General features: G+C 38.5%; 1 protein-coding gene and 2 pseudogenes across 1 annotated transcript; 2 read left to right on the top strand and 1 right to left on the bottom strand.

Moving 5' to 3' along the window:
- Positions 1 to 18,401: 18,401 nt before the first annotated feature.
- On the bottom strand, positions 18,402 to 19,138 carry LOC126946284 (14-3-3 protein zeta/delta-like; annotated as a pseudogene).
- Positions 19,139 to 41,440: 22,302 nt separating this feature from the next.
- LOC126945815 (leucine-rich repeat flightless-interacting protein 2-like) lies at positions 41,441 to 90,773 on the top strand (annotated as a pseudogene).
- Positions 90,507 to 93,079, top strand: NAP1L2 (nucleosome assembly protein 1 like 2). The gene has a single exon (XM_050776372.1). The coding sequence runs from the start codon at positions 90,913 to 90,915 to the stop codon at positions 92,296 to 92,298; it is 1,386 nt and encodes a 461-aa protein (XP_050632329.1). The 5' UTR covers positions 90,507 to 90,912; the 3' UTR covers positions 92,299 to 93,079.
- The last annotated feature ends 51,100 nt before the right edge of the window (positions 93,080 to 144,179 follow it).

The following is a 144,179-nucleotide window of genomic DNA, read 5'->3' as shown; positions in this document are numbered from 1 at the left end:
CATCAATACCATGTTTTGATTACTGTAGCCATATCATATGATTTCTTTTCTTTCTTTCTTTTTTTTTTTGTTTTTTGTTTGTTTGTTTGTTTTAGACAGAGTCTCATTCTGTCGCCCAGGCTAGAGTGCAGTCATGTCATATAGTTTTAAATTGGGAAGCATGATGCTTTCAGCTTTTTTTCCTTTTGCTTAGGATTCCTTGGCTATTTAGGCTCTTTTTCAGTTCCATATGAATTTTAAAATAGTTTTTTCTAGTTCTGTGAAGAATGTGAATGTTAGTTTAATAGGAATAGCATTGAATCTGTAAATTGCTTTGGGCAGTATGGCCATTTTAACAATATTGATTCTTCCTCTCCATGAGCATGGATTTTTTTTCATTTATTTGTGTTATCTCTGATTTCTTTGAGCAGTGGTTTGTAGTTCTCCTTGTAGAGATCTTTAAGCTCCCTGGATAGCTGTATTTCTAGGTATTTTATTTTTTGTGGCAATTGTGAATCGAATTGCCTTTCTGATTTGACTCTCAAATGAACTGTTGTTGGTGTATAAAAATATAAGTGATTTTGCACATTGATTTTATATTCTGAGCCTTTGCTTAAGTTGTTTATCAGCTTAAGAAGTGTTTGGGCTGAGACTATGGGGGTTTTCTGAATACAGGATCATGTTGTCTGTACACAGGGATTGTTTGACTTCTTCTCTTCTTATTTGAATATGTTTATTTTTTTCTCTTGCTTCAGTGCCCTGGTCAGGACTTCCAATACTATGGTGAATAGGAGTGGTGAGAGAGGGCATCTTTGTCTTGTGATGATGTTGAAGGGGAGTGTTTTCAGCTTTTGCCCATTCAGTATGACGCTGGCTGTGAGTTTGTCATAGGTAGATGGCTCTTATTATTTTGAAGTATGTTCCTTCAAAACCTACTACATTGAGAGATTTTAACATGCAGTAGTGTTGCTTTTTATTGAAAGTCTTTTCTGCATCTATTGACATGATCTTTTGTCTTTAGTTCTGTTTATGTAATAAATTACATTTATTGATTTGTGTATGTTGAACAACCTTGCATCCCAGGGATAAAGCCTACTTGATCATGGTGGGTCAGGTTTTTTATGTGCTGCTGAATTCTGTTTGCAAGTATGTTGTTGAGAATTTTTGCTTCGATGTTCATGAAGGATATTTGCATGAAGTTTTTTATTTTTATTGTGTTTCTGACAGGTTTTGGTATCAGGGTGATGCTGATAGAAAGAGTTACTGAGGAGACTCTCTTCCTCAATTTTTTGGTATAGTTTCAACAGGAATGGTACCAGCTCTTCTTTGTACATCTAGTAGAATTCAGCTGTGAATCCAACTGGTTCTGGGGTTTATTTTGTTGGTAGGCTATTTATTACTGACCCAATGTCAGAGTTTGTTATTGGTCTGTTCAGGGATTCAAATTCTTTCTAGTTCATTCTTTGGAGGGTGTATGTGTCCAGGAATTTATCTGTTTTGTTTGTTTGTTTGTTTTTATTTTTTTATTTTATTTTATTTTTTAGATTTTCCAGTCTATGTGCACAGAGGTGTTCATAATGTTTGTAATGTTCTCTGATGTTTATTTGTATTTCTGTTGGGTCAATGGTAATATACCCCTTGTTTTTTCTGATTGTGCTTATTTTAATATTCTCTCATTTCTTCTTTATTCTTCTAGCTAGTGTTCTACCTATTTTATAAGTTTTTTCAAAAAAAAAAAAAACAGCTCCTGGATTCATTGATGTTTTGAAAGGTTTTTATGTGTCTCTCTCTCCTTTAGTTCAGCTCTGATTTTGGTTATTTCTTGTCTTTTGCTAGCTTTGGGGTTGTTTTTCTTTTTGTTTTCTAGTTTTTTGGTTGTGGATGTTAGGTTGGTAACTTGAGATTTTTCTAACTTTTTGCTGTGTGCATGTAGTGCTATAAATTTCCCTTTTACCACTGCCATTGCTGTGTCCCAGAAATTCTGGTATGTTATATATTTGTTCTCTTTATTTTCTTTATTAGTCTCTTCTCATGCTGCTAATAAAGACATACCTGAGACTAGGTAATTTATAAAGAAAAGAGGTTTAATTGACTCACAGTTTCACATGGCTGGGAATGCTTCACAATCATGACAGAAGGCAAATGAGAATCAAAGTTACATCTTACATGGCATCAGGCAAGAGGGAACATGTGTAGGGGAACTTCCCTTTATAAAACCATCAGATCTCATAAGACTTATTCACTATCATGAGAACATCATGGGAGAGACCCACCCTCATGATTCAATTACCTCCCACCAGTACCTCCCACAACATGGGGGAATTATGAGAACTACAATTTGAGATTTGGGTGGGGACATGGCCAAACCAGTCTCAAAGAACTTCTTAATTTTTGTCTTCATTTCTTTATTTACCCCAAAATCATTCAGGAACAGGTTATTTAATTTCCATGTAATTGTATGGTTTTGAGTGAATTTCTTAGTCTTGATTTTGTGGTCTGAGAGACTGTTATCATTTCAGCTCTTTTGCATTTGCTGATGAGTGTTTTACTTCCAATTCTGTGGTCACTTTTAAAGTATGTTCCATATGACCATGAGAAAAAAATGTATATTTTGTCATTTTGCAGTGGAGAGTTCTGTAGATGTCTATCACGTCCATTTGATCCAGTGCAGAGTTCAGCTCCTGAATAGCTTTGTTAATTTTCTGTCTTGGTGATATGTTTAATATTGTCAGAGAGGTATTAAAATTTCCCACTTTTATTGCATGGGAGTCCAAGTCTCTTTGAAGGTCCTAAGAACTTGCTTCATGAATTTGGGTGCTCCTGTGTTGGGTGCATATATATTTATGATAGTTAGCTCTTCTTGTTAAATTGAACTCTTTACCATTATGAAATGCCCTTGTTTGTCTTTTCTGATCTTTTTTGATTTAAAATCTGTTTTGTCAGAATTTAGGATCACAACCTCTGCTTTTTTCTGTTTTCCATTTGCTTGATATATTTTTCTCCATTCCTTTATTTTGAGCATATGTGCATCATTGCATGTGAGATGAGTCTCTTGAAGACAGCATACCAATGGATCTTGGTTCTTTATTCAGCTTTCCAGTCTGTGTCTTTTAATTGGGGCATTTAGCCCACTTACATTCAAGGTTAGTATTGATATTTGTGATGATGTTTGCACATCACATTCTTTTTTTTTTTTTTTTTTTGAGACAGGGTATTGCTCTATCACCCTATTTGGAGTGCAGTAGTATGAGCTGAGTTCACTGCTGTCTCTGTCTCCCAGCTTCAAGTGATTCTCGTGCCTCAGCCTCCTGAGTAGCTGGGACCACAGGCATGTGCCAACACACCCAGCTAAGTTTTGTATTTTTAGTAGAATGGGGTTTCACCATGTTGCCCATGCCCTAGTATTGATATTTGTAAATTTGATCCTGTCATTATGTTAGCTGGTTATTTTGCAGACTTGTTGATGTGGTTGCTTTATAGTGTCTCTGGTCTCTGTGCTTCACTGTGTTTTTGTAGTAGCTGATAATGGACTTTCCTTGCTATATTTAGGGCTTTATAAGGCAGGTCTAATGGTGATGAATTCTCTCAGCATTTGCTCATCTGAAAAGGATTTAATTCTCCTTTGTTTGTGAAGCTTCTTTGGACTGAATAGGAAATTTTGGGTCGGAATTTCTTTTTCTTTAAGAATGTTGAATATTGGCCCTCAATCTGTTCTGGCTTTTAGAGTTTCTGCTTAGACGTCTGCTATTAGTCTGATGAGTTTCCCTTTGTAGGTGACCTTGGTTTTGTCTGTAGCTGCCTTTAATATTTTTTTCTTTAATTTCAACCGTGGAGAATCTGATAACTGTGCCTCATGGGTAATCTTGTGAAGTATCTTCCTGGGGTTCTCCACATTTCCTGAATTGGAATGTTGGTCTTTCTAGCTAGGCTGGGAAAGTTCTCATGCATGATGTCCTGAAATGGATTTTCCAAGTTGGTTCCATTTTCCCTATGTCTTTTAGGGACACCACTGAGTCATAGATTCAGTCTTATTACAAAAATCCTATATTTCTCAGAGGTTTTGTTTGTTCCTTTTTATTCTTTTCTTCTCTATTCTTGGCTGTCTTGTTTCAGAAAGCAAGTCTTCAAGCTCTGTGATTCTTTTCTCTGCTTGGTGTATTCTGCTATTAATACTTGTGGTTGCATTATGCAAATTTTGTAGGGTGTTCTTCAACCCTATCAGGTTGGTTACATTCTTTTCTATACTGGCTATTTTGTCTGTTATTTTCTGCATTGTTTCATCATGATTTTTAGCTTCCTTGGATTGAGTTTTAATGTACCTCTGTAACTCAATGATCTTAACACCTATCTGCATTCTAAATTATATTTCTGTCATTTTAGCTTTCTCAGCCAGTTCAGAACCCTTGCTGGATAGGTGATGCGGTTGTTTGAAAAAAATAAGGCATTCTGGATTTTTTAGTTGTCTGGGTCCTTACACTTATTCTTTCTCTTCTTTGTGGGTTTATTTTTCTTTAACCTTCGAAATTGCTTACCTTTGAATGGAATTTTTTTCCTTTTTAAAAATTGTTATTATATTTTATTTCCATAGGTTTTGGGAGAACAGGTGATATTTGATTACATGAATAAGTTTTTTAGTGGTGATTTCTGAGATTTTTGTGCACCCATCACCCAAGCATATACACTATGCCCAATGAGTAATCTTTTTATCTTTCACTCTCATCCCATTCTCCTCTCTGGGTCCCCAAAGTCTATTGTACTATTCTTATGCCTTTGTATCCTCATAACTTAGCTCCTACTTTTAAGTGAAAGCATACCATGTTTGGTTTTCCATTCCTGAGTTACTTCCCTTAGAGTAGTGGTCTCCAATTCCATCCAGGTTGCTGCAAATGCCATTATTTAGTGCGTTTTAATGGCTGAGTAGCATTCCATAGTATATATATGTTGAAATTTCTTTATCCACTAGTTGATAGATGGGCATTTGGGTTGCAGTGCCACATTGGCAAATGTCAACAATTTTGCAATTTTGAATTGTGCCACTATAAACATATGTGTGCAAGTATCTTTTTCATATAATGACTTCTTTTCCTCTGAGTAGATACATGGTAGTAGGATTACTGGGTCAAGTGGTAGATAGAAATCTTTCATACACTGTTTTCCATAGTGGTTGTACTAGCTTACGTTCCCACCAGCAGTGTAAAAGTGTTCCTTTTTTTCTTTTCTTTTTCTTTTCTTTTCTTTTCTTTTTTTTTTTTTTTTTTTTTTTTTTTTTTTTTTGAGATGGCGTCTCACTCTGTCGCCCAGGTTGGAATGCAGTGGCATGATCTTGGCTCACTGCAAACTCCACCTCCTGGGATCAAGCAATTATCTGCCTCATCTTCCCAAGTAGCTGAGATTATAGGTGCCCACCACCACACCCAGCTAATTTTTGTATTTTTAGTAGAGAGGGGGTTTCATCATCTTGGCCAGGCTGGTCTTGAACTCCTGACCTCGTGATCCACCCACCTCAGCCTTCCAAAGTGCTGGGATTGCAGGCATGAGCCACCAGGCCTGGCCAAAGTGTTCCCTTTAAACAACAACCAGCCAACATCTATTATTTTACAATTTTTTGATTGTGGCCATTTTTGCAGGAGTAAGGTGGTGTTGCATTGTGGTTTTGGTTTGGATTTTCCTGATAATTAGTGATGTTGATCATTTTTTCATATGTTTGTTGGTCATTTGTGTGTGTGTATATATATATATATATATATATATATATATATAGAGAGAGAGAGAGAGAGAGAGAGAGAGAGTGAGAGCGAGAATTATCTATCCATGTCCTTAGCCCATTTTTTGATGGAATTGTTTGTTTTTTTCTTGCTGATATGTTTGAGCTTTTGTACATTCTGGATATTAGTTTTTTGCTGACTGTGAACATGATGAAGATTTTCTCTCTGGGTTGTGTTTACTCTGCTGATTATTTCTTTCACTGTGCAGTAACTTTTTAGCTTAATTAAGTCTCATCTATTTATATTTGTTTTTATAGCAGTTGCTTTTGCATCCTTGGTCATGAAGTCTTTGCCTAAGCCAATGTCTGGAAGGGTTTTTGTGATGTTATATTCCAGAATTTTTATGGTTTCAGGCCTTACATTTAAGTGTTTGATCAATTTTGAGTTGATTTTTGTATAAGGTGAGAAATGAGGATCCAGCTTTATTCTTCTACTTGTGGCTTGCCAATTATACCTAAACAAGGAGGTGAGAAACCTCTAAAAGGAAAACTACAAAACACTGATGAAAGAAATCATGGACGACACCAACAAATGGAAACACATCTCATACTCATGGAATGGTAGAATTAATATTGTGAAAATGGCCATACTGGCAAAAGCAATCTACAAATTCAATGCAATTCCCATCAAAATACCATCATCATTCTTCACAAAGCTAGAGAAAATAATTCTAAAACTCATATGGAACCAAACAAGAGCCTGCATAGCCAAAGCAAGACCAATCAAAAAGAACAAATCTGGAGGCATCACATTACCTGACTTCGAACTATGCTATAAGGCCCTAGTCACCCAAACAGCATGGTACTGGTTTGAAAATAGGCACATAGACCAATGGAACAGAATAGAGAACTCAGAAATAAAGCCAAATACTCACAGCTAACTGATTTTCAACAAAGTCAAGAAAAACATAAAGTGAGTAAAGAACACCCTATTCAACAAATGGTGCTGGGATAATCGAATGGGTTTCTTTCCTTTATCTTATTTGGTGATTTTGAGAGTTTGATTGTGGTATAAGGTGGATTCAGCTGACTCACTTCATTTCTGCAAGATTTTAGGGTGCCAACACTCAGCTCCCAACTCCTGGACTGCACGTGCTAACTTTGAGGGACTTGTATGAGGCCCTAACTTTGTTATCTGGCTTACTGTGGTTAGGAATCTACTGAAATGGAAGGCCAAGGTATTCTCGAACTACTGGTCACTACCTTCTGATGGGTGGTGTCAGACAGAACATTTCATAGTGCAGTGACAGTGTGATCCATTCTCATGTACACATGCGAGCAACAGCAGTAGTGGCAGCTATGGCAGAGTTCTAGCAGGTCCTGGGGTGCCTGCCTCCCTGTTCACCACAGTGGAAGATGAGGGTCCCTTGCTGGTGATTGTGTGTGTGATCACGCTGGAGGTGGTGTTGGTTCAGGATTGAGGCACTGGCGGGTGCTGGTCTGGATTCCTTCTCTGTGCCCCAGAAGCAGGAATGGTAACTCAAGGTGGGGTAAGATCCGCGGTTCTCTACACAGTGTTAATGCAAGGGTGAGGTGCTGGCAAGGGTGGGGCTAGCTTTCTTTGTGCCTACCAAGTCTCCATCTGCAATGGCGGTTGACATGGGGCTGGGAGGTGGACTGTACTTCCACCTGCTGGCAGGACAAGGAAAGCAAAATTGCCCACACAGACATGCACGAGTAAAGTGATGTGAAGAGTTGTTGTGGTCCCAAGGGGAAGCTGCAGTATGTGGAGGGAGTGTGTGGCCATAGAGTTTGCCATGCTGGGACTTTCTGCCAGTCAGTCATGGTCTGACAGTGCAGATCCTGTGGTGTGTCTGTCCCCAGGGCACCTGAGGCTGTCCTGCAAAAAGGTGTGGCCATGCTACAATCCCGAGAGAGGCCAGCCACCCAACCAACGGGTGCTCTGGTTGGATCAGCCCTGTCTGTTGTGGAGGACTGCCCTGCAGAGCTCATGACCAACAGTACCCTTAGGGCTAAAGTCTTCTAGGGGAGCAAGTCAAGCCTAGGAGGATAGTCATCTCTGGCTGTGCTTTGCTACAGATGTTCCTGCAACAAACCTGAGCTCCACATCTGCTGACTTGCTGCCTCTACCATTTTTCTAAGCAGCTTTCCTTGCCAACTCAATTGTCCATGATGTTTGAGGGGTCTCCTTCTTTTGGGGTTCCAGAGGCCTGTGGTGAGAATGGGTTGTTCCTTGTCAGTTCAACCCACCCATTTCCCCAAAGCTGTCGGGGGCCAGGAACAAGTCCAGGTGCATTGTTGCCCCTTGTAAAGTTCACAGATTTCTCCCCCTTCAGTCCAGCTTCCTTCTTCACTCTGTCCACAGTTGGTGCTTTTCCTCTGAAGATCTGTTAGGAGCATGGCAGTCATCTTGGTCTCTTGGTGGAAGCTGTTCCACCTGGCTTTCTAGTTAGTCATCTTGCCCTCCTTCCCTGCATTAATTCTTTAAATGCTTTTCAATCAAGACCTAGTGATTTTTAAAGTTATCGCTTATAGATAAAATTATTTGTAATTTATTTCAATAGTTTTGGGGGTACATGTGGTTTTTGGTTACATGGATGAGTTATTTAGTGGTGAATTCTGCGATTTTAGTGCACCTGTAACCCAAGCAATATACACTGTACCCAATATGTCATCTTTTATCTATCATCCCTTTCCCAATCTCCCCCCATGAGTCCCCAAAGTCCATTATATCACTCTATATATTTTCGTGTCCTCATAGCTAAGCTCCCACTTCAAGTGAGAACATCCAGTATGTATATTCCTGAGATGCTTTTCTTAGAATAACGGCCTCCAGCCCCTTCCAAGTTTATGGCAAAAAGCATCATTTTGTTTCTTTTTTATGACTGAGCAGTATTCCATGGTGTATATATAGCATATTTATTTTTATCCACTTGTTGGTTAATGGGCACTTAGGTTGGTTCTCTATCCTCACAACTGTGATTTTTGCTGCTATAAACACACATATACATGTGTATTTTTCATATAATGACTTCTTTTCATTGGATTAAAGACCCACTTGGATTGCTGGATCAAATGATAGATCTACTTTTAGTTCTTAAAGGAATATCCATACAGTTTTCCAGAGTGGTTGTACTAACTTGCATTCCTGCCAGGAGTGTTCCCTTTTTACCAGATCAACATCTATTGTCTTGAATTTTTAGTTATGGCTATTCTTGCAGGAGTGTCTCATTGTGGTTTTAATTTGCATTTCCCTGATGATTAGTGATGTTGAACATTTTTTCATATGTCTTGTGGTTGTTTGCGTATCTTCTATTGAGAAACACTTATTTATGGTTTTTTTACCACTTTTTGTTGGGAATTTTTTTCTTGATAATTTGCTTGAGTTCCTTGTAGATTCTATATACTAGCCCTTTGTTGGATGCATAGTTTACAAATATTTTCTCCCACTCTGTGGGTTGTCTGCTTACTCTGCAAATTATTTCTTTTGCTGTGCAGAAGGTTTTTAGTTTAATTAGGTTTCATTTACTTACTTCTTTCTATTGAAATTACTGCTGTGTCTTAGCTATGAATTCTTTGCCGAAGCCATATCTCCAGAAAAGTATTTCTAGTGTTATCTTCTAGAATTTCTACAGTTTCAGATCTTTCTTAGATTTAAGTCTTTGATCCATCACGAGTTGATTTTTGCATAAGATGAGGGATGGGGATGCAGTTTCATTCTTCTACATGTGGCTTGTCAGTTTTCCCAACACCATTTATTGAATAGGGTGTCCTTTCCCGAAGTTACAGTTTTGAATGCTTTGTCAATGATCAGTTGGCTGTAAGTATTCAGCTTTATTTTTGGGTTCTCTATTCTGTTCCATTGCTCTAAGTGACTGAAAATTGTATGATTTTCTATTTTGGGTGAGATTGGGTAGTTTGAGCTTTTGGAAAATTGGCACATTTCTTCTGTGTTGCCTAATTTATGTGTGTAAAATTGTTCATGGTACTCTGTATTTATCATTTAAAGCAGGAGTTCCCAAACCCTGGGCTGCAGACCAGTACCAACCCATGGCCTGTTAGGAACCGGGCCACATAGCTGGAGGTGAGCGGCGATCGGGTGAGAATTACCACCTGCCTCCTGTCAGATCAGTGGCAGCTTTAGAGTCCCATAGGAGAGCAAACCCTATTGTGAACTGTGCATGCAAAGGCTCTAGGTTGTGCACTCCTTATGAGAATCTAACTAATGCCTGGTGATCTGAGGTGGAACAGTTTCTGCCTGAAACCACCCCCTCTCCAACTTTCCCCCAGTCCATGGAAAAATTGTCTTCCACAAAACTCGTCTCTGGTGCCAAAAATGTTTTGGACCACTGATGTAAAATGCTTTAGGATCTTTAGTTATATGATCTGTTCCATTTATGATATTGCTATATTTTATCTTTTCTCTTTATATCTTTGTCAGTCTCATGAGAAGTTTATTAATTTGTCAATCTTTACAAAAGCCATCATTCTGTTACTTTGATTTTCTTTATTGTTTTTGGTTTTAGATGCATTAAGATATTTTTCTTATTCTTATTTGCTTTCTTCTGCTTGCATCAAATTTATTTTTTCTTCTTTTTGTAGTGTCTTGATATGAGAGCTTAAATTTTTAATTTGAGATCATTCCTATTTTCTAATGCAAGAAGACTGGACCTTTGAAAAAGACACAGTATATTCTTGCTACTAGAAAAAATTACTTATAATACAATTATGTAGATAGGCTGAAAGCAAAAGGAAAAAAACATGTATCACATGCAAACCCTAATTTGAAATAGAACAGGAGTGGCTATATTAATATCAGGTAAACTAGCATAAATTTACCTTCAATATTGCTTTAGCTTTATTGCATACAATTTGATGTGTTGTATTTTCTCTTTCGTTCAATTCTACATAATTTTTTGAGAATTCTTTTTTACCCATTAATTATTTAGAAGTGTGGTGTTTAATTTCAAAACCTTTGGAGATTATTCTTCTTTGTTTATGTTATTTATTTATAGATTGATTCTATTATAATCTGAGAACAGAATATGTATACATTCAATTCTTTTACATTTGTTTGTTTTTGTGGCCCAGAGTGTAGTCTATATAAGTGATTACTTCATGGAAGTTTGAATAGAATGTGATGTATATTCTGTTGTTGTTACATAGTGTTCTATTAATGTACACTTAGATTCTATTGGTTGATGATGATGGTAAGTTTTCTATATCATTGCATAATTTTCTTATTTCTGTCAATTGCTGAGAAATATTTCTCAATGTCTCCAATTATAAATATAATTTTTTCCCTATAGTGCTCTTAGTATTTGCATCATGTAATTTGAAGCTTTCTTGTTTTGTACAGAGACAGTTAAATAGCTACATTTTCTTCCTGAATTTATATTATAATGTAATGATGTTATTTGTTTCTAGTAATTTTCTTTGCTTTAAATTTTGCTTTACCTGATATTAATATAGTCATTCCTGTTCTCTTTTAAAATTAGTGTTTATATGTTACATATATTTTTTCTTTTTGCTTTCAGCCTGTCTAAATAATTACATTTGAAGTGATTTTCTTGTAGTAATCATATACTTGGTCCTTTTAAAAAAAGAACAACCCTATCTGACAATACCCAATTGGTAAATTAGGTATAATACAGTTTCATTAATTATTGTTATGCTAGAGCTAAAATTTGATGTTGAATCTCATTGTTGATTCATGGGCATGAACATTTGGCTCTTTGTTAGGCAACACTGACATCAGAGGGGAAAACACGGGATTGATTAGCAGTGCATTTCACCAACTTGTTTCTTTCGTTGCTGCTTACTGGGGTTTATATCCTCACTTGTCCTTGTTGACCTTAGTGGAATCAAAGACTTAGTCCCTACTAGAACCACCTAATACCGCCTCCTTCTGCCTTGATGCTGCTATTTGAAAGTATAAGATCAGCTTCTTCCTGGCTCCACTAATATCAATGGAGGGGAAAGCAGAGTGCTGAACTGCATCATTTTGCAGGCCTCACACCACGACCTTGTGGGATGATGATTTTGAATTGTATCTGGTCCCTATCAACACGAGGCTTGTGAAAAGGAAAGTGCTAAGTAGCACCAAATAACATCCCCTCATTTGTGCTAGATGAGAGTGGAAGTGGAGCTTCCTACTAGGCCCTGTTGACACCACCCTTGCAAAACAGAGCTCCAACTAAACTGTTTGACTCTGCCCCATTGTTGCCTCTTTGACACCTCATTACATTAGGTCAGGATGAAAGATCTGCTCCACCTTGGGCTGTGCTGATATTTATGGGGAAAGTGGAGTGCCCAGTAATACCAGCTCACACCACCTATTGCTTCAGAATAGGAAGAAGTGCCTTCCACTATGCCATTGCTGAAAACAGTGTGCCCCTGTTGCTTTTGGAGAGGGTGTAAGTTCAGCTCCTTGCTGGGATCCACTGAAACCATCTTTCATAATAGAAAGGTTCTAACTCACACCACCTGTTGTTTTTGGGTGGAGGTGGCAGTTTAGCTCCTTAACGGTTCCTACTGACACCAGGGGTCGGAAGAGATGTGTTCTTCCTAGTAGTACCCCATTGCTGTCTCATGGCAGTGGAATCTCAACTTTCTGCTGGGACCTGCAGCACAACAGTGGGGAAAGCAAAGTGCTGACTAGCTTTGCCATTTACTGCTCATTCTGCTTTATTTTGCTGCTAGGTAGAAATGGAAGCCCAACTTCCTGCTTGGTTCCACTAACACCACACAAGTGAGGGAATTAAAATACCCTCTCCCAGGACCAAGCAGGGAGTGGAAGTTCAATTTCTTCATTGCGACCCCTTAACACAACTTTTTTTTTTTCCTATGCCTGTTAGTAATTCTGAGTTGATTTCTCCAGTGCCCTGTCCAACATATGGAAGGCAGAAAGAAAACACACGGAACACATGAAGTTTCTAATATTTCAAGATCCCTAAGCAGACCACCCTCTTCTTTACATCCTTCTCATCCTTCAGAGTTGTTTTATGTTTTGTTATATCCATATTTTTTATTTGGGAGGAGAAGCCTAGAGAAGATAGAAACTATTCTATCCTGAAAGGAATCCAGCAGTATATTTTTAAATTTAGTTTTCTTCTTACTATTAGAATATGAAGACACAATTGGTTTTCTTTTAGGGGGAGATTTTAGTTTTTCATCCTTGTCATTAAGATGCATTGCCTCTCATCATCAACATTGAGCACTTACAATATACTAGACATTATAGAGCATATAGAAAATGTCCCTGCTCTTAAGAAGCTTGCATTCTAAAAAAAAAAAATAAAACTTCAAAATAACATTGTTTTGTTTGCTGTTTTTTGAAAAGTGTTAAAGGGCTATCCCATAGCGTGAGCTTTGAGTATAACATAGCCGCAACGTTATTTTAAAAACAGAGGAAGAAAAAGAATAATAGACTTTTTAAAATTATTATTATACTTTAAGTTCTAGGGTACATGTGCATAACATGCAGGTTTGTTACATATGCATACTTGTGCCATGTTGGTGTGCTGCACCCATCAAGTCGTCAGCACCCATCAACTCGTCATTTACATCAGGTATAACTCCCAATGCAATCCCTCCCCCCTCCTACATCCCCCCTCCCCATGATAGGCCCTGGTGTGTGATGTTCCCCTTCCCGAGTCCAAGTGATCTCATTGTTCAGTTTCCACCTATGAGTGAGAACATGCGGTGTTTGGTTTTCTGTTCTTGTGATAGTTTGCTGAGAATGATGGTTTCCAGCTGCATCCATGTCCCTACAAAGGACACAAACTCATCCTTTTTTATGGCTGCATAGTATTCTATGGTGTATATGTGCCACATTTTCTTAATTTAATCTGTCACTGATGGACATTTGGGTGGATTCCAAGTCTTTGCTATTGTGAATAGTGCCGCAATAAACATACATGTGCATGTGTCTTTATAGTAGCATGATTTATAATCCTTTGGGTATATACCCAGTAATGGGACAGCTGGGTCATATGGTATTTCTAGTTCTAGATCCTTGAAGAATCGCCATACTGTTTTCCATAATGGTTGAACTAGTTTACAATCCCACCAACAGTATAAAAGTGTTCCTATTTCTCCACATCCTCTCCAGCACCTATTGTTTCCTGACTTTTTAATGATTGCCATTCTAACTGGTGTGAGATGGTATCTCATTGTGGTTTTGATTTGCATTTCTCTGATGGCCAGTGATGATGAGCATTTTTTTCATGTGTCTGTTGGCTGTATGAATGTCTTCTTTTGAGAAATGTCTGTTCATATCCTTTGCCCACTTTTTGATGGGGTTGTTTGTTTTTTTCTTGTAAATTTGTTTGAGTTCTTTGTAGGTTCTGGATATTAGCCCTTTGTCAGATGAATAGATTGCAAAAATTTTCTCCCATTCTGTAGGTTGCCTGTTGACTCTGATGGTAGTTTCTTTTGCTGTGCAGCTCTTTAGTTTAATGAGATCCCATTTGTCAATTTTGGCTTTTTCTGCCATTGCTTTTGGTGTTTTAGACATGAAGTCCTTGCCCATGCCTATGTCCTGAATGGTATTACCTAGATTTTCTTCTAGGGTTTTTATGGTATTAGGTCTAACATTTAAGTCTCTAATCCATCTTGAATTAATTTTTGTATAAGGAGTAAGGAAAGGATCCAGTTTCAGCTTTCTACTTCTGGTGAGCCAATCTTCCCAGCACCATTTATTAAATAGGGAATGCTTTCCCCATTTCTTGTTTTTGTCAGGTTTGTCAAAGATCAGATGGCTGTAGATGTGTGGTATTATTTCTGAGGACTCTGTTCTGTTCCATTGGTCTATATCTCTGTTTTGGTACCAGTACCATGCTGTTTTGGTTACTGTAGCCTTGTAGTATAGTTTGAAGTCAGGTAGCGTGATGCCTCCAGCTTTGTTCTTTTGACTTAGGATTGTCTTGGAGATGCGGGCTCTTTTTTGGTTCCATATGAACTTTAAAGCAGTTTTTTCCAATTCTGTGAAGAAACTCATTGGTAGCTTGATGGGGATGGCATTGAATCTATAAATTACCTTGGGCAGTATGGCCATTTTCACGATATTGATTCTTCCTATCCATGAGCATGGTATGTTCTTCCATTTGTTTGTGTCCTCTTTTATTTCACTGAGCAGTGGTTTGTAGTTCTCCTTGAAGAGGTCCTTTACATCCCTTGTAAGTTGGATTCCTAGGTATTTTATTCTCTTTGAAGCAATTGTGAATGGAAGTTCATTTATGATTTGGATCTCTGTTTGTCAGTTACTGGTGTATAAGAATGCTTGTGATTTTTGCACATTAATTTTGTATCCTGAGACTTTGCTGAAGTTGCTTATCAGCTTAAGGAGATTTTGGGCTGAGACAATGGGGTTTTCTAAATATATAATCATGTCATCTGCAAACAGGGACAATTCGACTTCATCTTTTCCTAACTGAATAGCCTTGATTTCTTTCTCTTGCCTGATTGCCCTAGCCAGAACTTCCAACACTATGTTGAATAGGAGTGGTAAGAGATGGCATCCCTGTCTTGTGCCAGTTTTCAAAGGGAATTTTTCCAGTTTTTGCCCATTCACTATGATATTGGCTGTGAGTTTTTCATTAATAGTTCTTATTATTTTGAGATACGTTCCATCAATACCGAATTTATTGAGCATTTTTAGCATGAAGGGCTGTTGAATTTTGTCAAAGGCCTTTTCTGCATCTATTGAGATAATCATGTGGTTTTTGTCTTTAGTTCTGTTTATATGCTGAATTACGTTTATTGATTTGCATATGTTGAACCAGCCTTGCATCCCAGGGATGAAGCCCACTTGATCATGGTGGATAAGCTTTTTGATGTGCTCCTGGATCCGGTTTGCCAGTATTTTATTGAGGATTTTTGCATCGATATTCATCAGGGATATTGGTCTAAAATTCTCTTTTTTTGTTGTGTCTCTGCCAGGCTTTAGTATCAGGATGATGTTGGCCTCATCAAATGAGTTAAGGGGGATTCCCTCTTTTTCCATTAATTGCAATACTTTCAGAAGGAATAGTACCAGCTCCTCCTTGTACCTCTGGTAGAATTCAGCTGTGAATCCATCTGGTCCTGGACTTTTTTTGGTTGATAGGCTATTAATTATTGCCTCAATTTCAGAGCCTGCTATTGGTCTATTCAGGGATTCAACTTCTTCCTGGTTTAGTCTTGGAAGAGTGTAAGTGTCCAGGAAATTATCCATTTCTTCTAGATTTTCTAGTTTATTTACATAGAGGTGTTTATAGTATTCTCTGATGGTAGTTTGTATTTCTGTGGGGATGGTGGTGATATCCCCTTTATCATTTTTAATTGCGTCTATTTGATTCTTCTCTCTTTTCTTCTTTATTAGTCTTGCTAGTGGTCTGTCAATTTTGTTGATCTTTTCAAAAAACCAACTCCTGGATTCATTGATTTTTTGGAGAGTTTTTTGTGTGTCTATCTCCTTCAGTTCTGCTCTGATCTTAGTTATTTCTTGCCTTCTGCTAGCTTTTGAATGTGTTTGCTCTTGCTTCTCTAGTTCTTTTAATTGTGATGTTAGAGTGTCAATTTTAGATCTTTCCTGCTTTCTCTTGTGGGCATTTAGTGCTATAAATTTCCCTCTACACACTGCTTTAAATGTGTCCCAGAGATTCTGGTATGTTGTATCTTTGTTCTCATTGGTTTCAAAGAACATCTTTATTTCTGCCTTCATTTCGTTATGTACCCAGTAGTCATTCAGGAGCAGGTTGTTCAGTTTCCATGTAGTTGAGCGGTTTTGATTGAGTTTCTTAGTCCTGAGTTCTAGTTTGATTGCACTGTGGTCCTTGAGACAGTTTGTTATAATTTCTGTTCTTGCACATTTGCTGAGGAGTGCTTTACTTCCAATTATGTGGTCAATTTTGGAATAAGTGTGATGTGGTCCTGAGAAGAATGTATTCTGTTGAAAGAATAATAGATTTTAAAGGTAGACAATGACAGACCATTCAGGATTGGTAGAACTTAAACACAATCTCATTAACTAAAGAGAGATTTGCTGCAATAAATAGGATGAGGAAAATAGTTTGTGGAATGAAAGCAAGAGAAGCAGGGTATTTTAGACATTGACTGGAGCCAGAAACATTATGTGGTCTTTTTCCAAGTACATGGCCACCAAGTAGGAATGGTTAGTGATAAGACAGAGGACTAAAAAAGGCAGGTAATCTTGTGCACCTGATACATAGAAAGAATAAAGGATCAAAATTGAAGGCAGACTGTAACAGGTATGAAGAAATTCTTAAAAAATAAATGTGATTCAGAAGCACAAAACTTACAGTTAGTGCTACCCAGTGTCATGATGAGCCAAAAACATTGTGGCTTCCTAAGTTAAAAAATGCTACATACCAACATTTTAAATGGAACATATTACCCTTTTGAAAATCAATGTCTCCCTCCCTCCCAAAAAATAACTCATTTTTTCATAGTGGGAGGAGGAGAAAAGAACATGGGAAATTATTGAAAACAGTATTTGTATTGATAATATTTTCCTTATGACAATCTTTGTGTTTAAACTTGGTAAAAGCCCATTAGCTGCCAAGAGAAAATAAGAAATAAATTTCTGAAAATATACAATTTCTTTTAGAGAAGTTTCAGAACCAAAAGACTAATTTACATGAAAAACTATAGAAACCATACTTGAAATGCCTACTCATAAAACTTTTATTCTACTTACACAAACAGTATATATGTTCTTAACAATTAAACTTGAATTGTTCATGAAAATTTTATAAGACACTAAACAGAGCTAGCTATCATCTCAAATACAAGATTTTTTTTTGTTTTACTGCTGTGCTATCTATCTATAAAGTATATATAGTATATATATAGTAATGTGTATATATATACACATTGAAGTGTGTATGTGTGTGTGTGTGCGTGTGTGTGTATATATATATATATATATAGTAATGGATATAAAACAATTTGCTTTTACTGCATCTTTAATTTTTCATTTGTTCTTAGGTTGCCTAAATCATTTAAATACAAATAAAATGAGTGTAACAAAAAATAACAAGCACAAGCAGGAGATAACTTTACAAATAATAGAATGTAAAACATTTCTGTCCTTATCCAGAGTAAATTGAGTCACAGCTTTGTTGAAAGGAACACTTCTGCAGCTGTAGTCAAAGGTATGCACATTGAGGTTGAGCATTCCACAGATATACATGGTTCAACATGTGGTATCCATAGTATACCTGTTTCTATTAGAGCCTTGTAAGTGATTCAAACCTTAAAGTATTCACAATTGCTACTCCTGTGACTGGAACCAATTATCCCTTTGATTTCCCACCAGGACAAATCAATATGTAGGCAGTTTTCTTTGCTTAGACATGGAAACAGTTTTACACTGGCCCTTGTGAAGCCACAATGTACAAAAAGTACCATTCTAAACATACATAACTTGTGTAAAAATTTTACATCTGCATATTGTCTACCTCAAGATGAAAACAGATAACTCCCTAAAAATATTAACTGGCTCTAATCCCCTAACATTAAACATAAAAAACCACATGAGAAATATAGGAATTCAAATAAAAGTAACAGATTTTTATCAAATTAAAAACCTGTCATAAATGATAAAGAAGAAAACTACTTGTGGGGCAGCATGGAGAAAAAATGATCTACTGTGTAAATTTTAGAATGAGACTGATGAAAGTTGAAAGACTGGTTAATTTTCTCCTCCTTCTCTTACTTCAGTTTCATCTCCTTGGGTATCTGATGTCCACAATGTCAAGCCATTTCTCAGTAGTTACAAAACTAGTGTGCTGTCTTCGTATGGCTCTGCACTAAATGTGTCAAATTCAGCAATGGCTTTATCAAAAGCTGTCTTTGTAAGAGAGCAGGCTTTATCTGGGGAGTTCAGAATCTCATAATGGAATACAGAAAAATTAAGGGCCAGACCCAATCTGGTAGGATATGTTGGTTGCATTTCCTTTTTGCTGATTTCAAAAGCTTCTCTGTATGCTTACTGTGACTGATCCACAATCTATTTCTTCTCATCACCAGCAGAAACTTCAGCTACATAACAATAGTAGTATCCTTTTATTTTCAAATAGAAGACTTTGCTCTCTGTGAAGCATTGGGGATCAAGTACATTTGAAAAAAGAGATAGTACTTTATTGCAGATATGTCTTAGCTCAGTCTCAATTTTATCTCTGTACTCTTGAGCTAAATACTTTTTTTTTTTTTTAGCACCTTCCCTCATTTGTTTAATACTTAAAAGACCCTCCAAGATGACCTATGGGCTCCTTCAACAATTTTATAAGTAATTGAATGAAGATTCCTCTCCTCATTGGATAATCCAGCTCCTTGCTCAGTGATAGACTTCATGCAGGCTGCCATGTCATCATATTGCTCAGCTTGCTCCACTAGTTTGGCCTTCTGAACAAACTCATATTTATCCATGACCCAAGAATATTTGAATATTTATTCATGACTGGATGTTCTGTGTCTGGAGTGGGTGGTGGCAGATGAACTGGGGCTTAGCAGTCTCTGGGTAGCACTGGTGGCAGGAGCGAGGCTGAGATTCTACAATTAATTGTCATTTTTTTTTATGCATGTACATATTTATTTTTAAATATTTAAAAAATTTCCATAGCTTTTGAGGTACAAGTGGTTTTTGGTTACACATATGAATTGTATAGTGGTGAAGTCTAATATTTAAGTGCACCGTCAACAGAGCAGTGTACATTGTACTCAATATGTAGTTTATTCCTCACCCGCCTCTGAACCTCTGCCTTCTGAGTCTTCAAAGTACATTATACCACTCTTTATGTGTATACATACACATGGCTTAGCTCCCACTTATAAGTGAGAATATACAGTATTTTTTATCCATTCTTGAGTTACCTAACTTAAAATAATGGCCTCCACCTCCATCCAAGTTCCTGAAAAATACATATTTTATTATTTTTTATGGTTGGGTAGTATTCCATATTGTACATATACCACATTTTCTTTATACACTCATTGGTCAATGGGCACTTAAGTTGGTTCCATATCTCTGTGATTGTGAATTATGCTACAATAAACATGAAGGCAGTTGTCTTTTTGGTTATAATGGCGTGGTGTTTTTTCCTTTGAGTAGATACCCAGTAGCGGGATTCCTGGATTGAACAGTAGATCTACTTTTAGTTCTTTGAGGAATCTCCACTGTCTTTCATAGAGGTTGTACTAGTTTACATTCCCACCAACAGTGTATAAGTGTTCCCTTTCCACCACATTCACACCAACATCTATTGTTTTTAAACTTTTTAATAATAGTCATTCTTGCAGGGGTAAGGTGGTATCTCACTGTGGTTTTAATTTGCATTTCCCTGATGATTAGTGATGTTGAGCATTCTTTCATATGTTCATTGGCCATTTGTATATCTTATTTTGAGAAATGTCTATTCATGTCATTTGCCTACTTTTTAATGGGATTCTTTATTGTTGATTTGTTTATGTTCCTTGTAGATTTTGAATATTAATCCTTTTTCAGATGTATACTTTGCAAATATTTTCTCCCACTCTGTGGATTGTCTGTCTACTCTGCTGATTATTTCTTTTTCTGTGTAGAGGATTTTTAGTTTAATTAGGTCCTATTTATTTATTTATTTATTTATTTATTTATTTATTATTTTGCACTTACTTTTGGGGTCTTAGTCATAAATTCCTTGCCTAGGCCAATGTCCAGAAGATTTTTTCCTAGATTTTCTTCTAGAAATTTTATTGTTTCATGTCTTAGATTTTAATCTTTGCTCCACCTTGAGTTGACTTTTTTTGTAAGATGAGAGATAGGGATCTGGATTCATTCTTCTCTATGTGAAAATCCAGTTTTCTCAGCACCATTTATTAAGTAAAGTGTCCTTTCCCCAATTTATGCTTTTGCATGCTTTGTCAAAGATCATGCTTGTAACTATTTGGTTTTATTTCTGGGTTACATATTCTGTTCCATTAGTCTATGTATTGACTTTTATACCAGTAACATGCTGTTTTCTTTTCTTTTCTTTTCTTTTCTTTTCTTTTCTTTCTTGGTTTCTCTTGCCTGATTGCTCTGGACAGGACTTCCAGTCCCATGTTGAATAGAAGAGCTGAGTATGGGCATCCTTGTCTTGTTCCAGTTCTCAGGGAGAACACTTTCAACTTTTTCCCATATGATGTTGACTGTGGGTTTTTCATATATGCCTTTATTATTTTGAGTTACGTCCCTTCTATGCCTAGTTGGTTGAATTTGTTTTTCTTAAAAGAATGCTGGCTATTAAATGCTTTTTCTGCATCCATTGTGATAATCATATGATTTTTGTTTATAATTCCATTTATGTAATTTATCATATTTATTGACTTGCATATGTTAAACCATCCCTGCATGCCTGGGATGAAATCCACTTGATTGTGGTATATTGTGTATTAACTTTTTGATGTGCTGCTGCATTCAGTTTGTTAGTGCTTTGTTGAGGATTTTTGCATCTATGGTCATCAAGGTCATCAGGGATATTGAGCTGTAGTTTCCTTTTTTGTTATGTTTTTTTCCGAGTTTTGGTATCAGAGTGATATTGCTTTATAGACTGAATTATGAATTATTTCCTCTTTCTCAATCTTTTGGAATAGTTTTAGAAGAATTGGTACCAATTCTTCTTTGAACGTCTGGTGGAATTCAGCTGTGGATCTATCTGGCCCTGGAACTTTTTTGTTGACAATCTTTTTATTACTAATTTAATTGCACTGATTGTTATTGGTATATTCATGGTTTCTTTTTCTTCCAGATTTAATCTGAGAGGGTTGTATATTCCCAGGAATTTATTCATTTCCTCTACATTTTCTACTTTGTGTGCATAGAGTGTTCATAGAAGTCTTGAAAGATCTTTCATATTCTGTGGTATTGATTTTAATATCTTCATTTTCATTTGTAATTGAGTTTATTTGAATCTTTTCTCTTCTTGGTTAATCTAACTAATTGGCTATCAATTTTGTTTATCTTTTCAAAGAGGTAATTTTTTGTTTCAGAGATGTTTTATATTTTTTGTTTCTGTTTCATTTAGTTGTACTCTGATCTTTGTTATTTCATTTGTTCTGCCACTTTTGTGTTTGATTTCTTTTTGTTTTTCTAGTTCCTTGAGGTGTGACATTAGGCTGTCAATTTGTGGTCTTTGAGACTTTTTGATGTAGCCATTTAGTGCTATACACTTTCCTCTTAACACTGCTTTTGCTGTATCTCAGAAGTTTTGATAACTTGCATCACTATTATCACTCATTTTAAAGAATTTTCAAATTTTCATCTTGATTTTATTGTTAACCCCAAAACCGTTCAGGAGTAGATTGTTTAATTTCCATATATTTGTATAATTTTGAGAGTTCCTTTTAGAGTTTATTTTTAGTTTTATTCCACTGTGGTCTGAGAAGACACTTTACATAATTTTGATTTTGAAAATTTGTGGAGGCTGTTTTGTAGCCTATCACATGGTCTATCTTGAAGACTGTTCCATGTTCTGATGAGAATGTATATTCTGCAACTTGTGGGTTGAATGTTCTGTAAATGTCTGTGAGGACTATTTGTTCTACAGTGCAACTTAAATTCACTGTTTCCTTGTTGACACTCTTCCTTGATGAGTCTAGTGTTGTCAGTGATGTGTTAAAGTCCCCCACTATTATTGTGTTGCTGCTTATCTCATTTCTTAGGCCTAATAGTAACTGTTTTATGAATCTGGGAGTCACAAAATTAGATGTTTACATATTTAGATTGTAATATCTTCTTGTTGGATTGATCCTTTTATCCTTATGAAATGACCTTATTTGTCTTGTTTCATTGTTGTTGCTTTAAAGTCTACTTTATCTGATACAAGAAAAACTACTGCTGCTTGCTTTCTGTTTCCATTTATGTGGAATATCCTTTTCCATCCCTTTATCTAACACTAACTTTTAACCTTGATTTTATATGAATCTCTAGATGTTAAGTGAGTCTTTTGAAGACAGCAGCTATTTGGTTTGTGATTTTTTAATCCATTCTGTCAATCGGCATCTTTTAAGTGAAACATTTAGGCCATTTACATTCAACATTAATATTGAGATATGAGGTATTGTTCCAGTTGTTATGTCGATTTTTATCTTCACATGTTGCTTTTTTCATTGTGTTATAGTTTTTTAGAACTTAAGAGTTTTATGCTTTCAAGAGGTTGTATTCTGGTGCATATTAATCTTTTGTTTCAAGATTTAGCACTCCTTTTATCATTTCTTATAGGGCTGGTCTGGTAGTGACAAGTTGTCTCAGCATTTGTTTGTCTGAAAAATGCTTTATTTCTTCTTCATTTATAAAACTTAGTTTACTGGATACAAAAATCTTGACTGACAATTGTTGTGTTTAAAGAGGTTAAATACAGTACCCAAATATCTTCTGACTTGTAGCATTTCTGCTGAGAAGCCTACTGTTAGTCTGATAGGATTTCTTTTATAGGTTTCCTGATGCTTTTGTCTCACTGCTCTTAGAATTCCTTTCTACACTTTGATTTTAGATAGCCTGATGACTACATGACTTGGTGATGTTCTTTTTGTAAGGAATCTCTGAGATGTTCTTTAAATTTCTTATATTTGGATAGCTAAGCCTCTAGAAAGGCTAGGAAAGTTTTCCTCGATTATTCCATCGAATGAATTTTCCAAATGTTTTGCTTTCTCTTCTCCCTCAGTAACACCAATTATTCTTAGGTTTGAACATTTTACATAATCCTATATTTCTAGGATACTTTGTTCATTTCTTTTGATTCTTTTTTCTTTATTTTTATCTGATTAAGTCAATTCAAAAGTCTTGTCTTTGAGCTCTGAAATTCTTTCTCTTACTATATCTAGTCTAATGTTGAAACATTCCACTTCATTTTCTAATTTCCTAAATGCATTTTTCATTTCCAAAAGTTCTGATTGGTTTTTCTTTAAAATATCTATCCTTTTAGATTGTATTTACTCATATCCTGAATTCCTAAAAAGTATCTTTATGTTAGTTTTCACCTTTCTCGTGTATATTTTTGAATAACTTAATAATCAACATTTGGAATTGCTTATCTTGTATTTAAAGGATTTTATTTTGGTTTGAATCCACTGATGGTGAGATAGTGTGATCTTTTGCAAGTATTCTAGAACACTGTTTTGTAATATGACCAGAATTATTTTTCTGCTTCTCATTTGGGTAGAATATTTCTTCTAATTATTCTTGAATTTATTTTTGATTTGACCATGTGACTTTTTAAAATTTATTTTTCCCCCTTAATGATGTGACTTTAATGTTTATAGTTTATTGCAGCCTTGTTTGGCTCTTTTTGCTTTCAGGGGTGAAGGCTCTGCATGAGTTCCTTGGTTATAGAGAGTCCATGTATCATGGCTTTCTTAAATCCTGGTTGTAGTAGCAATTTGCTCAGTGTGCAAGAAAATTTACTGTCTCCTATGAAGTTGAAATGAAAGAGGTCTTTTGAAGTTTATCTTGTTCCCTCAGAGTGTGCATTTTTTAAAAAAATTATTTTTTCCCCAGTAGTTTGTTTCCAGGTTGAATAGTTCAGGCTTCAGAGGAGTGAGAGTGGTATCCCTGGTTAGAAACCAGTGGCGGTTAAAGCAGGTGGGTAAATGCAATACCCAATGGTGAGCAGAGGACCCAACCTGACAGAGGTGGCTGGGGGAGCTCTCAGTTAATCACACTGAGGTCCTTCCATAGGGAAGGGAGGGAACCACCTCAGCTCTCCTGACAGGCCAGTAGGAAAACAATCTGCCTCCCAGTTACACTCCTGACACAGTATTCCAGCTATTCAGATCAGACAGGCACCTCTTTTCATGTGCAAGAATGCTGTTGTTCAATGTAAAGAGGGATTGTGGCTGTACTCCTGGTGCATGTCTGAACATAGAGGGACATTCCTCCTTTGGGGATTTCATCACCCTGAAGTGTTCCAGAAAGGTTGTCTACAGGTTCACCCATGCCAAGCTCCCAAGGGAGAATCCCCAGCTATGTCCGCAGTGGTGGGCAAGTGGGAGAGAAAGTCCTCTCCTCCAACACCCTTCGCAAGCACCAGTGCTGTCAGACTGTTGAGGTAGAGCCACAAACTTTTCAGACTGAGCCCAGCACTGCATCTGCACCTCTGCTGAAAGAACCTTCCCACACGCAGAAAGTTCCAACTTTGACAGAGGTGGCTGGGGGAGTTCTCAGTGAAACACACTGAGGTCTTATCAGGATGAAAGGAGGGAGCCACCTCAATGCCTCTGCCAAGTCAGCAGGAAAGTGGTCCACCTTCTAGTCACACTCTTGACCCAGTGTCCAGGCTATTCAAATCAGACAGGCACATCTTTTCATCTGCAATGAGGTTGGTGTTTCAAATAGATAGGTACTGTGACTCTACTTTTTATGCAAGCTTGAACCTGAAAGGCACTCCTCTTGTGGAAATGCAGTCACTCTGAAGTGCTCCAGAAAGGCTGTCTATAGGTGTACGCCTGCTGAGCTTGCATGGGAGAAGCCCCAGCTCTGTCTGAAGTAGTGGACAAGGGGAACAAATATTCCCTTCTCCAAAAATCTTCATGAGCACCAGGGCTGCCTGAATGTTGGGGTAGAGCTACAGATTTTCCCTACTGAGCCCAGCACTGCACCTGTAATTCTGCTGAAAGAAACTTCCCACAAGCAGAAAGTTATGGGACTCAAGCCCTGTCATCTAAATTCTTTTGTCTCACAGGTATGTGGTGCACTCTCCCTTCCGCTAGGAGTAGGATTCCCTGAGAGCCAGCCTCCTGTAAATGTTGCTGTTCCCCTGGTTCTAGCTGCCCAGTGGAGCTGCCATACTCCAGGCTGGTGTTGGAGAATGTTGGCAAGGGATTCAGTGAAGTGACTTTTCCTCAAGTCTCTCAGCAGCAGGTACCAGCACCAGCTCCGATGGGTGTAATGGGAGACTGATGTGAAATTATTTGGTTATAAATAGCCTTAGTGTATTGGCTTTATCAAATGCTGGTTGTAGTAGTAGTAGACTCGTCATGTAGATACACTCCTGATTAACCATGATGCTGCAGGCAATGGTGATAGCTGAGGCTATGCTATCAGGTTTTCTCCTTCCTGGGTGCTGTAGTATTCTACCTGGAGATTCTGTAATGGACTGTGTCAGTTGGCCTCCAGCCAGGAGGTGGCACCTGCAAAAGAGTGCCAGCCACAGTGGTAGCAGTGAGACTTGTGCCTGCCTTGTGTAACTATGGGGAGGTACTCTGGTGTCTCAGGCAATGGGTGGGGCCATGGAACTCCGAAAAGTTTCTGTCCTTTGTGTCAAACTACCAGGTCAGATAAAGACAGTTTTCTGGAAATTTGGGTAACGTTCCAGGGAGAAGCAAAATGCTCTTTGCTGCACAGAAGAGTTCATACATGGGGTGGTGAGTAGCAAGTGGCAGTAAGCCCCACTCAGCTCCCAGACACTTGGCAAGTCAGGTCTCACACCTACAGTATTCCACTAGCAGCAGCTAGCTAATTTCCAGGTAGTCTGCACTCAGAATCCAAAACTGCCCCAGGCCATAAGCCTTTCCACAGAGCAACCACAGCTTTCAGGCCACACTCCTCCTGGTCTGCCCATCTAGCCAGTGCATCCAGCTCCTGCACTTGCAGCTGCAACCCACTTCCCATTTGTCTCCCACTTCTGGCCAAAGGAGTTCATCCTCACTCAAAATTATATCATGAAACTCAGTTGAGGGCTTCCCTTAACCTGTGACCACCACTTGAGTTAGCTGGCAGAATTCTGCAGCGTCCCCTTTGAGGTAGAATCAGAAATGGCTCCTTTCATCTACACTAGAGACAGGGAATGGAAGCAAGTCTCTTCTCACTGCTCCTACTTCTATTTTCCCCACTGTTCCCTAAATCAATTCCAGTGCTGGGCAGGGTTCAAATCTTCCCCCATGGCCTGGATTGGCAGGATTTCTGGTGGGAATGTGTAGTATACAGGCAGTTTATCCCTCTCTCACACTCTGGGGACTTAAAGTTTTCTGCCTGGCTCACAGTGTAAGCTGCAGCCTGTTGCTTCTTTCAAAAGGTTTGTAGCTTCTTTCAGCTTTCCTGTAGAGTTCCTGCAATGCTTCTTGGAAAAAAATTCACAGTGTGAATCTCTATATACTGTTTTGCCTTTCCAAGTGGGGGAGGCATGCTAATAATGCCTCCAATCTGCTGTCTTGAAAAAAAAAATAAAACTTCTACACTAATTTTTGTATACTAATTGTGGTTCAAGAATCGTACTAATTTGACATTAATTTGCATAATCTGTTCAGAGATTATTTTGGACTTTACATGTACACTATTTTGTCACTTGAATAATGTTTTCTTTTACAATCATTATACCTTTTATGACTTTTTATTTCTTATTGCACTGCTTAAGACCTTCATTGCACTAATGAATTAATGTGGTGAGAGTGGACAACCTTTTTGTGTTTTGAAACTGTGTATCAATTCATTTAATATTTTCACATGGAGTTTCTGTTATCTACAAAGGTTTCAAATATATTCTGCTCTTAATGGAGTTCCCTTTTGCCCCAAAGTTTTCAAAATTTTTAAAATACTATGCATATGATTGAGTTATATCAAATGCATTTTCTCTGTATTTCCTTATTATGTGAATTATGTTGATTATTGATTTTTTAAAGCAAGCTTACATTTCTGGACTAAATTTCACAGGGATATGAAATACAGTAATTTTTGTATATCTCTGTATACTACCAGCTTTTGTTTTGTTTAGAATTTTCTATCTATATTCATGATCTACATTGGTTTTAAATTATCTTCTCACATTGTAACAGTCCTATTTTCAGATCAAAGTTATGCTGGTTTTATAAAACAGTTTGAGAACTATATGATGTATATTCTCTGGAAAATTTTGTATAACATTGGTAATATTTATTATTTAAGTATTTGAAAAAATTTGCCAGCTAAGCCATCTTGATTTGAAATTATCTTTATAGGATAATGTATAACAAGGAATTCAATTTATTCAAAGACTATTCAGATTAGTATGTTTTCTTTTGTTATTTCTTTCAGCAAATTTACCAACTTAATCTTAGATATTGGATTTGTTTACATACAGCTATTTATAGTATTCTATTATATTTTTAAATGTAGAAACACTACGGGTGATCACTTTTTTATTCACAGTTTTGATAATTTGCATTTTATTTAAATTTTACTTTATCAATTCTTTTAAATAAAATATTTGCTTATTTCCTGTATTATATGTTTGTTTCTATTTTATTTATTTTTATCTTTTTTAACTTTTATGTTCAGGGATACAAGTGCAGGTTTGTTACATAGGTAAGCTTGTGTCATGGGAGTTTGTTATACAGATTATTTCATCACCCAGGTATTAAACCTAGTATACATTGGTTGTTTTTCCTGATCTTCTTCCTCCTCCCACCCTCCACCCTCTAAAAGGCTCCAGTGTGTGTTGTTCTTCTGTATGTGTCCATATGTTCTCATCATTTAGCTCCCACTTATAAGTGAGAACATGCGATATTTGGTTTTCTATTCCTGCATTAATTTGCTAAGGATAATGGCCTCAAGCACTATCCATGTTGCTGCAATGGACATTAAATTGTTTTTTATGGCTGCATAGTATTCCATGGTGTATATGAACCACATTTTCTTTATCCAGTCTATCACTGATGGGCATTTAGGTTGATTCCATCTCTTTGCTATTGAGAATAGTGCTACAAACCATATGTGTGTGTCTTTATAATGGAATAATTTACATTTCTTTGGGTATATACCCACTAATGGAATTGCTGTGTCAAATTGTATTTCTGATTATGTCTTTGAGAGATTGCACACTCTTCCACAATAGCTGAACTAATTTACGTTCCCACCAACAGTCTCCGAATGTTCTTTTTTTCTCCACAACTTAGCCAGCATCTGTTATTTTTTGACTTTTTTTTTAATTTATTTATTATTATTATACTTTAAGTTGTAGGGTACATGTGCATAACGTGCAGGTTTGTTACATATGTATACTTGTGCCATGTTGGTGTGCTGCACCCATCAACTCGTCATTTACATCAGGTATAACACCCAATGCAATCCCTCCCCCCTCCCCCCTCCCCATGATAGGCCCCGGTGTGTGATGTTCCCCTTCCCGAGTCCAAGTGATCTCATTGTTCAGTTCCCACCTATGAGTGAGAACATGCGGTGTTTGGTTTTCTGTTCTTGTGATAGTTTGCTAAGAATGATGGTTTCCAGCTGCATCCATGTCCCTACAAAGGACACAAACTCATCCTTTTTGATGGCTGCATAGTATTCCATAGTGTATATGTGCCACATTTTCTTAATCCAATCTGTCACTGATGGACATTTGGGTTGATTCCAAGTCTTTGCTATTGTGAATAGTGCTGCAATAAACATACGTGTGCATGTGTCTTTATAGCAGCATAATTTATAATCCTTTGGGTATATACCCAGTAATGGGATGGCTGGGTCATATGGTACATCTAGTTCTAGAACTTTGAGGAATCACCATACTGTTTTCCATAATGGTTGAACTAGTTTACAATCCCACCAACAGTGTAAAAGTGTTCCTATTTCTCCACATCCTCTCCAGCACCTGTTGTTTCCTGACTTTTTAATGATCGCCATTCTAACTGGTGTGAGATGGTATCTCATTGTGGTTTTGATTTGCATTTCTCTGATGGCCAGTGATGATGAGCATTTTTTCATGTCTCTGTTGGCTGTATGAATGTCTTCTTTTGAAAAATGTCTGTTCATATCCTTTGCCCACTTTTTGATGGGGTTGTTTGTTTTTTTCTTGTAAATTTATTTGAGTTCTTTGTAGGTTCTGGATATTAGCCCTTTGTCAGATGAGTAGATTGCAAAAATTTTCTCCCATTCTGTAGGTTGCCTGTTCACTCTGATGGTAGTTTCTTTTGCTGTGCAGAAGCTCTTTAGTTTAATTACATCCCATTTGTCAATTTTGGCTTTTGCTGCCGTTGCTTTTGCTGTTTTAGACATGAAGTCTTTGCCCATGCCTATGTCCTGAATGGTACTACCTAGGTTTTCCTCTAGGATTTTTATGGTATTAGGTCTAACATTTAAGTCTCTAATCCATCTTGAATTAATTTTCGTCTAAGGAGTAAGGAAAGGATCCAGTTTCAGCTTTCTACTTATGGCTAGCCAATTTTCCCAGCACCATTTATTAAATAGGGAATCCTTTCCCCATTTCTTGTTTTTGTCAGATTTGTCAAAGATCAGATGGCTGTAGATGTGTGGTATTATTTCTGAGGATTCTGTTCTGTTCCATTGGTCTATATCTCTGTTTTGGTACCAGTACCATGCTGTTTTGGTTACTGTAGCCTTGTAGTATAGTTTGAAGTCAGGTAGCGTGATGCCTCCAGCTTTGTTCTTTTGACTTAGGATTGTCTTGGAGATGCGGGCTCTTTTTTGGTTCCATATGAACTTTAAAGCAGTTTTTTCCAATTCTGTGAAGAAACTCATTGGTAGCTTGATGGGGATGGCATTGAATCTATAAATTACCTTGGGCAGTATGGCCATTTTCACGATATTGATTCTTCCTATCCATGAGCATGGTATGTTCTTCCATTTGTTTGTGTCTTCTTTTATTTCACTGAGCAGTGGTTTGTAGTTCTCCTTGAAGAGGTCCTTTACATCCCTTGTAAGTTGGATTCCTAGGTATTTTATTCTCTTTGAGGCAATTGTGAATGGAAGTTCATTCATGATTTGGCTCTCTGTTTGTCTGTTACTGGTGTATAAGAATGCTTGTGATTTTTGCACATTAATTTTGTATCCTGAGACTTTGCTGAAGTTGCTTATCAGCTTAAGGAGATTTTGGGCTGAGACAATGGGGTTTTCTAAATATACAATCATGTCATCTGCAAACAGGGACAATTTGACTTCTTCTTTTCCTAACTGAATACCCTTGATTTCTTTCTCTTGCCTAATTGCCCTAGCCAGAACTTCCAACACTATGTTGAATAGGAGTGGTGAGAGAGGGCATCCCTGTCTTGTGCCAGTTTTCAAAGGGAATTTTTCCAGTTTTTGCCCATTCACTATGATATTGGCTGTGGGTTTGTCATAAATAGCTCTTATTATTTTGAGGTACTTTCCATCAATACCGAATTTATTGAGCATTTTTAGCATGAAGGGCTGTTGAATTTTGTCAAAAGCCTTTTCTGCATCTATTGAGATAATCATGTGGTTCTTGTCTTTGGTTCTGTTTATATGCTGGATTATGTTTATTGATTTGTGAATGTTGAACTAGCCTTGCATCCCAGGGATGAAGCCCACTTGATCATGGTGGATCAGCTTTTTGATGTGCTGCTGAATCCGGTTTGCCAGTATTTTATTGAGGATTTTTGCATCAATGTTCATCAGGGATATTGGTCTAAAATTCTCTTTTTTTGTTGTGTCTCTGCCAGGCTTTGGTATCAGGATGATGGTGGCCTCATAAAATGAGTTAGGGAGGATTCCCTCTTTTTCTATTGATTGGAATAGTTTCAGAAGGAATGGTACCAACTCCTCCTTGTACCTCTGGTAGAATTCAGCTGTGAATCCATCTGGTCCTGGACTTTTTTTGGTTGGTAGGCTATTAATTATTGCCTCAATTTCAGAGCCTGCTATTGGTCTATTCAGGGATTCAACTTCTTCCTGGTTTAGTCTTGGAAGAGTGTAAGTGTCCAGGAAATTATCCATTTCTTCTAGATTTTCCAGTTTATTTGCGTAGAGGTGTTTATAGTATTCTCTGATGGTAGTTTGTATTTCTGTGGGGTCGGTGGTGATATCCCCTTTTTCATTTTTAATTGTGTCGATTTGATTCTTCTCTCTTCTTTATTAGTCTTGCTAGTGGTCTGTCAATTTTGTTGATCTTTTCAAAAAACCAACTCCTGGATTCGTTGATTTTTTGGAGGGTTTTTTGTGTCTCTATCTCCTTCAGTTGTGCAGAGAAACATTTAGGCTAAACTTGAAATATGTAAGGAATCAGCTTTAGGCTAAACTTGATAAGCAATTCTCCCCTTTCGGTCATCTTCTCAATTTTGAGAGATTGACGAAAACTTTAGTCATTGATGACTGTTGTAAATATACTTATTTGTTCTTGAAATCCACTGGAAAATGACAGAAGAGTGGATGTTGCAAGGTGGAAACAAGAACTTTGAGCTATTTAATTTTTTAGTAAGGGTTGGAGTAGTGGGTACCTCCCAATGCTGGAATGTCCTTTTTACAGGAGGCAAAAACAAAACTTCGCCTGTTCTAGGCTTTATGTGTTTCCTTAAAGTCTTAGTTTCATTATGTCACATTTAGCATGAGTGACACCATTTTGGTTTGGTCTCATCTTTTGGGGCCTAGTGCGTGAGCTCAGTCTAAAGCAATGGCTTTCCCTAATTTTGTTTAATAATTTTCCCCTTTAGGTCAGGTTCTCGCCTAGGTGAGAGAGTGACAAAAACTTATGACCTTAGTGCCACTCTCAATTATCATCATTCTGGGTTTCTGGTCTCAGCATGTCATTCATAGGTTTTGTTGTCCTCATGGTCACACATTTCTTTTAGCTCTTCTCATTCCAGTTGAAGAGAGATCAGTTGACATTCTAGTAAATGGCTGCATGCAAACATTTAAAATTTTTGAGAGAATACAGCACAACAAGGAGACTACTATTATGACTATTAGGAGGATAATACCAAGAGTTTGGAGTATGCTCCTTACCCAGGGCTCTCATAAACCAAATCACCTAAAATAGAACAGAACAACAAATGGAATAAAGAGTCTACTCATTTTAACTAAGCAGTCTTTTCATTAATCCCCTCCAACTGAATCTCAATAACACCCAATGTGATGTATTTCTCCATAGGCCACAAGTGTCAGCAGCTGCACAAATACTTCTCTGTTTAGCCAGTAAGCAATCTAAAGCTACTCTATTATTTAACATAAAGTTCACAAGAGAATTTACAGTCTGTTTTGTAACCATAGCCTTTATAGTAGAATCTACTATAGAGCCTATCATGAGTGATACATTTCTAATCGTTGTCTCTTTTACTTCAAACCATGAAAAAAAGGACCTAGTAAGTGATGCCCTTCTAGGAGAGTGAAGATTTCCTGACAGTGTTCCCTTTAATCCATGATGTAGGTTAAAAGGTGTGAACCGGCCAGGCGCGGTGGCTCAAGCCTGTAATCCCAGCACTTTGGGAGGCCGAGACGGGCGGATCACGAGGTCAGGAGATCGAGACCATCCTGGCTAACACCGTGAAACCCCGTCTCTACTAAAAATACAAAAAACTAGCCGGGCGAGGTGGCGGGCGCCTGTAGTCCCAGCTACTCCGGAGGCTGAGGCAGGAGAATGGCCTAAACCCGGGAGGCGGAGCTTGCAGTGAGCTGAGATCCGGCCACTGCACTCCAGCCCGGGCTACAGAGCAAGACTCCATCTCAAAAAAAAAAAAAAAAAAAAAAAAAAAAAAAAAGGTGTGAACGAATGTCCGTTTCTGATTATGAGGTAATGTATATACACCATTAAAATTTATCACTTACATTGAACCTTTATCTTTCATCTGTCAAGGTATAAGGTTAGCCATGTATAAGGCTGGCTGCAAAATCCTTTACTAATAAAAGTATACCCCACGAGTACACAAAACAAACCCGTCTTTTCACTTCTACTGTGCATAGAGGCATAAACGGAAAAAATTCAAAGATAAGAGTCTCATGATAGTAGAGAACTCTTGAACTGTGATCTAGAAGAAAAAGCTGTTCACATCAAGGATACCATCTTCTTCTGAGAAGAAGCTTCCTTGTTTAGCTTGACTTTAAGGGTTCCAATGGGTGTACAGTTCCAAGAGTTTGGAGGGACTCTTCTCAGTTCTGAGATTATGAACCCAAGGTTCAAGTTTCTGAAGTTTTGCTACAGTGTGGATGGCAAGGGCTGTCTTTCTCTAATGTTCTCAGAAGATCCAATGTTTGGGTTCTAGATTATGAAAAGGTTAATTGTTCTTGGTCAGAAAGCTTTGCTACAACAAGAAAACATGCATTGAAAAGACAATTGAATAAAATTCCTCTGTAAATGTTTAAGTAGCCCATTGGGTAGTGGAATGTACCAGAAGCTTTGATTTTCTTCCCAAGAATATGGATTTGACAAACTAAACATTGGTCATCAACTATTTTATCAATTTAAAAGTCACCACACCAATATATATTTAATTTGAATAATTTTATCTTTTCCATGGTGAGTCACAGAGTGCAGAGCTTTTAATAACAAAAGCTTTAAGGACTCAGGAAAGACAAGGCAGTCATGCTGGTTCTTCATGAGTCCATGCTTAACATTGGACGTATGTCCTCTTGAACACCAGTTGTTTCTCCAACTTAGGTGCATAGCACTAATAACTGATGGGTTATTATAGGTAATTTGACTTACAGTTGTTCTACTTGGGTTAGCAGTTTCATAAACCAGTCTTTTTATTAGAATTCCAGGAATTCTTGCCAAGTCTAAATGATATGATTCTAAAGTTATAAGAAACCTGTATTTGAAAGTGCTTTTCAGGATTCTTCTTATCTTTTCATGAACTTCCTAAAAGATACCATATTCTAGATTTTTCTTAATTGAGAAGTTTTCTGAAAGTGCATCAGAATGAAGCAGTTAACTGTGGAAAGGACTTTAAATAGTCATAGTTTAAAACACAATTGAAAAGAAAATTTGGTTATTTCTGTTGTCTAAAATAACATACTAAGCATAATTATGATTGATAGCATATACTCAACATATTGGAATTTTTTAAATTCCATACAATTTCTGAATATATATTTATAACATTCACTAAAATATAACCTGAAGAAGGTTAAACATCATTTCTTACTTTGACAATGCTTTCCATATAACTTAACATGTCAAATAATCCTGTTTAGCTCTGTAAAAGATAAAATAATTAATCAGAGCTTTTTCATTTATAAAAGAGCTTATAAACATGACACACAACACACATATAAATACACAGACAGAAAGAAATAAATCCAATAGTTGTGAGATTTTTCATCTGCCAGTTTTTAATTTATTAATTGGATTACTGGCTTCAAGATGGAGTCCTTCAAGGAAGAAGGCCCAGAAAACTTGCAGTTTCTGGAGCCTAATAAGTAGGCACAACTGGAAGGCAAAACAGATTCCCAAACAGTGTCCCATTTTCATACTGGATCCTGTATTCCCAAAAGAGAAACTCTATGGAACATGACAGTGCAATAATTTTACTGTGTATTTTATTGCAAAGTAACCCAAAGCCAATTAGCCCACTTTGTGATCAGCCCATCCTCCCATGGAAGCCCTCTCTCAACAGACAGTGGGGACATTTCCATATTTTCTAGGTGGCAAAGTGCATGCTTCTCTAATCCAAATGTGCAAAGAGTTGAGTATTCCCCCATAATTGCCATTTGCTATCCCTAAAAGTATATTTAGCCCTAGAATTTGAGAGAAATGTATCTGCTTTTAATTCCTGGAGTTTCATGAGGAAAACAGTTTTTCCTAAAATGGGATCTGTGACACCTCTTTTATTTTTCCCAATGAGTCTCAGGCTGTTAGAAGTTATCTTAGGTCCTCTCATGTATGCATCAAGAGTGACAAGAATACAAAATGGAGAAAAACAATTCAGTTGACTGAAAAGAAAAAAAAAAACAAAACTGTTTTTGTCCCAGAAAAACAAGACCCAAGAAGAGAAAAAAGAACATAGAATGTCTTTTAAATATACCTATAGCTTGAATATCTACTTTTAATTAAGTTGAGTTTTAACCAGTGCTCTTAAAAATCATTTTAAATGTCTTATTACCTTACTTTAGCCAGGCCAAATAGCCAATATTTCTGGCTTTTGAACTTTATCAAAAGCAATCTTCCAGGTGAAACCAATAAGTCTAAACTAAGATTACAACTTAACCACGAGTGTATGATGTATTTTCAAACAGGTAGTCAGCAGTTTTTACAAAATCTAGAATCTCTAAAGGTGGCTCAGAGAAAGGAAAATTCAAGATGAGAAGTCAGAAGTTGTTTATGGAAGGAAAGAGAATCAACTAATGGCAAAAGTCATACAGATATTAAACCAGAAAGGACTCATTACCTGAGCCAGGAATTGAACCCAAGACACAATTGTAAAATGGCAAAGCCTTAGCCTTTAAGCTACAGCATTGGGCAGTTGCCATTGCTCTTCCCAAAAGAAGCCTACAGCAGCCAATTTTGAGCTTGCAAAGGCTTTTAACTGCTCAAGATAACTTTTAGAGCTATGAAATGAACTCTAAAATTCCTGTGGAGACCAAGAGAATTTATCACCATGTGTTACAAGGTCAAACTTCCAAGGACATAAAACAAGACAATAGGGAAACCTCCTCTAGTTTTCTGTTTGTTTCAGGGAACTGCAGCAAAGATTGTAACTGACCAGTTTGCTGAACTGGCTTGAACAGTAAGTTTATTGGGGTCCTAGGCCTGCATTCTATCCTATGGTACCACTTTTTATGACAGATCCATGCAGAAAAACCAATTCATAGCACAAAGTACACCAGATTTGCTACAGTTTAAGACTAGCCTCACAAATACTTGTTCTCATTAATTAAAACTTGGCAGAGGAGACAGTGATTTTTACCATTCCTACAACCAGTTTGCACAGAGAGAGAGAGAGGCCAGAAATCTGAAAGGGAACCCAGCAGCCTGGCACACTGACAAAAAGATGCATGAAATAACCAAATTAACATTTTCCCATTCTGGCCAGAGAAAAATATGTGTGATAAAACATAGACATTAGTCATTCCACTTAGCACCCAATATCAAACTGGCAAGGCTCAAACTTGCCCCAAGTTGGGTCCTGTCATCTTTGATCCATTCAAAGTGGGGTGGAATGATCTTCCCACCAGGAGTTTCAACATGGGGTCTTTGATGGGGGCAAGATGTGAGAGTGGACAGTTGCCCTGAGTAAAAGAAAAGATAGAAATAGGAAAGGAGAGAAAGAGAGAAAGAAAAGCATTGCCTGTGGCATGGTAGGGGAGGCAAAGCACTCAGGGAGGCCAGAGGAAGACCCACCCATTGCAGCGACACTGCACTAAAAGTTCAGGTGACTGTGGGCCATAAAGAGATATTTTCCAGCAGTCCCATCAACTGGCAAGTATCCTTATTTCAGGAGAAAAAAGTTTCCCATGTCTTATGATCCAGTACATGCCTAATCCTGTCACGCACAGCCATCAGCCAAGAATTTTGAAATCTTTTTCAAAGCTTCTGCATATCAACAGGCATCCCTAGATGAAACTAATTTTGGAGCTCTCATTTTCAAATGCACTTCAGTGCAGTGCTGTTCATTTAGAATGTTTCACTGTAAGTTATCTTTAGTAAGATTTTGCCATTTTTGTAAGACTTTGTTGCTTCCTGGACCTAATATTTATGCATGTATAAGCCAGAAGCAACTCATTTCTTCAGAAATTGGGATCACATTTTTACCTCAAATATTGGCTTTGCTTTCAGTTTTCCTTGATCAACTTAGCCCATGATTTTTTCCCTACCTAGGTGCACAAGAAAAATGAAACAAGGGGGTAGAACATACAAATCCCTGCAAACTTCCAAAAGCCAAATTTTACCCCACTCTGCAATATTGCCATTTACTACTGGTTTCTTTTTGACCCAGTCAGATGTAAGATGCCTCTTACTGGATCCAAGCCAGTTAATTACTGGATCCAATTTGATCCTGGACTCAGTTCAGTTTGTCATGACTTCCAAACCCAGTTTGGATCAGAAATTTGCTCAGAGAAATTCAGAGTGCTCAAAATACAAATCCGTGGAGCTTCGAAACCCAAAAGAGAACTTACCACCATCTCCAGTTGCTTTGAGAGGGCAATGGGCAGGGTGGATCTCTAGCATTTACCTCGCTTGATCACTCAGTGCTCCTGGAAGTCATTAGGTCTACTTCAAATCCCATTTCTGATGCCATCTGTTAAAAGAAAAACTTCAGCTGAATTACATTTAAAAGAGTTTAATTGAGAAATGAGCAACTCATGAATTGGGCAGCCTCCTGAGCAAAAATAGACTCAGAGACTTCAGTTCAGCCACCTGGTGGAAGAAGATTTATGGACAGAAAAAGGAAAGTGACATATGGAAGAAAAGGAGTGAGGTACAGAAACAGCTGGATTGGTTGTGAGACAGCCAGGTGGGAGAGGGTCCCTGGAAAGACTCCAACCAGTGTGTGCAGTTGGGTGAAGCAGGAAGTTTGCACCATTTGCAGTGGGGAGGAGCCTGGTCCCTCTTCTTCCTGTGTGATTCAAACAGCTGGGATTCAAACAGCTGAGCGGGAAACTGTGGGCAGGATTCTGGCCTAGGGAGAGTCCCTGTTTCCCCCTTTTCTTCCTTTTCACCAAATAAAACCCTGCTTTAGTCAACCTTCAAACCATCTGCGAGATGAAATTTTTGTGGCTGTGGGACAGAAAAGGACCCTAACTTTAGCTGAACTACAGAAAAGTCTGGCAACATTTTTGCCACCCAACTCAGGGCTCGAGAAGTGGTGAGTGAAATGGGGTCTCAAAACCTCTCACTGTTGCTCTTAAGTTTTTTATGCCCTCAGACTTCTGAGGGTGGTGGAAAGCATGTCATAACCTCCTGTCACTCCTGGGCCCTTTCATGGCCTTTTCCTTTCTTTTTCAGGATGGACCAGCATGAGCAGCAGCTCCCTGCTGCTCCCTCCTCCCTGCCAGAGCTGGGACACATGGCCCAAGGCACTGAGGGTGGCTGGCTGGCCTTTTCTGCCACCAGCCCATAGAGTCTTCGCCTCTCATGCCAGGGAGGCCAGCTCTGACCCACAGCAATTAAACTTGTCTCCCTGGTGGAGGAACAACTTGCATGACAATAAGAGGTTCTTCTGCAGGCATTTTTAAACCTTTATTCCTTCCCCTTCTGTACCCCATCAACCAGTTAAACTTTAAAGGTTTTTTTTCTTTCTAGAAAATGTTATACTAGGCCAGACCCCCAAACTATCACTGTGTGTATTCTCTGTAAAAGTTTAATTGTGAAAAAGGATTTGTGGGGCTAGTCTTGGGCTATGGTCAATCTGGTGTGCTTCCCATGTCTGTATGGTTCTTGCTGCAAGTCTCCATCTTCTTTTACATCCTGGAGGCATGGCCAGTAATTACTTGGCAAGGCTTTGTTTAGCAATCATGCCTTAGTGGATGAGTCCTCTCTGGTTCAATATCTGCATGTTTTCCTAGCCCTGTCTCTTAAAGGGCCCCAATCAACCGCTGGGTTTTATTCTACCTGTCAGTGTGTTACCGTGTGTAATGTCTGTAAAAAGAGCTCTAATTAATTTGACCTAACTAAAGACAAGCACTTGGGGCTAATATTTTTTAAAGAGAAGATAAAATTTGAGGTACCTTTCAGTTCATATGACTTTAATCTTTAAAATATAAACAGCCCTAAACACTATTGGTCAAATGCTGGTGTCTTTGAAATGCAAACAGGTGAACTAAACTATGTAGGTCAGATGCAAGACTTGCTAAGTGTTTTGAGGTTACAAACTGCTTTTTGGATTTTGAGAACTATTTGACTTGCTGGCTTCACAACTGGTAAGGCCTGGGGACATATGGAACTAACCAAACCCTTAATTAAGAAGGCAAACCTTGACTGCACTTAGCACACAATTAAAACTACTTACCAGGTTTTACCTTAATGGGGAACATTTCTGGGAGTTACCGTTATAAATTGTAATTGAGACTACTGAAAAGAGATTTACATGCAAGATGTGTAAAAGCAGTAAAATGTGATTTTATAGTAAAAGGTTGTAAGAAGGTATGGAAATGTAAACTTTGACCTAGGGTTAAAGGACTGTTTTAAATTAGATAGGAAAAAACTGAGGATTCAAAGAAGCAGTGGAAGAATTGTGGAAATTAATCTTGCAGGAAAAGTTCTCTGTGTGAACATATTAACTAAATTCAAAAAGATATTATATGTTTTCTTCTGTAAATTGAGCATTTAAATGAAAACACAACGTGTTCTTAAAATACTAATATACTCTTTGGCAAAATTTGTAAAAGGTTATAAAAGGTTTTTGCTTCTTTAAAATTTCTGAGTCATCATTTTGGCAAAATAAATAACTTATGGTGATATGAAATTCTATTTCATAATATCAACTGTTTTAAACATAACATATTTAACAACTTTCCCAAAATCAAACTTAAGTTTCAAAATTGTCTTTGCTGACACCTGGCTCTTCCAATACTTCAGAGAACCCAGGAAGTGTCCAGAAAAGAGAGGTAAACAGGATTATTTGACATGTTTAGGTACAGGGGACTGCCAAAATAATATTCAATTTTCTTTAGCTTATATTTTGGTAAATAATGCTAATGTATGTTCCCAAATTGTATGGGATTTCTAAAAGTCTAATGTCTAATGTTGGATATGATGAGGTTTCTCTTCAAATAATCTGATTGATCTTTTATTCTTTAATTCATAGTAACCCCCATCCCTTTTCTTCCTTCTTCTCCTTTTTCCTTTTTGCCTTTGTTAGATGCCCAGGCACACCTCAGGACCAAGCTTGTCAGTACCAGCTCACATTCCTCTCCTTATTTGGAAAGAGGACTAACTTTCCAGCTCATTACAGACACCCCTTCCCCTTCCTCACCACTTTCTTTTATGTGCCCACCCTATCTAAAAAAAAAAAAAATCAAATGTTTAGTCAACTGGGATTAGTTTAGATTGTACAGCCAGACCCTGGCCAAGGGGGAAAGGGTACAGGGGCAGGACTTGCATCAGGAATAAAGGCTCTTGTGCCCCTTTGTTCAGGTGCGCTCTCAAGCAACTGGCCAAGGAGGCACCCCTCTGCCCAGAAGTAAAATTGCTTTGCTAAGAATCCTTTGTTCCAGTGTTCAATTTCCTTAGGATTTTGAGCCTTATTCCTAACAATTCTGATGCCCAACGTGGGGCTCGAATATTCTCCTTCGGGAAGGGTCCTTGGATCACCCCACCCAGGGGGGACATGTCCTGCTGTCTAGTTACGGTGGTCCTAGGGTGAGGGAGATCCGGGCCCACCCATTGTGACGAATAAATCTGGATTCTCAGCAAAACGGGCAGGAGAGGCTTGCAAGACCGCAGCAATAAGAGGACTAGGTAATTCTTGTGCATGGAATAAGGTAGGAGGCTTTGTGAAGGCAACAAAGTATTTCCTGGGTGGTCAGAATAAGTTGGAGGCTGAGAGTGTGTGAATGGGACTCAGTATTGTGGTTGTGGAATGAGTGTCTTCTCTGCAGTCTCATGCTGCCATTCATTGACTAGAGGCAGGAGCAAACAGAGTAGACAAAGAGGAAGGAGGAGGGTAGAAATCCCAGAAAAGGTGGGGTTAGGGCCCTTTTCCAAAGCCTCAGTAAGCCTCCAGGAAGAGGGAGGGTAGAAATCCCAGAAAAGGTAGGATTGGGGCCCTTTTCCCCAAAGCCTCAGTAAGCCTCAGGAAGGGGTAGGGTAGAAATCTCTAAAAGGAGAGGTTGCCCGCCCCGCTCCCCCCCCCCCGGCTTAATGATCCCTAAGATGGGGAACGTTTCAAGTAAGATAGGAAAATTAAAGAGTCTAGAGAGTGATGAAATTCTTTCTGATAGCCCCTTGGGGCTTATGCTAACGTATTGAAAAGATGAGAGAACCAAGTGTAAACAAAAACAGCAGATGATAAAATATTGTTGTTTTACATGGGTTTGAGAACCCATCCTTAAACCCTCACTTTTCTGGCCAAAATTTGGATCTACTGAGGAGCGGATTTGTCAGCTCTTAATCGAACATGTTAACGGTAAGAGCCCTGTCTCCCAGGAAGAGATCGATTATGCCCTCTGCTGGTGTGAGAAACCAGTTCTCCTTTACCCTTTAGACTCCGGAGGGAGAAACTCAGAAGCCAACCCTTCTAAGAGGGAAGAAGTTCCCATTCCTAAACAGCCCACACTGCTAACACATGGGATCCTCTAAATCATCTTCCTTCGTTCAGCGCCCGGATTCCCGCCCCTCCGGCTCCCGTCTCAGGTCCCTCCCCTGTTTGCATCACTCTTGGACTGCCCCTAATCCCGCCCCTCCATCCCCGTCTCATGTCACGCCCCAGCCTGTGCTGTCCCTCTGGCTGCCGTTTCAGGTTACTCCCCAGCTGCTTCAGGTCAGGCACCAGCCTGTCTCATCCCCCTGGCTCCCGTTGCGGGTAACTTCCCAGCTGTTTCAAGCAGCGCTTCAGCCTGTTCTATTCTCCCAGCTGCTGCTGTGGATCCCTCTTTTGCTTGTGATACTTCTGCTCATATTTCACCCGCTCCCCTTATAATCCTGACTCTGCAGAATTACCGTCTTGTAAGCCTGCCTCATTCCAATCTATTAAATATCCCTCTTTAAAGAGGCTTCAATGTGAAATAGAGCAATGTAAAAAAGATATTCAAAACTTTACATTTCCCTCTACACCCAAAGAGCCAGATCCAACTTTCTTTTCTGTAAGAGAGGTACCACACGGCGGAGGGGCTATTGGCTTTTTAAACGCTCCCTTGACTAGTTCAGAGGTTCGGAATTTAAAAAAGGAACTTAAGCCATTACTGGATGACCCCTATGGAGTAGCAGATCCAATTGATCAATTTTTAGGGCCTCAAATATGCACTTGGGCCGAGTTGATGTCCATCATGGGCATCCTCTTTTCAAGGGAAGAAGGAAGTATGATTCGGAGGGCTGCTGTGGCGGTTTGGGAACGTGAGCACCCTCCAGGTCAAAATGTTCCTCCTGTGGACCATAAATTTCCCGCCCACTACCCTCAGTGGGACAATAACAATGTAAATCACCGGTAAAACATGCAGGATCTGAGGGAGATAATAACAAAAGGAATTCGAGTATCAGTACTCTGAACTCAAAATCTTTCTAAAACATTTGATATTCAACAGGAAAAAGATAAGGGACACGCTAGATTCTTAGATAGATTGAGGGAGCAAATGAGACAATATGCAGGCCTTGATCTGGAAAATCCCCTTGGACAGGGAATGTTAAAACTTCACTTTGTTACTAAAAGTTGGCCAGACATTTCGAGAAAATTTTAAAAATAGAAAATTGGGAGGACCGTCCCCTGAATGAACTGCTTAGGGAGGCTCTACCAGTATATGTCAGAAGAGATGAGGAAAAACAATATATATATTCATCCTGATGTCTGGTCAAAGGAAGGAAATAGAGGGAAGCTCCAAATCCCTCCAATACATATCAAACTAAAAATCCCTGGGGAAACAGTAAGGAGAAAGCAATACCCCATTCTTTTAGCTGGTAGAGTAGGGCTAAAGCCTGTAATTGAGGGTCTCATTAAAGATGAGCTTCTTGAACACTGTATGTCTCCTTACAATACCCCAATCATGCCTGTCAAAAAATCAGATGAGTCATATCAATTGGTGCAAGACCTTAGAGCTATTAATCAAATAGTCCAGACCACTCACCCCATTGTTCCTAACTCTTACACCATTCTTAGCAAAGTTCCATACGATCATCAATAGTTTACAGTGATAGATTTGAAGGATACCTTCTAGTCATGCCCCTTGGCTGAGGATAGCCGAGATATCTTTGCTTTTGAGTGAGAAGACTTATATTCGGGGCGGAGACAACAATATCGATGGACAGTCTTGCCCCAGGGGTTCGCAGACTCCCCCAACCTCTTTGGTCAGATCCTAGAACAAGTACTAGAGAAAATTACAGTCCCTAAATATGTCTGCTTCAGTGCGTGGATGATCTTCTTATATCTGGTAAAGACATAAAAGAAGTAGGTGACTTCTCTACACACATTCTCAGTCACTTGCAATGTGAGGGTTTGCGGGTCTCAAAGGGAAACTTCAGCATGTAGAACCTGAAGTTAAATACTTAGGTCACCTAATCAGTGCAGGTAAATGAAAATTAAAACCTGAAAGAGTGGAGGGAATTGTTTCCCTACCCTTGCCCCAAACTAAACAAGAACTCGGGAAATTTTTAGGACTAATTGGATATTGTTGTTTATGGATTGACTCATATGCATTAAAAAGTAAACTTCTATATGAGAAAACTTGCCCAGTAGAAGTCTGATAATCTCTTGTGGACTTCCCAGGAAATCCAGCAGATTGAGGAATCAAAAGAGATGCTCATAACCACTCCTGTTCTAGCTCTACCTTCCCTAGAAAAGCCATTTCACCTTTTCATTAATGTAAATAACAGGGTAGCCCTAGGAGTGCTCACCCAAGAACATGGAGGCCAGCAACAGCCCATGGCCTTCTTGTCAAAGGTCTTAGACCCAGTCACTTGTGGGTGGCCCCAGTGTATCCAATCCATCGCAACTACAGCACTATTAGTTGAAGAAAATAGAAAGTTTACCTTGGAGGAAAGTTAACAGTAAGCACGCCCCACCAAGTTAGAACTATATTAAATCAGAAAGCAGCGAGGTGGATCGCTGACTCAAGAATTTTAAAATATGAGGCCATCTTACTGGAAAAAGGTGATTTAATATTAACTACTGATAATCCACTTAATCCAGCAGGCTTTTTAACAGGGGATCCAAACCTAAAACGGGAGCATGTATGTTTAGAATTGATTCACTACCATACAAAAGTTGGACCAGACTTAGGAGAAACTCCCTTCGAGACAGGGTGGCACTTGCTCATAGATGGGTCCTCTCGGGTGATTGAAAGAAAAAGACATAATGGATATTCAGTGATTGATGGAGAGATGCTTGAAGAAGTAGAATCAGGAAGGCTGCCTAGTGATTGGTCTGCCCAAACGTGTGAACTGTTTACACTCAGCCAAGCTGCCAAGCTTTAAGACATTTACAAAACCAAAAAAGAACTATATATACTGACTCTAAGTATGCTTTTGGGGTGGCACACGTATTTAGGAGAATTTGTATGGAGAGGGGTCTTATCAAAAGTAGAGGCCAAGATTTAGTTAATAGAGAGCTAATTGCTAGTGTTCTCAACAATTTCCAATTGCCAGAAGAGATAGCTATTGTGCATGTCCCAGTACACCAAAGGGACTTGTGTTTCACAAGTCAGGGAAATAATCTTGCAGATCAGACAGCAAAACAAGTTGCCATTTCTTCCAAAATGCCTGCTTTTCATTTAACTTCATGCCTTCCTTCTCCTACTGCATCCCTCATTTTCTCTTCCATTGAAAAAGAGAGGTTAATAAAAATAGGAGCTAAAGAAAATATGGAATGGAAATGAATATTGTCGGATTAAGGGGAAATGTTGTCCAAACCTCTCACAAGGGAGATCTTGTCTCAACTACATCAGGGAACCCACTGGGGACCCCAAGCAATGTGCAATGCAATTCTCCAGGTTTATGGTTGTATAGGAATTTGCACCCTGGCCAAACAAGTTATAGATAGTTGCTTAACATGTTAAAAAAAAAAAAAAAAAAAAAAAAACCTATACTACATGGCTACAGTAACCAAAACAGCATGGTACTGGTACCAAAACAGAGATATAGACCAATGGAACAGAACAGAGTCCTCAGAAATAATACCACACATCTACAGCCATCTGATCTTTGACAAACCTCAGAAAAACAAGAAATGGGGAAAGGATTCCCTATTTAATAAATGGTGCTGGGAAAATTGGCTAGCCATAAGTAGAAAGCTGAAACTGGATCCTTTCCTTACTCCTTATACGAAAATTAATTCAAGATGGATTAGAGACTTAAATGTTAGACCTAACACCATAAAAACCCTAGAAGAAAACCTAGGTAATACCATTCAGGACATGGGCATGGGCAAGGACTTCATGTCTAACACTCCAAAAGCAACGACAACAACAGCCAAAATTGACAAATGGGATTTAATTAAACTAAAGAGCTTCTGCACAGCAAAAGAAACTACCATCAGAGTGAACAGGCAACCTACAGAATGGGAGAAATTTTTTTGCAATCTACTCATCTGACAAAGGGCTAATATCCAGAACCTACAAAGAACTCAAACAAATTTACAAGATAAAAACAAACAACCCCATCGAAAAGTGGGCAAAGGATATGAACAGACATTTCTCAAAAGAAGACATTCATACAGCCAACAGACACATGAAAAAATGCTCATCATCACTGGCCATCAGAGAAATGCAAATCAAAACCACAATGAGATACCATCTCACACCAGTTAGAATGGCGATCATTAAAAAGTCAGGAAACAACAGGTGCTGGAGAGGATGTGGAGAAATAGGAACACTTTTACACTGTTGGTGGGATTGTAAACTAGTTCAACCATTATGGAAAACAGTATGGCGATTCCTCAAGGATCTAGAACTAGAAGTATCATATGACCCAGCCATCCTATTACTGGGTATATACCCAAAGGATTATAAATCATGCTGCTATAAAGACACATGCACACTTATGTTTATTGTGGCACTATTCACAATAGCAAAGACTTGGAATCAACCCAAATGTCCATCAGTGACAGACTGGATTAAGAAAATGTGGCACATATACACCATGAAATACTATGCAGCCATAAAAAAAGGATGAGTTTGTGTCCTTTGTAGGGACATGGAGGCAGCTGGAAACTATCATTCTCAGCAAACTATCGCAAGAACAGAAAACCAAACACCATATGTTCTCACTCATAGGTGGGAACTGAACAATGAGATCACTTGGACTCGGGAAGGGGAACATCACACACTGGGGCCTATCACGGGGAGGGGGGAAGGGGGGAGGGATTGCATTGGGAGTTATGCCTGATGTAAATGACGAGTTGATGGGTGCTGACGAGTTGATGGGTGCAGCACGCCAACATGGCACAAGTATACATATGTAACAGACCTGCACGTTATCCACATGTACCCTAGAACTAAAGTATAATAATAATAAAAAAAAGAATCTGGACTGCTCCTCAGAGATATATTTGTCCCTCCCCTTACGAAATGCTCTATGGATTGCCCTACTTATACTCCACTGCTGACATCCCTTCGTTTGAAACAAAAGATCAGTTCCTCAAAAATTATATACTTTGTCTATCCCCCACCTTCTCTTCCCTTAAGACTAAAGGCCTCCTAGCACAGGCACCACCCCTGGAATTTCCAGCACATCAGCATCAGCCCAGAAACCACGTTCTCATCAAAGGGTGGAAGGAAGGGAAGCTCAAACCAGCCTGGGAAGGACCCTACCTAGTGCTCCTAACTGCTGAGACTGCAGTCCAGACAGCAGAAAGAGGATGGACTCATCACACTCAAGTCAAGAAGGCGCCGCCACCTCCAGAATCATGGACTGTCACTCTAGGGCCCACTCCCACCAAAGTAACACTAAAAGGAGACTATAGTCACTTGTTTGTTATCTTTTTTCTTTTCAACAGAAGGTCATCTTGCCATCAATGTAACTCAGGCTAGTCATCCTTTAACCCTTCAGTTTGATGCCTGTTCAGCCATCCTGTGTGGAGATGAGCAAGCTTAAAGGAAGCTATCCCATGTTGATAAGTATCTATGTCCATACGGCAAAGAATCAAGCAAGTATAAGTATGGAGCCTTAAAAAGTCCCTGTGGTGACTGGGCAGATGTTTGGTAGACTACTAAGTACAAAGGGTGGACAGCCAATTCCTCAGCTTCAAATAGGTTATAGGGACTAAAACAAAAACTCCTATTAGTCCATGGTCCCACCCCACCAAATTGTAAGCCATTACACTGTAACCCCTTGTTGCTGATTATAAATAATCCCCAGACAATGGCCCAAGAGCCCTTTGTATTCGAACGGTATGGGTTAGGACCAGATGTTGAAGGACAGGACCCTATAGGAATCTTCTCCCTGAGGTTAGTTAAAACACTCGTTAACAATAATAAATGAGTTCAGACCCAAAGTCTGCAAGACACGTGGAACCCAACGCTCTCCCCAAGTATAGCAAGTCCAATATCCTCCTCCCATCTCCAAAATGACCCAATCAAGGTAACAGTTATGGAGGTAGAAAACTTAAGGCAAACTACAGCTCTAACAGGATATCAAGATGAAAATACCTTGTTGGAATGGATTAAATATTCCATCTGCACTTTAAACAAAAGTAATGTTATGCTTGTGTGCACAGTAGACCAGAGGCCCAGATTGTTCCCTTTCCACTTGGATGGTCTTCCAGCCAACCAGGCATGAGCTGCACGGTCTCTCTCTTCCAGACTGGGGTAACAAATAATGCCAAGATCTTTTTCTGCTGTTTCCTGAAGTTAAACACCCTGTGGGTCAGCCCCCGAGGGCCCTTCAGTGTCCATCTCCCAATGCCAATTTTACTTCGTGTCTCTCATGACAGGGAGAGAACTTGGCATTCCTGGGAGCCTTAAAGGGATGCAGTGAGCTTAAGCCCTTCCAAGAGCTTACCCTTCAGTGTGCCCTTAGCCATCCTTGAGCAGATGTGTGGTGGTGTTGTAGTGGACCGATACTGGACACTCTGCCAAGTAACTGGAGTGGAATTTGTGCTCTAATTCAATTGGCCATCCCTTTCACCCTGGCATTTCATCAACCAGAAAGGGTAGGAACCAAACATCATCAAACAAGAGAGGTTCCCCATGGGTCCTTCAATTCTCGTGTTTATATAGATGCCATTGGGGTCCCAAGAGGAGTGCCAAATGAATTTAAGGCCCGAAACCAAGTAGTTGCCAGATTTGAATCTATGTTCTTCTGTTGGTTAACTGTAAATGAAAATGTGGATTGGATAAATTACATTTATTACAATCAGCAACAATTTATTAATTATACTAGAGATGCTATTAAAGGAATAGCTGAACAATTAGGACCCGCCAGTCAAATGGCCTGGGAAAATAGGACAGCATTAGACATGATACTAGCAAAAGAAGGTGGAGTTTGTGTCATCAGCACCCAATGCTGTACTTATATCTCTAATAACACTGCTCCCGGGCGGACCATAACTAAAACATTACAAGTTCTTACTGTTTTATCAAATGAACTAGCCAAAAATTCTGGACTAAAAGATCCCTTCACAAATTTAATGGGAAATTGGTTTGGTAGATGGAAGGGACTTATGTCCTCAATCCTCATCTCTCTAGCCATTGGATTAGGGTTGCTTATTCTCATAGGATGCTGCGTCATACCCTGTGCCCAAGGATTAATACAAAGACTTATTGAAACAGCTCTCACTAAAACCTCTTACGATCCTCCTCCCTCTAATTCAAATAGGCTTTTCCTTCTAGAAGACCACGTAGAACAACGGAGCCAAATTATGCTGGAAAGATTTGAAAAGAAAGAGTTATAACAAAAGGGAAAGTGGAAAGTTGTGGGTTATGATGAGGTTTCTCTTCAAATAATCTGACCGATCTTTTATTCTTTAATTCATAGTAACCTCCACCCCTTTTTCTCTATTTTCCTGTTTGCCTTTGTTAGATGCCCAGGCATGCATGCCTCAGGGCCAAGCGTTATCAGTACCAGCTCACATTCCTTTCCTTATTTGGAAAGAGGACTAACTCTCTAGCTCATTACAGGCATCCCTTCCCCTTCCTCATCACTTTCTTTTACGTGCCCACCCTATCTAAAAAAAATAAAATAAAATAAAATAAATCAAATGTTTAGCCAACCGGGATTAGTTTAGATTGTACGACCCGACTCCGGCCAAGGGGGAAAGGGTACACAGGCAGGACTTGCGTCAGGATTAAAGGCTCTTGTGCCCCTTTGTTCAGGTGTGCTCTCATGGTAACTGGCCAAGGAGGCACCCTCTGCACAGAAGTAAAATTGCTTTGCTAAGAATCCTTTGTTTGAGTGTTCAATTTCCTTAGAATTTTGAGTCTTATTCCTAACATCTAAGTATATGCTACCAATCATAATTAAGGTTGTTATGTTAAGTTATTTGAAACCACGGAGATAACCAAACTTCTTTGTCAATTGTGTTTCTAACGGGACAGTTTACTATTAACAGACAATGGTTGCCTGGTTTTAATCCTTTTCAAAAGATGGTTTATAAGAAGCTATGAGACTCTGACAGGCGCTCTCAAATACAATTTCTGATTGTATTTGAGACAATAAGTCTTCTGATAATTTTGGAGATTGTGATTTTGGAATAAAAGAAAATGTACAGGACTCATGAAGAGCTGAAATGCTCACAAATATCAAGCAAAACAAGAGTTAACTGAAAGGAGTAAACTCAAGAAACTGAAACAAATCTTTTTGACTTTTCCTTGGAATATTGCTAATCTTTGTTTTGTTTTCCAGAGTCAAGGAAACTTATTTTGAAGTATTTATGGCCATAAGGTATACTCCTATGAAGAAAATTTGGAACTTTTTTTTCTCTACCTGTTTTCTGTAAAATTTGGAAACTATTTGTGAGTATTCTTATGGCAATATAATTGTTTGCATCAATGCAATAAGAATTTAACTTTTTATTTTTATTTTTTGCAACATGACACAATGGGAAAAGGTCATTGTTTTACCAAGGCTTTGACTGGAAGGATGTGCTTCCCTTTAAGGAGTCAATCTCAACTTGCAGCCAATAAAAGCCCAATGGGAGACTGGCCTCATACCCTCATCTACACAGTTCCTGTACAGGGTTTCTAACCTGTGGTCAGTAAATAATTCCACCTTATAGCAGGCTTAGGAGCTCCAAGTTTATCTTGGGACCTTAAGAGGAGAGAATCACCCAACTCACAGGTGTTTGAGGATACAATCCCATGGTTGGGCTCAGATTTAAAAGTTCTTTTCTGAGATTCCTTGTAGAACAGAATTCCATCAAAGCCAATCCAAAAGGCCTATGTAGAAATAATTATTCTTGCTGCACTTTATGCAAATAATCAGGCCTAGTATAAAACTAAAGTCTATTTCATAAACCACTCAGTCCTATGATGATTTGTTTTTTTAACAAAAACGAGGACTGGAGAGAGACAGAAATTGTGTTCCAAAACTTATACATTCATCATTAAATTCTAAACTCACTAGTTGTATTTAAGTTTTCACGTACATTTTAGTCTAACCCTGCTTGCTCCTGTGAACCAACCAGCAATCCCTGGCTGCATCTCAGAAAGAACAAGAGGGATAAGTAATGTAGAAATCTGGATCAATATTCTAGTTCTGAGCAATTATCCTGCAAATCCTGCCAGGTGATGGAATAATTGGGGAATAAATAGGTTGCTGATCACCTGGAGATTCCCTTTTGGGGAAGCCAGACCAAGGGAGCTAACCAAAGCCAAGCACCATGCACACAAATTCTAGCATGCATAACTATAACCACCAGTTAGCTGGGTGTGTCATAAGACCTCCTTTGCTCTCCCTTTTTGGAGGAGGATGCAGTTCCACAGTTGCACCTTAGCATTTGGCTTATAATAAGGAGCTCATTCAACACCTCCCCAACAAAAGATACATTTTTGTCCTAGACTCAATTCCAAGCTTCAGGTCAAAGCTTAGGGAAAGAAAACTGGATCTAAGGGATGCAGAAGCAAATGATAACAGAAGTTAAAAGGCACAGCACAGGTGAGCGTGGCTGATTCCTGCCAATTAAGCCAAGCCCAAGCTTCCTGTTTCATGGATAAAGGCCACATTGATATCTATGGAATAAATGAGGTATAGGGAACTCCAAGGCTACTGACAGCAGGGGAGATCAGGTGTATGTGAGTAAGAGTAGATGATTCCATCCCCCTAGGCCCCCCTGCTTCATGGGTGCAAGCCACTTTGGTACCCATGGCAGCACTTGCCAAGGTCACTTGGGACTCGGGGATGCAAGGATGTAAGAGTAAAAGAGGATGCTCCTCCGTCTCTCCCTCACATACCCTGGGTATCTGATAGGAAGATAAGGAAACCAGGGATGCCTTCTCCCCTCTTTCTAGATGGGTAGTCATTCATTTTTAGTCTGTACTCATTTTGAATGCATCCTGAACCCTTGGGACTACTTTTTAAAAAGCTCTTTTTCCTTTTTCCTCCTTGGTCCTCTCTTCACTGATAGGTAATTTTGTCTCTGTACTATGGGACATTCCCCTCAGATGCAGCCTCCAAAGTGGAAAGAGTTAATTTCCCTAACCTTCAACTAGTTGGCCTAGGATTGAGCTTAGGGGAAGGAAGCTCAGAAGCCCAACATACCCACAAAAGGGTAAAGTATTTTTTTTTTTTTTTGCTGTTTTTTTGGTTTTTTGTTTTTGTTTTTTTAAAACCAGCCGGGCTTTTGGCCTCCTTCCCCCTGTGTAAACTGGTAAAAGGTCTTAGAATTTTTTAGCTATCCTTACCCATCCCCTTGTTTCATTTTGATACATGTTTTCTAATAACCCAGTTTCTCTGTTCTTGCCTTCAGGCCATCAGACTCCAAACGGTTATGCATCCAAAACCTCTGACTATTGCCCCTTCTGCTGGAAACCCTTAAATAGGCCTCTGAGGAAGCTCTGACTGTCATTTCCTGGAAACAGTTCCTCCTGACAGCAGGAAGCAGTTTAGATGGGTCTTCATCCCTATCCTTAATCTAAGGACAGTTAGATGTACTTTTTTAGAGGGAGGAATAAGACAGCCAGGTGGGAGAGGGATCCCTGGAAAGACTCCAACCTGCCTGAACGCTGAGATGGAGCCTCAGGTAGTTTGCACCCTTTGCAGCAAAGAAGAGCCTGGCCCCTCCTCTTCCTGTGTGAAAACTAGGATTCAAAAGGCCGAGTAGGAAGCTGTGTGCGGGACTCTGACCTAGCAAGTGTCTCTGTTTCTCCCTTTTCTTCCTTTTCACCCAATAATACCCTGCTTTACTCCCCTTCAAACTGTCTGCAAGCCTAAATTTTCATGGCCGGAGATGCACAAGGACTCCATCTTTAGCTGAACTAAGGAAAAGTCCGGCAACAGTTGCAGCTCGGCATTTGCCTTATTTGAACATGGTTCAAACAGTTGGCTATGTATGATTGGCTAAAACTCAATGATTGGCACAAGTGTAGGCTACAGTCAGTTTACACCTCTACTTTTTACAGTTCATTATGTACAGAGAAACGTTTAAGCCAAACTTAAAATAAGTAAGGGGTCAGCTTTAGACTAAACTTGATTTTCCAATTTGTAGCACTTTTATTTAGAACTATACTCATCCCACCTCCCTGCCCCCACCCCATCTCTGTGGCATGGTAGAATGAAAAGTAGAAAGCCTTCTGGCCAACAGAGAAGACTGCTGTCCTTTGGGACTCTATTAAAAACTCATACTCAAAGCATAGTCAATATTATATCTGAATAGGAGCTCTTTGGAAAATATCTTTTCCCAGGGCATTGTCACTATTTGGTCTGACTCACACATACTCTCACCAGAAAAGATGTTTTATATACAAGGTACTATCAAAAACAATAGCAATCAGCTGGCAACATCACTGATCCATAGAGCTGTCATTTCAGTTGAGGCTGTAAACCAAAAGTAAAATTCTAAGCCCCCTAACTGACTGAGTGGACCCTCTTCTTGGCCAAGGGGACACAAAGAAACCTGAAAATATAGTTCAGACCGTAAAAGGAAGGAGGGTGTTGAACATGCATCATTATACTTTCCTCTCTTTGGAGTTCAAGCACAACTCATCAGCATTAACATCAAAATAGAGATAGAGCAGACTCTTTGTAACAGTAAGATGACAAATTTAAAACTGACTCTAGCATAGCATCACATGATGATAGCAAGCCCTAAAGGAAATCAAAGTAGTTTACCCCAAAATATATTACTTTGACATATTTTAAATGGCTCTGCAAAACTATCTCTTATGCAGGAAATTTTGCATTCTGTACAGAATCTCCTTCCCTTACTAGGTCTTTCCAGATAATCTGGCACCTTTTAAGCTCTATGAAATACAACTGTTCTTTCTGAAGGTGGCTACCTGGAGGCTTCATCTATATGACAAGAACTTCAGCTTCCACAACTCCCTCTTACCTTAATTCAACCTGATTTCAACTCTTCAGGCAGGGATTCGCCCTTTCAACCAATTGTCAAATAGGAAACCTTTAAATCCACCTACAGTCTGGAAGTTCTCCCTTGGACATGTCTTACCTTCCAGGCCAAACCAATGTAAACCTTACATGAATTAGTTTGTGCTTTTGCCTGTAACTTCTGTCTTCCTAAAATGTATAAAATGAAGCTACGATTCAACTACCTTGGGCATGTGTTCTAAGGATCTCCTGAGGATGTGTCACAGGTTATGATGCTTAACCTTGGCAAAATAGACCTCTAAATTAATTGAGACCTGTCTCAGATACGTTTTTATTTACAAGGCAAAGAATAGTTTGGAGGAAAGTTTTCACGAAAGACCTAAAGAGTTAAACTACCATAGAGAACTTCAAAAAGCTCCGACATAATCTTGAAGATTTGAAAACCTGCACGCATGCACAGAGATGAGTGTATGCCTACAAAAAAACCTGTAAAAGGAGAGGGCTCAAGTAATTTATCTTGATTGACCTTGAAGCCCTGCATAAATAGGAAGTGAAAGCTCAGAATAACATGTAAACTGCCTGAAATTTGAAGACATCCCTTCAAATAAAGATAACTTTGGTAAAGAGTGGGAAATATATCATCCCAAGGAAATTCTTATTGACTAATTATTAGTCAATAACTAATATTAGACTAATTGACCACTAAATTACACTAAAATAGGGATGACACCTATAAATCCATTGTTTAAACTAGTTATTTAAAAATAGCTAACAGGGAACTCAGTGGCTATGCTCTGCAGAAATACAGGATCCACAGAATTAGTTCAGGAAAATCACTAAACAAATAAGTAGCATCAAGAAAACAACAAGAATAAAAATAAAACAACAACAATAAATCCTCTGGTAGAATGGATCCAATACCAAAGTTGTTAAAATATATGATCTCAATGTCCAGTTTTCAACAAAATTTAAGAGACATGCATATAAAAGAAAAGTATGTCACATATACAGTAAAATATTCAGTCAACAGCAAACATTCCTAATGGAATCCAGATATTGAACATAGTCAAATATTTAAAATCAGCCATATAAATATGTTCAAAAAACTGAAGAAAATTATGTTTAAATAATTAAAAGAAAATAAGATGAATATGTCTTACAAAATATAAAATATTAAAATAAATATATAGATACTACTTTAAATTAATCGAAAATATTCTAGAATTAGAAATTTTTGCAACTGAAATTTAAAATTCCATTTTTTCTTCCAATATTACTGACTGGAAACATTTCCAGCATATCTCATCCACTTATAAGAACCAAAAGAATGTGTAGACAATTGCACTTTGAATATATTATCCAAAAGGGAACGTGGGAGTTCAACATATAAGTAAAAGGAAAGCCCAAATTTTGGATGAAGAAGGAAAATGGGCAGCACCTGTGGCTAGGACTGGCTGAAAACTATGAGTAAATTTAAGATATGGAGAAGGTAACTGAGTTATTTTCTGTAGTTCACTTTCCCACTTGGGAATTGTACAATTCAGGCCACAGGAGAGTACACTGACCCTTATAATTTCTAAACCAGCTTAGAGAGTGGCCAGGAGATTGTGAGAATAAACTGCTCCATGTAGTGTTCCACACACTTCTTCAGACCAAGGCCAACTACTGAAAGATGTCATTCTTGACCCCAGCTCGTAACAAGCTGTTCATGGTCCAGGAATCTAGTGATGGCACTAGTCTTTGGCATTTGAGACTTGGGCTTGGGATTAGAGAATTAGGGCTTGAGTAGTGAAGGGGATAGATTCCACAATCAGAACTGAGAAATAAATATAGTGTGAACTCCAGACACTGGCAAAGGAACTGGGTTTCCCCCCTTGGGACCTGAGCAGGAAGACAGTTGCCAGAGAGGCTTGGTATTAAGCCGGGCAGTGTCTCTGTTGGCCTGGGTCTGTGTTACAGACTAAATGCAGTTGGCCATGAGTATCCCAATTGGCTGTCACAGTTGAGTTGGGTAAGAGAACCCTGTGAGGATTAGAGCATGAGAGAGAAGCAAATACCACTCTCATCAGCCAAAGCTGTGGTTGATGTGTATATTTATGAGGTACATGAGATATTTTGGTACAGGAATACAATGTGTAATAATCACATCATGTAAAGTTGAGCATCTAAAACCTCAAATATTTATCCTGTGTTACAAACAAACCAATTATACTATTTTAGTTATTTTAAAAAGGACAATTAAATTATTGCTGACTAAAATCATCCTGTTGTGCTATAAAATACTATGTCTTATTTATTCTTTCTTACTATTTTATTTTGTGGCCATTAACTATTACCACCTATCCCTGCCCTCCCACCACCCTTCCCAGCCTCTGGTAACCATACCTTTATTTTCTATCTCCATGAGTTAAATTTATTTGATTATTAGCTCCTACAGATAGGTGAAAACATGTATTTGTCTTTCTGTTCCTGGTTAATTTTACTTAGCATAATGCATCCCAGTACTGTCCATGTTGTTGCAAATGATGGGACATCATTCTTTTTTTTTTTTTCTCACAACAGCTCTGGATCACATTTATTTTAGGCACATTTTAAAGATGAGGAGATTGACATGTGAGAGGTTGCATAATTCACACAGTAAGTTACACTGCCGAATTCACACAGTAAGTTGCACTGCCGGTAGTTGGACACAGGTATCATTTCTCCACCAAGCAAGTTCAGTTCATGCTCTGCCTACTGAGCCTCTCATTGTTCCATCCCATGGGAAAGAGTAACAATGGCCACCGCTCCTGACATCATGAGGATTTATCCAGGCTACTCTGCAGGAAGACAGCCAGTCTCTTAAATGGCTATTGGTTCTGGGCACTCATCCAGAGTGCCACAGATACCTCTTTATGCATGAAGGAAGTACACGGTAAGCCTCTTTATTACTAGAGGAGAGTGGATGCAGACGTTGCCAGTTTTCCATTCACCCATTTGTTCTGCTCCTTATTTCTTCTGTTTACTTTTAACCATTTTCCTACTTACATTAGCATCTTGTATGTTGCTGTAACTCTTCCAGCAACATACACCTTAAGGCTAAAGAGAAAATTGAAATCATGTACTTCCGTAACAATGTCTGATAGGACTTGGCCAGTAAGAAATGACAATAAAGAAAACACCACTACTCTCACCAGGAAGGAAATTGTATCTATTAAAAAAAACTCAGTTTTAAAGTTAACTGAATTTTATCAATCCCTGATCTTGCTTCTCTCATCAGCTCAATTTGGAGCCTTTTGATAAGTACATAGGCAGTTGATAAGGTCAATCCCTATACAAGAAGGGATTAAAAAAAACAAAGCCCCATAATTTACATGGAAAATTAATATTGCTGGCTCTCATTAACTCTAGCATTCAGTAGCATCATCTATAAAAGAAATCCAATTCAGTAAGTATTAAGAGATTACCATGGGAAACAAACACAGGATTGTAGACATAATGGGATTATATGCAAGAAATGTTTATTATTTACACAATAAATGAGATATTCCAGAGTATGAAAGGCCTACAGTTAGAGCAGATACCCACATAAGTAATGGTAACTCTGGCTTGACTGTAAGTGAGCCGCAGGAGAAACCCACAGGTGTTAGACATCCAGGAATTAGAGTACTTGCCACCGTCACCCTGATCACCAAGGTCATTAGGATGTGATTATAGTACGTATGGAAGGGCTCTGTAAAGAACTATAAAATTAAGGGATTTTTAAATCACCATTTTTATTACCCAGCACAGCAACTAAGAGTGTGCCCTCTGTACTCAACCTGCCCAGGCTGGTTTCCCTACTTTACAACTTACTCACTATGGAACCTCAGGTAAATTGCTTAAACTCAAAGCTTAAGTTTCTCAGCTATAAAAAGGGGGTAATAGGATCAACCTCATATAGATGTGTGATAATTTAATAAGTCAATATATGTAAAGGGATTTGCACATTAACCAGCACAAGACTGTAAAAGTATTATTGGTGGTTAATATTATTAGTAATCCATGCTTACCAGCCTCATCAGCTCAGAGGCAATGCAAAATATAAAGATTACTGGCCGGGCGCGGTGGCTCAAGCCTGTAATCCCAGCACTTTGGGAGGCCGAGGCGGGCGGATCACAAGGTCAGGAGATCGAGACCACCGGGAGGCGGAGCTTGCAGTGAGCCGAGATCGCGCCACTGCACTCCAGCCTGGGCGACAGCGTGAGACTCCGTCTCAAAAAAAAAAAAAAAAAAAAAAAAAAAAAAAAAATATATATATATATAAAGATTACCACCACTTGGCCCTTTGTAAGACTTTCTATAAAAGGCTTAAAATCACTTTATCCAAGTGAATAATTTCTCCACCAATATTCTTTGAGCGGCTGGGACATCATTCTTTTTATGACTTAATAGTGCTCCATTTTGTATAAGTGTGATATTTTCTTTATCCATTCACCTGTTGACAGACACTTAAGTTGTTTTCAAACCTTGGCTATTGTGAATAATGCTGCAATAAACATGAGAGTGCAGATATCTCTTTGAAATGTTGATTTTCTTATTTCAGGATATATACTTAGGAGTGGGAGTTCTAGATTATATCCTAGTTTTATTTTTAGTACTTGAGGAATGTCCAAACTGTTTTTCATAGTGGTTATGCTAACTTACATTCCTAGCAACAGGTAAATAAGGTAGTGTATACAGGTTTCCTTTTCTCCACATCCTCACTAGCATTTGTTATTCCCTGTCTTTTGGATAAAAGCCATTTTAACTGGGGTGAGATGAGATCTCATTGTAGTTTTGATTTACATTTCTCTGATGATCAATGAAGTTGAACACCTTCTTATATGCCTGTTTTTCATTTGTTTGTCTTTCTTCAAGAAATGTCTATGCAAATATTTTGCCCATTTTTAATCAGATGATTTTCCTATAGAGTTGTTGAGCTCTTTCTATATTCTGCTTATTAATCCCTTGTCAGATGGGTAGTTTGCAAATATTTTCTCCCATTCTGTGGATTGCCCCTTCACTTTGTTGATTTTTTCCTTTGCTGTGTCCATTTAACTTGATATAATTTAACTTGATGTCCATTTAACTTGATGTAATTCCATTTGTCTATTTTTGCTTTGGTTGCCTGTGCTTATAGAGTATTACTCAATAAATTGTCACCCAGATCAATGTCCTGGAGAGTTTCCCCAAAGTTTTCTTGTAGTTGTTTCAAAGTTGGAAGTTTTATATTTGATTTTTGTATATAGCGAAACACAGGAGTCTAGTTTTATTATTCCACGTATAAATATCTAGTTTTCCCAGCACCACTTATTGAGGAAACTGTTCTTTCCCCAATGTGTGTTCGTGGAATCTTTGTCAAAAATGTGTTCACTGTAGATGTATGGATTGACTTCTGGATTCTCTATTTTGGTGCACTGGTTTGTGTGTTTCTTTTTATGCCAGTACTGTATTAGTCCATTTTCATGCTGATAAAGACATACCTGAGACTGGGCAATTTACAAAAATAAAGAGGTTTAATGGACTCATAGTTCCACGTGACTAGGTAGGCCTCACAATCATCATGGAAAGTGGAAGTCATGTCTCACATGGCAGCAGACAAGAGAAGAGAATTTGAACAGAGAAACTTCCCTTTATAAAACCATGACATCTCATGAGACTTATTCACTATCACAAGAATAGCTTGGGAAAGATTCACCCCCATGATTCAATTGGGATCTCTCCCAAACATTTGGAAATTGTGGAAGCTACAATTTGTGATGAGATTTGTTTGGGGATACAGCCAAATCATATCACTCTGCCCATGGCCTTTCCAAAATCTCATGTCCTCAAAATTCAAAACAAATCATGCCTTCCCAGCAGTCCCCCAAAGTCTTAACTCATTTTAGCATTAACTCAAAAGTCCACAGCCCAAAGTCTCATCTGAGATAAGGCAAGTCCCTTCTGCCTATGTGCCAATAAAATCAAAAGAAAGTTAGTTACTTCCTAGATACAATGAGGGTAGAGGCATTGGATAAATACACCCATTCCAAATGGAAATTCCAATGAGAAATTGGCCGAAACAAAGGGCCTAACGGCCCCATGCAAGTCCAAAATCCAGTGGGGCAGTCAAATCTTAAAGCTCCAAAGTGATCTCCTTTGACTCCATCTCTCACATCCAGATGCAAGAGGTGGGTTCCCATGGTCTTAGGCAGTCCTGCCTCTGTGGCTTTGCAGGGTACAACCTCCCTCCCAGTGGCTTTCACAGGCTGATGTTGAGTGTCTGTGGCTTTTCAGGGCACACAGTGCAAGCTGTTGGTGGATCTACCATTCTGGGGTATGGAGAATGGTGGCCCTCTTATCACAGATCCACTTAGCAATGCCCCGGTGGGGACTCTGTGTGGGAGTGCCCATACCACATTTCCCTTCTGCACTGCCCTAGCAGAGGTTCTACATGAGCACTCCACCCCTACAGCAAACTTCTACCTGAACATCCAGGCATTTCCATAATCCTCTGAAATCTAGGCAGAGGTTTCCAAACTTCAGTTGTTGACTTCTGTGCACCCATGAGTCTCAACACTATGTGAAAGTTGAAGGCTTGGGACTTGCACCTTCTGAATCCATGGCCTGAGATGTAGGTTGGCCCCTTTTAGTCATGACTGGAGCAGCTGGGGTGCAGGACACAAAGGCCCTAAGGTTCAAACAGCAGAGCAACTCTTGGTCTGGCCGACAAAACCATTTTTTTTCTTGTAGGCCTCCAGGTCTGTAATGGGAGGGGATGCTGCAAAGGTCTCTGGCATGAGCTGGAGACATTTTCCCCATTGTCTTGGTGATTAGCATCTGGCTTCTCATTATTTATGCAAATTTCTACAGCTGGCTTGAATTTCGCCTCAGAAAATGGGATTTTCTTTTCTATCACATTGTCAGGCTGCAAATTTTCTGAACTATTATGCTCTGTTTCCCTTTTAAAACTGAATGCCTTTAATAGTACCCAGGTCTCCTCTTCATTGCTTTGCTGCTTAGAAATTTATTCTGCCAGATACCCTAAATCATCTCTCTCAAGTTCAAAGTTTCACAAATCTCTAGGACAGAAGGAAAATGCTGCCAGTCTCTTTGTTAAAACATAATAACAGTCACCTTTGCTTCAGTTCCCACAAGTTTCTCATCTCCATCTGAGAACACCTTAGCCTGGATTTCATTGTCCATATCATTATCAGCATTTTGGTCAAAGCCATTGACAAGTCTCTAGGGAGTTCCAAACTTTTCCACATTTTCTTTTCTTCTTCTGAGCCCTCCAAATTGTTCTAGCCTCTCCGTTACCCAGTATCAAAGTCGCTTCCACATTTTCAGGTATCTTTTCAGCAGTGCCTCACTCCTGGTATGAATTTACTGTATTAGTCCATTTTCACACTGCTGACACAGACATACCTAAGACTGGGCAATTTACAAAGAAAGAGGTTTAATGGACTCATAGTTTCACATGGCTGGGTAGGCCTCACAATCATGGCACAAGGTGAAAGGCATGTCTCACATGGCAGGAAACAAGAGGAGAGAACTTGTGCAGGGAAACTTTCCTTTATAAAACCATCACATCTCATGAGACTTATTCACTATCATGAGAATAGCAGGGGAAAGAACCATACCCCATGATTCAATGACCTCCCACCGGGTCCCTCCCAAACATGTGGGAATTGTGGGAGTTACAATTCAAGATGCGATTTTCATGGGACACAGCCAAACCATATCAGGTACCATGGCATTATGATTACTAAACTGCTTTAGTATAATCTGAAGTAAGATAATGCAATTCCTCAAGTTTCATACTTTTTGCTTAGTATAGCTTTGGCTATTCTGGGTCTTTGTGGTTTGATATGAATTTTAGGATTGCTTTGTCTATTTTTGTGAAAAATGTCATAAGTATTTTGACAGGTATTGCATTAAGTCTGTAGATTTAATGCTTTGGGTTGTATGAACATTTTAAAATATTGATTCTTCCAATCCATGAGCATAAAATATCTTTCCACTTTTTAGTGTCCTCTTCGATTTCTTTCATCTGTGCTTTATAGATTTTGTTCCAGAGATCTCTTACTTCTTTGGGTAAGTTGATTCCTGTATACTTTATTTTTTTGTAACTATTGCTAATGGGATTGCTTTCTTGATTTCTTTTTCAGATTTTTTAATGTTGGTATATACAAGTGCTACTGATTTTTGTATTATTTTGCATCTTGCAACTTTACTGAACGTGTTCATTCATTCTAAGAGTTTCTTGGTGGAGTATTTAGATTTCTTTGAATATAAGGTTGCATCATCTACAAACAAAGATAATTTGACTTCTTCCTTTTCAATTTGGATTTCAGTTTTTCTGCATTCATTATGATACTAACTATGGATTTGCGCATGTGGCTTTTATTATGTTGAGGTATGTTCCTTCTATGCCCAGTTTTTCAGAGTTTTTATCAAGAAGGGATATTGAATTTTATTAAATGCTTTCTCGACATCTATTGAAATAATCACAGGATTTTTGTCCTTCATTCTGTTTATATAATGTATCACATTTATTGATTCACATATGTGGAAAAATCCTTGCATTCCTGGAATAAATCCCATTTGGTAATGATGAATGAACTTTTTAAAGTGTTGTTGAATTTGGTTTGCTAATATTTTATTGAGGATTTTTGCATCAATATTTATCAGAAATATTGGCTGGCCTGTAGTTTTGTTTCCTGGATGTGTTATTGTCTGGCCTTGGTATCAGGGTAATACTTGCCTTAGAGAATGAGTTTGAAAGTATTCCTCCCTTCTCTATTTCTCAGAATAGTTTGAGTAAGATTGGTATTAGTTCTTTAAATGTTTGGTAGAATTCAGCAGTTAAGTCATCAGGTCCCAAGCTCTTCTTTGCAGGTGGGCTTTACACAACATGCTAAATCTAGTTGCACATTTTTTGTCTGTTCAGGTTTTAGATTTCTCTATTGTTCAATCTTGATAAGTTGCATGTGTGTAGGAATTTGTACATTTCTTCTAGATTTTTCAACTTATTGGTATATATTTGCACATCATAGTCATTAAAGATCCTCTGAATTTCTACAGTATCAGATATAATGTCTCCATTTTTATCTCTGATTTTATTTATTTGAATCTTATCTCTTCTTAGTCTCATTAAAGTTTTGTCATTTTTATTTAAATTTTTAGAAAGCCAACATTTTGTTCCATTGATTTTTTGTATTTTTAATTTCAAATATATTTATTTCTGCTCTAATATTTATTATTTCTTTTCTTCTACTAATGATGGGTTGGGTTTGTGCTTGCTTCTCTAGTTCTTTAAGATGCATCATCACGTTTTTTATTTGAAGTTTCTCTTCTTTTTGATGTAGGCATGTATTGATATACATTTTCCTCTTCATCCTGTTTTGGTTGTATTTCATAGGTTTTGGTATGTTGTGTTTCCATTATCATTTGTGTCAAGAAAATTTTCAAGTTTATTCTTAATTTTTTCGTTGACCCACGGGTCATTCAGAAGCATATTGTTTCATTTCCACGTGTTTGTACAGTTTCCAAAATTTCTCCTGTTATTGATTTCTAGTTTTCATTGTGGTCAGAGAAGATGTTTGATATTATTTCAAATTTTTCAATGTTCTAAGTCTCATTTTGTAACCTAATATATGATCTATCTTTCAGAATAATCCACATGCTGTGGAAAAAAATGTGTATTCTGCAGCCATTGAATGAAACTTTCTGCAAATATCTATCAGATCACTTTGGTCTAAAGTGCATATTGTTTGATGTTTCTTTGATGACTTTCATCTGAAATATCTGTTCGATGCTGAAATTGGTTGTTAAACTCTTTGGCTATTATTGTATTAGAGTCTATCTTCTCTTTATCTCTAATATTTGCTTCATATATCTGGTTGCTCGAGTGTTGGGTGCATATATATTTAAAATTGTTATGTCCTCTTGCTAAATTGATGCATTTATCATTATGTGGTGACTACTTTGTCTCTTCTTACAGTTTCTGTCTTAATTTTTTGTCTCTCATGTAACTACTCCTCCCTTTTTTTGTTTTCCATTGACATAGAAGATCATTTTCTATCCCTTTATTTTCAGTCTATGTGTGTCTTTATAGGTATAGGGTGTTTTTGTTGACAATAGATCACTGGGTCTTGCTTTTTTATCCAATCAGCTACCCTTTGTCTTTTGCTTTAAAAATTTAGTCCATTTATAGTCAATGTTATTACTGGTAAGTAAAGACTTACTCCTACTATTTTGCTATTTGTTTTCTGGTTGTTTTTTGGTCTTCTCTTCCTTCTTTTCTTCCTTTCTTTCTTTATTAAAAGTAATTTCTTCTAGTAACATGACTTAATTTTTTGTGTTTTAATTTTATTTTATATATGATATTACCATGAGGCTTACAAATATTATTTTGTTTTCCATTATTTTAAGCTGATAATAACATGTTGGTATAAGGAAACCAACAAACAAGCAAAACGAAAACATAAACATTTTACCTTTTTATTTCATTTCCTAGCTTTTTTATTTTTTATATGTTATTGTACTGTCTATGTTGTGAAAAGTTGTATTTATTATTTTTATTCATTTATCATTTAGTCTTTCTACTTAAGAGTTGTTTAGACACCACAGTTATGGTGTTATAATATTATTTGTGTTTCTGTGCACTCGCTATTATCTGTGAGTTTTGTACAATCAGATTATTTCTTACTGTTTATTCATGTCCTTTTTTTCTCATTGAAGTACTTCTTTTAGCATTTTTTATAGAATGGGTCTGGTGTTGATAAAATTCCTCAGCTTTTGTTTGTCTGGAGAAGTCCTTATTTCTCTTTCATGTTTGAAGGATATTTTTGCTAACTATACTCTTCTAGGGTAAGAGGGTGTTTTTTTGTTTTGTTTTGCTTTGTTTTTGGCACTTCAAATATACCATGCCATTTTCTCCTTGCCTGTAAAGTTTCCATTGAAAAGTCTGCTATCAAATGTATTGGAGCTCCATTGTATGTTATTGGCTTGTTTTCTTTTGCTGCTTTTGGTATCCTTTCTTTATCCTTGACTTTTGGGAGTTTGATTATTAAATGCCTTGAGGTAGTCTTCTTTGGCTTAAATCTGCTTGGTGTTCTGTAACCTTCCTGAACTTGGATATTGATACCTTTCCCTAGCCTTTAAAGTTCTCTAATATTATTACTTGGAATACGCTTTCTATCCCTATCTCTTTCTCTATCTCCTTTTTAAGGCAAGTAAGTCTTAGATTTGCTATCCTGAGGCTATTTTCTAGATTCTATAGGCATGGTTCATTTTTAAAATTCCTTTTTCTTTTGTCTCCTCTGGCTGTGTATTTTCCTATAGCCTTCTTCAGGCTCATTAGCTCTTTCTTCTCCTTCATCCATTGAGCTATTAAAGGACTCTAATGCATTCTTCAGTGTAGCAATTGCATTTTCACTCCCAGAATTTCTGTCTAATTCTTATTAATTACTTTGATCACTTTGTTAAATTTATCTGATAGAATTCTGAATTTCTTCTCTGTGTTATCTTAAATTTCTTTGAGCTTCCTCAACACAACTATTTCATATTCTCTGTCTAAAAGGTCACATATCACTGTTTCTCTAGAATTGGTCCCTGGTACTGTATTTATTTCATTTGGTGCTGCCATGTTTTTCTCAATGGTCTTGATACTTGTAGACATTTGTCTGCACAGGTCATTGAAGAGTTAGGTGTTTATTTTAGTGTTCACACTCTGAGCTTTTTTGTGCCTGTCCTTTTGTTGAAGGCCTTCCAGATATCTGAAAAAAACTTAAATGTTATGATCTAAGCTGTATCTGCATTAGGGGGCACCCTAAGTTCAGTGACACTGTGGGTCTTGATGACCAGTGGTACCATCTTGATGGTCTTAGACAAGGTCTAGGAGAATTCTCTGGATTACCAAACAAAGACTTATGTTATCTTCCCTTAATTTCCCCAAACAAATGGAATCTCTGTCTCTCTGTCCTGTGGCCACAACTACTAGGATTATGCTGGGTCAGACTTGATGCCAGCACACCACTGGGTCTCACTCAAGGCCTGTTTTAACTATTCCCCATGTTCACTCAAAGCCCTGTGGCTCTGCAATAAGCAGGTTATAAAGCCAGCCAGACTTGTGTCTTTTCCTTCAAGGTGTCCTCTTTAGGCTAGTCCCTGAGTTGGCCCAGCAGTGTCATTTAGGAGTCAGCGACCAGAGTCAAAATGTTTAGAAGGCTCTCTGGCTTACTGTGGCTGAGCTGGGACTCAATCCACAAAGTACAGTCCTTCTCACTCTTCCTTTCTTTTTCTAGAGTCAGTGGAGCCTCACTCTGTGGCCACCACTACAGGCCCACAGGGATTACTGCCAGACTATTGCTAATGTTCCCTTAAGTCCTAAGGGCACTTCAGTCAGTGTGTGGTGAATGCTGCCTGGCCTAGAACTCACTCTTCAAAGCACTGGGCTCCCCTCTGATCCAGGGCAGGTTCAAAAATGCCATCCAAGATCCAAGGACTGGCATTGTGGACCCCAAGATGCTGTTTGGTGCTCTATACCCGGTGGCCAAGTTGGTACATAAGTTGCAAGACAAAGACTCTTTCACTTTTCCCTCTACTTTTCTCGAACAGAGGGGCCCTCTTCCCATCACCATCACAGGTGGGAATGTGCTGAATTTTACCTAATACCAACAAGTTTAAGGGTCTTACCCAAGTCCCATGAGTTACCCTTTGCATATCACTGCTGGTTATTCAAGGCCCAAGGGCTCTTTAGTTAGCCAGTGATTAGTCCTGCCAGAATTTGGTCCTTCCTTTTAAGGCAACACGTTTTCTTCTGGCCTACAGTGTGTCTAGAAATGCTATCCAGGAGCTAGGACTTTGTATGGGGTTCTCATGACTCTGACTCTTGCCCTACCCTGTTGTGGCTGAGCTGGTATCTTATATACAAGGCAAAATCTTCCCCACTCATTCTTCTTCTCCCATCAAGCAGAATGAAGGGTTCTCTTTTGGAGTCATGAGTTTTGCATGCTAGGTTTAGAAGAGATGTAGCATCAGCATTCCCTAGCTGTCTTGGCTGGTGTCTCAGTAGGCTGCATTCCCCTCAAGTTTCCTGGCTCTGCGCTCAGTTCAACCCTAGTACACACCTAGGATTTATATTCCTTGTGGCCTAGACTGCTTTTTACATTTATTTAGGGACCCAGAGTACTTTACCCTGCAGTGGTGAGGCTTGTGGAAACTCAAGCTCCAACCACTAGAGATGTTTTAAATGCTCTCTTCATTAAGCAGGTGTCAGCTGAATTAGTTCTGTTTTTGCTTTCTGCTATAACAGAGCAGCACCGAGTTCAACGCAATGTCTAAGAATTGCTGCACTCTCCCTCCTCCAACAGCTCAGATTCTTTCTCTGTGCCACATCACCACTGCTGGAGGATGGGAGAGGGGTGGTGTTGGTGATGCAGGTCTGCTTTTTCTACGTCTTCAGAGCTTCTTTCAGCAATATAAAGTTAAATCCAGTTACTGCAAGTATCTAATTTTTTTGCTCTTATGCAGATCTTGTTTTGTGTAGATAGTTGTTGAATTCATGTCTTTGCTTTGGGGGACAATTAGGGGAGCCTTCTACTCTGCTATCTTACTCTGCCTCCTCAGATGATATGTTTTTTTATGTAGAAAACAAAGATTTTAAAAAGAAAAACCTGTTAGAACTAGTAGGGCAATTCAATAAACAGGCAGGCTACAATATCAACAAAAAAATTCAATTACATTTCTATACACTAGCAATGAAAGATTCTGAAAGAAAATTTTTAAAAATATATTTTATTCACAATAACATCAAGTAGAATAAAATAGTTAGAAGTTAACTTAACCAGGAAGGCAAAAGAAATGTACAATGGAAACTATAAAACATGGTCAAAAGAAATGTAAAAAGACTTAAACAAATGAAAAGATATTGTATATTCATGCATTGTAAGACTTAATATTAAGATGACAGTACTAGTCAAAGTAGTCTACAAACTTAATGCAATCCTATCAAAAATTCCAATAATGTTTTTTTCATAAATAGAAAAGAATTAAAATTTATATGGAACCACAAAAGACCACAAAATATTTTGGCTGCATATAACCGAAGCAATTTTGAGCAAGAATAAAGCTGGAAGCATCATACCTCTGGATTTTGATATATGTTATAAAGGTACAATAATCCAAACAGTATAATGCTAATGTAAAAATAAAAACACAGATGAATGGAACAAACTAGAGAACCCAGAAATAAACCCACAAAAACATGATCAACTGAAGCCAAGAATACACAATGGAGAAATGATAGTCTCTTCAATAAAAGATGTTGAAACAACTGGATATCCATATGCAAAAGAATGAACTTGGACCATTATCCCACACCACACACAAAAATAAATTCAAAAGTAATAAAAAACTTAAATGTAAGGCTTGGAACTGTAAAACTCCTAGAAACAAGATAGAGAAAAAACTTCTGGGCATTGGTCTTGGCAATGATGTCTTGAATAATGCATCAAAAGCACGCACAACAAAAACAAAAATAGACAAGTAGGAATATGTCAGTCTAAAAAACTTCTGCAAAACAAGCAACCAACAAAATGAAAAGGCAATCTACAAATGAGAAAAGTTATTTGTAAACAATATATTATCTGATAAAGAGTTAATATCCAAAATAAAAGGGAAACTTCCAAGTCAAGCACACATACACACAAAAATATTCTATTAAAAAGTGGGCAAAGAAAATGAAGATACATTGCTCCAAATAAGATATACCAATAGCCAAGAGATACATGAAAAGATATTCAACAACCCTAATCTTCAGAGAAATGAAAATCAAAATCACAATGAGATGTTACCTCACATCTCTTAGGATGGCCTTTATCCAAAAATAAAAGATAAAAAATGTTGGCAAAGATGTGAAAACTATCACAAGAACAGAAAACCAAACACCGCATGTCTCACTCATAGGTGGGAACTGAACAATGAGATCACTTGGACTCGGGAAGGGGGACATCACACACCGGGGCCTATCATGGGGAGGGGAGAGGGGGGAGGGATTGCATTGGGAGTTATACCTGATGTAAATGACGAGTTGATGGGTGCTGACGAGTTGATGGTTGCAGCACAGCAACATGGCACAAGTATACATATGTAACAAACCTGCACGTTATGCACATGTACCCTAGAACTTAAAGTATAATAATAATAAATAAATAAATAAATAAATAAATAAATAAATAAAGTTATATAATAAAAAAAAGAAAATAAATATCTATCTGATGGCTGAATAATAAAGAATTTTTTAAACACAAAACCATAATGTAAAGACTAGTAATTAAAACTTTGTTCAGCAAATGATGCCACAAACATAATAAAACAATATTCAATGAAAAAAAAAAGAAAGCAAACTCTTGTACAATGTTGGTGGGAATACAATTGGTGAAGACACCATGGGAAACAGAATGGAAATTTATCAAAAAAGTAAAACCAAAACTACCACATGGTCCAGGAACCCCACTTCTGAATATATATCCAAAGCCATTGTAAACAGGATACCTCTTGCCCCTCCTTCACCTCCTCCACCTGACACTTTGGCTGCAGGTCCTCTGGGGGCAGTTTCTGTTGACTCAGCTAGGGATCTGAGGGGACACCAACATGACTGACTGACCACCAGCTGTTGCCAGCAGCTGCCACTTCTAGCCCAGCCTACCTGGAGGGACTGAATTTACTCACTGCATGCTTGGCCCCCAGCCTTGCCCCTGGCCCCTTGCCCTTATTCCTTGATCTTTTGCCCCTTCCCCTGCAGGTGAGCCTTGTTACAAGCTGACACTTCGATGGTCCCATCTCAATCACAGCCTATGTCCAGTGTCATAGAGTGAAATTACTTTCAGAGTTAAAATGTTATTGAAAAACAAGATGGGAGACAGATCCCAGAGTCCTCATTAATAAAGCAAGGTAATGGAAAGATGTCTCGTCTCAGTAATTTTCTAATCCAGAATGTGCACATGATAAAGCCTTACTTTATAATTTTTAATAACCATGGTGCCTTAATCATTTCTATGTTGATGAACTATTTGTGGTTTTGTTAAAAAATTGTAAACATAGCAATAATATAAACTTGGAGAACAAATTATATTTTCCTTTAATACTCAGTATCTATTTACAAATCATAAATGCATACCCTAAGGGAAAAAATGAACCTCCAACTTTGTATTAGGACTAGTTATTTGGAGAAATTAATTAATTGGGAAAATATGGATACCGATTTCATAATGCCCAGAACCTAGTTTAAGTATAAATTTAATATTCTACCAGAAGACTTCAGAAAAAGAAAAGAAACAAGATAGAAACTTCTGGTTCTGGAAGGAAAACATCAATGAAAGCCTGATTTTCTGTAGAAGATGAAGCTTTGAGTAACATGCCAAAAAGGCAGAGGCAAGGCTGACAGTAAAATGAGTTGCCTGGGCAAAAGCAAGAGATATACACATGAGCAAACTGGAACAATGAAAAGAGTTGGATGAAAAATCTGACAAACAGTGTGCTAAAAATTATGCAAGGCCTTTATCTTGAAATTCTGCTCTGCAACAAACACCCTAAGTGGAAATTGATCCAGATAAGGAAGTGAGAACACCAGCAGCTTAATAGGTCCAGATACCTAACTGAGTGACTTGTCTTTGTCTAAAGTGAAAGAGAAATGTAAGAAAACCATGGTTTCCAGTGCATAGTTATACAACAAGAACAATTTAGCCCACCAGATAGATACCCTCAAGCTTTTTATTGAAGAACAGGAGGAACAGATGATGGAATTTTATAGAGATAATGAAGAATGATCAAAGAAGATAGAAAGACAGAAACATATGTGTAGTGCACTGCAGCATACAATGCATAAACTTAAGCTTTTTGACAAAGGGATGAACTTATTGTAAACATGGCTTAGTTATAATCCCCAATGGCACTTGCAGTGGTAATGTCAATCACGAATCAGTGGTTGAAGCCATCACTGTTGTGTCTCAGGAAGCTGCTCAGGTCTTGGGGTCAGCAGGAAAGGGGCCACATAAAGCTACAAAAACCTGCTGGAGAAAAGGAAGAGCTACCATCACAGTTTAGGAAACTGAAGTTGCAGTAAGAGAAAGAATAGCAGGAGTCCTCCAGGGATGATGGTACAGCAGGTGACCTGGTGGAGCTGCAGAAAGACTCAGACTTGCAGTTCATCAAAATACAGAGAGATGCCAATAAGCAAATTAGTGAAAGTTGAAGATGAACTCAAAGTAGGAAAGGGGAAAGTACAATGAGAGTTTATAAACAGCACTGGACAAGATTGAGGAGATGGAGATGACCCACAGCTACCGGAACAAGGGTCTAGAGAAGGTGAAGGTCAATAGGAAGGCACTTGTGGCCCAGCAACAGGAAAACCATCCTTCAACCTGGGTGGTTCTCTTTGACGCCCTGCCCGGAGGTACTGACTCTTTTTGTCCATTGACACAAACTTTTTTCAGTACTGTTTGAAGTTTGTCTTAAAAACTGGAACCTTTTATATTACAGTTTAAGAGAGAATAAAGCAGGTTTAAGTCTTCAAAAATAAACACAGATGTTTTTGTAGTTTGATTCTAGACTAAAAACTAATTCATGCTGTTTTTATTTTTTATTTCCACAATTTTAGAATCAAGTTTACTCAACATTTTCCCCCAGCTGCTTCAGTGATTGTACACTTGGAGGTGTTAAATTAAAAGTTCACAAGATCAGGCTGAGCACCGTGGCTCATGCCCATAATCTCAGCAATTTAGGAGGCCAAGGTGGGAGGATCATGAGGTCAGGAGATCGACACCAACCTAGCTAACATGGTGAAACCCCGTCTCTACTAAAAATACAAAATATTAGCTGGGTGTGGTGGCACGCACATGTAGTTCCAGCTACTTGGGAGGCTGGGGCAAGAGAATCGTTTGAACTTGGGAGGCAGAGGTTGCAGTGAGCTAAGATTGCACCACTGCACTCCAGCCTGGGCAAGAGGGAGAGAGTCTTCATGTAAAAAAAAGAAAAAGGAAAGAAAGAAAGAAAGAAAGAAAGAAAGAAAGAAAGAAAGAAAGAAAGAAAGAAAGAAAGAAAGAAAGAAAGAAAGAAAGAAAGAAAGAAAAAACCGTAATATCTATAAATTTAGAAACAGAGACTTATAAAGGATTGCAATCTGCAAGGTGGCCATCCAGCAGGCTGGAAAGCACAGCCTCTGGCAAAGACCAAAGACAGACACTTTGAAGGAGGAAGGGTTTAGGGAGGAGCTTTACACTGAATGGGTTGGCTAAACGCACATATTTAACAGGTAAAGGTGTATCTACTAATATTCAGGAAGGTGGTCCTAATGTATGCATATTTAACAAGCATGCATATAACACATGACCTACATTCACTATGGGGTGGAGACTTAACATTTAAGTGTATTACAGTTAGGCCTTAAACATCTAAGAGTCATTTCAGGACACAAAAGCACTCAAGTACGCAGCTTCTGTAAAATGGCCACAACCAGTCCATGGTCAGTGGTTTTCTTAATCATTTCTATATATTGAGAAACATATAGAAATATATTCTATATATTTCTATATTGAGAAATATAGAAATGATTAAGTGGAAATATAGAAATGACTAAGTGGTCATTTCTATATTTCCTTCATTCTGAAATGTATAATTAAGGCAAGGATGGTCTTAGCAATGTGGGCTCTTCTTTGGTTACATATGAACTTTAGAGTGGTTTTTTCCAATTCTGTGAAGAAAGTCATTGGCAGCTTGTTGGGAATGGCATTGAATTTATAAATTACCTTGGGAAGTATGGCCATTTTCACAATATTGATTCTTCATATCCATGAGCATGGAATGTTCTTCCGTTTATTTGTGTCCTCTTTTATTTTGTTGAGCAGTGTTTTGTTCTCCTTGAAGAGGTCCTTCACATCCCTTGTAAGTTGGATTCCTAGGTATTTTATTCTCTTTGAAGCAATTGTGAATGGGAGTTCACTCATGATTTGGCTCTCTGTTTGTCTGTTATTGGTGTATAAGAATGCTTGTGATTTTTGCACATTGATTTTATATCCTGAGACTTTGCTGAAGTTGCTTATCAGCTTAAGGACATATTGGGCTGAGATGATGGGGTTTTCTAAATATACAATCATGTAATCTGAAAACAGTGACAATTTGATTTCCTCCTAATTGAATACCCTTTATTTCTTTCTCTTGCCTGATTACCCTGGTCAAAACTTCCAACACTCTGTTGAATAGGAGTGGTGAGAGAAGGCATCCCTGTCTTGTGCCAGTTTTCAAAGGGAATGCTTCCAGTTTTTGCCCATTCAATATGATATTGGCTGTGGGTTTGTCATAAATAGCTCTTATTATTTTGAGATACATTCCATCAATACCTAGTTTATTGAGAGTTTTTAGCATGAAGTGCTGTTGAATTTTGTCAAAGGCCTTTTCTGCATCTATTGAGATAATCATGTGGTTTTTTTCATTGGTTCTGTTTATGTGATGGTTGTGTTTATTGATTTGCATATGTTGAACCAGCCTTGCATCCCAGGGATAAAGCCCACTTGATTGTGGTGGATAAGCTTTTTGATGTGCTGCTGGATTTGGTTTGCCAGTATTTTACTGAGGATTTCATGTTGATGTTCAGCAGGGATATTGGTCTAAAATTCTCTTTTCTTTGTTGTGTCTCTGCCAGGCTTTGGTATCAGGATGATCTGGCCTCATAAAATGAGTTAGGGAGGATTCCCTTTTTTTCTATTGATTGGAATAGTTTCAGAAGGAATGGTACCAGCTCCTCTTTGTACCTCTGATAGAATTCATCTGTGAATCCATCTGGTCCTGGACTTTTTTTGTTGGTAGGCTGTTAATTATTGCCTCAATTTAAGAGCCTGCTACTGGTCTATTCAGAGATTCAACTTCTTCCTGGTTTAGTCTTGGGAGGGTGTATGTGTCCAGGAATTTACCCAGTTCTTCTAGATTTTCTAGTTTATTTGCGTAGAGTTGTTTGTAGTATTCTCTGATGGTAGTTTGTATTTCTGTGGGATCAGTGGTGATATCGCCTTTATCACTTTTTATTACGTCTATCTGATTCTTCTCTCTTTTCTTCTTATTAGTATTGCTAGCGGTCTATCAATTTTGTTGATCTTTTCAAAAAACCAACTCCTGGATTCATTGATTTTTTGAAGGCTTTTTCATGTTTCTGTGTACTTCAGTTCTGCCCTGATCTTAGTTATTTCATGTCTTCTGATAGCTTTTGAATTTGTTTGTGCTTGCTTCTCTAGTTATTTTAATTGGGATGTTAGGTTGTCATTTTTAGATCTTTCCTGCTTTCTCTTGTGGGCATTTAGTGCTATAAATTTCCCTCTACACACTGCTTTAAATGTGTCCCAGAGATCCTGGTACATTGTGTCTTTGTTCTCATTGGTTTCCAAGAACATCTTTATTTCTGCCTTCATTTTGTTATTTACCCAGTAGTCATTCAGGAGCAGGTTGTTTGGTTTCCATGTAGTTGAGCAGTTTTGAATGAGTTTCGGGATCCTGAGTTCTAATTTGTTTGCAGTGTGGTCTGAGAGACAGTTTGATGTGATTTCTCTTCTTTTCCATTTGCTGACGAGTGCTTTACTTCCAACTATCTGGTCAATTTTGGAATAAGTGCGATTTTGTGCTGAGAAGAATGTATATTCCATTGGTTTGGGGTGGAGAGTTCTGTAGATAGCTATTAGGTCTGCTTGGTCCAGAGCTGAGTTCAAGTCCTGGATATCCTTGTTATCCTTCTGTCTCGTTGATCTATCTAATATTGACAGAGGTTAAAGTCTCCCATTATTATTGTGCGGGAGTCTAAGTCTCTTTGTAGGTCTCTAAGGACTTGCTTTATGAATCTGGGTGCTCCTGTATTGGGTGCATATATATTTAGGATAGTTAGCTCTTCTTGTTGAATTGATCCCTTTACCATTATGTAATGGCCTTCTTTGTCTCTTTTGACCTTTGTTGGTTTAAAGTCTGTTTTATCAGAGACTAGGATTGCCACCCCTGCTTTCTTTTTTTTTTTTTTTTTTTTTTTTTTTTGCTTTCCATTTTCTTGGTAGATCTTCCTCCATCTATTTATTTTGAGCTTATGTGTGTCTCTGCATGTGAGATGGGTCTCTTGAATATAGCACAGTGATGGGTCTTGACTCTTTTTTTTTTTTCCTTTTTTTATTGTTTCTCAATACACACATTTATTTGTACTGAAAATTGTAAAAATAGCACAAAGTTTCTTTTCATTACAATCCAAATTTTTGAAAGCCAGAAAATCCAATTATTATGCTCTAGCCAAACTACCCAGTGTTTTCTTTCTCTATTATTATTATACTTTAAGTTCTAGGGTACATGTGCACAACGTGCAGGTTTGTTACATATGTATACATGTGCCATGTTGGTGTGCTGCACCCATTAACTTGTCATTTACATTAGGTATATCTCCTAATGCTATCCCTACTCCCTCCCCCCTCCCCACAATAGGACCTGGTGTGTGATGTTCCCCTTCCCGTGTCCAAGTGATCTCATTGTTCAATTCCCACCTATGAGTGAGAACATGCAGTGTTTGGTTTTCTGTTCTTGTGATAGTTTGCTGAGAATGATGGTTTCCAGCTGCATCCATGTCCCTGCAGGGGTCTTGACTCTTTATGCAATTTGCCAGCCTGCATCTTTTAATTGGAGCATTTATACCATTTACATTTAAGGTAAATATTGTTATGTGTGAATTTGATCCTGTCATTATGATGCTAGCTGGTTATTTTGCCCATTAGTTGATGCAGTTTCTTCCTAGCATTGACGATCTTTACAATTTGGCATGTTTTTGCAGTGGCTGGTACTGGTTGTTCCTTTCCATATTTAGGGCTTTCTTCAGGAGCTCTTGTAAGGCAGGCCTGGTGGTGACAAAATACAATTATGTGTCTTGGGGTTGCTCTTCTTGAGGAGTATCTTTGTGGTGTTCTCTCTATTTCCTGAATTTGAATGTTGGCCTGCCTTGCTAGGTTGGGGAACTTCTCCTGGATAATATCCTGAAGAGTGTTTTCCACATTGGTTCCTTTCTCCCTGCCACTTTCAAGTACACCAAACAAATGTAGATTTGGTCTTTTCACATAGTCCTGTATTTCTTGGAGGCTTTGTTTGTTTCTTTTTACTCTTTTTTCTCTAAACTTCTCTTCTCGCTTTATTTCATTAATTTGATCTTCATTCACTGATACCCTTTCTTCCATTTGATTGAAACAGCTACTGAAGCTTGTGCATGTGTCGCATAGTTCTCATGCCATGGTTTTCAGATCCATCAGGTCATTTAATGTCTTCTCTGCACTTTTTATTCTAGTTACTCATTCATGTAATCGTTTTTCAACGTTTTTAGCTTCCTTTTGATGGGTTTGAACATCCTCCTTTAGCTCAGAGAAGTTCGTTATTACTGACCTTCTGAAGCCTACTTCTGTCAGCTCATCAAATTCATTCTCCATCCAGCTTTGTTCCATTGCTGGTGTGGAGCTGCAATCCTTTGGAAGAGAAGAGGTGCTCTGGCTTTTAGATTTTTCAGCTTTTCTGCTCTGGTTTCTCGCCATTTTTGTGGTTTTACCTAACTTTGGTCTTTAATGTTGGTGACCTACAGATAGGGTATTGGTGTGAATGTCCTTTTTGTTGATGTTGATGCTATTCCTTTCTCTTTGCTAGTTTTCATTCTAAGAGTTAGGTCCCTCAGCTGCAGGTCTGTTGGAGTTTGCTGGAGGTCCGCTCCAGACCCTGTTTGCCTGGGTTTCACCAGCGGAGGCTGCAGAACAGCAAATATTGCTCTCTGATCCTTCCTCTGGAAGTTTGTCCCAGAGGGGCACCCATCTGTATGAGGTTTCAGTTAGCCCCTTCTAGGAGGTGTCTCCCAGTTAGGCTACACAGGGGTCAGGGACCCACTTGAGGAGGCAGTCTGTCCATCCTCCGAGCTCAAACACCATGCTGGGAGAACCACTGCTCTCTTAAGAGATGTCAGACAGCAATCTTTATGTCTACAGAAGTTTCTGCTGCCTTTTGTTCAGCTATGCCCTGCCCCCAGAGGTGGGGTCTACAGAGGCAGCCGGCCTTGCTGAACTGAGCTGGGCTCCACCCAGTTCAAGCTTCCTGGTCACTTTGTTTACTTACTGAAGTCTCGGCTCTGGTGGACACCCCTCCCCCTGCCAGGCTGCTGCCTCACAGGTTGATCTCACCTTGTTGCACTAGCAGTGAGCAAGGCTCCGTGGTCATGAGACCCACCAAGCCAGGCGTGGGATGTAATCTCCTGATGTGCCATTTGCTAAGACCATTGGAAAGTGCAGTATTTGGGTGGGAGTGTCCCATTTTTCCAGGTACCATCTTCGGTGAAGGCATGGCTTCCCTTGGCTAGGAAAGGGAAATTCCCTGACCCCTTGCACTTCCTGGGTAAGGCAATGCCCCAACCTACATCGGCTCACCCTACATGGGCTTCACCCACTGTCCAACCCATCCCAATGAGATAAACCAGGTATCTCAGCTGAAAATGCAGAAATCACCCATCTTCTGCATTGATCACACTGGGAACTGCAGACTGGAGCTGTTCCTATTCAGCTGTCTTGACATTTACTCTTAATATTGGATAGCATTTATACTTTAGTGAAGAAACAAGTTTGCAGGTTGGATATCTGTTTCACTCAAATTTACGTTTGGAGGAAAACAACTTGATTGTAAAATATTTAGATTTATATAAGAAAACATTACAAATAAGTCACAAGAAGATATATAAAACTTGCTTTATTGCATGGGTCAGGGGAATTCCAATGCTTAATACTTTTAAAATGAGAGTAGACTACTTATTATTCAGTATCAATTGTGCCGTATCTTTTAAGGTATTTAATCTGTTACTTATATGTGGAATGAAAGCTCGAATAAGCCTGAAGGGAAAGGAAGAGGTGGTGTAGAAAGGTGGGAAATCAGTCTGAATATTCTATTAAACACATCCCTTTGCAAAACAAACAAACAAACAAAAAATAGAAAGCAGGATCTTAAAGAGGTATCTGCACACTCATGTTCATTGCAGTATTAGCCAAGACATGGAAGCAACCTAAATGTTCATCTGTAAGTGAATGGAAAAAGACGTGATACATATACACAATGGAATATTATTCAGCCATAGAAAAGAATGAAATTCTGTCATTTGCAGCAACAAGAATGGAACTGTAGGACATTGCAGTAAGTGAAATAAGCCTTTGAGAAATTAAAGAAAAATGAATGAAAATAATTTGTTTATGCATTGGAAGACTTGATACTGTTAAAATGCCAATTCTCCCCAAATTGATCTAGTGATTCAACGTATTCTCTTTTAAAATTCAAAGAGGTGTTTTCTTTGCAGAAATTGACAATCTTATTATAAAATTTGTATAGAAATTCAAGAGACTCAGAGTAGCCAAAACTATTTTGAAAAAAGAAGAAGAAAAATGATGGAGGGCTTTCACTTTCCAATTTTTTAAAAGAAACTATCAATCTATGGTAGTCAAGATGGTATGGTATTTTCATAAGGTTAGACATTATAGATTAATGAAACTGAGTTCAAATTCTAGAAATAAATTCTTTTATTTATAGCTGTGGTAAGTTTGAAGATGTTGGGTCTGACCAAGGAAAACACAAAACAACATGGTATCATTGTACAACAAACTTTATTAAATGGTGCTTGAAGAGGGTTGTATGAAAGAGTAAATCCCTCACCACAGCATCCATGAAAAGCATCATGAGGTCTCAATTAAGAAGGTGAAGTGGGTGAAGAAATTTCCAGGAGACAGGTGATTCAGAGAGGTAGTTTATGCCTTTAAGCAGCATTGTTCAGCTGCAAAGTGAGAAGTCACTGGGTCAGAAAGCTCCAAAAGGCAGCAGTGATTTGGGATCTTTTACAGTTACAGTGTTTGTGTTATCTAAGGCTAACAGAAGTGGGGTGTACTTTTGTGGAGTGAAAGGCAGGAGGTAAAAGAGACAATAATATGCTTATTCAGGCTCCATTTAGAACATTTTGGATGTGTAATAATTTGAATTTGGTGCAGACAGGCTTTAAGCTAACAACCTGCTGTGAAGGAGTAAACAACAAGGGGGCCAATATAGAGGGGCCATCCTTGGCCCATTTTTACAACAGTCAAGTGATGTTATGATAAGGGTACCAATACAATTCATTGAGGAAAGGATAACCTTTTTAACAAGCTGTTTGGGGCAAAGGGATATCCACATGCAGAAAGCTAAGCCAAGACTCGTAACTCTCACAATACACAAAAAAATTAACTCAAAATACATTATAGACCTAATATAAGTTTTTTTTTTAGAAGGGTCTTGCTGTGTTGCCCAGGTTGGAGTGCAGAGACACAATCATAGCTCACTGAAGCCTCAATTTCCTGGGTTCAAGTAATCCTCCGGCCTCAGCCTTCCAATTAGCTGGGACTACAGGCACACACCACCACACCTGCTTATTTTTTTAATTACTTTTGGTAGATATGAGGCCTTACTATGTTGCCCAGGCTCCTAAATATAGGATTTAAAACTCTAACACATTTATCTACAGGAGAAAATATTTAATGTCTTGGTTAGGCAGCTATTTCTTAGTTATGACATAAAAACACAGTCCATTGAAAAAAAAAAAGATAAAATGGATCCCATCAAAATTCAAAACTTCAGCACTGAAATACAGTTTCTCATTAGGCATAAAAAGACATTGCACCTTATGGTGAAAAATATTGCAAAATGTGTATCTGAAAAGGACTTATATCCACTATTTGCATAGAACTCTTACACCTCAATAATAAAGGCAAACCAATTAAAAATAGGCAAAAGATTTGAAGACATTATACCAAAATATATATGAATTGCTAATAAAAATGTGAAGAGATGGTTATAAGTGAAATACAAATTAAACCACAATGTGATAGCATTTCATACATAATAGAATGATTAACATTAAAAAAGACTTGCACACAAATGTTTATTCCAACGTAATTCATAGTAGCCAAAGTTAGAAATAGCCTGCATGTACATCAACTGGTGAAAAAATAAACATAATGCGATATATCCATATAATTCAATACTATCCAGCATAAAAGAAATTACTGTGGATACATGCTACAGCAAAGATAAATCTCAAAATCTTTATTTTCAATGAACAAAGTCATACACACGAGAGAAAATGTTTGTTTTTTTTTTTTTTTTTCAATTCTGTGGAGAAAATCAGTGGTAGCTTGATGGGGATAGCATTGAATCTATAAATTACCTTGGGCAATATAGCCGTTTTCGGATATTCATTCTTCCTATCCATGAGCATGAAATGTTCCTCCATTTGTTTGTGTCCTCTTTTATTTCATTGAGCAGTGGTTTGTAGTTCTCCTTGAGGAGGTCCTTCACATTCCTTGTAAGTTGAATTCCTAGGTATTTTATTCTCTTTATAGTAATTGGAAATGGAAGTTCACTCATGATTTGGCTCTCCGTTTGTCTGTTATTAGTGTATAGGAACGCTTGTGATTTTTGCTCATTGATTTTGTATCCTGAGATTTTGCTGAAGTTGCTTATCAGCTTAAGGAAATTTGGGGCTGAGATGATGCGGTTTTCTAAATATACAATCAAGTCATCTGCAAACAGAGACAATTTGACTTCCTCTATTCCTAATAGAATACCCTGCATTTCTTTCTCTTACCTTCATTTTGTTAATTACCTATAGTCATTCAGGAGCAGGTTGCTCAGTTTCCATGTAGTTGTGAGGTTTTGAGTGAGTTTCTTAATCCTGAGTTCTAATTTGATTGCACTGTGGTCTGAGAGACAGTTTGTTGTGATTTCTGTTCTTTTACATTTGCTGAGAAGTGTTTTACTTCCAATTATGTGGTCAATTTTGGAATAAGTGCGATTTGGTGCTGAGAAGAATGTATATTTTGCTGATTTGGGGTGGAGAGTTCTGTAGATGGCGATTAGGTCTGCTTGGTCCAGAGCTGAGTTCAAGTCCTGGATATCCTTGTTAACCTTCTGTCTCATTGATGTGTCTAATATTGACAGTGGAGTGTTAAATTCTCCCATTATTATTGTGTGGGAGTCTAAGTCTCTTTTTAGGTTTCTAAGGACTTGCTTTATGAATCTGGGTGCTCCCGTATTGGGTGCATATATATTTAGGATAGTTAGCTCTTCTTGTTGAATTGATCCCTTTACCATTATGTAATGGCCTTCTTTGTCTCTTTTGTTCTTTGTTGGTTTAAAGTCTGTTTTATCAGAGACTAGGATTGCCACCCTTGCTTTCTTTTTCTCTCTCTTTCCATTTTCTTGGAAGATCTTCCTCCATCCATTTATTTTGAGCCTATGTGTGTCTCTGCATGTGAAATGGGTCTCCTGAATACAGAACACCAATGGATCTTGACTCTTTATCCAATTTGCCAGTCTGTGTCTTTTCATTGGAGCATACAGTCCATTTAAAGTTCATATGGAACCAAAAAAATAACCCACATAGCCAAGACAATCCTAAGCAAAAAGAACAAAGCTGGAGGCATCACGCTACCTGACTTCAAACTGTACTACAAGGCTACAGTAACTAGAACTGCATGGTACTGGTACCAAAACAAATATATAGACCAATCGAACAGAACAGAAGCCTCAGAAATAACATCACACATCTACAACCATCTGATCTTTGACAAACCTGACAAAAACAAGCAATGGGGAATGAATTCCCTATTTAATAAATGGTGCTGGGAAAACTGGCTAGCCATATGTTGAAAGCTGAAACTGGATCCCTTCTTTACTCCTTATACAAAAATTAATTCATGATGGATTAAACACTTAAATGTTAAGACCTAAAACGATAAAAATGCTAGAAGAAAACCCAGGAAGTATCATTCAGGACATAGGCATGGGCAAAGACTTCATGACTAAAACACCAAAAGCAATGGCAACATAAGCCAAAATCAACAAAAGGGATCTAATTAATTCAAAGAGCTTCTGCACAGCAAAAGAAACTATCATCAGAGTGAACAGGCAGCCTATAGAATGGGAGAAAATGATTGCAATCTACCCATCTGACAAAGGGCTAATATCCAGAATCTACAAAGAACTTAAACAAATTTACAAGAAAAAACAAACAACCCCATCAAAAAGTGGGCAAAGGATATGAACAGACACTTCTCAAAAGAAGACATTTATGCAACCAACAAATGTATGAAAAAATGCTCATCATCACTGGCTGTTAGAGAAATGCAAATCTTGGCCGGGCGCGGTGGCTCAAGCCTGTAATCCCAGCACTTTGGGAGGCCGAGACGGGCGAATCACGAGGTCAGGAGATCGAGACCATCCTGGCTAACATGGTGAAACCCCGTCTCTACTAAAAAAATACAAAAAACTAGCCAGGTGAGGTGGCGGGCGCCTGTAGTCCCAGCTACTCGGGAGGCTGAGGCAGGAGAATGGCGTAAACCCGGGAGGCGGAGCTTGCAGTGAGCTGAGATCTGGCCACTGCACTCCCGCCTGGATGACAGAGCCAGACTCCGTCTCAAAAAAAAAAAAAAAAAAGAGAAATGCAAATCAAAACCACAATGAGATACCATCTCACACCAGTTAGAATGGCGGTCATTAAAATGTCAGGAAACAATAGATGCTGGAGAGGATGTGGAGAAATAGGAACACTTTTACTCTGTTCGTGGGAGTGTAAATTAGAAGACAGTGTGACAATTCCTCAAGGATCTGTAACTGGAAATACCATTTGACCCAGTGATCCCATTACTGGGTATACACCCAAAGGTTTATAAATCATGCTACTATAAAGACACATGCACAAGTATGTTTATTGCGGCACTATTCCCAATAGTAATGTCTTGGATCCAACAAAAATTTCCATCAATGAAAGACTGGATTAAGAAATTGTGGCACATATGCACTACGGAATACTATGCAGCTATAAAAAAGGGTGGGTTCATGTCTTTTGCAGGGACATGGATGAAGGTGGAAATCATCATTCTCTGTGAACTATCACAAGGACAGAAAACCAAACACCGGATGTTCTCACTCATAAGTAGGAGTTGAACAATGCGAACACATGGACACAGGGCAGAGAATATCACACCCCAGGGCCTGTGGGGGGTTGGGGGGCTGTGGGAGAGATAGCATTTGGAGAAATACCTAATGTAAATGACAAGTTGATGGGTGCAGCAAGCCAACATGGCACATGTATACCTATATGACAAATCTGCACATTCTGCACATGTACCATAGAAATTAAAGTATAATTTTTAAAAAAGTAAAGATGAAAAAGAGTCCCAGATTAGTCAGTGAAAAAAAAAGATAACATGTTGTATAATTTTATTTATAAGAAATACCCACAAAGGCAAAGCTATAAGACAAAAAGTGAATTAGTGGTACCTATAGCATGAGTAAGAAGTGTAACAGTAATTATTTATGAAAGATAATATTGAGATGATGAAAGTGTTCTAAAACTGATTCATGGTTTTAATTGTACAACTTGGTAAATTTAATTTAGTCTCAGTTTTAGTCATTTCTGCTCTGATTTTTATTTTTTCTTCTACAAATTTTGAGTTTGGTTTGTTCTTGCTTTTCTAGTTCTTTAAGATGCATTATTAGGCTATCTGTTAGTATTGCTTTTATTGTATTCCATAGGTTTTTGTGTGTTGCATTTCCATTGCCATTTGTATCAATAAAATTTAAATTTTTCTTCTTAATTTCTTTATTGACCTATTGGTCATTCAGGAGCATGTTGTTTAATTTCCATGTATTTGTATAGTTTCCAAAGCTCCACTTGTTATTGAGTTCTAGTTTTATTTCCTTGTAATCAGAAAAATATACTTGATATGATTTGGACTTTTTAAAAATTTGATGGGACAATTTTTGTGGCCTAACATATGGTACATCCTGGAGGTTGTTTCATGTGCTGTTAAAAAGAATGTGAATTCTGCAGCTATTGAATGTAATATTCTGTAAATATCTATTACATTCACTTGGTCTATAATGCAGATTAAGTCCAATGTTTGTTGATTATCTGTCTGGATGATAGGTCCATTACTGAAACTGAAGTTTTGAAGTGTCCTGCTATTATCATATTGCAATATATCTCTCCCTTTAGATATATTAATATTTGCTTATATGTTTGGGTGCTACAATATTCGTCACATGTATGTTTACAATTGTTATATCCTCTTGCTGAATTGACCTCTTTATCATTATATAATATAATGAGTTTCTTTTTCTCTTTTTACAGTTTTTGACTTAAAATCTGTTTTATCTGATATAAATACAGCTATTCTTGTTCTTTTATGGTTTATATTTGCATAAAGTATCTTTTTCTATCCCTTCATTTTAAGTCTATGTTTGTCTTTATAGATTAAGTAAAATGAGTTTCTTGCAGACAGCATACAGTTGAGTCTGGATTGTTATCCATTCAGAAACTATGTTTTTTATTTGAAAAATTTTAAATTTCAATGTTTAATGTTATTGTTGATAAGTAAAGACTTACTATTGTCATTACTTGTCTGGAGGTGGGAGAGAGGTGATGCAGGCACTCCCTTGGTTGCCACCGCTTGTGTCATGCTGGGTCACATCCCAAGTCTACAGCCTCCAAGACCAGTGCAGAACCACACTTAGGCTTGCCCAAGGATCTCAGTCACTAGTTACCTGGTTGCCACTGAAATTTATTTGAGGCCTAAGGCCACTGTAGTTAGCCAGTCATAAAGTGGGCCAGGACTTTAACTCCTCCCACCAGGGCAGTAGATTCACCTCTGGGCCAGAACTGGTTTAAATGCTCTCTCCAGGAGAACCTGTGGAAATCTGTCTGGTGTTGTGTTCCACTGTGACACTATGAGATAGGGCAGCACTGAGTTCCACTGCAAAGTCCCACACTCACTTTTCTCTCCCTCCCTAGGGTGTACAGCTTCTCTCTCTGGGCTGCACTGCCTGGGATTGGGATGGGGGTGTAAGCAACGCAAGACTGTTCTTCTTTCCCTCTTCAATGCTTCTTTTCTCTTTATTATGCTAAAACCAGAAACTCTGATATCTCATTTGATTTTTTACTTCTTATGAAGGTATTTTATGCATGGAAAGTTATTCAGTTTAATGTTCCCATGGGAGAAATGATTGCTAGAGAGTTCTATTTAGCCATCTTGCTCTGCCTCCAATTAGTAAATATAATTTTAAAAATCATTCATTCATGCACTTGAAATGGGTGCATTACGTGATACACAAAATAAGCCCAAGTAGAATTATTTTAAAAACAAATAAAACTGACATGAACATTATTGTACAAGCCTTTTTGTGTATTTACATAAGCAGGTCATTGCTGCATCCTAGGGGAGGCATGTGTTTAGATTTAGTAGATACTGCCAAACAATTTTTAAAGTTTTTATATCAGTTTACACTCCCATTAGCAATATCTAAGAGTCCAAATTGCTCTACATCTTTGCCAAAATTTTGAATTGTTAGACATTTTAATTTTAGCCATTGACAATTTTCTTTATATATTAATGATTTATTAGTTTTGTATCTATATATGTGTTTGAGGTATCTATATTTCACCCATTTTTCTTAGGTCTCATTTTACTTAAGATGTTATTTATGTTTTTTGCTTCTTGGTTTGGGTTTTTTAAATTTATTTACTCATTTGCTAAAAATTTATTGAACATCTATTTTTTGCCAAGCATATACTGATGGGACCTTTTTATTTTTTTGAGATAGGTCTCGCTGTCACTCAGGCTGGAGTGCAGTGGCACAATCGTGGCTCACTGCAGTCTTGGCATCCTGGGCTCAAACAATCTTCCTACCTAAGCCTTCACTGTAGCTGGGACCGCAGGTGTGTACCAACATGCCTGGCTATTTTTTATTTTTTACTTTTTTGTATAGATGGAGGTCTCACTATGTTTCCCAGGCCGACTTCAAACTCCTGGGCTCAAGTGCCCCTCTCACATTGGCCCACCATAGTGTTGGAATCATGGGTGTGAGCCACTGCATCTGGCCAGGGTTTCTTCTTAAAAAATTTTTTTTGTTGATTCATAATAATTGTAAATATCTATGGGATACATGTAATATTTTGATACATGCACAAAATGTGTATTGGTCAAATCAGGATAATTAGGACATCCATCATCTGATAAATAATAAGTATTTATCATTTCTTTGTGTTGGGAACATTCAAAATCTTCTTTTATAGCAATATTGAAATATACAACAAATTACTAGTAGTAGTCACCCTACTGTGTGGTTGAACACTAGAACTAATTCCTTCTATCTAACTGTATTTTGGTACCCATTAATTAACATTTCCCTGCACTCTACCCTTCCCAGCCTGATAATCACTATTCTATTCACTACATGCATGAGATGAGTTTTTTAGTTCCCACATATTAGTGAGAACATGTGATACTCATCTTACTGTGCCTGGCTTATTTCACTTAATGTAATGTTCTGCAGTTCCTCCCCTGTTGTTGCAAATAACAGAATTTCATTCTTTTTATAGCTGAATTATATTCCTTTGTGTGCATGTGTCATATTTTCTTTATCTTTTATTGATGGACATGGGTTGATTCCATATCTTGGGTCTCGTTAATAGTGCTACAATAAACATGAGAATGCAGAGATCTTTTCAATATACAGATATTCTTTCTTTTGGACATGTACCCAGCAGTAGGATTGCTGGACCATATGGTAGTTCTATTTTAAGCTTTTTGAGAAATGTTCATACTGTTTTCCATAGTGGCTGTACTAATTTACATTCCCTTCAACAGGGTATATGAGTTTCCTTTTCTTTGCATCCTTGCCAGCATTTGCTATTTATGTATTTTTTTATAATAGTTATTTTAACTGGGATGAGATTATATCTCATTGTGGTTTTGATTTGCATTTCCCTGATGACTAGAAATATTGAGCATTTTTTTTCATATACCCTGGCCATTCATTCATGTATCTTCTTTTGAGAAATGTGTATTCTTATTTTTTGCTATTTTTTAATCAAATTATGTGGTTTTTTTTCTATTGAGTTGTTTGAGTTTCTTATATATTCTGTTATTACTCCCTTGTCAGATGGATATTTTGAAAATATTTTTCCCATTGTGTAAGTTGTCTCTTTACCCTATTGTTTGTTTTCTTTCCTGTGAAGAAGCTTTTTAGCTTAATGTGTTCCCATTTGTCTACTTTTGCTTTTGTTGCCTGTGTTTTTGAGGGCTTAAAAATAAAATCTTTGCTCAGACCAATGTCCTAAAACCTCTTCCCACTTTTGTCTAGTAGTTTCATAGTTTCAGGTCTTACATTTAAGTCTTTAGTTCCTTTTTATTTGATTTCTGTATATGGTGAGAGATAGGGGTCCAGTTTTATTCTTTCTCATACAAATATCCAGCTTTCCCAGCATCATTTATTGAAGAGTCTGTCCTTTCCCTAATGTATGTTTTTGGTGCCTTTGTTGCAAATGAGTTGGCTGTAAAAGTGTGGATTTATTTCTGGGTTCTCTATTCGGTTCCATTGGTTTGTTGTGTCTATATTTATGACAGTACCATGCAGCTTTGTAGTAAGTACATTTTGTCATCAGGTAGTGTGATGCCTCCAGCTTTGTTCTTTTTGCTCAGGATCATTTTGGCTATTTGGGATCTTTTGTAGTTTCATAAAAGTTTTAGGATACTGTTTTCTGTTTCTGTGAAGAATGTCATTGGTATTTTGATAGAGATTGCATTGAATATGTAGATTTCTTTGGGTCATATAAACATTTTAACAATATTGATTCTTCTAATCCATAAGCATGGAATATCTTTCCATTTTGGGGTTCTCTTCATCTCTTTCATTAGTGTTTTTATAGTTTTTATTGCACAGATCTTTCACTTCTTTGGTTAAATTTATTCCTAGATGTTGTATTATTTTCTTGTAGCTATTGTAAATGGGATTGTTGTCTTGATTTTTTAAAATTGCCTGCTGCTGGTGTACAGAAATGCTACTAATTTATGTATGTTGATTTTGCTTCATGCAACTTTGCTTAATTTGTTTGTTAGTTCTAACAGTTTTTTGTGGAGTCTTTAGGTTCTTCTAAACGTAAGATAATGTCTTCTGTGAACAAAGATATAAATTAGCAACTTTTTTTTCCAATATGTACGTCCTTTATTTCTTTCTCTTGCAGAATTGCTCTGGGTAGGACTTCCAGTACTATGTTGAATATGGTTTTTAAAAATAATTTTCTCTACACTTTATATTATGATAAAACATACATAACATAATATTTACTATTTTACCTATTTTTAAGTCTGCAGTTCAGCAGCATTAAGTACAATTACACTGTTGTGAACCATCATCACCATATATCTCCAGAATATTTTCTTTTTCTTGAACTGAAACTCCATACACATTAAACAATAACTTCCTTTCCTCCCTACCCCAAGTCTCTGAAAACCATGTTTCTGCTTTCTGTCTTTGTGAATGTGACTGCTCTAGATACCTAATTTAAGTAGAATCATACAATATTTGTTCTTTTTTATCTGGCATTTTCACTTAATGTTTTCAAGGTTCAACCTTGTTGTATGTGTCAAAATTGCATTCCTTTTAAAGCTTAAAAATTCCTTTCATTATATATATATTTATATAATACACATTATATATATATGTTATGCATATATGTTATACATATTATATATAATGAAAAATGTTATATATATACACATATATATTACATTTTATTATCCATTCATCCATCAATGGGCTTTTGGGCTGTTTCTAACTTTTGCTTATTGTGAATAATGCTGCTATGAACAAGGGTATACAAATACTTGTTTGAGACCCTGCCTTCAACTTTTTGGGTATATACCCAGAAGTGGAATTGCTGAATTATATGGTAATTCTACGTTTAATGTTTTGAGGAACTGCCATACTGTTTTCCATTATGGCTGTACCATTTTACAATTCTCAGCAATGCACAAGAGTTTCAATTTTCCATGTCTTCATCAACACTTATTTTCTATGTGTGTGTGTATGTTTTCTAATGATAGCTATCCTAATGAATGTAGTATGTAACTGTGGTTTTGAATTGCATTTCCCTAATTAGTGATGTTGAGCATATTTTGACGTCATTACTGGCCACTTGTTTCTCTTCTTTGTAGAAATCTTTATTCCAGTCCTTTGGCCATTTTTGAATTGGTGTGTTTTCCTTTTCTTGGTTATTGATTTGTAGAAGTCTTTTATATATTTTAGATATTAATCTCTTATTATCATATATATGATTTGCAAATATTTTCTCCAAAAAAAATTGTCTCTTAAAGCTGTTGATAGTATTTTTTGATGCATGCAAACTTCTAATTTTGAAAAAGTCCAATTTGTCTGTTTTCTTTTGTTGTCTATGCCTTTGCAGTCATATCTTTTTTGTTTTATGTAACAAAACAGAGCATTTCCCTTGTGGTTTCTGTGAATGCCTGTATGACTCTGAGGACTCTTCATTCTTAAAAGTAGATAAAAATACTTTCTCTTTGTCCTTTCTAATAGTTTAACTGCATAATATATTTAAATAACAATACATTTTATTTTAAATAATGTATCGCATTTTGGAGAGTGCTTAAAAATATTGCAATATACTAACAAGAGGGAAAAGTTTGTAAAACCGTTTATTCCAGTTTTATTTTTCTAAACCTCCAGCCTAAACACAAACATATATATATATAACCAAATTAGAAAGAAAAGGACCAAAATGTCCACGTTGGTGCTCTATGGATTGTGAGGCTTCTAGTGATTTCTGTGGTACTCTAACAATTATCTCACTTTCCAAATTTTCTAAAATGAGCATAAATAGTATTTATTATCTGAAAACTACAAGGAATATTGCAACTACAGAAATAGAAAAGGGAAACTTAGAATGGATGGGACTCATAACTATGGAATCACCAGACTGAGATATGAGTCTCAAAATTTAATTTTGTAAATACTGTAATGATATGTAGTACACAGGAATAAAATAAGTAAAAGGAAAAATTTATCTACAAACTGACAGAATCTAGAAATAAATACAACAGTATGTAAACAGTTTTAATATCTGTGATAGTAACAAATTATTCTTTAAATCTGAAAAATAATAGTCACTTAAAATTTTTAAAAATTGTTCAATTAATAAATGATCCAAATTAGAAATATGAACAAAATAAACCTCGCCAATGATTACTATAGAGAGGAAATTTTAATTACTGCAAAGCATTCCACCCAATGAATGCCTTATCAAATAGTTTAGCCATTTCTTTAATGCTGAGATTTAGATTATTTCCAATTAACTCAAAAGCATCAAGCAAATGTTATGATTTCTAAGAATAAACATAACTTTCCATTTTGACTTTTATATATATGTATATTTCTAAAGGCTATTAAAGCCAGCATTAAGGAGAAGCAGAAAGTCAGTATTGGAACTGGGGTTATTTATAAGCCAGGCAGCTGGTTAATTGAGGTGAATTGTCTGGTGTGTTTACTTGCCACGTAGTTGTATACACCATACTGGTTTTTCATAACAGGTCCTCATTCGCCCCCACTGCCATCGGACTTCCTCCTCCTCTCCTCACAGGAAATGTTTCGAGAATTTTTCAATCTAAAATCGTATAGGTTGTGAAAAATACAGACAAACATAATATAGAATATTTAAATAACTGACACACCACCTAAAGACCATCAATGCTAATTCCTGGTGTTTTTAATCTTTGAAGCGTTTGTTTATCAGCTCTTCCACCATCCATCTCTCCCCTCCCCAGATCCCCGATCTAAAATCAAAAAGATTGATTTAGGATGGGTGGGTGCCTTGTCCTCTCTCATTGTTCAATATTTTAGTTACATTTTCTCTGAGCTCTCTGGAAAGCATAAATGTATAATATCGGTTAAAAGTTGGATGAAATGAACTAATAAACGCAATGGGATTCCAGAAAACTCCACGGGAGATGGGTTAGAGGACGAGGAGGAGGTGGATGAATCAGCCATATTAGAGAGTCTGGGAAGGTGAGCAGAGTTGAAAACTTGATAGATCTAATAATTTACTGGCTCTGGGTTTGTCAGTCACTACACTGCAGCAAATGAGATTAGAGCAGAGTTGTGGGAGGGAAGGAGGTGACGCAGCAATCTGTTTGCACCAAGAAATTTTAGGCAAGTGACAACTGCGTAATCATATTGCGGCACCGTTTTTTTCTTGCAGCAGTAGCTGCTTGCGGAGGAGGTCTGCCCACTGCGGCTCTCTGCAGTCTCTGGCTCTCTCCTGCAGGATCGGTCAGCGCAGCCGTCGCCGCCCTCTGCACCCAGCCCAGGCCGCCACTGCTTCAATCCGGTTCTCAAAGCCTCAGCACCACCTTTTATCCCCGAGGCAGCCTTGATCGTCGTTCCCTCAGTCCGGACGCCACTGCTAGGTCCGACCACCGCCGCTTCTGATATTTCGGTGAGTCTTTTCCTGCAGAGGTTTGGTCTCCCGATCTCTGTGGTAGCCACCTTAGGCGTGTACGGTCCTTTGAAAAAATGGCCGAGTCAGCGAACCACAAGGAGCTGTCAGAATCCAGTCAGCAAGAGGCTGGTAATCAGATAATGGTGGAAGGGCCCGGGGAACATCCGGAGCGCGGTGAAGATGCCGCTGCTGGGCTTGGAGATGATGGGAAGTGCGGTGAAGAAGCCGCAGCTGGGCTCGGGGAAGAAGGGGAAAATGGTGAAGATACTGCGGCTGGGTCCGGGGAAGATGGGAAAAAAGGTGAAGATACTGATAAGGACTCAGACCCAGACCGTCCAAAAGGACTTATCGGTTATGTTTTAGATACAGACTTTGTTGAAAGTCTACCTGTGAAAGTTAAGTACCGTGTGTTAGCCCTTAAAAAGCTTCAAACTAGAGCGGCCAATTTAGAATCCAAATTCCTGAGGGAATTTCATGACATTGAAAGAAAGTTTGCTGAAATGTACCAACCCTTACTGGAAAAAAGACGTCAGATCATCAATGCAATCTATGAACCTACAGAAGAGGAATGTGAATATAAATCAGACTCTGAGGACTATGATGATGAGGAAATGTGTGATGAAGAGATGTATGGTAATGAGGAGGGTATGGTACATGAGTATGTGGATGAGGATGATGGTTATGAGGACTATTATTATGATTATGCTGTTGAGGAGGAGGAGGAGGAGGATGAGGATGAGGATGACATTGAGGCTACTGGAGAAGAGAATAAAGAAGAGGAGGATCCTAAGGGAATTCCTGATTTTTGGCTGACTGTTTTAAAAAACGTTGATACACTCACTCCTTTGATTAAGAAATATGATGAGCCTATTCTGAAGCTCCTGACAGATATTAAAGTTAAGCTTTCAGATCCTGGCGAGCCCCTCAGTTTCACACTAGAATTTCACTTCAAACCCAATGAATATTTCAAAAATGAGTTGTTGACAAAGACCTATGTACTGAAGTCAAAGCTAGCATATTATGATCCCCATCCCTATAGGGGAACTGCGATTGAGTATTCCACAGGCTGTGAGATAGATTGGAATGAAGGAAAGAATGTCACTTTGAAAACCATCAAGAAGAAACAGAAACATCGAATCTGGGGAACGATCCGAACTGTAACTGAAGATTTTCCCAAGGATTCATTTTTCAATTTTTTCTCTCCTCATGGAATCACCTCAAATGGAAGGGATGGAAATGATGATTTTTTACTTGGTCACAATTTACGTACTTACATAATTCCAAGATCAGTATTATTTTTCTCAGGTGATGCACTTGAATCTCAGCAGGAGGGGGTAGTTAGAGAAGTTAATGATGCAATTTATGACAAAATTATTTATGATAATTGGATGGCTGCAATTGAGGAAGTTAAAGCTTGTTGCAAAAACCTTGAGGCATTAGTTGAAGACATTGATCGTTAGAGCAGAGTACATATGGCCCTGAAATTAACTGCCCTAGATATAGTTACTCAAGGTATAAGAAGTCTTGTATTCTGTACTTTTCTTGTAGTGTCAGTTAAAACATACGTTTCAAAAATATAAGAAAAGTTCAAAAACTAATTAATTTGCATTTTAGTAGTAGAATGTTTTAAAGAAACGTACACTGTGGTAAATGATTTAAAACACTAGTATAGTGTTGTGTAGCTTCATCCTTCTGAAGTCTTTTTGTCATGTAGCTATTCATCTGTGGCTATGAAACTATCAGAAATGCTAAGTGAGATCAATATTTGTTTGGAAAAAATCTTGGGAAGCAACCCAAGGGTTTTTGCTGTTGTTTTTCTTTTTCTATTTTTGTTTACTTAGTTCTTTAGCTAGTGGATTTAATTTTGTTGTGCCTGCTTCATTTTGCAATAACAATGCAGTAGAATTTAAAACTCGAATGCTTAAGAGGCCTGCATATAGATAAGAATTTCAGGCAAAACTACATTTATTGTTAATAACGGCTTGTTCATACGCTCTTGTATTTTATGTATCTGTGATAAATAATGAAACTTAGTTATATTGAGGTTACTGTTTATCAGTGAAGTGTTAGTCATAGTATTTTCAAAAGTTTGCACATATTGTTCTGTGTAATTGTGTAAGCCATAATTACAGTGTATAATTCTCTTTTCCTATTAAATCATTCATTGAAAGTGATCACTTTACCATTTTGAAAAGATATTTCATGTTCTTTCACTGCAAAATAAAATGAATAAAAGTTTCAGAGTGTCTCATGTTTAAAAATTGATTTATTTCTTGTTGCAAAAGTAATATGTTCATTGGGGGACATTTGGGCAATACTGAAAAAATTCATTAATTAAACACAAAATCCATATACCACCCACCTACCCCAAAATAAGCACTGTTAATATTTTGATTTATTTTCTACAATTATGTTTGCATATGTTTATACACTCATGCAGATTTACTAAGACCATACTAAAATGTGCAAAGAAAGTATATCTTTCTTAGTGTTTATAATTATGCTGTTCATAATCTCGAGTCTACCTTCACTACACAAGGTTGCAGGGAAACAAAATTCTCAATTCTAATCAATCCAGTAATCTCAGTGCTATTTAATAATTTAAGCACCATTTAGAAATAACAGGCTCCTGTGTGTGTTAGATTGTATTTCATATTTCTTACCTATCCTTCTACAATGTCATCTGGGTATATATGGGATTACATTATTAATTGTGGCTGGAGTGGGAGTGGAGTGCCCTGATTCAGGATAATGGGATGTGATTGATCAGACCCTCGTCCCAGAGCTGACTTTGCCTTTGTTGCATGTAGAAACAGAGGCTGTGCTTCTCCCTCTGGCAGACTCTGAAAAGGTCACATTCATACCTCTAGTACAAGAGAGAACTTCTTGGTCCCCTCCATGCCACGTGGGAACTGAGAGTAACTAGAAAATGCTAACTCTGTCTCGTTATTGCTGCCTACCCACTCTTCCATCCCAGGTGGTTGGATGGATGTGATCTTGCACAAGTATAAACCAAAAGTGGACAGAAGTTCTGTCTGTGACTTATTCTTCCACTATTAAACAAAAGATCTTGGCCCAGAGAGGTAAGTTTATAGCAGTGCCAACTTTTCATATTTCTGTTTCATACCCCTCTACAATCAACTAATGAGGGAATTATGAGCTTTTTCTTTCCTTTTCCTGTCTGGACAGGACTCTCCTCTAATGCTAAATCTTCCTCCCAGAGATGGGGTAGATGTTCCCTGTTTTTCTCTGCAGTTGCAATAGTTGACAGGAAACTATGGGGAAACAGACAACTTACTATTATAAGGAAACTTAAATCAGGAGATACTTTCAATGTATGCCTGGTAAGTATAGACTTATTTTAACACTTTTCAACACCATTAATCTTGACCTCTGTGAAATTATTGACTCTCCCCAGTGCCCTGTCACACACAGAGATTGGGCCACTTTTAATTGTGCCTACTGTTGTGCATTAAAAAGTCAAGGACATGGGTGTATCACTCCTGGTATTTCACAGAGGAGGCTCAGACATTTTGCAGTTTCTCCTATACCTTTCTTTTACCTTCATTAGATAGAATAGTAAAGATGCTTCTGGGTTTGCTCTGAGGGCAAGCCAGACCCCTTTGCTCTAACTGTCATGTCAGAGGCCTCTAGTCAAAGGCAAGGATATACCTATAGGTGAAGAAGTTGGGTTTATTCTTCACTGCAGTGAGAGAGAACATACTTCAGGGAACCATGGAATGTATCAGTAAGTGGGTGTTAGAAAAAACACTGGGTTGTAAGATTTGGTGGTGGGTCCAAGGAAAATAAGGTTTACTCTAGATCGGATGCTGACAGAAAATGCGGGCAATTTTATGGTTGGTAGCTCAATAAATCTTATCCATAGGGAGGGGAGACTAGAACAAGGATAGCCTGGACAGGGTTGGGGAGGTGTTGGTATGTCGTGGGTGACACATTGACCTTGTTTTTGTCTCTGCTTAGACAAAATTAAGTGGTCTTGCTTTGTCTCATTTTATTACAGTTCCAGAGTTACCCTATGGTTTGTATTCTATGAAATAGTTTATGTCCAATAGGAGAATAGCCTGGCCTAGCTGTGAGTGCCAGGCTAGCTTCCTGAGATCAGAAACTGTTCTTTATTTTTCTTTCTCGTTGGCCTTTTCTTAGGGTTACAATTTGAGGCTCTCATCCCTCCCACAGCTTGTTGTGGGAGGGAGGTTCATTCAATTGGTTTTAGACTAGTGTAAAGACAATTTAGGCTTTGAGGATAGGCCACCAGCTTCAGTCCACATACCATACAGTTCTGTACTAGGGTTAAGAACCTATGTGTGACAAAAAAAATCAAGTTTTACCTTAGTTCACTTCATATTTGTCTTAAAAAAAAAAGATCACTATATTGGCCTGGAGAAGTCATAGAGGTGGCTGTTGGGCCTTGTTAGAATTTTGGTATTCCTAGGGAATACACTGAAATACAAATATACAATAAAATTCCATTTTGGGATACGTGATAACTTATAGTTCACAATGATTAGTCTTTGAAGCCAGGTTGCCTGGATTCAAATCCCAATTCTGCAACCTGTTAGTTGGGTGACTTTGTGCAAGTTACTTTATGTATCTCTGTTTTCATATCTGTCAAAATGTAATAATTGTGCATCTACCTCATAAAATTATTAGGAAGAATTAACTAGTTTATGTGCTTAGAAATATGCTTGGCACATAAATGCTATACAGATGTATGTATTTTGTTATTTTTATAACTAAGTTTGTATCTATAAAATACTCAAAATTCTTTTCTGGGAGGGGGACACTGGAGTGCAGTGGTGTGATCATGGCTCACTACAGCCTCGACCTTCCAAGCCCAAGCAATCCTTGCACCTCAGCCTCCTGAGTAGCTGGGACCACAGGCACACACCATTTGGAAGGCAGATATGTATAAATACATGTCTGTACATGTACACAAGACGTGGAGCACATAAAGTGAATATTACTGGTTCTGACACCTACTGAGCAATTTCATGTCACTACTAGTGTAGGTTTATTTGGAAGAAAAAGTAGATAATGTGATTATCTAACAGTAGTTCACTGCCTCTGTAAAATAGAGAACCTGTTAATTTAAACCTTATACAAAAGGTTCTGTACCCCAATTTGAATGTATCACTTGGCCATGAGAAAAAAAGCTATCCTACCTGTTTTATTTGATTAGTGCTGAAATAAAAATTTCACAAAGCAACTTGACGAAAATGGTAAAGGTAACCGTACATTTCTATTAAATGTTATATTCCACTCTTAACTTACTAGTAGGCCCTTTTTTTTTTTTTTTTTTTTTTTTTTTGTGGAGTTTCACTCTTGTTGCCCAGGCTGGAGTGCAAATGGTGCAATCTCAGCTCACTGCAACCTCCGCCTCCCGGATTTAAGTGATTCTCCTGCCTCAACCTACTGAGTAGCTGGAATTACAGGCATGCACCACCATGCCCTGCTAATTTTTGTATTTTTAGTAGAGATGGGGTTTCACCATGTTGGCCAGGCTGGTCTTGAACGCCTGAACTCAGGTGATCTGCCCTCCTCAGCCTCCAAGGTGCTTGGATTACAGGTGTAAGCTACCACGCCTGGCCGGCTCTCTCTCTCTCACATACACATACACTCACGCACAAACACACGCATGCACACACAAACACACAGGACAATATGATCCGAGTCAGAGAAGTTTGTAGAGAGTTTCCCAACAGGTGGAATCAATATCAGTGGTGCTTTGTCACTTAATATTTCTCCATCAGGTTTCAAGGTGAAAAGAGGTAATAAAAAGTGATATTCTGTATGCGTATGCATGCTCGCATCTGTGCACGTATGTCCATATTTCACTGAAGAATGTACTGGCAGTAAGTAGAAATAATATTTAGATAATAATCTTTGTTGTCCAAAATATCACCTAGAATTTGTCAGCAATCTTATGAATAAGGGAAGACTGAATGATTTGTAATGAGTTCTCTTCTCCACTATGATGATGCAATTTTTATTTTATAGCTTAGAGGAATGGAAAAACTTTTCCTTGCCAAGACTTATGTTATCCAATCCAAAGCATTTATGTTTCATGTTCAAGCATTAAAATTGCATACTCTTACTATAACATGATGTTTGTAGAACATTTCAGCATTACGTTCTCAGTAGAGTGAGTTTGGACAGGAATGCTTATCTCCATTCTTCAGATGAGAAATCTGAGATGTAGGCGTTGTAACTTGCCAGTATCATCCAACTAGTAAGGGAGAACTCAGCTCTGATCTTACTGCTTGTGCTCTTTTCACCATACTATGCTGCCTTCTGTGAAACTGAATGATGCTACTAGTTTGCTTAATATTTAAAACTCCCTCTATGCTTATTAAAACTGTGCAAGGCCAGGCGTGGTGGTTCACGCCTGTAATCCCAGCACTTTGGGAGGCCGAGGTGAGTGGATCATCTGAGGTCGGGAGTTCGAGACCAGCTTGACCAACATGAAGAAACTCCATCTCTACTAAAAATACAAAAATTAGCCAGGCGTGGTGGTGCATGCCTGTAATCCTAGCTACTCGGGAGGCTGAGGCAGAAGAATCACTTGAAACCAGGAGGTGGAAGTTGCAGTGAGCCGAGATTGTGCCATTGCACTCCTGCCTGGGCAACAAGAGTGAAACTCCATCTCAAAAAAAGAAAAAAAAAAAACTGCTTAAAACTAGCACATGAATGGATATTAACTTATACTCCTTTGTCAGGTTTATTATCTCATAGACTTAGAACTTTTAACAGCCTAGCTGATGCTTTTTAAGAAAACATCCCAATACAGCTTTAAAATGTGAAAACCTTACAGGAATGGATTAAATCTCATTTTGTCTAAGATATTCTACAGCATAGACTTTGCTAATGTGGCCTATTTTTTCTCACATAATCATAGATTTAATTTAAATTGCTTGCCTTTTTAAAATGTTAATTTTTTTTTCTGGATGATTGTCTCTTTGTGAAATTTGTATATTATGTGACCTGGAACAAACTAATAAATCCCATTTTTCAGCAGTTTCCTCATCTGTACAAGGGAGATAATTAGTAGTGCCTATATATATATGTTATATGATTGTTTTGATGATTTGTTGTAATAATGACTGTCAAGCACAATGCCTGGTACTTAGTAATCCCTAAAACATTAAGTGATTATGACTGTAATTACCATAATCAATTCTTAGGATTGTTATGAGGATAAAATTATAATATGATGTGATACATAGTAGGAATTTAATAAATTATAGCTACTCTTTTATAGGTTTATACCTCTGAAGTGATCACAAACAGAAAGGAATATGAGATGATTGTCACTTCATGTTTTGTAATTTTTTATTTGAAATAATTATAGACTCAGCAGGAGATGAGAAAATAGGACATAGAATCCCATTAGCTTTGTAGATTTATGCTTTCTGACAAATTTTGAAAATTTTCAGCCTTTTTTTCATTGAATTATATTTGCTATTCAACTTTCTTTTTGGAACTCTGATGACATAAATGTTAGATCTTTTGTTATTGTCACAGCTGTTATGATTCTTTTCGTTCTTTCAGTCTATTTTCCTTTGTTGTTCAATTAGGACAATCTATTTATCTGTTTTCAAGTTCACGGATTCTGTCCCGCCATATACATTTTCCTGTGGAACCAATCCAGTGAGATTTTTGTGTTAGTTATTTTATCTTTTTCAGTTTTGTAATTTTCATTTTGTTTATTTTTACAACTTCTATTTCTTTGCTGAGGTGTTATATTATTCATATGTTTCAAGAGTGTTCATAATCGCTTGTTGAAGCATCTAATGATGTCTGCTTTAAAATCCTTGTCAGATAATTCCAACAGCTGAGTCATCTTGGTGTTGGCATCTGTTGATTGTCTTTGCTCATTCAAGATGTGGTTTTCTGATATTTCGTATGATGAGTTATATTCATTATATCCTGGACATTTTGAGTATTGTTATGAGACACTGGATCCCATTTAAATTTTATATTTTAGCAAGAAGTCACCCAGTTTAGGCTTAGTGTCTCTGTATTGGTTTACTTGTTTTTGACGACCTTGATGATTTTAAAGAGAAGTAGTCAGGCCCTTTGTAGAATGTCCTTCAATTCAGATTTGTCTAACGCTTGTCTCATAGAGCAGGTTTGCGTGTTTTTGGAAGATTACAGAGATGACATGTCTTTTACATCATGTCATATTGAGGGAAAATCCTGTCAATATGACATAACTGATTATGTTAACTTTGATCACCTAATTGAGGTCGTGTTTGCCAATTCTCTCCACTGTAAAGTTACATTCATCCCCACCTCCACTTTCCATAATGTTACTCTTTAGGAGCCTGTTACCAAATGTAGTCTATACTTAAGGGGTAAGGATTTGTGCTGCATCTCCTAGAAGGGTGTCCACATAAATTAGTTGAAATTACAATTTACAGAAAATTGTCTCTTTTTCACTGTTTACTTATCTAAGCATTTTTTTAAAATATCAGGATGGACACATGGGTATGTATTTTGTGATTTGAGTTATTTCTTTTTTACACAAAGTATTTCAGCTTTGGCCATTGGTGGGAGCTCTTTTAGTTTTTTCCTTGCATCCTTAGGTATATCCTTATTTGTGTGTGTGTGTGTGTGTGTGTGTGTGTGTGTGTCTGTGTGTGTGTGTCTGTGTGTGTGTATGTGTTACCCATGTTTTTACTTTCTGGCAGTACAAGATGCTTCAGGGTCATCTTGTATATTCTCTATCCCAGTCCTAGAATCAGCCATTTGCCCAAGGAGCCCTTGTTCCTTTTATTGGAGAATGGTATCAGAAACCAACTACTATTTATTATTCTTATACAATAATTATAAAATGTATAATAATATTTAATTATTTAAGGCTGAGTAATAGTTAATTATACAAACCATAATTTGCTTATCTATTAATCAATAGATGGACATTTGGGTTTTCTCCCTACCTTTTACCTATTGTGAATAATGCTGCTACAACCATGGGTGTACAACCATCTGAGCTCTGCTTTGAAATTTTGAGGCATATATCCAGCAGTGGAATTGCTGAATCATATAATAAATCTTTTTAACTTTTTGTGGAACTGCTGTACTGTTTTCTACTGAGGCTGCACCATTTCACATTTCCATCAGTAAATTACAAGGCTTCCAATTTCTTTATATCCTTGACAACACATATCATTTTCTGCTTTTAATGGCCATTGTAATGATTATAAAGTTGTTTTTCACTGTAATTTTTGTTCAATTTTTCAGACTTATTAGTAACGCTGAGAATGTTTTCATGTGCTTCTTGCTAATTTGTGTATCATCTTTGGAGAAGTGTCTATTCAAGTCCTTTGCCTCTTTCTATTTTAGAAATTTTTCCTTGTTGATGATGAATTGTAGAAATTCTTTTTATGTTCTGAATACTAATTCCTTATCACATATATGATTTCAAATACACCCATACCTGGAAGATATTTTGGGTTCAGTTTCAGACCACTGCAGTAAAGCAAGTCATACAATTTATTTTTTGGTTTCCCAGTGAATATGAACTATGTTTACAATACACTATAATCTATTAAATGTGCAATAACGTATGTCTAAAAATCAATGTACATACCTCAATTAAAAATACTTTATTGCTTAAAAAAAAAAGCTAACTATCACCTGAGCCTTCAGCGAGTTATAATCTTTTGATGGTGAAGGGTGTTACCTTGATGTTGATGGCTGCTGACTGATCAAGGTGGTGATTTCCAAAGTTTGGTGTGCCTGTCACAATATCTTAAAATAAGAAAATGGTGAAGTTTGCTCCATCAGTTGACATTTCCTTTCATGAAAGATTTCTCCATAGTATGTCATGATATTTGATAGCATTTTACCCTCAGAACTTCTTTCAAAATTACAATTCTCTTCAACCCTGCTGCTGCTTTATCAACTAAATTTATGTAACATTCTAAATCCTTTGTTGTCATTTCCACAATTTTCATAGTGTCTTCACCAGGAGTAGATTCCATCTCAGAAACCACATTTTTTGTTCACCCATCAGAAGCCACTTCTCATTCAAGTATTTATCTCGCAATTTCAGCAATTCAGACACATCTTCGGGTTCCACTTCTAATTCAAGTTCTCTTGTGACTTTCACCACATCTGCAGTGACTTTCTCCTTTAAAATCTTGAAACCCTCAAAGTCATTCATGAGGACTGGAATCACTTTCTTCCAAACTCCTGTTAATGTTGATATTTTGACCTCCTCCCATGAATCACAAATTTTCTTAATGGTAAATCCTTTTCAAATGGCATCTAGAGTGATGAATCCTTTCCAGAAGGTTTTCAGTGTACTTCTCCCAGATACATTAGCAAAATCACTATCTGATATGTTTGGCTGTGTAACCACCCAAATCTCATTTTGAATTGTAGCTCCCATAATTCCCACATGCTGTGGGAAGGGCCCAGGGGGAGATAATTGAATCATAGGGGCATTTTCCCATATGCTGTTCTCATGGTAATAAATAAGTCTCACAAGATCTGATGGTTTTATAAGGGGTTTTCCTTTTCACTTGATTCTCATTCTCTCTCTTGCCTGCCACCATGTAAGAGGTGCCTTTCACTTTCTGCCATGATCATGCCGCCTCCCCAGCCACATGGAACTGCAAGTCCATTAAACCTCTTTTTCTTTATACCAGTATCAGGTATGTCTTTATCAGCAGTGTGAAAATAGACAGTAAATTATTACTGGCAGAGTGGGGTGCTGCTGGAAAGATACCCAAAAATGTGGAAGTGACTTTGGAACTGGGTAATAGGCAGAGATTGGAACAGTTTGGAGAGCTCAGAAGAAGACAGAAAGATGTGAGAAAGTCTAAAACTTCCTAGATACTTGTTGAATGGCTTTAACCAAAATGCTGATAATGATATGAACAATGAAATCCAGGCTAAGGTGGTCTCAGATGGAGATGAGGAACTTGTTGAGAACTGGAGTAAAGGTGACTCTTGCTCTGTTTTAGCAAAGAGACTGCCAGCATTTTGCACCTGCTCTAGAGGTTTGTGGAACTTTGAACTCGAGGGAGATGATTTAGGGTATCTGGCAGAAAAAAATTTCTAAGCAGCAAAGCATTCAAGAGGTGACTTGGGTGCCGTTAAAAGCATTCAGTTTTAAAAGGGAAATGGAACATAAAAGTTCAGAAAATTTGCAGCCTGACAATGTGATAGAAAAGAAAATCCCATTTTTCTGAGGAGAAATTCATGCTGGCTGCAAAAATTTGCATACATAACAAGGACCCAAATGTTAATCACCAAAACAATGGGGGAAATGTCTCCAGAGCATGTCAGAGACCTTTGTGGCAGCCCCTTCCATCACAGGCCTGGAGGCATAAGAGGAAAGAATGGCTTCTTGGGATGGGCCCAGGGACCCCTGCTCTTTACAGCCTAGGGACTTGGTGCCCTGTGTCCCAGCTGTTCTAGCCATGACTAAAAGGGACCAAGGTGCAGCTCAGGCCACAGCTTCACAGGGTGCAAGCCCCAAGTCTTATCAACTTCCATGTGGTATTGAGCCTGTGGGTGCATAGAAGTCAAGAATTGAGGTTTGGGAACCTCCACCTTGATTTCACAGGATGTATGGAAATGCCTGGATGTCCCAGCAGAGGTGCTTTAGGGGCAGAGCCCTCATAGAGAACCTCTGCTAGGGCAATGCAGAAGGGAAATGGGTGAAAGCCCCAACACAGAGTCTCCACTGGGGCACTGCCTAGTGGAGCTCTGAGAAGAAGGCCCCCATCCTCCAGACCCCAGAATGGTAGATCTACCATCAGTTTTCACCATGCACTTGGAAAAGCCACAGACACTTAATGCCAGCCCATGAAAGCAGCTTGGAGGGGGGCCATACCCTGCAAAGTCACAGGGGTGGAGCTGCTCAAGACCATGGGAACCCAACTCTTGCATCGGCATGACCTGGATGTGAAACATGGAGTCAAAGGAGACCATTTGGGAGCTTTAATATTGAATTACTGCCCTATTGGAAATCAGACTTGAATGGGGCATGTAGCCCTTTTGTTTTGGACAATTTCTCCCATTTGGAACAGGTGCATTTATATAATGCTTGTATCCCGATTGTATCTAGGAAGTACCTAACTTGCTTTGGTTTTATGGGCTCATAGGTGGAAGGGGCTTGTCTTATCTCAGATGAGACTTTGGACTGTGGACTTTTGAGTTAATCTTGAAATGAGTTAAGACTTTAGAAGACTGTTGGGAAGACGTAATTGGTTTTGAAATGTGAGGACATGAAATTCAGACAGGGCCAGGGGTGGAATGATATGGTTTGGCTGTGTCCCCATTCAAATCTCATCTCGAATTGTATCTCCCATAATTCCCCCATGTTGTATTAGGGACATTGTGGGAGATAATTGAATTATGGCGGCATTTTCCCCCATTCTGTTCCCATGGTAATGAATAAGTCTCATGGGATATGATGATTTCATAGGGGGTTTTCATTTTCACTTGGTTCACATTCTCTCTTTTGACTGCCACCGTGTAAAGCATGCCTTTCACCTTCCACCATGATTGTGAGAACACAAGGAACTGTGAGTCCATTAAATCTCTTTTACTTTATAAATTATTTAGTCTTGGGTTTGTCCTTATAAACAGTGTGAAAATGGACTAATACACTATGGTAGTTTTGTCTTATAAAATGTATTTCTTAAATAATAAGACTTGAAAGTCAAAATTACTTCTTGATCCATGGGCTGTAGAATGGTGTTGTGTTCGCAGGCTTGAAAACATTACTCTCCTGGTATATGCCAATCGGAGTTCTTGAGTCACCAGGTACTTTGTCAGTGAGTAATAATAGTTTGAAAGTAATCTTTTTCTCTGAGAAGTAGGGCTCTACAATGGGCTTAAAATATTCAGTATACCATGCTGTAAACAAATGTGCTGTCATCCAGGCTTTGTTGTTGCATTTAGAGAGCACAGGTGGATTAGATTTATTATAATTCTTAAAGGTCCTAGGATTTTCAGGATGGTAAATGAGCACTGATTTCAACCTAAAGCCAACAGCTGCATTAGCTCTTAACAAGAGGGTGAACCTGTTTTTTTGAAGCTTTGAAGCCAGGCATTGACTTCTTCCTATCTATGAAAGTCCTAGATGGCATCTTCTTCCAATATAAGGCTGTTTTATCTACATAGAAAATCTGTAGCTTAGTTAGCCACCTTCATCAGTATCTTAGCTAGATCTTCTGGGTAACATGCTGCAGCTTCTACATCAGCACTTGCTACTTCACTTTGCACTTCATGTTGTTTCTTTCCTTAAACCTCATGAACCAAGCTCTGCCAGTTTCCAACTTTTCTTCTGTAGCTTTCTTACCTCTGTCAGCTTCATAGAATTGAAGAGAGTTAGGGCCTTGCTCTGGATGAGCCTTTGGGTTAAGGGAATGTTATGACTCATTTTATCTTCCATCCAGATTACTAAGCTTTCTCCATATTAACAATAATAATGTTTATTATTATTATTATTAATGTTAGCTTGTGTGAAGTTCACTGAAGTAGCACTTTTAATTTCCTTCAAGAACTTTGTCTTTGCATTCACAACTTGACTGTTTGGCACAAGAGGCTGAGCTTTGTCCTCTCTCGGGTTTAGAGATGCCCTTCTCACTAAGCTTAATCATTTCTAGCTATTGATTTAAGTGAGAGATGTACCACTTTCTTTCACCTGTACAGTTAGAGGCCATTTTAGGGTTATTAACTGACCTAATTTCAATATTATCATGTCACCTGAGATAGGCAGGCCTTAGGAAAGGGAGAAAAATGAAGGAATAGCCAGTTAGTGGAGCAGTCAGAGCACACACGATATTTATTGATTAAGTTTGTGGTGCTCAAAACAATTACAACAGTAACATAAAAGAGCACTGATTGCAGCTTATCATAACAGATATAATGGTAATTATATTACTATTATATTAATCGAATTACTGAAAATGTTTGAAATGTTATGAGAATTACTGAAATGTGCCACAAAGACACAAAATGATCACATTCTACTGGAAATATAGAATCAATTGACTTTCTTGATGCAGGGTTACTACAAACTTTTAATCAGTAAAAATCTCAATATCTGCAGAACTCAATAAAGCAAAATAAAATAAAACAAGGTATGTTTATATTTTCTCCCATTCTGTAGATTTCCTTCTAGGTGTTGAACTACCATAATCTTGAGCTACATAAAACATAAGCAGGTTGTTAAAATCATTTAAACTAAGGAATTTAGAGACTTTGTTGTGCTGCAATGTTTTGTTTTTTTTGTTTGTTTGTTTTGTTTTTTTTTTTTTGCAGTTTTTTAAAGTAAATTGTCCTAAGGTGGCTAATTTTAAAAAAGTATACATTTATCTGCATAAATTTCATAGCTGGGAACACTATACCCCGGAGGCTTTATGACTAGGTACTTGGATATCTTCTTGGTAAGTTTATTTTAATTCTATGGGAAGCAGAAAATTTTTCTAGTTGAGATGGATGGAAAGGGGCCAGGGGCAAGGTCCTTTGAATGGATGGTAATGACCCAGGGGGTAAAGCTCCTTATTTTTCCAGCTTTTTAGGAATTTGTTCACCCATCCTTGATTTGGAGGATCTGAATTAATTCTATCTCCCAAAATCTGTCATTATAATCTCACATACCCACCTCTTCTGTGATAGTCCCTGGACCTAGTGAGAAAGGTGATTATATAGTTTAGGCACCAGGGGTTTAGCAACTAAAATAGTTTGGGCTTGGTGGGATTTGAAGTAATTTTTAAATTTTGAACCTATCAGATACAGATGTGGTTATTTCCACTCTTCCCTCCACTTTCCAAAGGCAGAGATGCCTCTTCCCATGGCCACCACGACCACAGGTCCATGGGGTGTACTGACAGACTACCACCAATATTTCCTTAAGGCTAAAATCCTCTTCAGTTAGTTTGCATGAATGCTACCTGTTGCCTTTCAGGGCAGCAGGTGCCCCTCTGGCACAAAGCAGATCCAGAAATGCCATCCAAGAGCCAATTCCAGGAATTAGAGACTCCAAGAGGCTACTTGGTCCTCTACCCCCTTGTAGTCACAACTTGAGTTCCTGCAAACTTTGCCATTATGGGCTACATGCTCTGGGGCCTCTAAGGTGCTCTTGTACCTTAGGTGGTGCCAAAGGTGCAAGACAAAGTTCCCTTTCCCTTTCCTTCTGCTTTTCTCATGTGGAAGGAGTCTTGTTCCATAGCCACCACAGCTGGAAATGTGCTGATTATCACCAGAAACCAGTAAGTCCCAAGGCTCACCAAGGCTCTCACTGTAATACCTGGGTATTGCTTCTGATTATTCAGGGCTCAAGAGCTCTTCAGTTAGCAAGTGGTGAATCCTGCTGAGACTGGGTCCTTCCCTTCAAAGCAGCAAGTATCCTTCTTACCCGGGGTATGTCTAGAAATATTGTCCAGGAGCTAGGGCTTGGAAAGGTGGCCCTATGACTCTGATTGGTACCCTTTTCTACTGTGGCTGAGCAGGTGTCCAAGATGCAAGACAAAGTTCTTCCCACTCTTCTATCTCCTCAAGCAGAGGGAAGGGGTCTCTTTTGTAGCCATGTAACCCCAGTTCTACACCCTGGGGTTAGGGAGGGGTGATGCCAGCACTCCTTTATTGCCCCAGCTGGTGTTATAGTAGGTCATGTGTATCCCAAGTCTCCTGGCTCTGTACCCAATTCAGCACTAGTACTCATCTAGTGGTCACAGCTCTTGTGGCCTAAACTGCCTTTTAAGTTTATTTGGGGCCCCAGAGAACTGTACCCCATAATGGCAAAGTTTGCAGGAACTCAAATTCTGACCACTGGGATGGGCAATTCACGTCTGCCTAGAGCTGGTTTAAATGCTCCCTCCATGACCGGGTGTCAGCTGAGTTTGGTTCAGTTTTGTTTTCTGTTATAATAGAGAATTACTGAGTTCAATGCCTCACAAATTCTGGATTCTCTCCCCAGCCTACAGAAATGTTTACACACCATGCCACTGCTGCCAGGTATGGAGGAGGCATGGCATCTGTGACTCAAGATTCTTTTTCCTACCTCCTCAGTGCCTCTTTCAGTGATATGATGTTAAAACCAGGTACTATATGTGCTCAACTGATTTTTGGTTCTTATGAAGGAGTTTGTGTGTGTGTGTGTGTGTGTAGATATTTGTTAAACTGGTGTCATTGTGGGTCAGACAATTGGTGGAGCCTTCTATTCTGACTCCATGCTCCGCCCTTTCCCAGGGTTCCTCTTACTATCATATTTTAGCTGGGACAAATAGATGATATTTTAAAGGTAGTACAAATACCAAACCAGACAGGATTTGATTTGGGAGCCATACACAGGCTGTCATTGTAAAAAGGATAAAGTCTTAGCTAGTGAACTACAGCAGGAGACAGTTGCCATTGCTCTTTCTAGAAGAAAAACTAGAGGCAGTTTAGTCTTGGCTAGCAAAAGGTGGCTTTTTATGTAGATGAAACACCTGAAGTAGTCAAAAATACTTAATTTTTGCTGGCCTTTTAAAATTTTCATTTTTCATTTTGCAGCTGCCGAAGTTTAACCAATTCACAGGTCTTGTTATTCATAATTTGGAATTCTCCTTTGGATTTAACCAAATAGGATAGAGTTGGTCAAACCCAATGTGAAAAAGAAAACAACAATGACAAGAAAATACAAATAATGAAATCAGAAACAAATGAATAAACACAAAATAGTTAAGCAAAACAAATTATTATACTGTTTATACTATAAATGAGCACTCTAATGATAAGGAGAAATTAAGATCAGCTTATTGTAAATAATAACTTTTAGTTATTAAGGAGAATTTTTAATACAAAACTCCAGCTCAGGTACTTACTTAGGAATGGGGCCCAGGCTGAAAACTGCTCTCTACCATCTTAAAAGCTGGAAAAACAAGTCTTCCCTTTTGGAAGTGAGTAAACTCCAGAAAAAGACTTGTACAGCAAAATAAACATTCGTTATTACCCAAATTTGGGGAGATTGGTGATCCTCTGGGAGGGGGAAGCTTCCAGATGTCAGCAAATTTTCCTATTGGTTTGAATAGTCAAAATAGCCAAAGCCTAAGCAATGTTTGATTTGTATGTATATATAAGCTATACCAAGCATCAATCAGGGAATGTGTGGCAGGTTAGGGCCACCTTCACATGGAGTCCTGTCTGTTGGTCACTAATTTGTAAGCCAAAAAGTATCTGAGATAGGTCTCAACAAATTTAGAGTATATTTTTCATTCTTATGAAGGAGCTTTTCTGTTGGCTCTTGACACAGCCTCAGGAGGTTCTGAAAACTTGTGCTTGATTTTACAGCTGGATTTTATACATTTTAGGGAGACAGAAATTACAGGCAATATATGTAACTTATACATTGATCGGCCCAGAAAGCAGGACACCTCAAAATGGTGGCTCCCAGATGATACGTATATTCAAAGATTTTCTGATTGGCAATTGGTTGTAAGAATTAAGCTTTGTCTGAAGAGTTGAAGTCAAATTGGGTTAAGGTAAGGGGGTGTTGTGGAAGCCAAGGTTCTTATCATGTATATGAACCCCAGAGAGAGCAGGCTTCAGAGTGAATAGTTGTGAATGTCTCTTATGAGACCTTAAAGTGTGTCAGACTCTCATGAAAAGACGTAGTAAGAGATGGAGATTCTCTACAGAATATAAATTTCCCACATAAGAGGTAACTTTTCAGGGCCATTTCAAAATATGTCAAGGAAATACATTTTAGGGCGAAATACTTTGATTTCCCTCAGGGCCTGCTATTTGTCATGTGATGTTATAGCAGAGTTAGGTTGGAATTTGGTGTTATATTGTAACAAAGCGTCTATTTTGTCAGTCTTAAGATCTCTGTTTTAACGTTAATTCTCGTCAGTTGTGTCTAAACTCTAAAAGGAGGAGGGTATAATAAGATATGTCTGATCCTCCCTTCCCATCATGGCCTGAACTAGCTTTTCAGGCTTTTGGGGGATCACCTTGGCTGAGAAAAGGGTCCGTTCTGTTGGTTGGTAGGCTTAGAATTTCATTTTTTGGTTTACACTATCCATTATTAAAAATAAAGTTTCAAGATTTCAGTATTATTGTACAGTTGTCTGGTTCTCCCTTCCATTCCATCAATGTTTGCTTCATACGTATATATAGGCTGTGATATTTGGTGCACATATTTTTATAATAGTTTTTTTCTTTTTGTTGAAATGATTATTTTATCAATATATTAAATCCTTCTTTTCTTGTGAAACAATTTTTGACTTCTAATTTATTGTATCTGATATTACTATAACCACCCTGATCTCCATTGTTTACTATTTGTGTGTAACATCTTTTTACATTTTTTAAAAATTTCAACCTAAGTTTGTCTTTATATGTGGAAAATCTTTTGTAGTCTGCATATAATAGGGTAACTTTTTCAATTGATTCTACCAATCTGTGCTTTATTATTAGGGAGTTTCACCTATTTACATGAGGCGATTACTTGCTGCAAAGAACTATTTCTAATTTTCTATATCCTATAGTGCTTTTATCCCTCATTTTTTCCCTACAGTCTTCCTCTGTGCCTAGTTGATTTTTTGAAAATATATATTTAAAACATTTTTTTGTGTGTGCATTCTATACATTTTTTCTGTGGTTACTCATGGGAGTCACATATAATAAACTAATAACAATCAATTTTGAATTGATATAAACTTAACTTTAATCACATGCAAAGACAACTCCTTTACAGCTCTATCCCCTATCACCACCCTCCACACCTTATTATATTGATGTCACAAATTACATATTTATATATTGTATACCTATTAATATAGATTTATAATTATTTTTATACATTTTTAAATCAAGTAGAATAATTAAAAGTATAGTTATTAACCAAAATTACAATACTTTTCTTGTGTGTGTTTTTTTCCAATTAACCCACCAATCCCATCATTGGGTATATATCCAAATGAGCATAAATCATTCTATTATAAAGACACATGCACATGCATGTTAATTGCAGCACTATTCACAATAGCAAAGACATGGAATTAACCTTAAATGTCCATCAACAGTAGACTGGCTAAAGAAAATATGGTACATATACACCATGGAATAGTACCCAGCCATATAAAAGAGTGTGATAATGTCCTATGCATCAACATAGATATCCTAAGCATCAACATAGTTGCAACTGGAGGCCATTATTTTTGCTTCCTTCAGGGTCTCTTGTAAGGCAGGCCTGGTGGTGACAAAATCTCTAAGCATTTGCTTGTCTAAAAGATTTTATTTCTCCTTCACTTATGAAACTTAGTTTGGCTGGATATGAAATTCTGGCTTGAAAATTCTTTTCTTGAAGAATGTTGAATATTGGCCTTCTGGCTTGTAGAGTTTCTGCCAAGAGATCTGCTGTTAGTCTGATGGGCTTCCCTTTGTGGGTAACCCGACCTTTCTCTCTGGCTGCCCTTAAGATTTTTTCCTTCATTTCAACTTTGGTGAATCTGGCAATTATGTGTCTTGGAGTTGCTCTTCTCGAGGAGTATCTTTGTGGCATTCTCTGTATTTCCTGAATTTGAATGTTGGCCTGCCCTACTAGGTTGGGGAAGTTCTCCTGGATGATATCCTGAAGAGCGTTTTCCAACTTGGTTCCATTTTCCCCCTCACTTTCAGGCACCCCAATCAGACGTAGATTTGGTCTTTTTACATAATCCCATACTTTTTGCAGGCTTTGTTCATTTCTTTTTCTTCTTTTTTCTTTAGATTTCTCTTCTCACTTCATTTCATTCATTTGATCCTCAATCGCTGATACTCTTTCTTCCAGTTGATCCAGTTGGTTACTGAAGCTTGTGCATTTGTCACATATTTCTCATGTCATGGTTTTCATCTCTGTCCATTCGTTTATGGCCTTCTCTGCATTAATTATACTAGTTATCAATTCTTCCACTCTTTTCAAGATTTTTAGTTTCTTTTTTTTTTTTTTTTTAATTTATTTATTATTATTATACTTTAAGTTGTAGGGTACATGTGCATAACGTGCAGGTTTGTTACATATGTATACTTGTGCCATGTTGCTGTGCTGCACCCATCAACTCGTCATTTACATCAGGTATAACTCCCAATGCAATCTCTCCCCCCCCCCCCCCCCCCCATGATAGGCCCCGGTGTGTGATGTTCCCCTTCCTGAGTCCGAGTGATCTCATTGTTCAGTTCCCACCTATGAGTGAGAACATGCGGTGTTTGGTTTTCTGTTCTTGTGATAGTTTGCTAAGAATGATGGATTCCAGCTGCATCCAAGTCCCTACAAAGGACTCAAACTCATCCTTTTTTATGGCTGCATAGTATTCCATGGTGTATATGTGCCACATTTTCTTAATCCAATCTGTCACTGATGGACATTTGGGTTGATTCCAAGTCTTTGCTATTGTGAATAGTGCTGCAATAAACATACGTGTGCATGTGTCTTTATAGCAGCATAATTTATAATCCTTTGGGTATATACCCAGTAATGGGATGGCTGGGTCATACGGTACATCTAGTTCTAGATCCTTGAGGAATCGCCATACTGTTTTCCATAATGGTTGAACTAGTTTACAATCCCACCAACAGTGTAAAAGTGTTCCTATTTCTCCACATCCTCTCCAGCACCTGTTGTTTCCTGACTTTTTAATGATTGCCATTCTAACTGGTGTAAGATGGTATCTCATTGTGGTTTTGATTTGCATTTCTCTGATGGCCAGTGATGATGAGCATTTTTTCATGTGTCTGTTGGCTGTATGAATGTCTTCTTTTGAGAAATGTCTGTTCATGTACTTTGCCCACTTTTTGATGGGGTTGTTTGTTTTTTTCTTGTAAATTTGTTTGAGTTCTTTGTAGGTTCTGGATATTAGCCCTTTGTCAGATGAGTAGATTGCAAAAATTTTCTCCCATTCTGTAGGTTGCCTGTTCACTCTGATGGTAGTGTCTTTTGCTGTGCAGAAGCTCTTTAGTTTAATGAGATCCCATTTGTCAATTTTGGCTTTTGCTGCCATTGCTTTTGGTGTTTTAGACATGAAATCTTTGCCCATGCCTATGTCCTGAATGGTACTACCTAGGTTTTCCTCTAGGATTTTTATGGTATTAGGTCTAACATTTAAGTCTCTAATCGATCTTGAATTAATTTTCGTATAAGGAGTAAGGAAAGGATCCAGTTTCAGCTTTCTACTTATGGCTAGCCAATTTTCCCAGCACCATTTATTAAATAGGGAATCCTTTCCCCATTTCTTGTTTCTCTCAGGTTTGTCAAAGATCAAATGGCTGTAGGTGTGTGGTATTATTTCTGAGGACTCTGTTCTGTTCCATTGGTCTATATCTCTGTTTTAGTACCAGTACCATGCTGTTTTGGTTACTGTAGCCTTGTAGTATAGTTTGAAGTCAGGTAGCGTGATGCCTCCAGCTTTGTTCTTTTGACTTAGGATTGTCTTGGAGATGCGGGCTCTTTTTTGGTTCCATATGAACTTTAAAGCAGTTTTTTCCAATTCTGTGAAGAAACTCATTGGTAGCTTGATGGGGATGGCATTGAATCTATAAATTACCTTGGGCAGTATGGCCATTTTCACAATATTGATTCTTCCTATCCATGAGCATGGTATGTTCTTCCATTTGTTTGTGTCCTCTTTGATTTCACTGAGCAGTGGTTTGTAGTTCTCCTTGAAGAGGTCCTTTACATCCCTTGTAAGTTGGATTCCTAGGTATTTTATTCTCTTTGAAGCAATTGTGAATGGAAGTTCATTCCTGATTTGGCTCTCTGTTTGTCTGTTACTGGTGTATAAGAATGCTTGTGATTTTTGCACATTAATTTTGTATCCTGAGACTTTGCTGAAGTTGCTTATCAGCTTAAGGAGATTTTGGGCTGAGACAATGGGGTTTTCTAAATATACAATCATGTCATCTGCAAACAGGGACAATTTGACTTCTTCTTTTCCTAACTGAATACCCTTGATTTCTTTCTCTTGCCTGATTGCCCTAGCCAGAACTTCCAACACTATGTTGAATAGGAGTGGTGAGAGAGGGCATCCCTGTCTTGTGCCAGTTTTCAAAGGGAATTTTTCCAGTTTTTTTTGCCCATTCAGTATGATATTGGCTGTGGGTTTGTCATAAATACCTCTTATTATTTTGAGGTACGTTCCATCAATACCGAATTTATTGAGCGTTTTTAGCATGAAGGGCTGTTGAATTTTGTCAAAAGCCTTTTCTGCATCAATTGAGATAATCATGTGGTTCTTGTCTTTGGTTCTGTTTATATGCTGGATTATGTTTATTGATTTGCGAATGTTGAACCAGCCATGCATCCCAGGGATGAAGCCCACTTGATCATGGTGGATAAGCTTTTTGATGTGTTGCTGAATCCGGTTTGCCAGTATTTTATTGAGGATTTTTGCATCGATGTTCATCAGGGATATTGGTCTAAAATTCTCTTTTTTGGTTGTGTCTCTGCCAGGCTTTGGTATCAGGATGATGTTGGCCTCATAAAATGAGTTAGGGAGGATTCCCTCTTTTTCAATTCATTGGAATAGTTTCAGAAGGAATGGTACCAACTCCTCTTTGTACCTCTGGTAGAATTCAGCTGTGAATCCATCTGGTCCTGGACTTTTTTTGGTTGGTAGGCTATTAATTGTTGCCTCAATTTCAGAGCCTGCTATTGGTCTATTCAGGGATTCAACTTCTTCCTGGTTTAGTCTTGGAAGAGTGTAAGTGTCCAGGAAATTATCCATTTCTTCTAGATTTTCCAGTTTATTTGCGTAGAGGTGTTTATAGTATTCTCTGATGGTAGTTTGTATTTCTGTGGGGTCGGTGGTGATATCCCCTTGATCATTTTTAATTGCGTCGATTTGATTCTTCTCTCTTTTCTTCTTTATTAGTCTGGCTAGTGGTCTGTCAATTTTGTTGATCTTTTCAAAAAACCAACTCCTGGATTCATTGATTTTTTGGAGGGTTTTTTGTGTTTCTATCTCCTTCAGTTCTGCTCTGATCTTAGTTATTTCTTGCCTTCTGCTAGCTTTCGAATGTGTTTGCTCTTGCTTCTCTAGTTCTTTTAATTGCGATGTTAGAGTGTCAATTTTACATCTTTCCTGCTTTCTCTTGTGGGCATTTAGTGCTATAAATTTCCCTCTACACACTGCTTTAAATGTGTCCCAGAGATTCTGGTATGTTGTATCTTTGTTCTCATTGGTTTCAAAGAACATCTTTATTTCTGCCTTCATTTCGTTATGTACCCAGTAGTCATTCAGGAGCAGGTTGTTCAGTTTCCATGTAGTTGAGCGGTTTTGAGTGAGTTTCTTAGTCCTGAGTTCTAGTTTGATTGCACTGTGGTCTGAGAGACAGTTTGTTATAATTTCTGTTCTTGTACATTTGCTGAGGAGTGCCTTACTTCCAATTACGTGGTCAATTTTGGAGTAAGTATGATGTGGTGCTGAGAAGAATGTATATTCTGTTGATTTGGGGTGGAGAGTTCTATAGATGTCTATTAGGTCTGCTTGTTGCAGAGATGAATTCAATTCCTGGATATCCTTGTTAACTTTCTGTCTCGTTGATCTGTCTAATGTTGACAGTGGAGTGTTGAAGTCTCCCATTATTATTGTATGGGAGTCTAAGTCTCTTTGTAAGTCTCCAAGGACTTGCTTTATGAATCTGGGTGCTCCTGTATTGGGTGCATATATATTTAGGATAGTTAGCTCTTCCTGTTGAATTGATCCCTTTACCATTATGTAATGGCCTTCTTTGTCTCTTTTGATCTTTGATGGTTTAAAGTCTGTTTTATCAGAGACTAGTATTGCAACCCCTGCTTTTTTTTGTTCTCCATTTGCTTGGTAAATCTTCCTCCATCCCTTTATTTTGAGCCTATGTATGTCTCTGCGTGTGAGATGGGTCTCCTGAATACAGCAGACTGATGGGTCTTGACTCTTTATCCAGTTTGCCAGTCTGTGTCTTTTAATTGGAGCATTTAGTCCATTTACATTTAAGGTTAATATTGTTATGTGTGAACTTGATCCTGCCATTATGATATTAACTGGTTATTTTGCTCATTAGTTGATGCAGTTTCTTCCTAGCCTCAATGGTCTTTACATTTTGGCATGTTTTTGCAATGGCTGGTACCGGTTGTTCCTTTCCATGTTTAGTGCTTCCTTCAGGATCTCTTGTAAGGCAGGCCTAGTGGTGACAAAATCTCTAAGCATTTGCTTATCTGTAAAGGATTTTATTTCTCCTTCACTTATGAAACTTAGTTTGGCTGGATATGAAATTCTGGGTTTAAAATTCTTTTCTTTAAGAATGTTGAATATTGGCCCCCACTCTCTTCTGGCTTGTAGAGTTTCTGCGGAGAGATCTGCTGTTAGTCTGATGGGCTTCCCTTTGTGGGTAACCCGACCTTTCTCTCTGGCTGCCCTTAAGATTTTTTCCTTCATTTCAACTTTGGTGAATCTGGCAATTATGTGTCTTGGAGTTGCTCTTCTCGAGGAGTATCTTTGTGGCGTTCTCTGTATTTCCTGGATTTGAATGTTGGCCTGCCCTACTAGGTTGGGGAAGTTCTCCTGGATGATATCCTGAAGAGTGTTTTCCAATTTGGTTCCATTTTCCCCCTCACTTTCAGGCACCCCAATCAGACGTAGATTTGGTCGTTTTACATAATCCCATACTTCTTGCAGGCTTTGTTCGTTTCTTTTTCTTCTTTTTTCTTTTGGTTTCTCTTCTCGCTTCATTTCATTCATTTGATCCTCAATCGCTGATACTCTTTCTTCCAGTTGATCGAGTCGGTTACTGAAGCTTGTGCATTTGTCACGTATTTCTCGTGTCATGGTTTTCATCTCTTTCATTTCGTTTATGACCTTCTCTGCATTAATTACTCTAGCCATCAATTCTTCCACTTTTTTTTCAAGATTTTTAGTTTCTTTGCGCTGGGTACGTAATTCCTCCTTTAGCTCTGAGAAATTTGATGGACTGAAGCCTTCTTCTCTCATCTCGTCAAAGTCATTCTCCGTCCAGCTTTGATCCGTTGCTGGCGACGAGCTGCGCTCCTTTGCCGGGGGAGATGCACTCTTATTTTTTGAATTTCCAGCTTTTCTGCCCTGCTTTTCCCCCATCTTTGTGGTTTTATCTGCCTCTGGTCTTTGATGATGGTGATGTACTGATGGGGTTTTGGTGTAGGTGTCCTTCCTGTTTGATAGTTTTCCTTCTAACAGTCAGGACCCTCAGCTGTAGGTCTGTTGGAGATTGCTTGAGGTCCACTCCAGACCCTGTTTGCCTGGGTATCAGCAGCAGAGGCTGCAGAAGATAGAATATTTCTGAACAGCGAGTGTACCTGTCTGATTCTTGCTTTGGAAGCTTCCTCTCAGGGGTATACTCCTCCCTGTGAGGTGTGGGGTGTCAGACTGCCCCTAGTGGGGGATGTCTCCCAGTTAGGCTACTCAGGGGTCAGGGACCCGCTTGAGCAGGGAGTCTGTCCCTTCTCAGATCTCAGCCTCCGTGTTGGGAGATCCACTGCTCTCTTCAAAGCTGTCAGACAGAGTCGTTTGCGTCTGTGCAGAGGTGTCTGTGTGACTTAGTTTACTGTGCCCTGTCCCCAGAGGTGGAGTCTACAGAGACAGGCAGGTTTCCTTGAGCTGCTGTGAGCTCCACCCAGTTCGAGCTTCCCAGCACCTTTGTTTACCTACTTAAGCTTCAGCAATGGCGGGCGCCCCTCCCCCAGCCTCGCTGCTGCCTTGCCGGTAGATCACAGACTGCTGCGCTAGCAACGAGGGAGGCTCCGTGGGTGTGGGACCCTCCCGGCCAGGTGTGGGATATGATCTCCTGGTGTGCCTGTTTCCTAAAGCGCAGTATTGGGGTGGGAGTTACCCGATTTTCCAGGTGTTGTGTGTCTCAGTTCCCCTGGCTAGGAAAAGGGACTCCCTTCCCCCTTGCGCTTCCCAGGTGAGGCAATGCCTCGCCCTGCTTCAGCTCTCGCTGGTCGGGCTGCAGCAGCTGACCAGCTCCGATCGTCCGGCACTCCCCAGTGAGATGAACCCAGTACCTCAGTTGAAAATGCAGAAATCACCGGTCTTCTGTGTCGCTCGCGCTGGGAGTTGGAGACTGGAGCTGCTCCTATTCGGCCATCTTGCTCCGCCTCAAGATTTTTAGTTTCTTTGCACTAGGTACGTAATTCCTCCTTTAGCTCTGAGAAGTTTGATGGACTGAAGCCTTCTTCTCTCATCTCGTCAAAGTCATTCTCTGTCCGGCTTTGATCTGTTGCTGGCGATGAGCTGCGTGCCTTTGCAGGGGGAGATGTGCTCTTATGTTTTGAATTTCCAGCTTTTCTGCCCTGCTTTTTCCCCATCTTTGTGGTTTTATCTGCCTCTGGTCTTTGGTGATGGTGACGTACTGATGGGGTTTTGGTGTAGGTGTCCTTCCTGTTTGTTAGTTTTCCTTCTAACAGTCAGGACCCTCAGCTGTAGGTCTGTTGGAGATTGCTTGAGGTCCACTCCAGACCCTGTTTGCCTGGGTATCAGCAGCAGAGGCTGCAGAAGATAGAATATTGCTGAACAGCGAGTGTACCTGTCTGATTCTTGCTTTGGAGGCTTCCTCTCAGGAGTGTACTCCACCGTGTGAGGTGTGGGGTGTCGGTCTGCCCCTAGTGGGGGATGTCTCCTAGTTAGGCTACTCAAGGGTCGGGGACCCACTTGAGCAGGCAGTCTGTCCGTTCTCAGATCTCAACCTCCATGTTGGGAGATCCACTGCTCTCTTCAAAGCTGTCAGACAGAGTTGTTTGTATCTGCAGAGGTTTCTGCTGCTTTTGTTGTTGTTGTTCTTGTTGTTTAGCTGTGCCCTGTCCCCAGAGGTGGAGTCTACAGAGAGACTGGCAGGCCTCCTTGATCTGCTGTGAGCTCCACCCAGTTCGAGCTTCCCAGCAGCTTTGTTTACCTACTTAAGCCTCAGCAATGGTGGGCGCCCCTCCCCCAGCCTCGCTGCTGCTTTGCAGTTAGATCGCAGACTGCTGTGCTAGCAATGAGGGAGGCTCCCTGGGCATGGGACCCTCCTGGCCAGGTGTGGGATATAGTCTCCTGGTGTGCCCGTTTGCTAAGACCCTTGGTAAAGCGCAGTGTTGGGGTGGGAGTTACCCGATTTTCCAGATGTTGTGTGTCTCAGTTCCCCTGGTTAGGAAAAGGGATTCCCTTCCCCCTTGCACTTCCCATGTGAGGCGATGCCTCGCCCTGCTTCAGCTCTTGCTGGTCGGGCTGCAGCAGCTGACCAGCACCAATTGTCCCACACTCCCTAGTGAGATGAACCCAGTACCTCAGTTGAAAATGCAGAAATCACCTGTCTTCTGTGTCGCTCATGCTGGGAGCTGGAGACTGGAGCTGTTCCTATTTGGCCATCTTGCTCTGCCCTGGAGGCCATTATTTTAAACAAAGCAGGAACAGCAATCCAAATACACTATGTTCTCACTTATAAGTGGGAGCTAAGTATTAAGTACATATGAACACAAAGAAGGGAGCAATTGACACAAGGGCCTATTTGAGGATAGAGAGTGGGAAGAGGGTGAGGATTAAAAAACTACCTATTTGTTATTATGCTTATTACCTGGGTGACAATCTGTATAGCAAACCCTCATGAAACATAATTTACCTATACAAAAAAATCCCCACATGTACCCCTGAACCTAAAATAGAAGTTTTAATAACTCAATAATACTGCTTTCATATATTTGCTCCTGTATTTACCTTTATCAGATATTTTTATATCTTCATATGGCTTCAAGTTACTGTTTAGCATCCCTTTATTTCACCTTAAATAACTGACATGCTTTTCCATTTCTTGTAGGCCAGGATGAATCATAATAAACTCTCAGCTTTTGTTTATTTGGAAATGTCATAATTTTGCTGTCATTTGGAAAGACAATTTAGCAAGATATAGACTCCTCAGTTCACATTTTTTTTCATTCATCACTTCAAGCATATCATCTGTAAACCAAAAGTAAAATTCTTAGAGTCACAACCAAAAAAAGCACACAGCTCTCAACTAAGGGGATCCAAAGAAACCTGAAAAACTAGTTTAGACCATGATAAGATGATGGGGAAGGGGGATCAGACATGCCTCATTAAGCCCTTTCTCTTTTGAAGCTTAGACACAACTGACCATAATTAACATTAAGAGGGAGATCAGAAGACTCTTTGGAGCAATAAGATACCAACTCCAACCTAAGTTTTGTATAACATCATATGACAGATAATAGCCACTAAAAGAAATCAAAGTATTTTACCCCACAATGCATTTCTTTAACATGGTTCTGCAAAGACTTCTCTTGCAGGCAAAATTTACATTCTACAGAGAATCCTCTCCCCTTTCCAGGTCTTTTCCTTATCCAGTAGAGATTTAATTGAGAGTCAGACACCTTTTAATGTCGGATAATAGACATTCACATCTGTCTCTCTGAAGTCTGCTATCTGGAACCTACATCTATACAAAAAGAACCTTTGCTTCCACAACACACCCCTTACCTTACTCAAGGTGATGTCAACTCTTCATATAGAGCTTAACTCAACCAATTGCCAATCAATAAATCTTTGAATTCACTTATAACCTGGAAGACCCACTTAAAGATGTCCCACCTTTCTGAGCCAAAACAATGTATACTTTACGGGTATAGACTTATGTTTCTGCCTTTAATTGCTATATTCATAAAATGTATAAAATCAAGCTGTAACCAAAACACCTTGTGTACATGTTCTTAGGATCTCCTGAGGCTGTGTCATGGGTCTGTGTCCTCACGTTTGGCTCAGAGAAAACCTTTTGAAATATTTTACAGAATTTGGCTTTTATTTTTGTAAACACATCCCAATGCCTGATAGCTTCCATGATTTCTACTGATAAATCTTTTGAAAATCTTATTGAGATTCCCTTGTATGTGACAAGTTGCTGTTGTTTTGCTACTTTAAAGATACTCTCTTTGTCTTTGAATTTTGACACTTTTATTATAATGTGTTTCTGTGTGGGTCTCTTTGGGTTTATACTACTTGAAATTTGTTGACTTCCTTTTATTTTTATTTAAATATTTTCTCAAATTTGAGAAACGTTTAGCCAATTATTTATTCAAATAAGCCTTCTGTCCCATTCTCTCACTCTTCTCTTTCTGGAAATTCTATAATATGTATATTGGTCCTTATGATAGTGTCTTGTGTTCCTTAGGTTTTGTCCACTTTTCTTCATTTTTTTCTCCTCATACTCAATAATTTTAATTGTTCTGTTTTTGAATTCAATGATTCTTTTTTCTGTGTGCTTCAGTCATTTGTTGAAGTTCTCTAATGAATTTTTAAATCAGTTATTGAATTTTTAAGCTCCCAAATTTGTTTGGTCTCATTTTATAAATTCTCTTTGTAAACATTCTATTTTTTCTTTTTAGAGATGGATTCTCACTCTGTTGCCCAGGCTGGAGTGCAGTGGCATGATCTCAACTCACTGCAACCTCCATCTCCCAGGTTCAGGCAATTCTGCTGCCACAGGTTCTCCAGTAGCTGGGACTACAGGTGCATACTGCCACACTCAGCTAATTTTTTCTGTATTTTGGTAGAGACGGGGTTTCACCATGTTGCCCAGGCTGGTCTCAAACTTCTGAGCTCAGACAATCCATCCACCTCGGCCTCCCAAAGTGCTGGGATTACAGGCATCAGCCACTGCAATCTGCCTAATATTCTAATTTTTATATAAAATTTCTCTGATATCCTTTAGTTTTTTGTCTGTATATTTTGACAATTTGAGCACATTTAAGTCTGTTGTTTTAATTACTTTGTCTAGTTATGCTGATGCCTGTGTTTCTTTTTCTTTTCTTTACTTTTTTTTTTTTTTTTTTTTTTGAGACAGAGTCTAACTCTGTTGGCCAGGCTGCAGTGCAGTGGCATGATCTCAGCTCACTGCAGCCTCCGCCTCCCAGGTTCAAGTGATTCTCCTGCTTCAGGCTTCCCAAGTAGCTGGGACTACAGGTACTTGTCACCACACCCAGCTAATTTTTGTAATTTTAGTAGAGACCAGTTTCATTATGTTGGGCAGGTTGGTGTTGAAATCCTGGTCTCAAGTGATTCACCCACCTCAGCCTCCCAAAGTACTGGAATTACAGGCATGAGCCACCACACCCAGCCTGCCTGTGTTTTCTGAGTGTTGATTTTCACTACTTTAATTTATTTATTTCAATGGGCCATGTTTTCCTGTTTCTATGAATGCCTTGTGAGTTTTTGTTGTTGTTTTTGCAGTTGTTATTGAAAATTGCACATTTGGAAAAAAGCCACCTCTTCTAATCTTTGCAGACTGCTTGTGCATGGGAAGTCCTTCACTAATTAGCAGGGCATGTTCTGACCCTAGGGATCAGTCTGAGTAGAAAGATTAATATCTCTCCACTTCTTTTCTGAGCATACATATTGCCTGGGCTTATATGTTGCTTTTTCAATTCTCTCACATACATGACTGTTGCAGAAAGTCAGGGACCCCAAATGGAGGGACTGGTTGGAGCTGTGGCAGAGGAACATAAATTGTGAAGATTTCATGGACATTTATCACTTGCCTAATAATACTCTTATAATTTCTTACAGCCGTCTTTACTTCAATCTCTGAACATAAATTGTGAAGATTTCATGGACGTTTATCAGTTCCCCAAACTAATACTTTTATAATTTCTTGTGCCTGTCTTACTTTAATCTCTTAATGTTGTTATCTTCATAAGCTGAGGATGTACGTCACCTCAGGACCACTATAATTTTATCTAACTTTACAAATTGATTGTAAAACGTGTGTGTTTGAATAATATGAAATCAATGCACCTTGAAAAAGAACAGAATAACAGCAATTTTAGGGAACAAGAGAAGACAATCACAAGGTCTGACTGCCTGTGGTGTTGGGAAAAATAGAACCATATTTTTCTTCTTGCAGAGAGCCTATAAATGGACGTGCAAATAGGAGAGATATCACTAAATTCTTCTCCTAGCAAGGAATATTAAATATTAAGACCCTAGGAAAAGAATTGCATTCCTGAGAGGAGGTCTATAAATGGCCGCTCTGGGAGTGTCTGTCTTATGTGGTTGAGATAAGGACTGAAATATGCCCTGGTCTCCTGCAGTACCCTCAGGCTTATTAGTGTGGGGAAAAAAACCCACCCTGGTGAATTTGAGGTCAGACCAGTTATCTGCTCTCGAACCCTGTTTTCTGTTGTTTAAGATGTTTGTCAAGGCAATATGTGCACAGTCGAACATAGACCCTCAGTAATTCTAATTTTGCCTTTGCCTTGTGATCTTGCTTTTCCCTTTGCCTTGTGATCTTTATTGGCCTCAGAAGCATGTGATCTTTGTGACATACTCGTTGTTCGTACACCCCCTCCCCTTTTGAAATCCTTAATAAAAACTTGCTGGTTTTGCAGCTCAGGGGACATTAGGGACCTACTGATATGTGATGTTACCCCTGGAGGCCCAGCTGTAAAATTCCTCTCTTTGTACTCTTTCTCTTTATTTCTCAGATCGGCTGACATTTAGGGAAAATAGAAAGAACCCATGCTGAAATTTTGGGGGTTGGTTCCCCTGATACATGGCTGCTTTAAATATTTTAATTTTCCAAACACTCTCACCTCAGCTTTTCCTCAGGGCCTTCAATGGTTGAGTGTACATCTCCACTTGTGACATCTTGGCCCAGACATCTGTGGATCCTTTTATTAGTCGGGGTTCTCTAGAGGGACAGAACTAATAGGATATATGAATATACAATAAGGAGTTTAATAAGAATAATTGACTCACACAAAATGCAACTTGAAGTCCCACAATAGGCCATCTGCAAGTTGAGGTCAAGAAAACTAGTGGTGGCTTAGTCCAAGTCCCAAAACCTCAAAAAATAAAAGTAAGGAACCCAATAGTGCAACATTTGGTCTGTGGCCAAAGGCCCAGGAGCCCCTGGAAAGACACTGATGTGAGTCCAAGAGTACAAAAATCTGAAGAACTTGTAGTCTGATAGTCAAGTGCAGGAAGCATCCAGCATGGGAGAAAGATGAAGGTGAGAAGACTCAGCAAGTCAGCTTCTTCCATCTTCTTCTGCCTGCTTTTTCTAGCTATGCTGGCAGCCAGTTGGATGTTGCCCTTTGAGTTTGCCTGAGGGTGGGTCTTCCTCTCCCAGTCCACTGACTTAAATGTTAATCTCTTCTGGCAACACCCAGAAACACCCAGATACACCCAGAAACAATACTTTACATCCTTTAATACAATCAAGTTGACACTTAATATTAACCATCACAATCCTAGTCCTACAGATTTTATACACCATATTTGCTGCTTTCTGCTGCTTTTTCTGACATGAGCTCTAAGATAGATACAACAGAGACTTGTTCTTCAGGCAGCTCTCAGTTTAGGACATGCAAATATTGTCCTCTTTTCTTCCTCCAGTTGGAAGGTGGAAGTTAAGAACTGGGCTACTGCCCCCTCCAGAGCAAGATTATGTCACTCTGGAGAAGGTAGGTGGAGTGAGAAAAACCAAAAAATGTTTTACTATTTGGTATGTGTTTTTTTTTTCTTTTTTGTCCTTTCACTTAGTTGTTGACTCTTTTTCAGGGTTCCCAGAAGATTACTTTAGCCAAATTTTGGTTGCTTTTCAATATTTCCTTGGGGGAACAATGTATTGGACCTTCCTAGTCCACAATTCTACTAACATCACTCATACACAGCTGCATTCACATGTCTTAATTTTCAAAAGAGTCTCACTCCAGCTTCTCCTCAGAGTGTTAGATGGCCTATTGTGTATCTCACGTATAATCTTTTTTCATTATTATACTTTAAGTTCTGGGATACATGTGCAGAACGCACAGGTTTGTTACATAGTTATAAATGTGTCATGGTGGTTTGCTGCACCCATCAACCAGTAATCTACATTAGGTATTTCTCCTAATGATATCCCTCCCCTACCCCCCATCCCCCCAACAGGCCCCAGTGTGTGATATTCCCCTCCCTGTGTCCATCTGTTCTCATTGTTCAACTCCCAATTATCAGTGAGAACATGCAGTGTTGGTTTTCTGTTCCTGTGGTAGGTTGCTGAGAATGATGGTCTCCAGCTTCCTCCATGTCACTGCAAAGGACATCAACTCATCCCTTTTTATGGCTTCCTGGTATTCAATGGTACATATGTGCCACATTTGCTTTATCTGGTCTATCATTGATGGACATTTGGGTTTGTTCCAAGTCTTTGCTATTGTAAATAGTGCTGCAGTAAACATACATGTGAATGTGTCTTTATAGTAGAATAATTTATAATACTTCAGGTATATACCTAGTAATGGGATTGCTGGCTCAAATGGTATTGCTGGTTCTAGATCCTTGAGGAATCATCATACTGTCTTCCACAATGATCGAACTAATTTACACTCCCACCAATGGTGTAAAAGCATTCCATTTCTCCACATCCACTCCAGCATCTGTTGTTTCCTGACTTTTTAAGGATCGCCATTCTAACTGGTGTGAGATGGTATCTCATTGTGATTTTGATTTGCATTTCTCTAATGACCAGTGATGATGAGCTTCCTTTCATATGTTTGTTGGCTGTACAAATGTCTTCTTTTGAGAAGTGTCTGTTCATATCCTTCATTTACTTATTAATAGGATTGTTTGTTTTCTTCTTGTAAATTTGTTTAAGTTCCTTGTAGATTCTGGGTATTAGCCCTTTGTCAGATGGATAGATTGCAAAAATTTGCTCCCATTCTGTAAGTTGCCTGTTCACTCTGATGATAGTTTATTTTTCTGTGCAGAAGCTCTTTAGTTTAATTAGATCCCATTTGTCAATTTTGGCTTTTGTTGCCGTTGCTTTTTTGTTTTAGTCATGAAGTCTTTGCCCACGCCTATGTCCTGAATGGTATTGCCTAGATTTTCTTCTAGGGTTTTTTATGGTTTTAGATTTTCAGTTTAAGTCTTTAATCCATCTTGAGTTAATTTTTGCATAAGGTGTAAGGAAGGGGTCCAGCTTCAGTTTTCTGCATATGCTTAGCCAGTTTTTCCAATACCATTTATTAAATAGGGAATCTTTCCCCATTGCTTGTTTCTGTCAGGTTTGTCAAAGATCAGATGGTTGTAGATGTGTGGCATTATTTCTGAGGCCTCTGTTTTGTTCCATTGGTCTATATATCTGTTTTGGTACCAGTACCATGCTGTTTTCACTACTGTAGCCTTGTAGTATACTTTGAAGTCAGGTAACGTGATGCCTCCAGCTTTGTTATTTTTGCTTAGGATTGTCTTGGCTATACGGGACTGTTTTTGGTTCTGTATAAAATTTAAAGTAATTTTTTCTAATTCTGTGAAGAAACTCAATGGTAGCTTGATGGGAACAGCATTGATTTCGTAAATTACTTTGGGCAATATGGACATTTTCGTGATATTGATTCTTCCTATTCATGAGCATGCAATGTTCTTCCATTTGTCTATGTCCTCCCTTATTTCTTTGAGCAGTGGTTTGTAGTTCTCCTTGAAGAGGTCCTTCACATCCCCTGTGAGTTGTATTTTTAAGTATTTTATTCTCTTTGTAGCAATTGTGAATAGGAGTTTAGTCATGATTTGGCTGTCTGCTATTCTATTATTGGTGTATAAGAATGCTTGTGATTTTTGCATATTGATTTTATACCCTGAGACTTTGCTTAAGTTGCTTATCAATTTAAGGAGATTTTGGGTTGAGATAATTGGGTTTTCTAAATGTACAATAATGTCATCTGCAAACAGACACAATTTTACTTCCTCTCTTCCTATTTGAATACCCTTTATTTCCTTTTCTTGCCTGTTTGCCCTAGCCAGAACTTCCAATATGATGTTGAATAGGAGTGGTGAGAGAGTGCATCCTTGTCTTGTGCTGGCTTTCAAAGGGAATGCTTCCAGCTTTTGCCATATTCAGTATGATATTGGTTGTAGGTCTGTCATAAATAGCTCTTATTATTTTGAGATACTTTCCATTAATTCCTAGTTTATTGAGAGTTTTTAGCATGGAGGGGTATTGAATTTTATCAAAGACCTTTTCTGCATCTATTGAGATAATCATGTGTTTTTGCCATTGGTGCTGTTTATGTGATGGATTACATTTCTTTGTTGCATATGTTGAACCAGCCTTACATCCCAGGGGTGAAGCTGACTTGATTGTAGTGGATAATTTTTTTGATGTGCTGCTGGATTTGGTTTGCCAGTTTCTTGAGGATTTTCACATTGATGTTCATCAGGGATATAGGTCTGAAATTTTTTGTTGTTGTTGTTATGTCTCTGCCAAGTTTTGGTATCAGGATGATGCTGGCCTCACAAAATGAGTTATGGAGGATTCCCTTTTTTTTCTATTGTTTGGAATCATTTCAGAAGGAATGGTACCAGCTCCTCTTTGTACCTCTGGTAGAATTCAAGTGTGAATTCGTCTGGTCCTGGGCTTTTTTGGTTGGTAGGCGATTAATTACTGCCTTAATTTCAGAACGTATTATTGGTCTACTTAAGGATTCGATTTCTTTCTGGTTTAGTCTTGGGAGAGTGTTTGTGTCCAGGAATTTATCCACTTCTTCTAGATTTTCTAATTAATTTGCATAGAGGTATTTATAGTATTCTCTAATAGTAGTTTGTATTTCTGTAGGATCAGTGGTGATATTCCCTTTATCACTTTTTTGTGTCTATTCGATTCTTCTCTCCTTTCTTGGACAGCATTCTATTTTTTAATCTTTTCAAAAAAACCAGCTCCTGGATTCATTGATTTTTTGAAGGGTTTTTCATGTCTCTATCTCCTTCAGTTCTGCTCTGATCTTAGTTACTTTTTGTCTTCTGCTAACTTTTGAATTTGTTTGCTCTTGCATCTCTAGTTCTTTTAATTGTGATGTTAGGGTGTCAATTTTTTTATCTTTTCTGCTTTCTCCTGTGGGCATTTAGTGCTATAAATTTCCCTCTAAACACTGCTTTAGCTGTGTCCCAGAGATTCTGGTACGTTGTGTCTTTGTTCTCATTGGTTTCAAAGAACTTATTTATTTCTGCTTTTTGTTATTTACCCAGTAGCCATTTAGAAGCAGGTTGTTCAGTTTTCATGTACTTGTGAGGTTTTGAGTGAGTTTCTTAATCCTGATTTCTAATTTGATTGCACTGTGGTCTGGGAAAGTGTTTGTTACAATTTCCATTCTTTTGCATTTCCTGAGGAGTGTTTTACTTTCATTATGAGTTAATTTTAGTATATGTGTGATGTGTTGCTGAGAAGAATGTATACGCTGTCGATCTGTAGTGGGGAGTTCTGTAGCTGTCATTAGGTCAGCGCAGTCCAGAGCTGAGTTCGATTACTGAATATCCTTGTTAATTTTCTGTCTCGTTGATGTGTCTAATATTGATGGTGGGGTGTTAAAGTCTCTCATTATGATAGTTTAGGAGTCTAAGTCTCTTTGTAAGTCTCTAAGAACTTACTTTATGAGTCTGGGTGCTCCTGTATTGAGTGCATATATATTTAGAATAGTTAGCTCTTCTTGTTGTGTTGATCCCTTTACCCTTCTGTAATGCCCTTCTTTGTCTTTTTAGATCTTTGTTGGTTTAAAGTCTGTTTTATCAAAGAGTAGGGTTGCAACCCCTGCTTTTTTTGTTATTATTGTTTGTTTGTTTTGCTTGGTAAGCATTCCTCCTTCCCTTTATTTTCAGCCTATGTGTGTCTTTGTATGTGGCATGGGTCTCCTGAATACAGCACACTGATGGGTCTTGATTCTTTATCCAATTTGCCAGTCTATGTCTTTTAATTGGGGCGTCTAGCCCGTTTACTTTTCAGGTTAATATTATTGTGTGTGAATTTGATCCTGTCATTATGACGCTAGCTGGTTATTTTGCCTGTTAGTTGATGTAGTTTCTTCATACTATTGATGGCCTTTACAATTTGGTATGTTTTTGCAGTGGCTTGCACCAGTTTTTCTTTTTGATATTTAGTGATTTTTTGAGGAACTCTTGTAAGGCATGATGGGTGGTGACAAAATCTCTCAGCATTTGCCTGTCTGTAAAGGATTGTATTTCTCCTTTGCTTATGAAGCTTAGTTTGGCTGGATATAAAATTGTGGATTGAAAATTATTTTCTTTAAGAATGTTAAATATGGGCTGGGTGCAGTGGCACATGCCTGTAATCCCAGCACTTTCAAAGGCTGAAGAGGGTGGATCACCTCAGGTCAGGAGTTCCACACCAGCCTGACCAACATGGTGAAACCCTGTCTCTACTAAATACAAAAAATTAGCCAGGTGTGGTGGCACATGCCTGTAATCCCAGGTACTAGGGTGGCTGAAGCAGAAGAATCACTTGAACCCAGGAGGCATAGTTCGCAGTGAGCTGAGATCATGCTATTGCACTCCAGCCTGAGCAACAAGAGTGAAACTCCATCTAAAAAAAGAGAATTTGAATATTGGCCCCTACTGTCTTCTGGCTTGCAGTGTTTCTGCAAAGAGACCTGCTGTTAGTCTGAGGGACTTCTCTTTGTGAGGAACCTGACCTTTCTCTCTGGGTGCCCATAACATTTTTTCCTTCATTTCAGTCTTGGTGAATCTGACAATTATGTGTCTTGTGGTTGCTCTTCTCGAGGAGTATCTTTGTGGTGTTCTCTGTATTTCCTGAATTTTTATGTTGGCCTGTCTTGCTAGGTTGGGGAAGTTCTCCTGGATTGTATCTTGAAGAGTATTTTCCAACTTGGTTTCATTCTCCCTGTCATTTTCAGGTACACCAATCAAACATAGGTTTGGTCTTTTCATATAGTCCCATATTTCTTGGAGTCTTTGTTCATTCCTTTTCATTATTTTTTCTCTAATCTTGTCTTCATGCTTTATTTCATTAAGTTGATCTTCAATGTATGATATCTTTTCTTCCACTTGATTGATTCGGCTATTGATAATTGTGTATGTGTTACGAAGTTCTCATGTTGTGTTTTACAGCTCCATCAGGTCATTCATGTTCTTCTCTATACTGGTTATTCTAGTTAGCAATTCATCTAACCTTTTTTCAAAGGTCTTAGCTTCCTTGCATTGGGTTAGAACATATTCCTTTAGCTTGGAGGAGTGGGTTATTACCCACCTTCTGAAGCCTACTTCTGTCAATTTGTCAAACTCATTCTCCACTCAGTTTTGTTCCATTGCTGGCGAGGAACTGTGATCCTTTGGATGAGAAAAGGCATTCTGGTTTTGAAATTTTTCCATCTTTTTGCACTGGTTTTTCCTCATGTTTGTGGATTTATCTACCTTTGGGTCTCTGATGTTGATTAGCTTTGGATGAGGTTTTTGTGTGAATGTACATTTTGCTGCTGTTGCTGCTATTCCTTTCTGTTTGTTAGTTTTCCTTCTAACAGTCAAAGCCCTGCAGGTTTGCTGGAGTTTGCTGGAGGTCCACCCCTGAACCTGTTTGCCTGGATATCACCAGTAGAGGCTACAGAACAGCAAATGATTGCTTCCTCTGGAAGCTTCATCCCAGAGGGGCACCCGTCAGATGCCAGCTGGAGCTGTCCTGTATGTGGTGTCCATCATCCCCTGCTGGGAGGTGTCTCCTAGTCAGGTGGCATGGGGGTCAGGGACCCACTTGAGGAGGCAGTCTGTCCCTTAGCAGAGCTCAAGCACTGTGCTGTGAAATCCGCTGCTCTCTTCAGGGCTGGCAGGTAGGAACGTTTAAGTCTGCTGAAGCTGTGCCCACAGCTGCCACTTTTCCCACGTTTTCTGTCCCAGGGCAACGGGAGTTTTATCTATAAGCCCCTGACTGGGGCTGCTGCCTTTCTTTCAGAGATGTCCTGCCAAGAGAGGAGGAATCTAGAGAGGCAGTCTGGCTACAGCGGGTTTGCCAGGCTGCAGAGGGCTTTGCCCAATTTGAACTTCCCATCAGCTTTGTTTTACACTGTGAGGGGAAAACCGCCTACCCAAGCTTCAGTAATGGTGGACTCCCCTCCCCCCACCAAGCTTGGGCATCCCAGGTCAACTTCAGAGTGGTGTCCTGTCAGTGAGCATTTCAAACCAGTGAATCATAGCTTGTTGGGCTCCATGGGGGTGGGATCTGCTGAGCTAGACCACTTGGCTCCCTGGCTTAAGCCTCATTTCCAGGGAAGCGAATGGCTCTGTCTCGCTGGTGTTCCAGGCACCACTGGGGTATGAAAACAAACCCCTGCAGCTAGCTTGGTGTCTGCCCAAATGGCCACCCAGTTTTGTGCTTGAAACCCAGGGCTCTGGTGGTGTTGGTACCTGAGGGAATATCCTGGATTGCGGATTGTGAAGACCATGGGAAAAGTGTAGTATGTGGTCTGGAATGCACCCTTCCTCATGGCACAGTCCCTCACGGCTTCCCTTAGTTAGGGGAGGAAGTTCCCCAACCCCTGTGCTTCCTGGGTGAGGCAACTCCCCACCCTGCTTTGGCTCACTCTTCATGGACTGCACCCACTCTCTAACCAGTTTCAATGAGATGAACTGTGTGCCTCAGTTGAAAATGCAGAAATCACCTGCCTTCTGTGTTGATCTCACTGGGAGCTGCAGGCTGGAGCTGTTCCTGTTCGTCCATCTTGACAGCCATTCTCACCTATAATCTTGGCGGTCAGGTGTGTGCAGCTCAATAGACACCCAGCAGCTTTTAAAAGCAGGGTCGCAGCTTTTAAAAGCAGTACCACTGCTTTCTGCTGAACTTATTCTGAGTTATGCTGCTTTTCCTTGACTGATATCAGAGTTAAGCAGAACAGAAACTAGTCCTTTATGTAGGATTAGATGGATTAGAACATTGCAGGTACAATCTGTTTTGCTCCCTTGAATTTGAGGGAGTGAATTTGGAACTGGGTTGCCACCTCTTCCAGGATCAAACTAAATACTGTGCCAGGGAAAGGGTTGGGTCAGGGCTTGTAAAAATGCAATAAAATCTCCTGTCAGTTTGAATATGACTTTATACTGATGGGACATTTGCTTGGTTGCTGTAGACTTTTGAATGTTTTCCAAAGCTTAATTTAGCCATTTTTGGCGGTGATTGCTGTGTGTGTGTGTGTGTGTGTGCGCGCGTGCGTGTGTGTGTATGTGTGTGTGTGTGTCACCTGGGGAAAGGTTTTGGAGCTTATTAGATATTTTTCTGTCCTCTATTATTAACATCTTACATTGGCATGGTGCATCTGTTACAATTTATGAACAGTGTTAATATATTATGATCAACTAAAGTCCATTGTTTACTCAGAGTTCCTTCATTTTTACCTAAAGTCCTTTTTCTATTTCAGAATCTCTTCCAATGTACTATATTACATTTAGTTGTTATGTCTACTTAGGATGTTTTGGCCATGACTGTTTTTCTTGATTTTGATGTCCTTGAAAGTTCTGAGGAGGACTCATTAGTTATGCCCAGCCACTAGAATTTTTTAATTTTTTTTTTTTCAAATTATACTGGGACTTTGGGTTTTTGGAAGCAAGATCACAGAGGTAAAATCACATTGATATAATGTGATACAGAGGTAAAATGTATCACATTATATCAAGGACACATACTGTCCATATGATTTATATCTATTGATGTCAATCTTGATCAGCTGATAGAAGTAGTTTGTTAGGCTTCTTCATTGTAAAATTTTATGTTTCTTCCCTATATTCATATCGTATCCTTTCAAAGCAGGTTAGTATGTGCAGTACGCATTTAAGGAGTGGGTATTTCTGCTCCCCTCTTTTAGGGTGTAGTAGCTACATAATTTATTTGGAATTCTTCCACACAAGAGACTTTTCCCCTCATTTTTAATTTATTCAATCATTTATTTCTATCACTATGGATTCATGAATATCTATTTTACTTTTTGGGTTATAATTCAATAATATTTTATTTATTTATCTTGTTGCACAAACTTTTTCAGCTTATGCTATGGCTCGATCTTTCAGATAGCTTTCATCCTTTTGACATACCCACTCAATATGATGTTTTGTTTAAGTATTTCCTTACTTTTGGCAATATAACCTCTAGGATGATTTTCTATGTTTCCTGCCTCAGTCCTAGAGGAAGCTGTTTCTCCAAGGAGCCCTAGTTCCTTATTGGAGAATAATATTGGAGATTAAGATCTGAGGGTTAAGTGTGGTTGTTGGTACAGGAATGTAATTTCTTTAAGCACTCTTAGTTGGCAGAACAAACCAATATTTGTGTGCACACCAGCCTGTGTATGTGCATATGCATACACACACACACACACACACACACACACACACACACACATATATATCCATCTGCATTTGTATTGATTTAACATGAGATCCTACTGAAGTCTTCAATTCTAATCCATTGCTATGTGGATTATTCCAGCCTTCTCCCTTGCTAATTTGTAAATGTCCATTCCAATTGTGAAAAAAAAAAAAAAAAACCTGGCTCCCTCAATTTGCTGTCCATTTACTTAATTAATTTCAGTATACATGCATAGCAGTATCAGGATTGTTCCCCATACCCCCATGGGAAAAACTTTATTTAGTAGAGTATATTACTTGTGTACAGTTTATTTTGTCTTTAAACTGGCATATTGTATACATTTGAAGTTACTTAGGTGGGAAATTTTTCCCCACTCCCTTTAGTGAGTTATTTCGTACATTTATAATACAGTTTGGTTTTTTTGTTGCAGTATAAATGTATTCCTAATATCATGCAATCAACTAAATGATTTATTAAAATCTGCATATATTAAGTTTTACATTGTATCATAAAGTTCTGGATGTCTTGATACGTGCATAATTTCATATATCCACCCATGCAGCATGATACAAAATAGTCTTGCCAGTCTGAAAATTTCCTGTACTTCACCATTCATCCTAATTCTTTCCCCACTCCTTCTATACACACCTACCCTCTGGCATCCACTGAAATTTTTACAGTTGCTATAGTTTGGTCTTTTCCCAAATGTATATAACATGAATCACAAAATGTTTAGCCTTATCAGACTGATTCCTTTCCTCACCATATACACTTAAGGGCCATCTATAACTTTTCATGACTTCATGGCTAATTATTCATTTATTTATTTTCTCATTCATTTATTTTGGTGAATAAAATTTTATCATATTGATGTGCTACCATTTGTGTGTCCATTTATGAAAACTCTTGATTTCTTCCAGTTAGGGGACATAATGAATAAAGTGGCTATAAACTTTCATGGACAATTTTTGTGTCAATATAAATTGTCGACTCAACCGGATAAATACTTGAGACCATGATAGTTGGATTGTATAGTAAGACTATGTTTAGTTTGCAAAGAATCTGCCAAACTTTCTTCCAAAGTGGCTGTAACATTTTGCATTCTCATCAGCAAAAAAATGAGAGCTCCTGTTAATCCTTGCCTATGTCTGATATTGTCAAGATTTTTTCTTATTTTAGCCATTTTAATAGGTATGTAGTGGTATCTCATTTCTACTTTAGTTTGCAATTCTATCAGAATATATAATAATAAGCATTTTTTCACATGCTCACTTGCAATATGTATGTCCTTTCAGTAGATTGTATGTTGAGATTTTTTGGTCCACGTTTTTATTGAGTTGTCTGTTTTCTTGTGGTTAAGTGTTAAGTGTCCTTTTTGTGTTTAGGATACAATTTATCAAATATGTGTTTTATAAATATTTTCTCCAAGTTTGTGACTTGTCTTTTTATTCTCTTAATGTGTCTTGCAGAGCAGAAGTTTTATGTGATAATAAAATCTAACATGTTTTTCATGGATTGTGCTTAGAGCATGTAAAGTGTTGTATCTGACTTCTCATGATCAAATTCAAGGTAACCTAGATTCTATCTAATTATCTTCTAGAGGTTTCACAGTTTTCTGTCTTACATTTAGGTCTATGATTCATTTGGAGTTAATTTTTGTGAAAGATATAAAGTCTGTGTCTATATTGTTTTTACACATGAACATCCAATTGTACTAGCACCATTTATTGCAACAATAATGGTTCTTCAACTTTGTCTTTCTTTAATATTTTAGTGACTATTTTTCCATTCCATATCAACATTAGAATAATTTTGTCAATATCTACAAATAGTTTGCAAGGATTCTGATTGAAATTACTTTTACCATACAGATCAACATACAGAGAATTGACATCTTAAAAATATTGAGTATTCTAATTCATGAACTAGACTATTTCACTGTTTATTTAGATTATTAATAATTTTATTGTGATTTTGCACATAAAGATTCTGTACATGTTTTGTTACACTTATACCTAATTATTTTATTTTCTTGATGTCAAATGGTGTTATGAATTTGAAATTAATTTCAAATTTTCATTTTTACTCACTGTTATAAAGGAAAAAATGGATTTTGTACTTTACTCTTGTATCCTGTGACCTTACAATAGTAGCACATTGCATCTAGGAGTTTTTGTTGTTGTTGATTCTTTGTCATTTTCTACATAGATACTTATGTTATCTGTGCACAATGATAGTTATATTTTTCCTTTCCAATCTGCATATATTGTATTTCTCTTTCTTGTCTTACTGCATTAGCTAGAACTTCCAGTATGCTATTGAACAGAAATGGTGAGAGGGAACATCTTTACCTTGCTGTCATCTTAAGAGAAAACATACAGTTATTCATCATTAAGTGATATTAGCCATAGGGTTTTTAAAGAAAATTTTTGTCGAGTTGAGGCATTTGCTCTCCATTTCTAGTTCACTGAGAGTTTTTATCACTACTGGGTATTTAGATTTGGTCAAACACTTTTTCTGCATTAATGATTATAAGCATTTGGTGTTTTTTCTTCCACAAGTTGATGTGGTGGATTAAATTATTTGAATTTCAAAAATCGAACCAACATACGTGGAATAAACCCCACTTAGTAGTATTGTAAAAAAGGGGGAAATGGTGGATAGGAGGCAGGACTAACTTGCAACTCCCAGTTAGTCAGACAGAGCAGCATATAGAGACCCACATCATGAACTTTTGCTCCAAAAACTACTACAGGAACATACCAGGAAAACCAAGAGAATCCACAGACCCTTTGAAGGAGGTGGATTGCCACTGCAGTCTTCATACAACAGCCAAGGAACTATGAATTTGCTTGTTTTCTTAGCTGGGCGGCTTGTAGCCTGGGGCAAGTTCTCTGCCCTGCTGACTGACTGGGTGAATTAAACAGTGCTATTGTGAAGGGCATGGTGAGAGTGAGACTGGGCCTTCAGTCTGTGGGCTGCATGGGAGCTGGGTGAGGCAGGTGGCTGCTGGATTCCCCCATTTCCCTGGCAACCTGTGTGACACAGCAGAAGCAGCCACAATCCCCCTGGGAACACAACTCCATTTGGCTGGGAACCACACTCCCATCTCCCACAACAGGCACAGGAAACCCCGTCCAAGGAGAGTCTGAGCTCAGACAGGTCTAACCCCACCCCCACTTGGTGGTCTTTCTCTACCTGCCCTGGTAGCGAAAGACAAAGGACATAATCTCTTGGGAGCTCTACGGCCCTGCCCACCGCCAGATCCTTCCTATGCTACCGCAGCGTATGCACTCTTGAAAACGCCACCTCCTGGCTAGAGGCCAACCATCACAAAACCATAGCACTTAAGAAAAACACAATCGGGAAGGGGGACATCACACACTGGGGCCTATTATGGGGAGGGGGGAGGGGGGAGGGATTGCATTGGGAGTTATACCTGATGTAAATGACGAGTAGTTGGGTGCTGACGAGTTGATGGGTGCAGCACAGCAACATGGCACAAGTATACATATGTAACAAACCTGCACGTTATGCACATGTACCCTAGAACTTAAAGTATAATAATAAAAAAAAAGAAAAGAAAAACACAACCAAGGACCCTCACAGAGTCTACTTTGCTCCTACTACCTCCACCAGAGCAGGTGCTGGTATGCATGGCCGAGACCTGAATATGAATCACATCACAGGACTCTGAAGACACTCCCCAGTACCAGCCCAGAACCTGGTAGTTCTGGCTAAATCCAGAGGAGAAGAAAATCACTGCAGTTCAGCTCTCAGGAAGCCCTAACCCTAGGGGAAGGGGAAAGCACCACATCAAGGGATTGCCCCATGGGACAAAAGAACCAGAACAGAAGCCCTTGAGTCCCAGATCTTCCCTCTGATGTAAGTTACCCAATGACAAGGAATCAGATAAACAATTCTGGTAATATGACAAAACAACGTTCTTTAACACTCCCAAAATATCACACTAACTCATCAGGAATAGACCCAAACCAAGAAGAAATGTCTGAATTGCCAGAAACAGGACTCACTGATCAAGGATGCACCACAGAAAAGTGAAGTCCCAACCTAAATAAATTTAAAAATATATAAGATATAAATGGAAAAATGTCCAGTGAAATAGCATAAATAAAAAACAATCGCAACTTCTGGAAATGAAGGACATAGAGAATTGCAAATGCACTGGAAAATCTCAGCAACAGAATCAAACAAGTAGAAGAAAGAATGGCAGAGCTCAAAGACAAGGCTTTTGAGTTAACCCAATCCAACAAAGAAAAAAAAAGAATTTAAAAAAAATGGCAAAACCTCCAAGAAGTTTGGGATTATGTTAAACAAAAACACCTAAAAATAATTGGCATTGTTGAGGAAGAAGAGTAATCTGAAAGTTTGGAAATTATATTTGAGGGAATAATCAAGAAAAACTTCCGTGGCCTTGCTAGAGATCTAGGCATCCAAATGCAAGAAGCTCAAAGAACACCAGGGAAATTCATTGCAAAAGATCATCACCTAGGTGCATAATCATCAGGTTATCCAAAGTCAAGATGAAGGAAATAATCTTAAGGGTTGTAAGGCAAAATCATCAGGTAACCAGGTAACCTACACAGGAAACCCTATCAGATTAAAGAGCAGATTCCTCAGCAGAAACTCTATAGGCTAGAAGGGATTGGGGTCCTATTTTTAGCCTCTTTAAAGAAACCAATTATTAGCAAATAATTTTGTATGCAGCAAAACTAAACTCCGTAAATGAAGGAAAGTTAGCCTTTTTCAGTCAAATGCTGAGAGAATTTGCCACTACCAAGCCAGCACTACAAGAACTGTTAGAAGCAGCTCTAAATTTTGAAACAAATTTGTGAAATAAACTAAAATATAAGCTCCTTAAAGCATAAGTCTCACAAGGCCTACAAAACAACAACATAATGAAAAAAGCCAAGATATTCAGGCAATAAATAGCACAATTAATAGAATAGTACCTAACATCTCGATACTAACGTTGAATGTAAATAGCTTAAATTCTCCACTTAAAAGATACAAAATGGCAGAATGAATAAGAAGTCACCAACCAAGGATCTGCTGTCTTCCAGAGACTCACCAGACACATAAGGACTTATATACACTTAAGGTAAAGGGGTGGAGAAAGATATTCCATGCAAATAAACACCAAAAAAAGGGCAGGAGTTTCTATTCTTATATCAGACAAAGAGAGACATAATATAATGATAAAAGGAGTAGTCCAACAGGAAAATGTCATGATTCTAAATATATATCCACCTAACACTGGAGAACCCAAATTGATAAAACAATTACTACTAGACCTAAGAAATGAGATAGACAGCAACACAGTAATAGTGGGGGACTTTAATACTCCACTGACAGCACTAGACAGGCCATCAAGACAGGAAGTCAACAAAGAAAAAATACACTTAAGCTGTACCCTGTAATAAATGAACTTAACAGATATTTACAGAACATTATATGCAACAACTATAGAATATACATTCTATTCATTAGCACATGGAACATTCTCCAAGACAGACCATATGATAGACCATGAAACGACTCTCAACAAACCTGGGAAAATTGAAATTATAGCAAGTATTCTCTCAGACCACCTTAGTATAAAATTGGAAATCAACTCCAAAAGGAACCCTCAAAACTATGCAAATACTTGGAAATTAAATAACATCCTCCTGAATGATCATTGGGTCAACAATAAAATCAAAACAGAAATTAAAAATTCTTTGAACTGAACAATAATAGTGACACAGCCTATCAAAACTTCTGGAACACAGCAAAGGCAGTGCTAACAGGAAAGTTTATAACCTTAAATGCCTACCTCAAAAAGTCTGAAAAAGCACATAGACAATCTAAGGTCACACCTCAAGGAGCTAGAGAAATAAGAGCAAACCAAACCTAAATCCAGCAGAAGAAAAGAGATAACCAAAATCAGAGCAGAACTAAATAAAATTTAAACAGAAAATACAAAAGATAAATAAAACAGAAGCTGGTTCTTTGAAAAGATAAAACTGATAGATCATTAGCTATATTAACCAACAAAAGAAGACAGAATCCAAATAAGTTTAATTAGAAACAAAATGGGTAATATTGAAACTGATACCATAGAAATAGAAAAGATCATTCAAGGCTACTATGAACACTTTTATGTGCATAAACTAGAAAATCTAGAGGAGATGAATAAGTTCAGGAAATACACAACCCTCCGAGTTTAAATCAGAAAGAAATAGAAACTCTGAGCAGACCAACAAGAAGCAGTGAGATTGAAATGGTAATTAAAAAGTTACCAATACGAAAAAGCCCAGGAGCAGGAGCAGATGGTTTAACAGCTGAATTCTACCAGAATTCAAAGAAGAATTGGTACCAATCCTATTGTCCTATTGACAATATTCCAAAAGATAAAGAGGGAATCCTCCATAAATCATTCTATGTAGCCAGTATCATCCTAATACAAAAACCAGGAAAGGACATAACAAAAAAAAAAAAAAAAAAAGAGAGAACTACAGATCAATATCCTTGATTAACATAGATGCAAAAAACCTCAGCAAAATACTGGCTAACAGAAGCCAACAACACATCAAAAAGATAATCCTCCATGATCAAGTGGGTTTCGTACCAGGGATGCAGAAATTGTTTAACAAATGCAAGTCAAAATTGTGATACACCACATAAACAGAATTAAACACAAAAATCACATGATCAACTCAATAGATGCAGAAAAGGCACTTGAAAAAAAATCCAGCATTCCATTGTGATTAAAACCCTCAGCAAAATAGACATAGAAGGAACATACCTTAATGTAATAAAAGCCATTTATTACAAGCCCACAGCCAACGTTACAATGAGCGGGAAAAAGTTGAAAGCATTCCCCCTGTGAACTGGAAAGAGACAAGGGTGCTGCTATGGTTAATACTGAGTGTCAACTTGATTGGATTGAATCATACAAAGTATTGATCCTGGGTGTGTCTGCGAAAGTGTTGCTAAAGGAGATTAACATTTGATAAGTGGGCTGGGAAAGACAGACCCACCTTTAATCTGAGTGGGCACAATCTAATCAGCTGCCAGCATGGGTAGAATATAAGCAGGCAGAAAAATGTGAAAAAGAGAGACTGGCCTAACCTTCCACCCTACATCTTTCTCCCTTGCTGAATGCTTCCTGCCCTCGAACATCAAACTCCAAATTCTTCAGTTTTGGAACTTGGACTGGCTCTCCTTGCTCCGCAGCCTGCAGACAGCCTATTGTGGGACCTTGTGCTTGTGTGAGTTAATACTTAATAAACTCCCCTGAATATGTGTATCTATTCCATTAGTTCTGTCTGTCTAAAGAACCCCAACTAATACAGATTTTGGTACCAGGAGTGTTTCTAGAGGAACAGAATATTAAGGATGGAGTTCTTTCATTGGTTTTGGGGTTTCTGGAGTTGGCTGCTTAATATGATTACATCTAAAAATGCTAAGGACTCTACTTCTAATAGTATGGAGAACACCAATAGTCCCTGGATTGAACTGTTTAGAGATTTATCCAAAAAAAAATGCATTTGAAACTCCTGATTTACTGCTCATGAGAGGCAAGGAATTTAGTGACTCTATAAATAATACCTTTGACAATACATGGACAACCAAGGAATATAATGAAGCTGGTTGGTTGGTCCTAAGTTCAGTGGACAAAGTGGTGAAAGAAAATGGTGAACTCGGGGTTTCTATCTCCTGGCTTCAGAAGCAGATACTGAGCCACAAATCTGCTAAGACTGCCCTGAGTGAGAGTCTTATCTCCTATAGAGAAAGAGCTGAGATTGTGGAAAAGTAGACTCAGACTCTTGCCATGTGAGTGGCTGACCTGCAACGAAAGGTGCATGCAGGTGTCTACTGCTAAAATGAAGGAATTGATTGGAAAAGAACAGGACCTTGCAACTTGGCATGGGGACGTGTGAAAGGACCCTGATGAAGGTAGGGACACTGAGTTTGTAAATGCTAATGAACATTTTTTTTCCCAGAGGAAACAGCTTCCCCATCTCCAGTAGTGGCTACACCTGCTCCCTGACCCATGCTGCCATCAGCCTTTCCACTTTTGCCTGAGGAGATAAACCCTGTGCTCCCTGAAGCAATAGTAATGACCTCCTGTGAGGCAGTTGCCAGGCAAAACAATGTTGATTCTCCTCAGGAGTTACCCTCAACTCCCCTGTTTGCTTTTAGATCTATAAATAGACTGAAGTCCTGGCAGGCCCCTTGAGGTGAGGTTGACAGTGTGACCCATGAGGAGGTGCACTTCACCCGTAAAGGGAGGCCAAGGCAGGCAGATCATGAGGTCAAGCAATCGAGACCATCCTGGCCAACATGGTGAAACCCCATCCCTACTAAAAATTCAAAAATTTCCTGGGCGTGGTGGCGCACGCCTGTAGCCCCAGCTACTCAGGAGGTTGAGGCAGGGGAATGGCTTTAACCCGGGATGTGGGTGTTGCCCTGAGCCAAGATCACACGACTGCACTCCAGCCTGGCAACAGAGTGAGACCCCGTCAAATAAAAAAACTAATTTAAAAAAAAAAAAACAACTTGAGTTTTCTAATTAATATAAACAGAAATCTGGAGAACAGGCATGGAAATAGATATTAAGGGTGTGGGATAATGGTGGAAGAAACAGAGTTGGATCAGGCTGAATTTATTGATTTGGGCCCACTAAGTAGGGACTCTGCATTTAATGTTGCAGCTCATGGAGTTAAAAAGGGTTCTAATAGCTTATTTGCTTGGTTAACTGAAATATGAATTAAAAGATGGTCCACTGTAAGTGAGCTGATCTTCCTTGTTTTAATGTATAGGAAGAAATCCAAAGACTTAGGGAGATTGGGATGGTGGAATGGATTAGTCACTTTAGACCTACTCATTCCAGCTGGGAGGGCCCAGAAGATAAACCCTTGACTAATGTCTTGCAAAATAGATTTGTGAGGGCAGCATCGGCATCTTTGAAGAGCCCTGTAATTGCTCTTCTCTGTATGTCAGATCTGACAGTAGGAACCAGAGTCACTCAACTACGAAATTTAAATTCAATAAAAATAATTAGATCCTGAGTTGGCAGGGGCCAAGGGGTAGCACCCAACCTTCAAAGGCAAGGTGGGCATAGCTACTGTAATGGACAGAAGAGACAAAGCAGCAATCAGAATAGTCTGATTCTTGTAGAGCTCTGGCATTGGCTAATTAATCACAGTGTTCCTGGAAGTGAAATTGATAGGAAACCTACTGCATTCCCACTTAATTTATACAAGCAGAGAACTTCTAGGTCAAATGGACAAAAGACTAATTTGAATTATAAAAACAGAGAATCATGGCCCCTCAGTCAATTTCCAAACTTGAGCCAGTTTACATACCCAAAACCCTTTGAAAGAAGAGGATACTGAGTCCCCTTGGGGAAGGACCCCACTACATTACCAACAATTTATGCAGTAAATCTTTCTCCCATCCTTCCCCAAAGAGACATCTGGCCCTTTACCAGGGTAACTGTGCTTTGGGGTAATGGAATTTATCAACCATTTCTGGGACTACTGGACACTGGCTCTGAGCTGACGTTGATTTCAAGAGACCCAAAACATCACTGTGGTCCTCCAGTGAAAGTAGAGGCTTATGGAGGTAAGGTAATTAATGGAGTTTTAGCTCAGATCTGACTTGCAGTGCGTCCAGTGGGTCCCCAGACTCATCCTGTGGTCATTTCCCCAGTGCCAGAATGTGTGATTGACATAGACATACTTAGTAGCTGGCAAAAACCTCACACTAGCTTCTGAATTGCCAAGGTGAGGGTTATTATGGTGGGAAAAGCCAAATGGAATCCATTAGAGCTGACCCTACCTATAAAAATAGTATGTCAAAAACAATATTGCATCCCTGGAGAGATTGTGGTGATTAGTGCCACCATCAAGGACTTGAAAGATGCAGGAATGGTGATTCCTACCACATCCGCATTCAACTCTCCCAGTTGGCCTGTGCAGAAGACAGATGGATCTTGGAGAATGACAGTGGATTATTGTAAGCTTAGCCAAGTGGTGACACCAATTGCAGCTGCTATACCAGATATGGTTTCATTGCTTGTGCAAATTAACACATCTCCTGGTGCCTGCTATGCAGCCATTGACTTGGCAAACGCCTTTTCCTCCATTCCTGCCCATAAGGCCCACCAGAAGCAATTTGCCTTCAGTTGGCAAGATTAGCAATACACCTTTACTGTCCTACTTCGGGGTGTATCAACTGCCAACTTTGTGTTATAATCTCATTCGAAGAGACCTTGATTGATTTTGCTTCTGCAAGATATCACACTGGTCCTTTACATTGATGACATTTTGCTGATTGGATCCAGTGAGTAAGAATTAACACACACACAGGACTTATTGGTGAGACAATTGCATGCCAGAGGATGAGAAATAAAACCAACTAAAATTCAAGGACCTTCTACCTCAGTAAAATTCCTAGGGGTCCAGTGGTCTGGGGTCTGTCAAAATATTCCTTCTAAGATGAAGGATAAGTTGCTGCATTTGACCCCTCCTACAACCAGGAAAGAAGCACAATGCCTAGTGGGTCTATTTGGATATTGGAGGCAATACACTGCTCATTTTAGTGTGTTACTGCACCCATTTATTGAGTGACCTGAAAGGCTGGCAGTTTTGAATGGGGTCCAGAACAGGAGAAGGCTCTGCAATAGGTCCAGGCTGCTGTGCAAGCTGCTCTGCCACTTGGGCCGTATGACCCAGCAGATCCAATGGTGCTTGAGTTGTTATTGGCAGATAAGGATGCTGTTTGGAGTCTTTGGAAGGCCCCCATGGGTGAATCACATTGGAGGCATCTAGGATTTCAGACCAAGGCCCTGCCATCTTCTGCAGGTAACTATGCTTCTTTTGAGGGGCAGCTCTTGGCCTGTTACTGAGCACTGGTAGAAACTGAACATTTGACTGTAAGTCATGAAGTCCATTTGACCTGAACTCCCTATCATGAACTGGATGTTTTCTGACTAATCTAGCCATAAAGTGGGTAGTGTACAACAGCATTCCATCATCAAATGGAAGTGGCATATACATGATCGGGCTCCAGCAGGTCCTGAAGTCACAAGTAAGTTACATGAGGAAGTGGCTCAAATGCCCATCGTCTCCACTCCTGCCATCCTGCCTTCTCTCTCCCAACCTGCACTGATGGCCTAATGTGGAGTTTCCTATGATCAGTTGACAGAGGAAGGGAAGACTAGGGCCTGGTTCATAGAGGGTTCTGTATCATATGCAGGCACTACCCAAAAGTTGACAGCTGCAGCACTACAGCCCCTTTCCAGGATATTCCTGAAGGACAGTGGTGAAAGGGAATCTTGCCAGTGGGCAGAACTTCAAGCAATGCACCTGGTTGTGCACTTTACATGGAAGGAGAAATTTCCAGATGTGTTATTATATACTGATTTATGTATGGTTGCACTGGATGTTTAGGGACTTCAAAGAAGCATGATTGGAAAATTGGTAACAAAGAAATTTGGGAAAGAGGAATATGGATGGACCTTCTCTTAGTGGTGAAAAACTGTAAAGATATTTATATCTCATGTGAGTGCTCACCAATGGGTGACCTCAAAGGAGGAGAATTTTAAGTATTTTAATAATCAAGTGGGTGGGATGACCCATTCTGTGGAGCCCACTCAGCCCTCAGCCTCCTTTCCCAGATACCCCTGCCATCACACAATGGTCCAATGAACAAAGTTGACATGGTGGCAGGGATAGAGGTTACACATAGGCTCAGCAACATGGAATTCCACTCACCAAGGCTGACCTGGCTACTGTCACCGCTGAGTGTCCAATTTGCTAGCAGCAAAGATCAACACTGAGCCTTCAATATAGCACCATTCCTTGGGGTGATAAGCCAGCTGCCTGGTGGCAGGTTGATTATATTGAACCTCTTCCATCATGGAAAGGGCAGAGGCTTGTACTCAATGGATTAGACATTTACTTTGGATATGGATTTGCCTGTCCTACCTGCAATGCTTCTGCCAAGACTACCATCCATATACTCACGGAATGCCTTATCCACCATCGTGATAAACAACAAAGCATTGCCTCTGACAAAGGCACTCACTTTATGGCTAAATAAGTGTGACAGTGGGTTCATGCTCATGGAATTCACTGGTCTTACCATGTTCCCCACCATCCTGAAGCAGCTGAATTGATAGAATGGTGGAATGGCCCTTTGA

Source organism: Macaca thibetana, chromosome X (genome assembly GCF_024542745.1).
Source record: "Macaca thibetana thibetana isolate TM-01 chromosome X, ASM2454274v1, whole genome shotgun sequence".
NCBI classification, from domain to species: Eukaryota; Metazoa; Chordata; class Mammalia; order Primates; family Cercopithecidae; genus Macaca; species Macaca thibetana.
Note: the sequence above shows the minus strand (reverse complement) of the source record. Positions and strands in the feature narration are given on the sequence as shown.

Bases quoted from the DNA above. Each gene is read 5' to 3' on its own strand.
- NAP1L2 (XM_050776372.1), top strand. From the start codon at position 90,913: ATGGCCGAGTCAGCGAACCACAAGGAGCTGTCAGAATCCAGTCAGCAA.